The sequence below is a fragment of the Ochotona curzoniae genome, unplaced genomic scaffold (genome assembly GCF_017591425.1).
Source record: "Ochotona curzoniae isolate NIBS_2020 unplaced genomic scaffold, NIBS_Ocur_1.0 contig_1274, whole genome shotgun sequence".
Classification (NCBI taxonomy): Eukaryota; Metazoa; Chordata; class Mammalia; order Lagomorpha; family Ochotonidae; genus Ochotona; species Ochotona curzoniae.
This window is the reverse complement of record NW_024465023.1, coordinates 26752958-26897136: the sequence shown is the minus strand read 5'-3', so window position 1 is coordinate 26897136 and position 144179 is coordinate 26752958.

Genomic DNA, 144179 nt, shown 5'->3' with positions numbered 1-144179 from the left:
TCACACATGAGGGGAAAATAAGTTGACTTGCTGTTACTTAGCTAGAAGGCAGCAGAGATTTCAAGAGGACTCAACTGAGTATAGACTTGTGGAGTTTGACTAAGAGAAGATAGTGGAGGCCAAGGTGGAGGAAGCACATTCCCAGGGAAAGTTCAAGAGAATCCTGCAAGGGAAACACTGTGGAGACTGGGAAGTCATTATGGAGACACATGAACACTGCGCTTATGCAGTGATCAGCAGAAAGACCACTGGGGGCTCCTATGATTAATGCTAGAGGAGACTGTAGCTTGCTGCACCAGGTGGGGGCAGGCTGTCATGGCCAGGGCTGCTGGTGTTATTTTCTGGTACAGAATATAGCAGACAGCACTAACTTCTGGCTTTGGCTGCTGCTAGAGCACAGGATGGGGTGTCCCCAAATCTTTGGGGGCATGATCACATCTCTTTCCCTCATACCCCAAGACCAAGGAGGATTCAGCACCATTTTGAAGTCAGGAGAGGGCACAGCAGCTTTTCATGTGCCAACCATAAAACCCAGGGCTCCTGGCACAATTGCCCAGAGCAGAAGCTTATGGACCACAGTGACTTTGGGCCCAGGTTGGAACCAGAGGAAGCAGAGTCCACGCATCCTTAGTGGGAAGAGTACCATTCATCCCACTCACCAACCACAGAGAAGACATGACCAACCAAGTCATAACATCATCTGAAGGTCGGTGAAGGTAGGCAGGGGTTGTTGCACTAGCATCAGAAGATCCAAACCAATAAAACCAAAAATGTCAGACACACGGTCATCAGGAATTACTACAAGTATATGCCAAGAAATTTGAAAGTATAGATAAAATGGATAGATTTATGCATACATAATCTACCAAAATTGAATCAAGATGACACAGAAAACCAAAATACACCAGTAACTACGACTGAGATGGAACCAGCAATAAAGATCCTCCCCACACACAAAAAAACCTAGAACCAGATTGCTTCACTGCTGAATTCTCCCAAACTCTCAAGAACAACTAATTCCAATTCTTGTCAAATCATTCAAAACAACTGAAAGGAATAGACTCCTTCCAAACTCCTATGCAGCAAGCAACACCTTAATTCCAAAGCCCAAAAAACGCACAACAAAGAAAACTATACACCAATATCTATGGTGAACATAGATTCAAAAATCCAACAAAACTCTGGCTAACCAATAACACATATCAAAATGATTATTTACATGGAACAAGTTGGATTTCTCTCTCACAGATATGGTTCAACATATGCAAATCCATAAAAATCATAGATCACATTAACAAGTTGAATAAAATAATTATCTCAATGGATACAAAGAAAGCATTTGACAATACACAACATCCTTCCATACTAAAAATCTTAAGAAAATTGGGTACAGAATGGTAACTTCTCAACATAATCAATGGAATACATGAAAAACCCATAGGCAGAATCATATTGAATGCAGAAAGGTTAGAGGCATTTTCACTGAAATATGGAACCTGGCAATGAGGCCTACTTTTATCACTGCTATTCAATAGTGTTCTGGAAGCTCTAGTCAGAGCCTTTAGACAAGAAAATGAAATAAAAGAAATACAAGTTGGAAAGGAGAAACTCAACCTATCCCTATTTGCAGACTGTATGACCCCTACATAGAGGAAACAAATGACCCTATTAAGACACTATTGGAACACATAACAAAGTTTGGTAAAGTTGTAGGAGATAAAAATTAACACAAAAAAATCAATAGCGTTTGTATACACAAACAATTTACTGGCTGAGAAAGAACTTGTAAGATTAGGCCCATTCACAATAACTGTATAAAAAAAAAACCAGAAAATGCAAAAACATGGGAAAATCTTTTATGTGCATGGATTGGTAGAATTAATGTCATCAAACTATTCATACTACTGAAAACAATCTACAGAATTAGTGTAATCCCATGATTCCCTATCTATATAAATCTGTATCGTGGAAAATAATATTTATATTAAAAACATCTGTAACATTCTCCTCAGATCTAGAAAAAAAGGATGGCAAAATTAATACGAAAATATGACAGACTCTGAATAGCTGAAACAAACATAAACCACAAAAACACAGCTGAAGACAACACAATACCAAATTTTAAGATGTATTGCAGGGCAGCTATAATCAAAAAACCCTGGCAATGGTACAAAAACAAATATCAAGATACACACAACAGAACAGAAATTCCAAGAATGAACAAACACATCTATAGCCAACTAATTTTTGAAAAGCAAACATGTCCAAGGAGAAGAGACATTCTCTTCACCACTTGGGGCTGGGAAAACTGGATCTTCATGTGTAGAAGTATGAAACAAGGACCCAGCGCAGTAGCCTAGTGGCTAAAGTTCTAGCCTTGCATGAGACGGAATCCCATATGGGCGCCAGTTCTAATTCCAGTGGCCCCATTTCCCATGCAGCTCCTTGCATGTAGCCTGGGAAAAGAGTAGAAGACAGCCCAAAGCTTTGTGACCCTGCAATCACATGATGAGACCAGGAAGCTCCCGGTCCCTGGCTTTGGAAGGGTGTAGCACTGGCTGTTGTGGCTACTTGGGGAGTGAATCATCAGATGGAAGATCTTCCTCTCTGTCCTCTCTGTATATCTGATTTTCCAATAAATATAAATCCTTTTATTTAAAAAAAAAGTATGAAACAAGATCCCAAACTTGCTTTTGATAAGAAATCAACTCTAAATGGATCAACAATTTAGATCTTTGGTCTCATTCCACCAAATTACTAGAAGGAAATATCGGTGGCACTCTGCAAGGTTTTTGCATAGGCAAATACTTATGAAAAAGACTCAAGAAGGACAGACCTTTAAAACAAAAATACACAAATGGGATTACATCAAGATAAGCAGCTTCTATACTGCAAAGGAAGCCACTGGTAAAGTGAAGAGGCAAAAAAAAAAAAAAGAGAGAAAACATACTCTACTAGCCAACTGATAGAGGATTTATAAACAGCTCAAGAAACTAAACAAAACAGTCCAATTAGGAAATGTGCAAAGGATATTAACAAGCCTCTCTCAAGCAATAAAATTAAAATGACAAGCTGCCACATGAACAAATGCTCAAGCTCATTTATAAAAAAAAGAAATCTAAATTAAAAACACAATGAGGTTTCACCTCACCCCAGTTAGAATAGCTATCTGAAATTTAAAAAAAAAAATAAAAACTAGTAAGTGCTGGAGAGGACGGGGTGGGGGAAGGTACTCTATTCCACTGTTCACTGGGAATGAAAACTAGTATAACCATTATGGAAGACAGTATAAAGATTCCTCAGACACAGAAAATAGATCTACTATATGACCCAGCCAATCCACTGCTGGGAATTTGTCCAAATGAGATAAAATCAGCGTCTGAGAGATTTATGTGTGCTCTCATGTTTATAGCAGCTCAATTCACAATAGCTAAGATGTGCATGACTCAATGTACACACACACAATGGGATACTACCCAGCCATAAAATTTAAATCTTGTTTTTTGCAATTAAATGGATGCAGTTTGAAACCTATATACTTAGTGAAATAAGCCAGTCTCAAAGATACAAATACCATAGGTTTCCTCTAATCTGTGGTAACTTATAAATAGCACATAAACTGTAACCTATAGGTGGGAAAGTGACATTGTGAGATTTGATTACTGCATACAACTTTTGCTTACACAGCAGAAGAACAGGGGTTTTGTTGTGTTTTGCTTTTGCTTTGCTTTGATTTTTTTTGTTTTTTGTTATTTCTACTTGCTAGCTTTTGGTATCTCTACCTAATGAAGTGTTAAATTGGTAATTGTTAAATGAAATTAAAGTATACTATTTTAAATATTAAAAAGAAGGAAGGAAGGAAGAGGGTGGGAGGGGAATGTGGGCAGGGGGCAGTGGGTAGGATTGGAGCATCAGTAAGTTCCTAAATTTGTATCGCAATATGTATGAAATTTGACCACTTGATATAAACAGAATTAAAAAATAAGGTAACAGAGCCCTAAATTCAAGAAATCTTATGCAAAACCACCTATACATCTTGTTGCCGCTCTCAAATAGCACTGTTAAAATGCAGTGTTGTTCTCCATAATTCCCTTTCTATCCTTCTCTCCCCCTTCACCCTCCTCCATGTATTTTGTACAATATCTGCATAACTTGCTTTCTTCGCAGGATGGAGACACCCTTTTGTGACTAGTTTTTAGTTACATACAAACAGAAATCATTCCAGGGCCCGTTCATTGGGTGAGTGACCATTTAAAATCCTAACCAGCACTTTTTTAGAAAGTGTTTATTTTTAGCTTGAAAGGCAGATTTACAGAGAATAAAAGACAGTGGTAGGGGGCGGAAGGGAGGGAGGAATCAGGTACCTTGTGGTTCACTCCCTAAACAGCCATGAGAGGCCAGGAGCTTCTTCTGCATCTTCCACAGGTTCAAAGTCCCAAAGACTTAAGTCATTCTTTGCTGCTTTCCCAGGCCAAAAGCAGAGAGCTAGATCAGAAGTGGAGTAGCCCGAAACAAGGACCGGCACTCACATGGGATGCTGGAGCTGCAAGGTGGAGGATTACCCTGTTGAGCTGTACTGTGTTGGCCCTAACCAGCCGACTTTGTCTACTCTTCCCTTGTTTTGCTCTTGCTGCCCCTTCACCTGAGGTGATGAAATGCGCAAGACGTAAGAGCAGATATTTCAGGGCCCAAATAGGAACAACACACCAAGTTTATGTTTCACCTGCACTATAAAATTAGCCTCTAATAAAAATGGCTTCATTTGACACCTGAAAATGCAGGGTACTTCTGTCTTCCATCATGCTTTGATTGTATTATTTTTACAACTCCAAAAGCATCTTCCCATGTGCATGTCTGTGGAAGTTGAGAGTGCTGTTTGCAGTTTTTCTTTCATACCTTAAGAGAATTTTATTTTACAAATAAATGTGTGTGTATATACTTGTGCATATATATATGTACTTGGCATATATTTTACACTCTATTATATATTAATGTCAATTGTCAAATAGAAAAAATAACAAAAGTACATAAACAGGAAATATCTGCTTGCTTGCATTTTAACTGCTCTATTTTGAAATTTTTTTAGTGCTTAAGAGAATACATTTTAGAATAAGTAGAAACTAAGTTGAAATTCTGTTTCCTAACTCTTGTTCTCAATTCTGTGACAAGCTGGTATAAGTTGTAAGTGTAATCTAATAAGATTTAGCTTGAAATGAAGATTTTACAATCAAAAAGGAGAACTAGAGGGACAGTCTCCCATCCATTTGGGGGGTCACAGTTGACTTTTTAATATTAATAGGAAGACTGTTGACTACCAATTTTAAAAATATAAAGTTACATTCTAAGCTCCTGGTATAGTCACAATGAACTACAGTTAGACTGAATATTTAAAATAATTAAAGAGTAAATGTACCAGAAGATAACTCAAGAGAATATTTTCATTAACTTATCTGTAAAGGGGAACATTTGTATGAATTAAATAAAATATCAAAAGTTAAGGGGAAAAACTGAACTGGCTTAATGTCATAAAAGTTAAAGAAGTGTTTTTAATTCTAGAACCACCTAAATTATATTAAAAGATTCGTAGTTTAGAAGGACGGATTTAAGGATTTTAACTGGTAGAAATTTTATAAAACATTTAGAGCAGGCACTTACATGCTTTTTGATATCCTCAGCCTTCATAAACTTGAAAGAGCTTATGGAAAACTACAGTTAAAACAATCAATTTCGGTGCAGCATTTGTGTCCATACCTTTCATAACATGCATTATCCATGAAAAATTTATAAGTTTCCCAAATAGCGCTTTTCAATGCTTGCAAAAACTCCTGTGCACATGGGTCTATTACTTCATGATCAACTCCAGACATAAGCTATTTGCTTACATGTCATGGTTTGCGCCACAGACCAAGATACCACACCACCTCACAGGTCTTCATTTTCGAGCCTATCAATTTCAACTCGACTTAATGTTTGGGCAGACAAGTTTTCATTAAGTTGTACTTAGCTGTTAATGCTTGGAATGACTTTGTTACTGAGAATATGCAGTGACGTTCCTGATTCAGAGAAAATGGTATTAGAAAAGTTTTGAAAAGAGATCATGGATTCTGGAGAAATTCTGCTTAAAAGACTGTGAAGAGCTTTACAGAAGACATTTCATGAAATTGAGTTAAGTAACACTAGGAAGATCCTGAAAGAACATTTATTTGATCCACAATTATTCCAGAGGCAATAGCATTTCTTGATAAAAGCACAACTGCATTATTTTAAGGAATAGTTTAAATGACTAACATTCAATTTAAAAAATCTTGTTGAAAAAAATAGATGTTTTACTTGATTAAAACTTGATACATTATAACTGGTGGTGGTGGTGACTCTTAATTTTATAAAATGTCTGCAGAATATCAATTCTGAATGTTGTGTCTTAAATTGCTGTACATTTGAGTCCAGTACCAAACTAATCCCTTTCAGGCATTTGGTAATATATAATACTTTCAATATTTGTTTCAAGGATTTATCCCAATCATGATTAATGTCTTAGAATTATCTGTAACTAATTATGCTACTTAGTAGTTTGAATGTTGCATCAGGATGAAACTATTGGAACTGTAATAACATGACAGCCATCACAATGCCCTGATGTATTATCTGACACTGAGAAGTTTAGATTCACAGCATCTGAGATGATTAACCATTATTTACTGTCCCAGGAGGCAGTTGGGAAGAATGTCCTTTGTTTGAAAATAGATTGCACTGGAGATCCGCAGGGCTGTCTTATGGCTATGAGAGTGTTTCCCACACAGCTTGACAGAACTTTATTTATAAAGGTGTAAGCAAACATTCTTTCTTCTGCCTCAGGGAAGAATCTTTTTTCGTCTCTGGGCAATTTACATGCTTGCTTTCTGACTTGACAGAGCAGTGATTTATCATTCCTCCCTTGCTTCTTTCTCCACTGGCTAACTCCAGGGCAGATATAAGGCAGCTGGGAAGGAGTTTCACTATCCAGGTTTAGGAAAATTGCGATGTGGTATGGGTTTGGATTTCAAAGTGTTAACAGGATCTGATACCATTGGGTTGCCTTAATCATAAAATATCTGCCCGTTTAATTGTTTAAGATCTTTCCCATATTATAAATGTCATATGTGTGGGGCCCAGCGCGCTGGCGCAAGTGGTTAAGGTCCTCTCCTTGCATGCCTGGGATCCCATATGGGTGCCGGTTCTATCCCAGCAGCCCCGCTTCCCTTCCAGCTCCCTGCCTGTGGCCTGGGAAAGCAGTGGAGGACGGCCCAAAGCTTTGGGACCCTGCACCCGCGTGGGAGACCCAGAAGAGGCTCCTGGCTTTGGATCGGCATAGCATAAGCCGTTGCGCTCACTTGGGGAGTGAATGATCGGACGGAAGATCTTCCTCTCTGTCTCTCCTCTCTGTATATCCGCCTTTCCAATAAAAAAATAATAAAAATAAATCTTTAAAAAGTCATATGTGTAACATTTGTCTTTAAAGCATGTTTTCTGATTGTAAAACACCCTATTTCCATTCAAAATACAATCTCCAGCATCTTTTGTAAAATAATTGACTCTAAATTTGTCCAAAAAATAGAATTTGATTTGTTTCATGACTCTGTGAACACTTGGTTTAGGATTTCTGCACTAATATTAATTCATAGCTTGTGTCAAATTAGTGCTTACAATGAGAAGTCAAATGTTGTATATTCAGCAAATTACCTAAATTGTTTGGTACTTCCTATTTCAAATAAAATGCAGTCAATTTTCTTCTGAAATACTTCAAATTTTATTTCATGCTGCTTATAGTATCCTACATTAAAGCAAACAACACTGTTTTTAAAGCTGTTTGGCTTGTTTGCCTTACAAGATGCTCCTGAAGAACTTTGAGTCTCATTGTATTTAGTTTCTTATGCTAATAGTGACCCAAGTCTTACAGTATGAGTAACGTTATAGCATTGTCTTTGATTTTCTCCTTTGAAATATCTTCAGCTTTTTAAAAATTTGATAACATCAACAGATTTTGCTTTTCCATCCAAGTTCCAATGCCCCTTATTTTAAATTAGATTGCCTTTCCCTTATTCCTGTATTTCTTTTGTTAACTAAAGCATTTTGTCAGTGATAAATGACGGAAACACCACTGGCACAGCAGCAATTAATGCTGTATGTCACTGGAGGACCAATCTACACGTGAAAAAGAAATTTTTAAACAACACTGACAATTCTTTTCTTGAACATTTTATTTGAACTTTGATAGCACAGGTTGTAGAACCTTTGTCTAAGGACACTTAGCTAGGGATTTATAGGCAGAAAGCGAAAATGTTAATCCAACATGTTTTGAGCAATTTCATTGATCACCCTCTTCCTCTAACAAACTCACTCTCATTACTGTATCAGTGTCTGTCAGAACATGCCTGTGAAACATCGCAAATAGCAGATGAAGGCTGAAAGCTAAACTGAGGAATGTGGACAATCCAAAAGGCACTATTACTCTACTTTTACTGCGAAAAAAAAAAATTGCCTCAAACCAACATGGCCTGTTTGTGTGAAGTTGGCATTGGTTACTGGCCATATTATTCGTTGAACCTCTGATTTTTTAACATAGAGGACCTGTCTCAGGTCCCCCCAGGTGAGGTTTCCTGGGGGATTCTACAACTACACCACTGGACTTAGACCCCATACACAGGGAAAATCACAGGATGTGTCATCCAACCTTGGATCGCCCAATATTGGGACTAGGCCTCATCAGTTGCTAATACCTGTGCCACAGACAGCATGTCCAGATGCACATGGGGGACATGGCAGCCAGTTCTAGGCTATTAAGGGACATCAACTACCTCATAAGAGGATGGAAAGAACAGGTTGGACCACTCACCTGGCTAATCTTTGAAAACATTCCTGCATCTGTGGATGCATTGAGGTTGACTTGGTCAGTCAATACACCGAAGCTGAAGATGTCTCAAAACTATCAAAATCACTCACTCAAGTAACGGAACAATCTTCCCACATCAGGATCTCTAAGGTGCCCTCAAGTGACTGTCCCCGTCCCAGGTATTGATGCAATTTGACAGCACCGAGCATTGCCACCTGTCTTTCCCCCTCCCACCAGCAGACCAGGAGAATAAAAAGAATTAAAAACAAAAACATAGAAAGGACCTGTGTGAAAGCCCTTATGAGTTCAAATTCTTCAATTAGCCTTTGTGAGTGCCAGCATCTGTGAAATTAAAGATAATGGCCCTATCTTCAACTGACAGCCAGAATAAAACCTATAGCAACAGCATGAGAAATCATCATTGGACCAGGTGGCAAGTTAAATCACTAGAATGTTTGCATGAATTCGCCTATGCAATGTTATCTGCAGAGTTTGCTATGGGATGAAAACTGTAGTTAGTGAGAAGATCCTAGAGATTGATATTCCATCTAGAGGTATTATGAGCAGATTAGAACATTTTAATAACAAGCATTTAGATGAAATTTACAAACAAAAAAAATTTTTTGAACTGCAGATACATATTGAGACACTGCAGTGATCCTTTTTCCATATAGTTCAGTCTAATAAGTGCCATTCAGTGATCAATCCTATCGGATAATAACTTAGTTTAAGGACCTTAAGAGTTAAAACTCTTTGAATATAAGCCCAAATAGAATCCAATATATTTCTTACACTATTATTCATTAATTAAACTGTTTGATTTGGCTTCAAATTCACAATCAAAGTATTAGTTACTAAAATATTGCTCAACTTTACAAATGAGTATTAAGAAGGAAAAGGGCAGAAATTCAGAAATGTGACCCTGCTACAAGTCGCTGCGCTCATTTTCCAACTGTTACTTTACGAAGAGATGATAGCTCCATGAGCAAAAACAAGTAAAAATAAATCCTTTATCACATATATATTAGGGAAATACATATATTAGATATGAAATAGGACTAGTATATCCAATTTTCCATTCCTATTTCAAAACATTTTCAAGATTACTTTTATTTTATTAAGCTCAAGAGCCACATTGCACAAGTAGGTTGTCAGACCAGAATGGAGAAACACCTTTATAAAAATCATACTAGAAAGCATTATGATCCAGTGAATTCATATTATAGATCCTAAGAATGAAAGGACTTCATATATTCAATAATTAATTTTCTAAAATGGATTATTTTTCTTAGATGGATGAATAATTGCATACTCAAATTATTGCAAAATGAAGTTGACATTTTAGGAAAGTATTTTCCTGGTTTGTAGATGATCTCATTGATGAAAAAATGCAACCCAGAGGAAAGAAATTTTCAGGATAGGTGACAGGAATGTTTCAACCTAGATATTTGTCAGTTGAATAATACTGCTTTGAATAATCACATCTCTTTTTGCTTAACTTTTACTTATACAAAATAGCAGGTAGTATAAATGCCTGCTACTTTTTAAAATAATGCTACCCATTGCAGTGGCTGTAGGGGGTCACATAATGCAATAATTGTCTTTGGCTCCAAAACATTTGCTGAATGTGCAGCAGCAAGTCATTGAAAATCTGTCTATACAGAGAAGAGATGTACTGCTGCACATACCGAGATATCCTGGTACAGGAAGCTTCAGGAACATTTTATCCAGTGTCTCTGGATCCATTTTCCTGTGATTCTTATCATTTTTCTTTTTCTTTGGTTGCATTACAGGTTTGTACATGAAGCCATCCAAAAGGAAGAGATACTTCAGAGCCTTTCCCAGACAAATAATGAATGCTTAACCTTTGCACACCACCTTCCCCTTGCTGTCCAAGTCAAAGACATCTTACTGCAAATCTCATTAGCTTTTAATGAGTCATGAGCCCAGTTTTAAGCTAATCAGTTGTAAGAAGGAAGATTAGACTACCCTTGTTCAATCCAGACCTGTTTCAGAAACTGAGTGATACAGTCAGCTTCCTCTAAGGCACACAGATTATATGGGAAAGGGACTCAGCTGAAGTGTTGCTTGGAAAGTGAGGTAGGGAATAGAAGCCAAGAAGGAAATAAATATGACATGTTAGAAGACTCAATAATATCTACTCTTGCTACCCTCTCACTGCAACATCCATTATATACCTACTCCTCTGTGTGACCCACATTCTAGATCAAACCCATTAATCTCCCAAATTTTAGAAGTATCTGTGTTGGCTCATCTTGACAGGATATCACTTTCTGTTTGGAGCTTAGAGAACTATATGACTTGAAAAGAATATAATATTTGCAATAAATATTTGCATTTTATGAATATGATAGTTGAAATTTACCCATAGCTAAAAGACATGTGTTGGTCATGAGACAGAAGATCCCGCATGATAAGATGAAGTACCAGGGGCTCTCAAATCTACAGCACACAGGCACATGATTCGATATCATCAAAGTTGGAGATCATGAACATCGTAAGATTACTCAAAGCACTATCAAAATACAATAACTAGAGAAATGGGGTGGAAACAGTAAACTTTAAATTGATTGATGCTGTAGAGGTTCATTATGTGGATGATACACATGTATATCTAAACCAATAGTGGAGTTTGTGTCTTCTTTGTGGTTAAAAAATGAAGAGAAGAAAACTCCATCACATTTTGAATTCTTTGTATTGAGGCTAATTCCAAAGCTTCTAGATAATTCTCAAAGTTCTAAACATGAGTTTTTATAATACATTCATTGTATTAGATTAGTTGCTCATCTTTTTGCAAACCCAGCAGTAAACTGTAAAATTTATGAGGCTGTTTCTAAAATAACAATGTTGGTAAGGGAAGTAACTTGATTTTAGAGGATAAAAGCCTCTAAAAACACTAGCTGAAAATATTAAGAATAATGATCATTCCTCTCCTGAAATGAAGTTTTATCTCATTGTATGTTCACTCCCACATTGTAACTGAAGACATTCATTCTTTAGATATGGAGATAGAAATTTGGAGTCACTTGATCTTGTTTATTCTGGATCACACAGCTTCTATATGATAGATGCCCTTTTTCTTCTTTATATTTAACCATAGCCAGCATCCGATGTGGGCCAGAACACTGAACAGGATCCCACTCATGACTAATTAGAATAAATGATCCTGAAACAAGAGGATTTGAAAGCCCCCAAAGTATTTTCCCTTTGTTTTTAGCAGTTCTAGAAATCCTCCCATCAGTCCATTCATTATTCTTAAAAGTCTTCTAGCACGCCTAATGTGAAATCAAATTTGGGAGTCCAGTGGTCACTACTTTTCTAACAGTTTAGCATGAACGTGCTTTCTTCCTTAAGAGGAGGAATCACCTTGAGAGCAACAGATAAAAAAAAAAAAAACTCCAAATTTCCAAAAAGCAAGTGATGTCAAAGGGAAATATTGTCTATTCTGCATTGATCAGTGCACATCATATATATGTATGAAAATATCATTTTAGTCTACAATACCTTCATAACAACTTAACGTGGGCCAATCAAGCAGATATTCTTCTGTGCTGCTATGTACTCATTCTGCTAGAGGCAAGCATTCTTTTGAGATGTGGAGAAACAGGTAGTTCCAGGACTGTGGCTGAAAGGGAAAACTGACCTACACTTGAGGACACAAGGCAGTATGGCTTAGCGTGATTTGATGACATTTGAGGAAAGGGATCAGAGACAAATTTAAAGACTTGAGACTTGACTTTCAGAATATGGTTGCCAGTTTCAAAAACAGATAATTTAGAAAGGAGAGTTCATTCTCAGGCACAAAGTCCTAAATTGCTTGAGCTAGTGACAATGTGGAAATGTTTTTCAAAATCACTGTAGTATCATACAGGAAACACACAAGGAAAAAGACAAGCTATTTCTTGTTTCCTCTTCAGGGAGGCCTCTTGTCAGAAAGAAATCCATGACCTCATTATAAATCATCCCAAATCAATAAAACCAAGTTCTAAGAAGAGTATTGTTTAACAATCCACTGGGTAGAATAAAAGAAAATTCCTTATTTTTTTTTCATCTAAAAAATGATAATATTAAAGAGCTTGTATTTTTATTGCTGCCAGTGTTATGGCATAGCATTTTAATCATGTGCCTGCAGTGCCAGGATTCCATATGAGCACCAGCTCATGTCCCAGTGGCTGTGCCTCCTCCCATCCAGCTCCCTGCCTGTGGCCTGGGAAAGCAGTCAAGGACGGCCCAAACCTTTGGGACCCTGCATCCACCTGGGAGACCTGGAAGAGGCTCCTGGCTTCAGATCTGTTCAGCTCTGGTTGTTGCTGCCATTTGAGGAGTGAACCAGTAAATGCAGGATCTGTCTCTCCCTCTCTCAATAATTCAAACTTTCAACTAAAATAAACTTTAAAAAAGTGAAATCATTTTTTTTTGGGGGGGGGGCGGAGGGTAGCACTGTAGCACAGCTAGTTGAACCAATACTTGCCACACCAGCACCAAATCTGAGTGCTGGTTCAAGTCCTAGCTGCTCTACTTCCAAACAACCTCCCTACTGATGTTCCTAGGAAAGCAGCCGCAGACGAACAAAGTGCTTGGGCCACTGCCATCTACATAGGAAACCTAGATGCAGTTCCTGGCTCCAAGCTTTGGCCTGGCCTAGCCCGTGCTGTTGCAGCCATTTGGGGAATTAACTGATAGACAGATGATCTCTGGTCTGTTCTGTGTAACTCTCCTTCAAAACAACTATTTTGTTTTTAGTGTCCTTAAGTTAATTTCCATGCTACAACTTTGTAAGTATAGGGATTTATTTCTCCTCCTCCCCTTCCTCCCTCTCTCTCTTCCTCCCCTTCCTCCCTCTCTATTTTCCACTATTGCCATTTTCCCTCACTATCACAATAGTGTACTGTCTTAGTACAAGTTACAGGTTTAACTTTCTGATACTTAAATGTGTTGTGACATGCTAACTACAGACAAAAGTAGAAAAACTGATAATTATCTTAAACAGTTTGCAATGCAATAATTCTTAACCTTCATAATATTACAAATAAGCTATTTCATATTTTTAACCTCATTTTATATAACCATTTAGATTATTTTGCTTTTAATCACACTGATATTTTAGCTGAATTTTGGTATTTTAAAGATAAAGTGACAGAACAGAGGGAGAGACAGAGACAGTATTCTTCCAGCTGCTGGTTCACTCCCAATAGCCACTGTAAGGGCTCGGCCAGGCCAAAATCAGAAGCCAGAACCTCCACTCAGTTCTCTTATATAGGTAACAGTGGCCCAAGCCCTTGGCCCCATTTACATTAACTTCCCAGGTGTATTAGCAGGGAGCCATATCAGAAACAAAACAGCTAAGATTCTAATCATTTCCCAGTTTGGGATACAAACATTGAAAGCAAGGGCTTAATTTGCTGCACCACAACACTAGCACCTTAGCTTCTTTTTAAGGTTTTATTTGGAAGATGATTTTGCCCAGAAAACCAACTTACAATTGCACTATGTACTCATTTGTGCATGGAACAATTCAAATGGCTTCCAAATTGTTTGAACTTAAAACTCTCCAACAAGGAGATAAAGCTTGCATCATAATTACCACTAGGTAGATGGGTTCAAATTATACCTATAAGTGATGATTTACTTTGCCTGACAGGATTGTAATTAAAAACTGAGGTCACCATGGTCTTCCAAATCCCATGGTTTGGATTTGTTTTAAACAAAACAATCAACTTTTTGCAATTGAAATACTTGGTTATCTACTGGGCTTTTAAATGTTATATATTTTTATTTTCATAATAATTCCATTGTTGAATTCCCTGTATGCTTTTTCTATTAAATTGTATTTACTTGCCCCAAAGAAAACAAGATTATACCCTTTATGAAAGTTTGAGTTATGTTCTACCATAGCAGCTAGCCTCAAGAAAGATTTATGAAATCACGTAATAATTTACTGCTGTCATTAAGGATAAAGCAGTGAGGTAAACTGGTCTCAATTACAAAATGTGTTACCCTATTGCAAAGGCACACTGCATTTAACATGATTGAAATTATTGACTTATTCTTTTCTGTTCCAAAATAATGTAACACAGCAAGAATGACAAACTTATTGTCAAGAAAACCTATATGTCCTGGAAAAACATCTTACCCCTCAAAAGTAGCTTGTGATTTTTTTCTTTTTTCCATTATGATACTCTTCTCTGTTTGACTCAGTCACACACTTGAGACTATCTAAAGGCCACGGAAATGTTTACAGGCTTTTAAAGCGGTCCATTTCCATTACACCCCTGGACAATTTTTATTTCAAACTTTTCCCACATTAACTGACAGGATCTGACCTGGGGTAAAGGAAAAAAGTTAATTTAGGCCTCCCAAATATTGACACCTATGTACAGATTTGTTCATAGCCAACACTTAGAGAAATAAAATGTTCCCACTTTAGACCAGGGACCAAAAGTTGCCATCTATTTGCAAGGACAAAGACCAGATTCTGTATGATTTTCAGGGAATTCTCATACTCCAGTAGAGCACTAAACATACACTGACTATCCAGTCAATACACATTCAATGGGTTTCCATAAAAAATAGGATGTGAGGAATTTCAGAGTAGTTGCAGACTTCATGCTATGAGTGGAGCTATTTGGATCTAAAAACACGCTTATAAAAAAAGGCTCCAATTACCTACCTTTCATTCAAGTCACAGCATTTTCAATTGGATTTTGAAGCTCTTCTGATCTAGTGGTATTGTCTCTCTCACTATCTAGCAAACAAAATGTGGCTATGTATACACAAGCCAGTTTTCAGCCTGAGCCTTGCTCCCCTTGAACCAATCACCATTAGCTGAAGTCTAGGCTAGTTTAACAAAGTGATCAAGTGTGAAGTTGTCTTCACTAAGGGCATCCCAGATCAGCCAATACTTGCTTATCGAAGAAGTAGTCACAAATATATGAGCAAACTCAGCTGAGAGCAGCCCTAATTGTTCATCTACAAATCATAAGCAATAAACCAATATTGTATATGCTTATAAATTTGGGGGTTTTTATTACACAGGAAAACATGAATTAATGTATAGAAGACAGACTAGCATGGACTCCTGAGCAATGGCTCAAGGGACTGATCCTTCAACTGCAAGACCTGGCACCCCTTGTGAATGTGGATTCGTATCCCGGCAGCTCCACTTTCCATAAATCTCCCTGCTTGTGGCCTGGGAAAGCAGTCGAGGACGGCCCAAAGCCTTGGGATCCTGCACCCATGTGGCAGACCTGGAAAACACTCCTGGTTCTGGGGTCCTGGCTCCTGGCTCTGAAATCAGCTGTTATGGCTGTTGCAGCCATTTGCAGAGTGAACACATGGTTGGAAAATCTGTCTCTACTTCTCTCTATAAATCTGCTTTTCCAACAACAACAAAAAAATAATCCTTACAAAAAAAATCTCATATACCTATCAAGAAAATAAAAAACATTTATTTGATCAAGAGCTTCATGCTTTCACGAACTCCATACAGAGCTAATTGTCCATTCCTTTCTTTAGACATTACTCATTCTTCCCAAACAGAAATGGCTAGTTGTGATCTACGAAAGACCAACATTTATTGTGCCTCATTTCCTAACATTGGGATTAAAAAATTTAAGAAAGCTTTTCTTCTAACCAAATGGCTTGCAAGCAGAACAAACCTTCCTCCTTCTCTGCTTCCTAATTTTTTATGGCAGACCCTTCCATGTTTGTGGATATGTAAAGTTCACTGCTGTCACTCACTGTCCTATGAGAAATGGCATATGAAGCCATTTTGTGGTCTTTTTCAAAGTACAATACAAATGCCCTACAGTTATCTCCAAACAAGTCCAGGTTCAGGGTGGGGTAAGAAAAACCATTTAAAACCTGGCACACAAATACATGTTCCAATACAGATCAATAGTTGACACATAGTATATTCATTTTCACCAAAAGAACTCCAAGAGGAAGTAGGGGCTAGAATGTCTCCTTAAACAACTTCAGTAACCAGAAAAATATGAACCTGAAAATTTTAAATGTATGAAGAAAGAGAATCTATTCCTTAGATTTCCTAGATTATAATTCCACTAACTTTCATCCCAGGTTTTAGGGGGTTATTATGACTAGAACATAATCCTATGCTTTATATCAATTTTTCCTAAAAAATGTATAGGTAGGAAGCTCATATACTCATTCAGTTTCTGTTCTGGTCCAGCTATCTGTATACATGAGAGGATTCTTCCAACAAACAGCACCAGGATATTTATTTCCTAATGTCAGGCTTCCTGTTATTGATAGAATTGCAATTTTTTTTTCCAAAAGGAAAAAACTGGATATATAATTAGTAACACAAAGCAACTAAATTTAACCTAGTAAACATATTTAATGGGGCTGGCATCATGGTGCAGCAGGCTAAGCTGTGGCCTTCACATACTACTTTACTTCCCATCCAGCTCCTGCTTGTACAATTGGGAAAGCAGTGGAACGTGGGTCAAATACTTGGGCTCCTGCCACCCACATGAAGTTCTAGGCTTCTAGCTTCAGGTTGGTCCAGTCCTGGACACTGCAGCCATTTTGGTAGTGAACCAGCAGATGGAAGATCTCTCCACCCCTTTACCGCCTCTGCAACTCTATCATTAAAAGAAATAAATGCACCGTTTTAAAAATGTTTGTTTTGCATGCATATACACGAATGAAGTTCTTTTGGACAATGTACTCAAACAAGGAGATGTCACCACTACAGACAAATATAGGGGAAATTATGTTAAGTGAAACAATCCAGGTACAAAATGACAAACATTGTATGATCTTATATGTAAATTCTTAAAAAAAAAAAGCTCACACAAATTGGTGGTAAAATGGCAGTTATCAAAAGATATGGGATGGGGGACTTGGGAGGATATTAGTCACAGGTCATGGAATTCTGACTTCAAGGGAGAAATCAATTCAAAAAATATACTGTAGATTCCAGCAGTGGGAAAAAATACTTAAAATCTGAAGTATTGTTTCTACTGAATGTGCATCACATTCACATCACCACTGCGTAAATTGGCAAGCACTGCTATGCTCCAAAATCTATATTGTGAAATTTGTGAAATGTATTCACTTTATATAAATAAAAATGAATTAAAACAATATAAAAAAGGATGAAATACTTTCATGGGTAACTGTTAAGAAGCAGTCAATTGTGAGATATTTTCTTAAAATTTAGAGATGTCAAGATGTAAAACAATTTTCTTCTTGATTAAGTCTTACATAGAGGAAAAAACTCATGTCAAATCAGTTTAAGCCATAAACCACTTTTACTTGAAAGTTGCTAAGAAGTAGAATTTAAGTGTTGTCACCACAAAAAACAGTAAGTATGTGAGGTAATGCATTTCTTAATTTTTTATCTTAGCCATCCAACAATGCATACATAATCCAAAGCATCAGGTTATATACCCCTGTATATAACTTTACTAAATTAGAAAAATTAAGTTCATATAATCATCTATTACTTCCTTCATTCTAGTTTCTTGAAGTTTATTGTATTTTAAATTTCTATTGCTTTAGATAGATGCCCAGCATGAGTATTTAGTATAGCACTTGATGTCCCCTCCCATATCACAGTGTTTGTGTTTCCCAGCTCTGCCTCCTAACTTACTCCAATTCTGACAATGCAGACCTTGCAAAGCTGCAGTGACTAAAGACCCATTAATTGGGTTTATGCCATCCATCAGAGAGCCATACATTGCTATCCTGGCTCCTGATTTGCCTCCTCCATTCACTGCAGGCATCTGGGCAATGAACAAATAGTTTGTTCATCTTGTTCTTGTACTCTGTTGGCCTTTTAAATTATTACGTGTAAATGATTAAATCATTACCTCTCAGTTTTTCTTCTAATATAGGCTTTTAACCTTATTTTTTTCAAAGCATAGTACACATTCAACTGCATACGACATGCTTGGGTATATTCAACCTTTATTATAGCTCAGTTCTAAGTACTTAACTTTATTTGTTGTTCCTTTTTTGGCTGAATACTCAAAATGGTTTTTAGAAGTACAAGGAATTTTTAAATTATCTTTTTAAAAACTTATTGGCATTTTTCTCAGGCCTGCTTTATATCAGCAGGTAACAATGTTTCATTTAACCTGTGTTTTGCCCAACTATACTCTAATTGCTAAGGGCAGGGTTTTACATAACTAATAATGTTAATTATGATGTCAATCTTCCTTATGATTATCAGTTTTGTCTGATTAATATATCAATTGATAATAGAGCTATATCTAACAAAGTATCAAATTTGATTATATGATCAATCACTTTCACTATATTCCATATGAAGATAACAGATTTTTCAATTATTTTTATTTTTGATGATTTTTACATAGTGGATTAGGGCGATTAAGGGACAAGGGCGACAGGAAGGTGGGTGAGGTAACCATTTCCACATTCTCTTTTTTTCCTTGCTGTACCTGGGGGAAAGGGAAAACAATAAGCAATAAGGAAGCCACTGAGGTTGCATAGGAATAAATACACTGTGATGTGTTAGAAGAGCAAAAGAAGGGAGCCTAGATCATGTAAGGATTCTTAGGTTACAGGTAGATTTGAGAATTTATTCCAACAGGGAAAGCTATCAGAGGGCTCTGAGCAAAAACAAAGACATGACTAACAACATAACAGTAGCAACGTCACTCCCATGTCTACAATGGTTCATCAGATTGAAATTGGGCACAGATCAAAGATCAAAAGTAAAAGCAAAAAGAAATTTTTGAAATGAATCAAATATGAGATATGTAGAGCTTAAACAGATAGCAAAAGCTAAGGAAGTAACAGTCTACTTTAGAAATATATTTTTAATGCTAAAACTTGCTAGAATCTGCTGATAAACTAATTAAAATTTTTAAAAGAAATCAAGAATGATTCCTGTGTGCTTGATACGAAACATATAACAAATATTTCTTGAAGCTGACTTCAAGAGAAATTGTTTTTCATAGGGCAAATTCAGACTATTTTGCAACCTAAGTCTAAGGTGCTTATTAGTCATCCAAGAGGAGATCCATGATTAGCTTTGAAGTTAGTATACCAATGCAAGCTGAAGTCATCGCATGTAAAGATTTTTAAAACTGCAATGTGATGAGAGCACCTTGGGAGTGAGTGGAGATGGAGGAAAGAAGAGATCTAAGAATGGAGCCCTCAGGCAGTCCAATATTTTAAACTAGGAGGATGAAAAGAAAACAAAGGGAAGTGAGACAGAAGACCAAAAGGAGAAAGTGATTTAATAAAGAGAAACCCCATTGCATCTGAAGGAAGACAACAGGTCAAGTAAGAACTGAGAATCTTTCATTGAAGGGTTATCATTGTGAGTCTCTTACAAAATCTGGAAAGTCATTTCAGAACGATGATTAGGGATGATTGCCACATTAGAATAGGATCAACTGAGAAAAGAGAAATAAGAATCACTAAGTAGAGAAAATTCAGAGATGACTTGTTTTTTCTTTTTATAAAAGGTAAGAGAAAAATGTAAGTCAGGGGCTGACTTACGGTATAGCAAGTTGTTACCTGGGATGCCTGCATCCTATATTGGGGTGAGGAGTCCTTGACCCTGCCTGTTGAGATCCAACTTTTCAGTAAAGCAGCCTGGGAAGCAGCAGGTAATGGTTCTACTGATTGGACCCCTGCTACTTAGGAACCTGGGAAGAAATCCCAAGCTCATGGCTCCTGGCTCCTGGCTTTGGATAGGCTCAGATCCAGCCACTGCAGCAGTGTGGACACTGAACCAGCAGATGAAGAAACCGATATTCCCATTCTCTCATTCATTCATTCTCTCTCTAAAAAATCTTTCTCCCAACAGATGAAAACAAATATTTAAAAGGAACAGTCCTTCAAAAACAGTACATGGAAATATTTATTTAAAAATACATGGGCTTACAAAATGTTTTTTAATTTATTTTTTTGACAATCTTGACGTAATTAGGGTAAAAAGGTTCAAGCTCTACAGGAATATGGGCAAGACAGTTAGTTCCGTATTGTTACAAAATGTTTTCAAAAAGACAAAAACATGGGATGTTTCAAGATAAGTGTTTTTTTAGAGTTTTTTAAATGTTGGAAGATACTAATGGCATGTCACGATGCCACATATAACAATAGATAAAATACAGTTATTAGGAAACTTGGCAACTATAGGAATAAAGTATTTCTAATCAAGAGGTCAAACTTTTCCTATAAAGAGCCAATAATACGTATTTTAGGTTTTATGAGCCATGTGAATCAACTCTGTCCCTGCAGCCTGCCATAGACAATATTTAAGCAAATGAGCATAAATGTGATCCATTTTTTTTCAAAAATAGCAAGCTGGCAGATTTGGCCGAAATCCACCAACCCTTGTTGAATTCAATAAATATTTTCAGGATTGAAATCAAATTAGTTGAACAAAATGATATATTGTATAGTGTATAACAACATGGTCAGATGAAACAGTTTTTTATTTTACAGGGTCCAGATTAAGCTATTGCCACCACCCTGTAGGGAGGTTTAAAGAACTAGACTACAATGACTCTCTACTTAGTCCTATTCTGTTGTACGCTCATTGGTTCCTCAGTATTAAGTTAAGAAAAACATGCTTAAGATTACATAATGCTGAGAAAACATTTTTGATAATAGTAATCAAAAGAAATTGGTTAAGCAGGTGATACAGCTTAAAAGGATGTTTTAGAAGACACTTCCTAATAAACTATACAATTTCTTTAGATTTAACAGAAATCCACAACACACTACCCAAAGATCTCAGTTGATTATACTTTAAACTCCCTATTATTCAAAAGAATGATTTCATTTCCCCAAGGATCTGATGCCCCAAATTCACCTGTATTGATAAAGGCACCAAATCCTTAGCACAAAAAAGTATCACTCCCATATGGAGATTTGAACAGCATTCTGAGCACTATAGTTTAAGGGGTGGAGGAAGAACCTGATCAATTAGAGCCCTTTCAGAAGTTGAGTAGGCTAGGACGAGAGGTCAGAAAAATCACTTTATATGAAGGATACTAGAAACATTCAATAAAATTTAACACAGAAAATAATATAGGTGTGAGAATTCTTCACTTTAAAGACTAGCATAAGCAAAATAAGAAGCCATTGGTTATAGACCTCACCGTGGAACAACATTAGCAAGATTTTCCTAACATTTAATTAGATCTGATAACTTCCTGAAAGTAGTCAGAACACAGATGTTTCAAAAGAGAACTGTACTATTAATATTTATGCCTTGGCCTTCTTGTCAGTTATATAAGAACAACAGTTGTGGTTAACCTATTCGAGAATTTACTAACAAATTGACAGGGGCACCTTTCACCTTTTTTAAGAAACTAAGAAGATTAAGATAGATTTAGGCAGTGCCTAGGGAGTAACTGAACCATGGAAAATAAAACACCACTCAATATTTTCTGTCATGAAAGAAGCCCTTCCATCATGACTCTGTTCTGCCCATTTTCTACATGTTTCTCAAACACTCCGGAGGCTCTGCCTGAGCTGTCAGCCCAAGGGCTTAGCATTACAACCATCAACTCATCATTTTTCCAACTCATTAGACCGTATTATTAGAGTTGTTGCCACTACAGCCCTTATAGCTCAGAGCATGAATATGTCTAACCCTAACATTGGGAATTCAGAGTGTATCCTTTATTTTCTTCCATTTTATTTCATTGTTCTTAATTTAACTTAACATAGTTAAAAGGAACACTCCCTTATGGTTAAGATAGTTTTTTGCCTTGATATTTCAACTTCCAAGGATATTTCTAGAAGCAACATTTTCTTCGTGCTTCTCCATTACAGAGAAGGGCAGGTCAAGTGCCACTGGTAGCCTGAGGTGACTCTGCCATGATCTGTCAAGCACACAGAAAGCCAAGCATTGACTGTTTCATCACAGCAAAGTCAAGCTCAAGCAGACCCTGCTTGGCATTTTCCTGTTATACATGCTTTTCCAACCATTTTACTGGTGAGTTTTACAGCAAGATACAACTGTAAGTGCTCATGGTTTCTTGAGAGACCCTACCATTTCTCACCATTATTTGCTTTGCCCCTGGAATCACACAGGTTAAAAATCTAATTACATTTGTTGACATTCCACTCAGTTTTTTTTTCCAGGTGGCACAATTATAAAACTCGGCTGACAACACAATTCTAGCTAACAATTGCATAATGTTTTGTCATTGATAAAGTGCTTTCATACACATCACCTCATGAAGAATTCCTAGAGTAGGTGTTTCCACACTCAATGTTATCAGAAGAGTAGGAGATACAAGCTCCCACAAGTGAATGTCTTTAGGGTACTTTAGCAGCAAGCAAACGACAGACTCTGGAGTGCCCATCACAGTAATTCACATACACAAAAATAAAAAGGCACATGCAACCAGGCAGACTGAGCAAATGCAGCTTTTTATTTTCCATGTGTCCAATGTGTGCCCCAGATAATCTAGATTCCCATGATTACTGTAACAAAGAAAAAAGGTGGCACAAACAAGTTCAAAATTTATTATCTCAAAGTTCTAAAGACTCTAAATGTGAAAAGGGGGTTTTATGAAAGTTGGTTCTTTTGGGCTACACTGAGGGAGAGATTATTTGGAGCATCTCAGCTTCTGGGGGTTACAAACCACCCCTGGTGTTCCTAGGAACATAATCATTCCAATTTCTCTCTGTCTTCTGTGACATTCTCCCCGTCAGGGTGAATATGTTTGTTTTCTTCTTCTAAGAACACACATCGTATTATATTCAGTGCCACCGTAATAGAGCATGCTCCAATTTTCACTTAACTCTTCAATGGCCATCTCTTAATTCAGTTACATTCACAGGTATCATGGGTTCAGATTTCCACATATGTTTTGCAGAAACACAATACAACCCACACCACCACTTGCCTTCCCAACTAGTGACAATAACACTTTATCTCTTTTTATACTCCAAATGCTGTTATTCCTGTCCAATCCAAGCATATTTCTTGGTAATTTACCTTTCGTTTTCCCAGAACCTTTTTGTACTTTGGAACACAGAGTGCTCCAGAGATAGTCCTGCCTTTACTTTTGCACTGACCTTGTTATTCTGTTGTCACATGGCTAACCTGGGAATTAATGATGTTGCTCTTTGAGAGAACATCACTCTATCTCAAAAAGGTCCATGTGCTGGAACTTTTTGGTCCAGTAACACTAATAATGACAATAGAACTAACACAACCACTTGAGGCCTGTGGCCCCAAAATCAGCCTGGGTAAATCCTTGAGGGAATATTGCTATTATTATTACCTGCTTTCACTGACAAAGGAAGGCCAAAGGCTGACCAATATGGGTCTAACTGTAGCAAAGGGAACTGGCTTTTTCCAGTCTTCGTTATATTTTAGTGTCAGCCAATTCATGCTCTCCCTATACTAGCACAATGGCCCATTTTCTTTCCTGTCCTAGGACAAACCTCTTTCCAAGGAAAGAAAAAAAAAAGAAAGAAAGAAAAGAAACACCGCAAACCCATGGTTCTCAGAAAAGTAGCCATCATCTTTGATTTGGACATGATTTTTTCTATAATCTCAACAATCAGAAAGCTGCTGTTAGGTGGTTGAAAATGCTAGTTAGTTATTTTCCTAGTCTATTTTCTGTTACTTTAGCAAAATACAGCAGCAGGAACTTTTACAAATAAGTGAACTTTCTTTAGTCTACACTTCTGGAGGGTGAAAGGTTTGGCTCTGGTCAGGACCTTGTGGCACATGGCATGACAATGGTGGCAATTACTTGGGAGAGGCAGAGATGAGATGACAGGTTAGGAAGCCAAAGAAACCACAGAGTAGTCAGGCTTGTTCTTTTGTAACAATCTTCCCATGAGAACTAACTCGATGGTCCAGTCAAGATCACCTGGATCTCTCAAGGGAACACCTCAAAATAACCAAAGCATCTTCCACCAGATCACCTCCATGAGAACCAAGTTTCTAACACATAGGCCTTTGGGGACAAACCACATCCAAACCATTCCAGCCATAGAAACCATTCAAAATGCATTCTCCCCCTTTTTATTTTCTAAATTTTGGAAGAATCATTCTATAAATGAGTATTAAGGACTCCTTAAGACATGCTTTGCAAGGCTCCAGTGAAATTCCTTTACTTTATAAGGACTCTATATAAAGGTTTGCTGAACATATTTCAAAAATCTATGAATAAGCTATGTTTGCATATCAATCTATTTGAAACTAGAATTACATTCACTTTTCAAAGAGCTTTTATTTCTAACTAGGTCAATGGCAGAACTCTTAATTTGAATGGAAATGGGATAAAACAAAAACTTTCAAACTCCTCTTAGCTATTTATGGGTAAGAAGTCATAGGAGGAATATTCATTTTCTTCATTTATGCAAAAGAAAAAAATACCATCATACTGACCACTTAATTAGTTCATTTACGTTTTTCTTGTGTCGGTATGAGACAAGTTCCAAGAAGGAGTATGTTGCATTTCTACCTTTTTCTGCCTCTATGAAATGAATGTTTATAGTTACATCCACAATGGAGTAATTACAAAGACAATAATGCTCAAAGGAAGTTATATACAATGGCACATTTTAGTTTTCAAACTTTCCTGTATGTACTGTGTATTTGAGTCAAGATTGCCATAGATTTTAATGATCGATTGGTCAAACCAAAACTCACTTACATGGATTTCTAAAATTAAAACACCCTTAGCTCTTCAAAGTATATTTGTATGAGCTGAAGCTAAATGAGCAAGCACTTACTTTAAAGAAGCACCAAGACAATTGTTAAAACTAAATATAAGATAATCAATCCTCTGAAAATTCTTCCTAAATAACTTACAATTCAATCTGTCAGCACTCAACCACTTACCCCAAATTATTTTGTAATCCATTTTCATCTATTCCATGCAGAGTAATGTGAACCCAGACCCACATTTTGCACATGTTAATTATGGTTACACCACTGGTCATCTTCATTTTAGAACCAAATATTCTTATAGATATATGTTAACGACGGAACATGTATGTGCATGTATGTGTGTATTTCTGTGTTCAGTATTCAAGTTTGGACATTAAGAGCTCATAGTTTTTTTAAAAAAGATATAAGTTGTGAAACAAATAAGAAGTAATATAACAGTATCCTTAGTTCCAAAAAGCCTACTCAGAACTTCTAATACCTATATATATATTTGCTGAGGGCTTTTTCTGGTTTCCAAAACCTACTGCTGTCATTCAGACAGCAGGTTGCAGCTGTCAAGTAATCAGTACTTCACTAGGAGATCACGTAATCAAATAACTGCTCTCTCTCTCTCTCTCTCTCTCTCTCTCACACACACACACACACACACACGCATTCCTCAATTGTTTCTTTTTAAACCAGAATGACTTGGTGACAAATTCTTGCCAGTGAAATACAAGCTTAAAGGCAAAAAAGGGGTCTTCAAAAAGTTTGCAGAAAATATTGTGGACAATATTTAAAATTATTGCACCAAAGATCTTTTAATATCACTTTCTAAAAGTCATTATATGGCTTCCACTTCTCTTTGAAGAAATCTTTGGCCATCAACCTTCTTTGTGTAGTAAGAATACGTATTTTAGAGACAGTTTCAACCATGCAGATGAGGACCACGTCTTAGAAAATGTAAGATCAATGATGTGGGATGTCCCTGAATGACAAGGTACAACAGAAATATCCTCACACTATTTCTTTGAAGGCAAAAGAAAGAATTACCTACAATGTAGCATGTCAGGACATGATATTCCTACAGGCTGAACCTTAAAGCCAGTTCTTCATCTATATAATCATGATGCCATCAGTTCTGCAGCCCAAATGTCTTTATGCCATCACGTCTTCTCCCTCCAAAGGATTCTTTAATGTAATCTCTAATTCATAGGAGTTTCAATATGATAAAGGAAGCAGGAAACCCTCGGCAGCGTTTTCAGTTACTGACTACAGATCTCAAGTTTGCTTAAAAGCCATCTGCCCCAACACGCAACCCCCCTACACCAATCCTGCCACAAGTAGCTAAGAATGGTAAGAGGACAATATGGAAATGTACTTCAATGTGATCAAGCATTACTCTCATGTGCTCATAATGTCAATTCATCCAAAGTAGCCACATACTACAGTGACATCATCTGAAATGACGTAGTTCTCTCCACTGAAAGCTGTTCTGTGAGTATAAAGCTATACTCAATCATAAACAGCACAATCAGCATCTAGACCAAATGATTTTTGGTTGTCTAAAAGAGCTGCTAAAATAGTAGTTAAAAACATGAACTGCACATAGCAGGTACAATGCCCTTCTATAGAAGAAGGGGATAGATTAGAATTGTTTTATTTAGTAGTAATTGCTTTAAAATTGACAAACTATATAATGATCCTTCTTCCAACAGACATAATGACCAACCAGCTGGATAAAATATATTTATTGATTTTCCACTAATAAGCTTGTAAAATTTTGCTTTGTTTCAAGATTAGCAACAGTCTTTTGATCAGACTTATATCTTTTCACTATTGTTTTCTATATGCTTTCCTTTTCTAATCATAGATAAGTATTGCTTACAATAAATAAAAAGTATTCCAAAATTGTTGACATCCCAGTTACACCATATTCTGGCTCACTGAATGTTAATGATCAAGATTCAACTTTATGCACATTATTCATTTGAGTAATTTGCATGTCCTAGGACTATTTTATGGCAACAGATCTCAATCTTCTTAGTTACATGTAAAATCACCTAAGCAGGGTTTTAGATCACCCAATGTCCACTAAGCATATAAAAAATGTCTATAGGTATCCAGGCATTAGTGTTTTTTGAAAGTCTTCTTGGATATTTCCAATGTACAAAGTTTGAGGACCCCTGTAATAGATTATAGTTCATGTTTATTTAAGTAATTCCTGGGATTCTTACAGCAATTCTAAATGAGAATTTTAGATCTCAGAGTATGGAGATCAGTAGTCAATAAGTATTTATAAGGTTCAAACTAACCATAAGGCTCCATGTTCAGTACAAATGCAAAAATGAGAAAGACATATGGGAAATAAAAAGAAAAGCTTCTCAATCTTTATATACATGTGAATCACCTGGGGATCTTGTTAAAATGCGGGTTCTGATTCAATAGGTTTAGGGTGAGGCCAGAGAATATACTTCTAACAACCTCCCAAATGAGATGCCAGTGCTGCTGGTCTATCTGCCCCATCCTGAGTATCAAGGAAAACTACAATCTGAAGTAATGAACACCACAAGGGCAGAGTGCTCTGGTATGCTTTTGCATGAACAAAATCTACAATTCTAGGAAATGGCGGCCACCATAAGTCATTTAGTTTCTCATCATCTTGTTTACAGAGTTTTCAATTCCTTTAATCTGTACCCTATCCCAGGGCATGTTTATAGAAGGTTCTAAAAATTGTTATGCTTTGTTCAACAACAAACCCATGTAAAGGTCTGCAAGGAACACTTCATGAAATAGTGTCAGAAAATAAGATTTGCCAAACTCAACATCAATGCAATCCAAACGGTAAAGGGTATGAAGGCAAGAATTTGAGTTAGGAAATGAGTTTGAGAAATACAATGCTGGAGCACACCTGGGACCTCAAACCACCTTGGTAAATCCTTAATTCACAGTAACTCACACTTTCCACTTTGTCTGAGGCAATCCAAGGTCATGTGCACTTGAAGTAAGAACTTTCAGAAAATGTGCCTTCAAAATCCCCAACACTTAAATTTTTGCCATAAACTTAAAACGATGAAGTCCCTCTCAAGAGCAAACTAACCACTGCAATTACAGTAAAAATTATAAATAAGTATCTGTATTTATATTGATTCTTCAACTAGAAAAAATTTAAAATGTATTCTTTCTTCTTTGTAAGTTTCCTCCCTTCTTGAAAGTAAATTTCACATTAAATTTTTCAAGTGTCTCAACAGTCCCTTGACTCAACTAGATGCTGTCATAGATAGATATCAAAGTCATGATTAAATTCTTCCAGTAAGGATAGAGGGTGACATGCTGTTGTGAGAGACTGGGATCCCCTGTAAAGTAATCAAATGATTCGCAGCACAAATGCTCAATGTATGTGGAAGACAGTAGAGTGTGGAGGCAAGTGGAAGAGGGGGAAAATGGTGTCCAAGAACATAGAGGCATCATTACAATAAAGCATTACTCCAAGGTGAGAAACCCAGGGTGTTTGTGGTTGGAGAATTATGTTTGATAAATGTTTCTCCTTGCAACAAGTCAGAGTAGTTTCTACTGACTTGTCACCACTGAAAGGAGAATTCCCCTCCCCCCCATCATGTCCTCATTACTGATTCAATTGATTTCTAGTGTCATAGGCAAGCTGTCATGGGAGAAAATAGTGGTATCCAATTCTGATTCCAGGTATGCAATATCTTAAATCTTTGCGCTTCAGTTTTCTTCTCTATAAACTGAGAAAAATACATTATTTGGTGGCAGTAAGAAAAAGTCTATAAGAAAGTGTCAGAGACACTTTCGTACAAATGGATATTACTAAGTTCTAATAAAGATCATAAGCTTTTTAAAAGCAAATATTGTATTTTGCCCTTGTAATTCCCTTTGCATCAGAGGAGCTTAAGGAATTAATGATGCTTATGACCTAAGCATTTGTCTAAATATGATCTAATCCTCTGGTTTCTCTCTCAAATATGCAGACACTGGCACAAGCAAAAGATCTGTGGGCTCCGTGCAGCAAGTAAGTTTTGTCTCATTTTCACGTTGCTCATTAAAAATATTAAATTAGTCGAGGGCGTCCAAAAATAAGATTACAAACATCATTTCAGGAAGTCAGAAAACCTGACCTTACCCTAGCAATTATGGCATCACCCGGAGCTGAAACAACAAGCCCCTTTAGATATGCTTCTATCGCTTTGAATTGCCACTTTCTGTACCTCATTTATTTCACTTTTTTAAGTTAGGTAACTGGACCATATGATTATGAAATTCACACTGTTACCCCATAGGGGTGTGAACTTTCAGAGATTATTACACAACTAAAACTTTTTGAAACTATTGTGAAGTTTCAACTTGAATTTGTACACAAGTTAGGAGAACTCAAGCTATGTTTTGGGAGGAATTAGGGTTATTGAAGTTTCACTTTCCATGTTGGCTTCCTTATATAAGAGAATATATGGTATTTGTTCTTTTGTGATTGACTCATTTCACTGAGCATAATGGTCTCTAGGTGGGACCACCTAGTTGTAAATAGAATAATTTCATTCTTCTTAATAGCTGAATAATATTCCATGGAGTAGATATACCACAGTTTCTTTAACCACTCTTCTTTGGAAGCACACCTGGATTGTTTCCATGTCTTTCCTATTGTAGATTGTACTGCTGCAAACATAGGATTACAGATCCTCTTCTCACATGCAGATGTCACTTCCTTTCGGTATATTCCTAGGAGCGGGATAGCTGGGTCATATGGCTGGTTTATTTGCAATTCCCCAAGCACTCTCCATACTGATTTCCACAATGGTTGTACTAGCCTACACTCCTACCAGCAGTGAAGGAGGGTGCCTTTCTGCCCACATCCATGCCAGCAGGTGTTGTTAGTTGAGTTCTGAATGAAGGCCAGTCTCACTGGAGTTAGGTGGTACCTCAGTGTGTTTTTCATTTGTCTCTCCCTGATGGCTAGGGAGCCTGAGCATCTTTTCATATGTCTGTTATCCATTAGAATCTGTTCTTTTGAAAAATGTCTGTTCATTTCCGTTGCTTGTTTTTTTACACGGTTGTATTGTTTTTTCTGTCCCTGGGTTTCTGAAGCTCTTTGTAAATCCTGGATATTAGTCCCCTATCACTTGTGTAGTGTTAAAAAATTTTCCACCATACGGTTGGTTGTTTTCTACTTTGTTGATTGTTTATTTTGCTGCACAGAAGCTGTTTAGTTTGATGTAGTCCCATTGGTTCACTTTGGCTTTGATTACCTTTGCTTATTGGCGTCTTTTCTAAGAAGCCTTTCCCTATTCCTATATCTTGGAGAGTGCTTCCATCATGCAAAGTGTAACTTCAATAATCCAATCCACATTTGTTTTTGGTGGCATCCCATGTGTTTTGATGTTTTTTATTTCACATTTATTCCAAATACTTTTTCTCTTGTCAAATTCTTCACTGGCTCATGGATTACATGGTGGCATCATTTTTCCCCAAGAGACTTTCATGTTTCCTTTGTGTCACCCATGTGTTGGTTACTCAGTGGCATGGTATTTTTTTTTTCTTCTCTCTCTCTTTTTTTTATGGTGCTGTAATTTGTGGTGTTGGTGGTGGTTGTGGCTATTCTAATTCATACCAGTTGTTGACCTTGTTTTATAGCTTCTCATTTATGGAAATGTACAGAGATGGAGCACTGGGGTATACCATATCCAGATGTGGGGATACAATGCTTTGTGCATCCCTGCTTCCAATCAAGGATGGACTACCAACAAAACTGCTGGAAATGTGTAGACAAAAGGATGCCAAACTGACACTGTCTGTACCAGCAATGTCAGTGCACAATTAAATAAGAGCCTCATGCAATCATGACTCCGTATGAAGGACTACATTACAGTAGCAATGTGGGGAAAACCTGTTGGGGGTGGGATTTTAGGAAAGAATTCCAGATAAAATAATGAAATAAAATAGGAATTAAGGGGTTGAAAAACTCAGGAGTGCCATTTTCTTTTTTTAAAAAAGATGTATTTCATTTTTATTGGAAAGTCAGTAAGATAGAGAGGTGGAGAGACAGAGAGGAAGATCTTCCTTCCATTGATTCACTCCCCGAAACGGCCAGAGCTGAGCCAATCCAAAGCCAGGAGTCCAGAGCCTCTTCCGTGTCTCCCACATGGCTGCATGGTCCCAAGGCTTTGGTCTGTCCTAGACTGCTTTCCCAGGCCACAAGCAGGGAGCTGGATGGGAAACAGGGGCACTGGGATTAGAACCAGCACCCAAATGGGATCGTGACACATGCAATTAGAGGACTTTAGTCACTAGTTTACTGCACTGGGCCCAGGAATGCTATCTTCAATTCATATTTTCCTCTCTGCCTCTGCACTCTCACACTCACACCTCATGTCTGAGTCAAGTTTTATATTCACGAAAGAGATTCTGAAAGAGCAGTAAGGCAGGCTTGAAGTGGTCTCCACAGCAACAGGGACAAAAAATGCCCTTAGTGAAGATAGTGGCTCATTATAAAGCTTCTGATCAACAATGAGAAGCACACACAAGAGTTCAAAGAATTTAAGCAATATGTTACTCAAGAAATAGCAGCAATAAAGCAAATTAAGGCTGATATTTCAGAAGTTAAGAACACAGTAGAGCAAATTAAAAGTACAGTGGAGAGTCTCCAAAATAGAATGAAGCAAGCACAAGAAAGAATCTCTGAATTGGAAGATATTTCCTGTCACATGGGGGAAGCAAACAAAAAGCTGGAAGCAGAGCTGGAGCAGGCCAAAAAAAAAAAAATGTTTTCAAGAATTGAAAGACACTATTAAGAGGCTAAATATAAGAGTTATGGGAGTCACAGAAGCACAGAAAGAGAAACTTGATTTAAAGGTGTATTCAATGAAATGATAAGAGATAATTAACCCTAATCTCGAGAAAGAATTGGGAAACAGGATCCAGGAGGGGCACAGAACTCCCTACAGGCTTGATCAAAAGCGATCTTCATGACATATGATAATCAAACTCTCTTCAATTAAACATAAGGAAAAGATGCTAAATGTGCACATGAAAAAAATCAATTGACATACAGAGGAATGCCAAATTCACAGGAGATCTCTCACAGAAAACTCTACAGGTAAGAAGAGAATAGAGCAACATATTCCAGATTCTCAAAGCAAAACATTGTTGGCTCAGCATAACGTATGCAGCAAAGCTTTCTTTTGTCTTTGAAAATGAAATAAAATGATTCCACAGTAAAGAAAAGTTACAAGAATATGCTTCTTCCAAACCTGCCCTACAAAGCATACTTAAAGATGTTCTTTTGACAGAGAAGAGGAATAGTTCCCACCAAAACCAAAGGCAAATGTGAGGAACATCCCAGTAAAACAACAGAAGACTAAATCAATTAACAACTCGTTGCTAAAATGACTCCAAATTATCACCCATCCTTATTAACCCAGAATGTAAATGGTTTAAAACTCAATCAATGCAATAGGCAAGCCTACAGCATCCGAAATTCCCAAGTGGTCTCGCATCCAAGTACTAACTAGACCCTACCCTGCTTAGCTTCCAAGATCAGACGTGATTGGGCGCACTCAAATCAGCATTAGACAACAGTTAAACTACAAAGACATATAGGGGGAATCAAGAGCTACCCTGACAACCTCTTAACAGGAGGTCATATGCACAGAGCAGGGGGGGGGGCCCATTTTGGAGCAGGGGGACAGAAGGAGACTTGTATCCCAACCCTGGAGACTCCCAGATCCTCACCAAGGACTATCAGTACAGGCACCAAGGACTACATCCCAACTACCAAGGAGACCACTGGGAATTGGAGTGCCTTCGGAGGCTGAGAACTCTGAGGTCATCCACTCCCGCTTGGATCTACCACATGGGATGGAAGAAGTCCAAATCCTTTCTCGCAGGATCCAAGGTCATCAGAACATCAGCCAAGAGCCCTGAGCACTCGGCAGAAACAGAAGAACAGTAAAATTCCTTCGGAAATAGGGAGGGGAGCTCTCTCTCATCCTCACTTACTTCCAACTTTGGGTCCCCACCCTCTCTGGCAATGACCATCAGGATGGCTCCGGAAACCCCACAAAACAAACAACAAATAGATTTAAAAAAATCTAGAATAGATAGAGAACAACAAGGAAAGCTTAGAATCAGGAAACGGTCAGCATGGATTCACTTATACCTTACTAGGTAGAACACAATGATTAGTTACTCCTCACTAGAGTATTAAAGATTGCTCCGCACAGCCCTCCTAAAACTGTTCTGCAACTAAACTGTTGACACATGTCTTGTTAGAGTTATAAGCCAGTCTAGACTAAAATAGCCAGGTTCAGCAAAATTATGCTTCAACACTATAAAATGCTAATACTATGATGAAAATAGACACGAAACAGTTGAATAGTAATCCATAGCCATTTTAAGGTGTATAGAACCCGGTTGTATATAAACTAAAATTGAAATATCAATGAAGAAGTCACAGGATGTGGTTAAGAACTTGCATTATTTTTTAACGTATTGGTTACTCAATACCATGTCAATTAATTCCATAATATTATAAATTGTTGCTGATGGTATGTTGGGGATTTTAATTGATCGGATGATACTCTGCCAGCTCTACCTTCAGACCAGAGATGGTCTCCCCAAGCAGCCACTGAACTTATCTGGACAATAAAATGCTGGACTCAATGCTTGGTATATGCTTGCAATGAAAGAATCTCAACTGAATTTGAACTGTGGTACTGCAACAAGGTGGAGGAATCCACCATGGGGAGAGGGTTTGGGGAGGGATGGGGGAAATCCCAGTGCCTATAAAACTGTCACATAATGCAATGTAATTAATAAAAAAAAGTTTAAAAGAAATAAAATTTTAAAAACTCAATCATGGATTAGTAGACTGGATTCCAAAAACAAAACCCATTTGTTAGCTACAGAAGACATAACACCAACAAAGATCAGCAGAAAATATATCTCATGGGTTGATTTTTTGTTAGTTTCATCTCTTCAAAAACACTTTCTTCCTGATTAAATTTTTCACTGACTCATAATCACACAGTAGCATCCTTTTTCTTCAAGAAAGTTCTTGATTTTCATTTCTTCAGTGACACATTAGTCATTCAGTGTCATGTAATTTAACTTCATGGTGTTGTAAATTTCTATTTTCCTCCTGTTGATTTTGTTTTGTGGCTTTTCATTTAAGGGGATGTATAGTAGCTGTGTAATGGAGACTATCACATCCTGACATGAGGATACTATGCAGTGTGAAGCTCTACTTCCAGATCCATGATGGACTCCCAATGAAACTGTTAACTTTATCTTGACAATAGGATGCTGGACTTTTTGTCAGTGACCATGCCCGCAATGATGGACATATGACTATTGAAGAACTATACTATAGTAATAATATAGGGGAACTCAGTGGCTGGGGGAAGGAACATGGGGAGGGGTAAGGCTAATAACAGGGCCTATGAAACTATCATAAAATGATAATTTACAAAGTTATAATAATTTTTTTTAGTTTTAAAAAGAAATAGATACTGTGGGAATTATTTCAACTGCATCATATTAATTCATATACCATGACTATGAAACATTTGCTATTTTATCCATTGAGAAATTGAGTCAGTGAGAATTCACTCCATGAAGCATTTAAGAATGCCACATTCCTTTATTCTTCTAAATAAAATTAAATCTAATTCTGAATCTTTACCCAAAACGTAAATTTTTTATTCCACTGAGGCTATAGTGAAGTCAGTGGAGGAGAAAATGGCCCAGAAATCTCATATAAACAAACTTTCTCAGTGTATCTCATGGAATGCTTAAAATCATCCATTTAATCAATTTGAAAGTTAACTGGGCATGCTACCTTTTACTGGACAAACCTGCCTGTCAGCAGTCCTCACATTCATAGCACTCAATTTCCAGCCACTAAATAAACCGGCATTTTCCATCCAGCATCTACTCTGTTCAAATGCCCACTTAATTACTGGGGCTGGTGGCAGGGCAATGGGCTGCTATAAACAAGCTTGCTGTCCCCCACGCTCTGTTCCCCTCTGACACAGACACAGAAATATCAAAGCCCTGAGAAACAGCATCACCACAACCTGAAAACATGAGTAGCAATGGATGAAAAGCCCCATTGTCGAAACCAGGTGTTAACTCTGAGCTTGTAGTAGCCACATGATGTTCAGGTTGCCTTCCCCAAACCAGAGGCTGATTTATCCCCCAAACACACTGAGGTTGCCATCAGTAATGATCATCTCATTTCCCCAGAACCTCTCACCTGGAACCCCCACCCTGCCAATTGCCTAAGAATACAAATGACCTTTTAAAGCAAGCACAATTCCAAACATTTTTACTATAGGAATAGTCAACTTCCAGATATGTTAGTGTAGTATATGGCCCACAACACTCCTCTTCCACCCCTGTATTGCTTCAGCATTTGCTATAGAGACCACACCTCCCATTTAAATTGAGTAGACATAAGGTGATACTAAGAGATCCAGGAGAGGTTCTAATCAAAGGGAGCCCTAGAATATTTTTCCTTCAAATTGTGATGTGTTGACATTACAGGATGAGTCTATCCATATACAAACATACTAAGATGAACCCACAACCAAATCTCAACAGGCTCACAGTAAGAATTATATATTATCTTGAATTAATGTTATTATATATTACTATATACTATTCATGTAACTTTAGATATGAGTAGCATAGTCACTCTTAAAAACAAAGATATTGTACCAGCAAATTTGTTAATCCCATTTGTAATTTGTAATCTAATTTTTAACTCACTGATCTGACAATATGTCATAATCATTTATAATAGGAATCCAAATCTGAACTATTATTTTCTATTAATATACCAAAATAAAATCTGACAGAAAAAACTGACATTAAACATTTAAAACTTTGGAATTAACCACGATTTTTGTTACTGTTTTCAAAACTAATTAAAACCAGCTTTCCTAGTTTCTTTTTTCAAAGTATGTTTCCACCTAATGATGGCATAAGCAAACAAATTTACTTCTGCCAGAACTTTCCAAAATAAGTGTCTGGAGATGAAGTGTTTTTTTTTAAAAAAAAATGGGGTAAGGAATATATAGGGACTTATATGACTATTAATTAATTTTTGATATTTGAAAGTTTAAATATTTTTAAAATAAAAATAATAAAGCACAGGAACTCCTACTTAAAAAGACATTCATGTGAGATCAAGTATGAAGTAAGTCAACCAGCCCTAGTAGTTAAGTGGGCACAGGAACAGAACTGATGCTGACGACAGCTCAGCCAGGTCTGTGTCATGCAATGCTTTCTGCCTGGCAGAAAGCAGCTGTTTTGGTGCCTGTATGGAGCAGACTGCAAGTACTGGATGTCAATGCTCCAGTAGTTACCCTTACTTAATGAGCCCAGCTTCCCTACCCTCCTAACAACCCTGAAGCATGGTCCAGATTTTCTCAGTAGCTTCTCAGATTTCAGCCCAGGAATCCCATAACTGTTTCTTGTTCATGAATGTATTTTTCATTGGTTTTCCCCCTCCTGTATCTCAGGTTTTCCTTTCCTCACAGTTTGTCCTGGGACAAATGAGGGGAGAGAACACAAAGAGTGGTATGTTTCCTGTTACACCAACCCAGCTGGCCCCTACGTGTGCCCTACCATTTGAAAACAAGAGCTGCTCTAAAACACTTCCTTCATTTTTCAAGTGGGTCAGGATTCTACAAATAATTCTTGCCAGGTTCCCAGCAAAAGCAGAGGTTAGTATACAACACTATCATACCCTCCTCAAATGCCACTACTCTGCTAGAGTTGAAGAGTACCTACAATACTTCAGCTAGCGCACTGATAGAACAAGCCTGGGAATTAGATGGCATCTTTCTGACCCTAAGAACACATGGAATCCATTCCTAACTTTCCCATTACTCACCTAAGGTTTTCTTATTTTTTAAAGCTGATTTATATAAAGTGAACAAATTTCACATAGTTCACAACAGACTTAGAAGTACAGTGATAATTCCCACCCTAACCTCTTTCCTGCCCAAGTTCCCCACTCACCTCCCTTGTTCCTCATTATTTTTTTATTAATTTTCACAATGGCATATTCTCATTTCACTTCTCACAGACTTAGCAGTTAATTGAGTAAAGATTTCAATAAATGACAAGTAGGAAAAAAACCTTACTATTTCTTAAGAATACAGACACAAGCTGTAAATACATGTTAATCACATTTCTGTACTGTGTGTTAGTTACCACAGAGAAGGAAAACATGGTATTTCTCTTTTGGAGGCTGGCTTATTTCACTAAGTATAATGGTTTACAGTTCCATGCATCTTGTTGCAAAAGACAGGATTCCATTTTTTTAATACCGATATAGTAGTCCATATGTTTTCTTACTTTCTATGGGGAAAATATGTATCAGTTGAAACACTACAATATCTCAAAAGATATTTGACAAGAAGTGCATGCACATTCACAAAGAGATGCCTAGGCTGCATAATGTTCTGATCCTTGTGTTACCATTGTCAATTTAAAAAGCCATGAAAGCAGAGCTGGTTTGTAATAATACCAACATTCCTCTTAGACCAGGCTACATCAACGACATGTGTTATTTCCTGACACTCTGATTCAAATATACACGACATTCTACAAAATTTCTGAACCCAACATTGGCTCTACATTAAGAAAAGCATCTCTGAGATAATTATAAAGATTTTTTTTTATTTTTATTGCTAAGTCAGATATACAGAGAGGAGGAGAAACAGAGAGGAAGAGCTTCCATCCGATATTTCACTCCCCAAGTGGCCACAACAGCTGGAGTTGAGTTGATCTGAAGCCATGAACCAGGAGCTTCTTCTGGGTCTCCCACGCGGGTGCAGGGTACCAAGGCTTTGGGCCATCCTTGATTGATTTCCCAGGCCGGCCACAAGCAGGGAACTGGATGGGAAGCAGGGATGCCAGGATTAGAACTGGCACCCATACGCGATCCCAGCATGTGCAAGGTGAGGACTTTAACCACTAGGCTACCATGCCAAGCACATTTAAGAGATTCTTAATCCCTATACCTGGGTCTAGTCCATACCAACTGATCCCAAATCTCTAAGAGGGATCCCAGATATTCCTATAAAGCACTATAAAATTCCAACATGCAGTCAGGGTGAGCATCACCATACTGGATATATGTTAAAGGCATAAATAATGTTATTGCATATCTTTTTCTTAATATTATATTGAATGTGGGGGATGAGAGAAATTTTGCAATAGGAAATGCTGGTTGAAAAAAATGTTAGCTTAAGAGATGTTACTGATGTGAAGTCAGATATTAAAAAGCAGCAAGTGTTCCACCAGGGAAGTAATAACCAGGAGACATTCTATTCGTTATGCTTCTAACTGTTATGGGTACTTTAATTGTGCATGCATAACTGTAGCAAGGGATTTCATGTATGATTTTTATAAATTACTGATAGATCTATTATTTTGCTCTAAACTCCTGGAGTTTAACATTATGTCATTTATTCTCTACACTTTTATTTATGTTATCCTTTAAAGAAATAAATCTTGTCTGTGTAAGTACAACAGAAAATTACTATACTTGAAATCTTCCAAATAACTCATTTTTTCTCCCATTTCTAGGCCCTTTTCCCTTGTCTCATTGTCTTCTTAGGATACCCTTTTCCCACCCATTTATTAAATTCCTCAACGTTTGAGAGCTGACTAAATACTTTCTGTGTGTAAAGTATCCCCAATCTCCAACAGCACCATTCCCATAGTAGGTTCCTGTCACCTTATTCCCTTATAATTGCTTTTTCACTTTGAATTCCAAATGATCTGATACTTGTAGTCAGCTGACCCACAGTAGGTATCAGAAATATTTGTTGAACCAATGACTAAATCTAGGCCTATTCATCTCTAGCAGCACCAAAACCCAATCCAATCAACACCTCAAATATTATCCCTTGGGTTGTAGCAAACACCCTCTCCCTGCCCCAGATCAAAGAAACAAAACTAATCCTGGGAATGAAGTATGGCCATTATAATTCATTGCTGTTTGTTTCATGTTTTGAATGTCAGCACAGAGCAATGGTGTTAGCCAATGCCAAACAGCATACAGCTCAGCATGTGTAGAAAAGGAGTATTTGGTATATAAAGGGAAATTAGCTAAACGTTGTCAGTAAGGATGTATGCATGTGCAGTTTTATATCAGTTCATTTAGCCATTATGAAGCATTAAGACATCCAATAAAAAGGTTTGTGCAACCATACGTGGGACAAAGAAGCTAAAATATACATATAAGGAAATGCCTCATTTTTGTTCAAGGTGCAATCTTTTGGGATACAAGTCTGACTGAGCCTTATGCTGACATCATCATTATGATGGACTGTTTCCTGTTAAAGGCTTTGGTGTCTTGTCTTTCACTTCATGGATCTCATAACTGAGTCACATGTCTGGGCTGCTATTCAACTGCACATTGCACATTTCTGTTCGTAAATACTGATTTGGGTAGTGTTATCTATGCTGAATATATCTCAGCAGGCAATGACTTGAAATCCCGCTTGTATACATCACTAAAGTATTTTTTCTGTTTCCTAATTTATGGGAGAACCTTCCACAGGTATCTCCAGGGCCCTACTTCTATCTCTGGCTCACTTGGCCTAGTCATGAGTAACATGACTAATCCTGCATCAGCACTTGAAAGACATTATTCCAGGATGTCAACCCTGCTGATCTCCCAATTCGTAGTCTAATTTATCTAGCATTTTGATCCTCTGTCACTTCCTGGCATGGTCATGTGGAATGCGGTTCACAAATTTAATTCAAGCTTGATATCATCAAACTGTACCTAGCTTTCTTGACATGAAGGGATTTCACCCCAAAATTCTTGCTTTCTCTGGCAATGATGGTATTATTGCAATAAAAGGTAACATCAGACTATATTATCCTAAAGCTACAATATCCTAAGCTATATCCCACATTAAATTCTTAATAGTATAATGGTGAGGAAGAAAAAAAATGAGCAGAAAGGCAAAAGGAAGATATGCATGAGCAAGCAGCATAAGAACATTTTCCCAAGTACAGAATGAGTTGCAATGTTTAACTTCCCAATTCAAATATGGTGTTTAGTTTAATTCAATTTCTTGCTGATAAATTCCACCTCTTCAACCTAAGGATAAAAGCAGAAACCTTTTTCAGATAGTAATTGCCTATATAAAGCAACATTGTGATGAGTAGTAAAGTGTGTATTAATTAGAAACACATAGGAACTGATTTTCCTAAGATTAAATGCAGTTCTCAAATTTGGGAGCTAAGGAGAAGTATTTGGCCAAACATTCAAGTCATGCTACAAGATACATTTATTCAGTTTAAAATATGGCTGTATTTTTTGCTTCTGGCGAGTAGGCCAATTCAGCAATAAAGTCATCAGTAAGAATATATTTTTCATTTATTTACACTATTTTTTGTTTGATTCATAGTTCTTTTCCAAACAATCTGGGAAGAATGGAAGGGAAACATTTAGGGTAAAAGCATTTTGTTCTATCTGAAAATGTTTCGGTTCTTTAAAGAAGACAATGTTTGAGAGATAGATAGAAAAATAATATCCATCAAATTTGGATAGTGGGTGGGTATGCCTATTTTCTATGTATTTGGTGGAAAATACAACTTGCTAATAAAATATGCAAGCAGTATGCCATGTTATATAATAAGAGAACTTGGTTTGATTTATTTGAAATCCTCATTAGCAGTGTAAGAGAGAGTACTCAAAGAGTACGAGAGAGAGAGAGAGACCTCTTCCATCTGCTTGTTCACCCCCGAGATGGCCATAACATCCAAGGATTTTCCAAGCCAAAACTAGGAGGTCCATCTGAATATCCCATATAGGTGAAAGGGGGGTGCAAACACTTGGGCCATCTTCTGCTGCTTTCCCAGATACATTTACAGGAAGCTGGATCAGAAGTAGAGTAACCAAGGCACAAACCAGCACTCTAATCAGGAATGCTGGCATTGAAGATGGCAGTTCAGCCTACTGTATTACATTTACCAGGCCCTCTAGTAGAAAATGTGTAAACTTCAACCAGTCACTGCTTTTTTCAGGGAGTTTAAGAAGAAAGCAGGCCATATGCACATGAAGTCAAACCAAACAAATCAGGAAGTTGATATTCAGGTAAACAATCAGGCCACCTAACATAGACATCCCCACTTTTCCATCACACTCACATAAGAGATTCACTAACCAGAACTAAAGCTTATCCTGGGTAGGAGTTGTTTCCATACTAAGTACCCCAAATCCCCATCCTTCAAAATGTTACGTGTGAACTAGGAAAACAATTTCAGTCTCAGGAGGAATGGGATATCTTTAATTTTTTTTACCACTTTGAAACATCTAGCCTTTTCAGAAAAGAAAAAGGAAATTTTAAATGTAAAGCCTGATTATATTTAGCCAAACTCTTCTCTCTCAAGTTAAAGCAGCTATCCTAAGCAGTCTGTAATATCAAAGTGAGACAACACTGCTTCCCCAAGGGAGTAATTTTATATGAAATTCTGAACTATATTTAGACAGGCTTTTAAATATACTAGAACCTACCAGTTTTATTGTATCAATCATTAGAGGTCACTTATTTACAGATAAATACCCCATGATATGTCTAGTCTATTGCCCCTGATCATTCAACATGGGTTCAATAGCCTTATTTGTAATGTCTCTGTGAACTTTGGAGTTAAAATGATGAAACTGAAGAGGGACTGCTGGATAAGTCAGGTCCACAATAGGAAAACTTCTGTTTTGGCCATGTTCCTCGACACTGCTCCTGTGACAAATTGCTTAAGCCTCCTTGTTTTTCAGTGTTTGCATCTCAACATTAGAACAAGCATATATTATGTCAAATTAACCCTACAAGATATGGATTAAAAACAAAATAGGTATTAACATTGACTGTAGCTGCATTGCATATTTGCTTTCAGATTTCTTATCAGGTATGACATAAACAAACCACAGGATCTGATGGAGTAAAGAAGAGAATCTGAACCAGTATACTTGACTGCAGTGGTTTATACTGGTGTTTGAAGAATCATGTTAACCCATTGCTCCATACCTCTGATTATTTAGACATGTGTTTAATTACTGGTAATGCTGTTGAGCTTCTGTCATCCACCTAGGGTAACTATTACCTATATACAGTTCAAGGCCAAAATATTGTACACCTAGTTCTAGTAATTCATTCACACAAATGAGTGTAAATAATGAACATAAACTAAATGGACATAAAGTCATACTTAGTCTTCTATAGACTATTCATCTACTCTCCCTCCTGTTGTTATCACATCCGGGAAAAGCTAGATCAGCATGTTGAAGTTTTGTCATGGATAACTATGCATTCTGACCATTCCTAAAGTAAAGCTACACAAATACACAGAATGCCACCTAAAAAGAAACATGATGGAAAGTTCCTTTTACTTCTGCAAATGCTCTTTTATTTTTATATTCATTAGTATATTGGTCCAGAGAAAAATGGATTGCAGCAGGCACATGTAAATGAGTTGTTTTTATTAATCTTTAGTGAAGACTAAAATGATTGACCAAATATAGTGACCACAAAATTCAATCAGCACAATCTTCTTTTCGCCAGAAGCTGCAGTCATATAGGACCACTGATTAGAGAATTGTGATACAACATTTTTCATTGCATGTGGTTTTAACCATTTAGAACTGTGAAACCCATTCTTTCCTTGCATTCAATACAAAACAGGAAAGCAATGAGCCACAGCTTGACCCATGATCCACAGCCTGCCAATCCCTGATCTAAACCAGTATCTCCATATGTGTCTGCCACAAAATCACCTAGGCAATATTTTAAATTTTCAGTGCTGAAGGAACACCCTAAAGCAGTTAAATCACAATTTTGGACAGGTGCTAGTTTCTGTAAATTTGGGAAGTTCCTCAGATAGTTCAGAGGTCTAAGCTATACCCTGGAATTAAGAGTATATTTACAGATATTAATCATATCATTTGACTTTGGCTTCCTTTGTCATTTGTATATCCCTATCAAAAGAATGTGCATTGGTTGACGGGCAGATTTCACTATCAAAAAGAAAAACTTAGTAACAAGTAAATTGAGTCATGTTTGACAAATCAGTATGGGACAGGCAGCTCATTCGGGGACAAGATTCCAGGCAGTAAGATATAGGAACATATAAGAGCAAATCAGAACTGACAAAGAACCAATACAACGATCCATTATAAAGTTGATCACTATAATGAGCAACAGAGGTATTTTCCCACTTGGATCCACTGAGTAGCTATACAGAAGACACTTTGATTATCTGCCTAGGAAATGAGTAATTACCCATTGGTACCCATCTTCACTTATTAAGGGTTGTCCCCGGAATTAACCATCTCTTATTTCCTTGTTGTACATATTTGAGCAAATACAGCCAAGCGCCAAGAAGCAAGCTCCAGTCTGCCAAGACCACATGTTGTTGGGCAACATGTATGTAGAAAAGTGGTTGCTACAGCAATAGCTAAAGACAAGATGGGCTAACAAAAGGCTTGCAAGATGCCATTTGAAAATCATTAGGAGCCTTAGAAGCCAGTGCTGTAGAAACTCATGAGTAACTTAATAAAAGACTCAACATAAGCTTAGTACAATGCTACCATTGATAACAGTATAGACTGCATTGTGGCAACCCCTCAAAAGAAAAATCTCTTATTAAAAAGACTTAATTTCCAATGTTATAACATTCAGAGGTGGAGTCTTTGAGAGGTAATGTGGTTTAGACGAGGTCATAAGGGTAAGACTTTCAAGATAGGGTTAGTATTCTTATGCTACAGTTAAATAGTTGCCCTTCCCCTATACTTAGTTTAAACCTCAAACTCCTGTATTGATATTACAAAGGAAACTTACTCCAATTATGACATTTACATGTGGCATTTGGGGGGAGCAACTATTGGATTAGGTCACTAGGCCATTGAATACTGGTAGTTTTTATGTTTTTTTTTTAATCACACAAATATAGACAAACATTTCTGATAAGGGACATAAGATATAATCTTGCCATGTAGTGATCTGCGATACCTCGGGACTTTGAGAACAAAAGCGCCATTAGTACAGGCCAAAGAAAAGGCTCTGCTTGATCTTTGTGAACTTCAATAACCAAAATGAACTTATTTATACAGCTGGGGTGCCTCAGGTGTTTAACTGTTGTGATCCAAAGCTATTTCAATTTATAAGCACTTGATCTTTGGATAATGACAAGGCATCTGAAAACCAAGAAGAGCAGCCTTTACAAGATTACAGCTCTGTTGGCACTCTGATATCATATTGCCAGCCTTCAGAACCATGAGAAAACACATTATTTTGTTTTCTTGAGAAAACACTTTGATTGTTTAAGCCACTCCGTCTACAGTATTTGTTCTGACAGCCCAAGCAGATCAATAGATTCAGCTTCTCCTTTAAAACACAATGTTAATAATGATATATTCCTAATTTTAACAGTAATTTTAAAAGTCACAGATTATCAAAGTTGAAATTAAACTCTTAAATGTTCTGTGTTTTTGTAGCTATTTTATTTAATAATTGCATCAAGCTAAAACTCAGATCAGAGTGAAACAAATATAAAATACAGCCTCAAAATCCCTCCACTTGTAAAATAACTGTTAATGCTCTGGGCTATTGTCTCCCTGCCTTCAGACATTTATGCAGGATTAATGCAAGTTTTACATACAATTTTGTTAAAATTTCATTTGAGAGGTACCAAGACAGAATCAGACAGCTGTTGTTCACTAGTTGACTCCCCAAATGTACACTACTGCTGGTGCTGGGCCAGGCTGAAAGCCTGGAGTGCAGCACAGCTCTCCCACATGGATGGCAGAAATCCAACTACTTGAACCATCACTGCTGCCTCACAGGATGCATCCAAAGAAGCAGCTGGAATAGGCCACAGAGCCTAGGGGACTCAAACCCAGCCACTGTGAAACAAGGTGTTGGAGTTCCAAGCAACATGTTAACTGCTATGCCAAATAGAAGTTCATTCCATTTGAATTTTAAAACCTAAGATTCTTAACCTTTTGGTCATAGTATATTGCATCCTTTGCCATTCTCGAAAATGCTCTATTTTTCCTATATTTTCATGTACAGAGGTACTTTTAAATTTCATGAAAAACTAAGAGATACTTCTTTTGATGACAAAAAATTTTTGAAAACCATGCATCATTTTAAAAATACATACTTTCCATTAACTTTTTGAAGACTGCCCATTTACGAGTATCTTAGATATGGCTTCCATACACCAACCCACAGCATTTAAGACTCCTACTTGTCTTTCAGCCTTTCAATAAACGAAACTTCCTAATTAGTTGCCCTTACTACTCACTAATTCTCTTAAGGTCTACTTTCCTTTGGATATTATCTCAAACTCTTACCATTTAATTCCAAATATAGGACATCAACGAGTAAAGTATTCTTGTCTGTGGACTATAGTATTCTCTCCCCATTCCTAATTTTCTGTCTTAAAAAATGGTCATTTCTGCAAGGGCAGGGCTTGTCTTTTTCTCACTATGTCTAGTACATCATCTTGCTCATAGAAAGACCTCTTTAATTCCCAAAGAAAAGGTTTAAATATGCCTTGAAAATACGGTACTATATTTTCTATTTTCATCTATACCTACAATTCCATGATATACTTAAATAGCAGAATATTAAACTTGTAACTGTTACTTTAGGACTACACTACTATAATAATATAGGGAAAATTGGGGTAAGAGAAAATGGTGCAGGGAAAGGAGGGCAAAGTCAGAATCCCTATGCCTATAAAAATGTATCACGGAAAATAATAATTTCTTAAAAAGACCTCATTAAATCCTTGCAGAATGAAAGAATTGATGTTAAAAATATCTCCGCCATAAGCCATGCAGCATAAATCTTAGTTTGTTAACTATACTAAGGAAAATATTAAAATCCTAAAAGATAGTGTGTGTCATTATAGATATGAAAAGCCATAGGGTTTCAGAATGCATTTCACTTAAGAATGTCAACTATGGTACTAACATGGTAGGCCATGAATGCCATTAGAAATATTTTCAGAGCAATATGCCTATCTTAGCAAAAGAACTGGTTCACTGAATAGATGGACTAGAGATAGTAAGCGCATTGTTCAGATGTCAACTAGGTACAGAGTGAGACCAAGCTGATTTCTTCTCCTGACCTCTAATCACCCATGGGCCTCTCTTTGGTAGAAGCCAAGCAAGAAAGGAAGTTAGGTGGTACAGTTCCAAAAAGACAGCCTCCCTGAGACACAGAGCAGGGAATACAGGAACAGAGATTGTTGTTGGATAAAGATGATGCAAAGACAATGCCAGAACTTTGGCTGATAGGCTTTTTGGATTTCAGAGTTGTACAACAGCTGGCTTTTCAACTGAGTAACAAGTTTGGACCCTTCAGCCAATCTGATTGTTAGACCCTATTGTTGGACCCTACAGCCAATCTGATCGGACCTGTGTGACTTGCCTGCCACTCATGTCCCTCTCAAGTCAGTATGTAACCATACTGATGTTTTATACTATATCATCCTATTGATATGAAACATATGCTCCACCCTGCATTTATTCATTTTGCATTATTAGAACTGTGATCCTGAAACCAGAAAAAATAGACACATTTCCACTGTTGATCTTTCACATAGTAAAAAATACATGAGTATTTCTGTGTGCCAATGGCAAGATATTACTTTGAACTTACTTGATGTATTCTAAGTTCAGAATTCTATTTAATTATTTGTGGTTTTCTCATACTAAATCCCAATAGGATTTTCTCCTAATAACTCATGTCTGAGCCTTCTAAGTACCAACAATTCTAACAAACCCATTGTGATCACTAAAGTATCTGAAGATCAGTGTGTTAGGATTTAACCTCATAACTGGCTTCCTCATAGAACTAATTTCTACTATTTATTTCTGCCCAACAAGCTGATTTTGTTTTCCAATTTTGGTGGAACATCAGATTATTGGGTAAGTAGCCTTCTATCAGCCTACACTAGGAGAGCATCTGGCTACCCCTTCAATATACCATGTCTGCTCTTGCTCTTCTAGAGCCAATAACATCTTGATATAATTATGTATATATAATTATATATGTATAAGATATAGAGGGCTCCAACATGGTTCCCATGTACACAATCTAGAAGGCAAAAATTTCTATGGGGACTACTTCATCTAGTTTCTTTATGTCTCATCTTTTTCTTGGCCATCAAAGCTATTTGGGCCTGGTCAATCATTTATGAGGACTAGTCCTACAGTGCCTAAATCAGAACAAAAATATTCAACAGAAAGGTTATGACATATCTTTAGCACTCCTTCCCATAGATCCTCAGGGCCAGAAACAAGTACTCCAGCAGCTTCTACAAATCTAACCTCTGGGAAGCATCCAGTGCAGAACTCCAGGGATAACTTGTTTGGTCTCCCTATGTGGTAGCCATTTACAACTGCTAAGTCATGGCTTATGTGCTTCTGCTTTACTTCAACATAGCAATATGTACCACTATGCATTTCAATTGACCTCTGTTAAACATTAGTCAGTGGCAGCAGTCAAAAGTATATGCTCTCCAGAATCAGAATCATGCTTTTTTAAAATCACTTTCATTTTAAAGGGTGTTTTTCTATGAGTCATAGGTCATGCAATACCATCATTTCTCCAGGAGGTATTTTTCATTTCTTGAACACACTGGTTATTTAGTAGCATGTTATTTAACTTCAGGGTGTTGTAAATTGTTTAACTTTATTCCTGTTGATTTTGTTTTATAGCTTTTATTTAAGGGGATGTATAATAATTGTAATAGAGACTGTAACATGCAGATGTGAAGATACAATACAGTGTGCATCTCTACTTACAAACCAAAGATGGACTACCAAAGAAACTCGTAAATATATCTTGACAATAGAATGCTGGACTGTGCTATTGTCCATATCCACAATGTCAGGATAGATTTAATTGACTTATGACTATTTATAAAGGACTATATTATAATATGGGGAAATCAGTGAGAGAGGACGGCTTGGGGAAGAGGTAAGAGAATTCCCACAATCTATGGAATTTTATCACAAAATTGATAAAAATTTTTAAATCTATTGGAGATTACATGTATGAAAATGTGTACTTTTTATTTGAAAGGTAGATTTAGAGAAGGTAAGAGAGAGAAAGAGATCTTACAGATGTTGGTTTACTCCCCAATAGTCTCAATGGCTGGAACTGAGCCAATAAGAAGCCAGGAGCTTCCTACAGGTCTCCCATGTAGGTTCAGGAACCAAAAACAGAAGCTAGATCAGAAGCGCAGCAGCCAAGACTAAAACCTGTACCCATGGGATGCCAGTGCTGCTGGTGGAGGCTTAGTGTGCTATGCCATGGCACAATCCCCAAGAATTTCATGTTTTAAGGTAGAGAATGTTAAAATCATCAATTCTTAAATTGGCAAAATGTCATGGTTTTTTTTTCCTATCCATAAAGAATTTAACAGAATGTATAAATGGGTGGGCTTTTTCTATATTTCATTTTTCATTTTCTGTACTGTATGCAGTATGCCACTATCACCGGGGTATGGCACCATTATTTCCATCTCTCCATTAATTAGGACTCATTGATGTGGTCACTAAGTCTCAAAGAGAGCTCTACCATTAATTAGAAGTCTAGTTTTCTGAACCCTGTGCCAATACCATGAAAGTACATCACAAACTTTCCTAATTAAAGGCGAAGTGAGGCTGTCTATCCTCTGTGATTGGGTAAGGAAAATGACATTTGCCAAAGCAATTACTTCCTGCTGTGTTTCTGTGCTTGAATGACCTGCTTTTCAACCGGACTGAATCGATAGACTTCACCATGCTCTCAACCTGTTCAACTCACTGATAAAATTCAGTTTATCCTTCTTAGACTTAGGCTAGGAAAACTTCAAGCCCGTTAACTCCTAGAAAGGAAAAAAACAATGTACTTTTTAAATTATCCAAGATGCTTGGAGTCTTTATTCACTTTGTGAAATTGATGGTTTTGTAAATTTTTAGAATCTTAAATCTGTCCTTGTGGTCATAGGCTGACAACTCCAGTCAGCTTGCCCAAAAGTGTTACTCAATGGATTAGATCCTGACAAAACATGTAGGTTAAGAATGTACTGCAACTCTCATGGTTCCACACGCATTTACACTCATCAGTAACTGAATTTGTGCATTTTTTTTAAACTTTGCATGATTTTAGGTGCATCATCACTTTGTAGTTATCCATAGTTCCTCCTGCTCCATATGGCTTTACACTTAGCCACTTAACATACTTGGCACCTGCATGACCCATGGAAGCATTTGAAAGTAAAATTCCTGCTATTCATAATGACATTTAAATTATGCAGGAATGACTCACTTGATTAAAGTGCTGGTGCCATTTACGTGGCTGAGAAAAGATGAAGAGGAGCTTTTTTTACACAGCAGATTCCTCCTCTGCATTAAAAATGCATGTCACTTGTACATTAAAAATGTATTCAACTGTAAAATAATTTACTTTACACTGCGCCACTTAGAAACAAATACTACACAATTGATCAAGGGAAAAATAAATTTGAAAGTGAGAATGTTATCAAAAATTCAACCACAAAAGCATTTTTAAAACAAAGGATTGTGGGTTTTTATGATACCAGGAAGACACTTCAGATGGAATGATCTTTTTTAAAAAAAATATATGTATGCATAATGGGAGAAATCGTAAAATTGCTATTAGTTCATGGGAAAAAATAGTAATTTTATCATGTGATTATCAAGTCTACAAAGCTGTGGTTTTCTTTCTTTGTGGTTTTTTAATAAATATATAGAGGAAAATGCATTAGAATTTAGTTCCCTAGTATTAACACACTTATACATTGCTATAACATCGGATAAAGCATTCTTTTTAAATTTCTGCACAGGTATCTGAATGCTAGTAAGGAATAATTACTTGCCTATATTGATTGGTATTTTGTCAGCTGCAAAGCTGTTTCCACCTTTTCTTTATTTGTTTTTTACTAATTACATTGCATTATGTGACAGTTTCATAGGCTCTGGGATTCCCCCTACCCAGTCCCCATCCCTCCCCATGGTGGATTCCTCCACCTTGTTGCAGTACCACAGTTCAAATTTAGTTGAGATTCTTTCTTTGCAAACATATACCAAGCATAGGGTCCAGCATCTTATTGTCCAGATAAATTCAACAGTTTCTTGGTGAAACCATCTCTGGTCTGAAGGTAGAGCCGGCAGAGTATCATCCCGATCAATTAAATGCCCCAACACAACATCAGCAATGATTTATAATGTAATGGAATTAATTGACATGGTACTGAGTAACCAATATGTTTAAAAAAATGCAAGTTCTTAACCACATCCTGTGACTACCACATTGACACGTCAGCTTTAGTTTATTTACAGAATCGGCTGCTATACACCTTAAAATGGCTACAGGATACTATTCAGCTGTCTCGGCTCTATTTTCATGTTAGTATTTAACAGTTTATAGAAGAAAAATTTTGCTGAACTTGGCAGATTTTAGGATAGTCTAAACTGGGTTATAATTTTAACAAGGCATATGTCAACAGTTGAGGTGCAGAACAGTTTTAGGAGGGATGTGCAGAGAAATCTTCAATACCCTAATGAGGAGTAACTGATTTTTGTGTTCTACCTAGTAAGATATATGTGAGTCCCCAGTGGCCATTTCCTGCCTGGTTCTAACCTTTCCTTGTTCTCTACCGATTCTAATTTTTTTTTTGTTTGTTAGGTTTTTTTTTAGGGGGGGCGCGGGGATGGGGCTCTGGAGAGACCCTGAATGTCATTGCAAGAGAGGGTGGGGATCCAAAGTTGGAACTAAGTAAGGACCAGAGAAAGTGCCTCTCCCTAGTCCCAAAGGAAGTTTACTGTTGTTCTGTTCCTGCAGACCACTCAGGGTTCCTGGCTGTTACTCCGATGACCTTGGATCCTGCGAAGAAGGATTTCGGCTTTTTGCATCCCATGCGGTAGATCCAAACAGGAGTGGACGACCTCAGAGTTCTTAGCCTCTGAAGCCACTCCAATTCCCCATATTCTCCTTGAGAGTTGGGAAAGTCCTTGGTGCCCGTACTGATACTCCTTGGGAAGAATCCGGGAGTCTCCATGGCTAAGACATAAGCCTCCTCCTGCTCCACTCGGGGGTCTCCTCCTAAAGCTGTGTTTTTTTTACAACAGTATTGATAAAATTGTTAACACCTATTTGATCAATGAGGCCTAAATCCCCAAACCAATGACACTGGGTACAATGAGATCATCTAAAGGCTAGCAGAGTGTTTCTTGCCTGGTAAAGATATATCCCAACATACACTCCAAGCTGTTAACACAATCCATTGTAAACTAACAAGCAGCCTTTCTATCTCCCGATCATCTTGCCGGGGTCCACGTGGGTATCTGTACCTGCCCAAACAAGCCATTTTAAGACTTTTGGGAGAATCAAGATTGCAGAATAGGGTAAGGACATGTTTAAATGGACAGAAAACCATTTAATCAGGATGAAGCAGAGAGGACATATTTCAGGAAATAGAAGATGAGAGAACAACAGCAGAGGGGTACGTGGAGACTGAGACACAGGAAACAGGTGGACACAACGGTGTGGTGTTGCAGTAACTGATACTCCAGCACAATCCATCCTGCTGGTCCGTTTGATTTGACCAGAAGCATAAACAGCAGCAGAAGCAGATCCCAGATGGGCAGTGCGAGAACAGGGTGGATTTCACAGCCCAGTCAGCCTGCTAGAACCAAATTGTGCACCATTTTGCTTAAGGAGGCAACGGCAAGGGAAAAGACTGCGCATACACTGAGCTGGGAGTGAACACATTTCTGACTCAGTGAACTGCAACAACGTGACATTCTACAGGTTCCACCCAAGACAGGTCTGGGTAGCCCTCAGACCTAATGGCCAGCAGATCAAGAAATGTAGTGGTGGTACATCAGGCACCATTTTGTACACTGTGAAAATAGCTTTAGGACTGCAGGGGACAACAGTGAACTGCACATGTGCTGAGCTCAGTGAGAACTCACTGAGTTCCGAGGACTGCACTAGTCCCGCAGGAAAATACCGACTATGGCATCGAATGGATCAAAATAAGTCCATGTGGCACCCAGGCCTAACGTCAAATAGGTTCCGACAAGATCAGCACCACCAAAAACCTAACTATTGGACATCTGGTGTCTTCTAATCCTGGGACCTGCTCCAACTGGAAGTGGGAGAAAGGTTGCAGTGACAATGGTGCAGCCTCAGCAGAGTATCACAGGAGGTGGGAGAGTGGTGAGCCAGGAGCTGTGGCTGTGGAGAGCACAGTGGAAATCTAACATAAGAGGTTGTGGCACAAGTGGCTGCAAACAAAAAGTTGTGTACCAACTGCAATAAGTAAAATCAAACTATAGCCCTGTGGGTGACACAGCTTAGAAACCTGCTCCAAGGAGAAGACTCTGCTAACCAAAAGTACAATGACCAAGAGCAAAAGAAGAGACAAAGGCACAATGAATATTACCGAAAACTCCCCTGCAAAGGAGCAAAACCCTATGCCAACCTCAGAGTTAACTGAGGAAGGCATCCAGAAAACAGGGAACACAGGATTCAGAAAACTCATTATAAAGCTTCTGATCAACAATGAGAAGCACACACAAGAGTTCAAAGAATTTAAGGAAGCAATAAAGCAAATCAAAGCTGATACATCAGAAATTAAGAACACAGTAGAGCAAATTAAAAGTACAGTGGAGAGTCTCCAAAATAGAATGAAGCAAGCAGAAGAAAGAATCTCAGAATTGGAAGATATTTTCTGTCACATGGGGGAAGCATACAAAAAGCTGGAAGCAGAGCTGGAGCAGGCAAAAAAAATGTATTCAAGAATTGAAAGACACTATTAAGAGGCTAAATATAAGAGTTATGGGAGTCACAGAAGCACAGAAAGAGAAACTTGATTTAAAGGTGTATTCAATGAAATGATAAGAGATAATTAACCCTAATCTCGAGAAAGAATTGGGAAACAGGATCCAGGAGGGGCACAGAACTCCCTACAGGCCTGATCAAAAGAGATCTTCACTATGACACATGATCATCAAGCTCTCTTCAACTGAACATAAAAAAAAGGTCCTTAAATGTGCATGTGAAAAAAATCAATTGACATATAAAGGAATGCCAATTAAACTCACAGGAGATCTCTCACAGGAAACTATAGGCGAGAAGAGAATGGAGTGACATATTCCAGATTAAAAAAAAAAAATTGTCGGCTCAGGATAATATACCCAGCAAAACTTTCTTTCATCTTTGAAAATGAAATAAAATGATTCCATAGTAAAGAAAAGTTAAAGGAATTTGCCTCTTCCAAACCTGCCCTACAAATGATACTTCAAGATGTTCTCTTGACAGAGAAGAGGAATAGCACCTACCAAAACCAAAGGCAAATGGGAAGAACATCCCACTAAAATGACAACAGAGGACTAAACCAATGAACAACCCATTCCTAAAATGACAAGAGCAAAGTACCATCCATACAGGTTAAACTCTGAATGTAAATGGCTTAAGCTCAATCAAACATCACAGATTAGTAGACTGGATTAAAAAACAAAACCCACCTGTTTAATGTCTAGAAGAGACACACTTCACCAACAAAGATCAGTGGAAATATATCGCATGGGTTTTGTTGTTTCTCTGTTAGTTTCATCTCTTCAAAACACTTTCTTCTGAATAAATCATTCAATGACTCATAGATCATACAGTGGCATCATTTTCTTCAAGAAGGTTCTTGATTTTCATTTCTTCAACTACATGTTAGTCATGTTAACACGCTACTTAACTTCTTGGTGTTGTTAATTTCTTTTTTCTCCCTGATGTTGAGTTTGTTTTGTGGCTCTTCATTTAAGGGGATGTATAGTAGCTGTGTACTGGAGACTGTCATATCTAGTAACATGTCATTTAATTTCATGGCATTGTAAATTTCTGTTTTTCTTTCTATTGTTGATTTTGTATCATGACTTTTCTTTTAAGGGGATGTATAGTAGCTGTGAAATGGATACTAACATCCAGATGTGAGGATACAATGTAGTATGCATTTCTGCTTCCAAAGATGGGCTTACAATGAAACTGTTAACTATATCCTGACAACAGGATTCTGGACTTTCTGCCATTGTCCATGCCCGTATGATGGACATATGACTGTGTACGAAGATTTATATTTTAGTAATGAGATAGAGGAACTAGGTGGGTGGAAGAGAATTGAGGAGTGGATAAGGGAAATGCCAGGAGCCTATGGAACTGTATCATAAAATAATAAAATGTAAAAAAATTTAAAAAGACTTTGCCTGCTGCCCAAATGAAATGAAGTCTGGCTTCAAATCCCTTGCCATTCTCTACTGTCCTCATTTGTAACCCAGAACATTTTATCTACTTTAACTGGCCTCCTCACCATCTTTAAACTTTAAACTCCTACCATCTAATGAATGTCAGAACTTAAGCTGTTTCAGCTGGATGATTCTAGGCATACAAGAAACATGGAAGATATCATTTTGGGATGAAAACTACAGAACTATATAGATATATTATTTTAGACTTATTGCACATTACAAGGTATTCTTTCCCCAACTTCACCATTTTGCTTGTACTTTGAAACCGGTATTTACAGTTGCTCATGCTAAACCTTCTCCTTCTCTTTGTCCTTGGCACCACATCTGGACAACACTCCTCAGCTTCCATTATTGACCCTGTGACTGAGTTCAGGGAGAGAAATCAGATGTGGCACTCTAGACCAGGCCCACCCAAACCCCACCCCATCTTCAACTTATGGTTGTGATGCCAAAGAGGGAAGAAAGCAACCCTGAATAACTACTGATCCCAGATATGTCAACTTGCATGTGAGTAGCATGCTTCCTATGAGCAAGGAATATATTTAAAAGCCATAACCATATTGGAGTCATGTTTCATAGCTATTGGCTTATGACAGTGTTGAAGTGACTGAACATCTCTAAACTTGCTGTCTCCATCAGTAAACTAAAAATAATGTATCTAATTTGGGGAGCTGATATGAAATTTACTAAGGAAATATACAATACATGCTTGCAGTACAAGTTGCAGCTTCTCAAATTTATTCTGATCATGTCAGAACAATCTGGAAGGAAAGTAAACCAAATCATTTCTGCTGCTTGGACATACCTTTCTTATACTTGCTCACATTCAGAAAGCAGTGCTAACACCTTACATACTGATTAAGTACTTCTTTGAAGATCTTGAGTCCCACAGGGCTGGGATTAATGTTGAACTGGGTAAGTCACAATTCTCACAGCTACTTGAACCAGCAGAGTGTAACCAGTTGCTCTCTAAATTGCAAACTGAAAAACCACTGTCATGTCTCCAAGCAAAAAATTCCCTTAAACATCACACCACCATGAAGTCAATAGAATAGCCATCTGTCTAGAGACTGTGCATCAACTTAAAAACATGCTGCCTCTGCAGTCAGCCATTGTGTATTAAGGTCTCGCAAGGTACAATACTTAAGAAGTGGCTTAGCTTACTAGATGCTAACTAATTACACTGAGGAACTCCCCACCCACCTAAGCCACACAATACCACATAACAGATGGAAAAGACTGATTTCTTATGTAGATTTTACGATGTCTGTCTTTTAAGTAGGATCCAGAGGAAAACGAAGTTTATGCATTTCTTGAAAGCTACTCCTTAAGTTAAGCACTTAATGCACCTTGACAATGTAATATAATTTCAGTCACTAGATTCTAAAATTAATTTTTATAAGGAATGGAAATCAGGTCCAAATTAGTAACATGGGAAGGTAGGAGATCAGGCCTCAATCTGACCTGGATCTCTATTTTCAACTGACTTCTCAGCTATCATGCAAAACTAACAGGCAAAGCACAAAGTAACATAAGGACACTTCAAAAAGTTCATAGGAAAATGGAATTAAAGCTTATTTTTGTACAAAAATATTGTTCTGTGTATACAGTTCTTCATAACATGATTAACTTTTTGAAGGCGCTATAAACATTTTACTTCAGCCTGGAGCTTTGGTCACAGTGTAAAATAAAAAAGTGTTTTAAATTTCAAGCTTGGGGGTGGGGGTAGTAGCCAGGTCACATTGATACTTTTAAGAAGAATCCTCTTTGCAAAAAAATAAAAAAATGTAAAAATTGTCCACCATCTCCAGGTAGTTACAGACTGGCAACTGTGCAACAGGTTTTTCATGTTTGGCAATCCATGACAATTCTCTGGAGGACTTCTTAAGTGAGGTCCCTGAAGTAGCTTCTACTGGTATCAGTGGGTAGCGCCTGAGAATCTGCATCTCTAAGAGGTTCCCAGTGACTCTGATCTTGTTGCATCTGACAACCATGCCCTGAGAAGTGCCACTCTAGAACTTTATGAACCATATTGAAAACATCTGCTCTAAGGGACCGCAGTTGGGAACTTTTCAAATGCTATAGAAGGGTTCACCTCTAAGTCACAGGGCTGAGGATAAAAGGTATTAATTCCCAGCAGGAGCACATTATCTGTGGTTTTCAGCAAACACTCAAGAGCTGTTGAAATCCTCATCTTTTCCTTTGATTCCTTTGCTTCTCTTTGCCCTCCCTTGTCTTCAGATTTTATGCATTTATTTTGGAGCCGGCAAAGCTCAACTGGCTAATCCTCTGCCTTCAAGTGTCAGCATCTGGTATGGATGCTGGTTCATTTCCCATTTCCCAGTTGCCCCACTTCCCATTCAGCTCCTGCTTGTGGCTTGGGACAGCAGTAGACAACAGCCCAAAGCCTTGAGACTCTGCACCCACATGGGAGACCTGGAAGAAACTATTGGCTTCAGATTGGCTCAGCTCCAGCCACCACTGCCATTTGGGGAACAGTGGATGGAAGATCTTTGTTTCTCCTGCTGTTTATAAAATCTGCCTTTCTAATAAAAATAAATATTTAAAAGATTTATGTCATAGTGCCTCCATGTTTATACAGTCTTCTCCTTCCCTATTTGTGTATGTGCATATTCGTGACTAGCTTGTCCACTGGATTTAACTCAGTCTCATTTTCCCCACTACTTTCTATAACAGAGAACTATTAATTTTACAATTTGTTGTCGTTACTCAAGTTTCATGACTCATTATTTTGATGCAGGTAAATGGAATATTTTATAATTTCACTAAAGAATATAAAATATTAAAAAGCTTGACATATTTCATAGAATAACTCACACTAATGGAAAATGTTCATGCTTCTATATATAGATACTATCAAAAATAACCTTGTGTGACAATGTTTTTATTTTGTGCTGTTCAACTGTAGACCTTCTGTCCACATGTGACTATTGAGTACTTAAAACTCAGCTTTGTGACAAAAGTCAATTTTTTATCTTAACTAAATTCTGTTATTCATTTGTGCCTTCTGCCATATCACTCAGAAGTACACTTCTATGTCTTCTATCTTGAACATAATACATGAAGTATATAGCTAGACTTCAAATACCTTTCAGAAACCTTAAGCTATGCTCCATCTTAACTTGAAATGAGAAATAAATCAACTTCCTTAACTTGCCCATAAATGACAACTGTACAAGGTTTATAACACAAGAATACAAAAGTATTTTTAAAACTTTATAAAAGTGGTATTAAAAGATGAGTTTGACACAAAACGTGTATGAATTGCCCTGTGAACTTTTTAAAGATCCTTAATAGGAGCCTGTGCCCAGAAAACTAGGAGGTATAGTCCAGGCATTGGCTCAACTGGATAATCCTACATCTCCAAGAGCTGGGGTCCCCTATGGGTGCTGGTCTGTGTCCTAGCTATTCCAATTCCCATCCAGCTCCCTGCTTGTTGCCTGCAAAAGCAGTGTAAGATAGCCCAAAGCCTTGGAACGCTGTATCCACATGGAAGACCCAGATGAAGCTTTTGGCTCTTGGCATCAGATACACTCAGCTCCAGCCACTGTGGCCATTTGGGAAGTGGATTAGTCGATGATATTTCTGTCTCTCCTTCTCTCTGTAAATCTATCTTTTTCATAAAACAAATGAATCTTTAAATTTGTTAAATTAAAAATAAAGATCCTTCATATATATAGATTAATTTTAACAAAATATATAAGCTTATTTTTACTGCATTTTCCATGAACTTTGCTTTCAAGTTTTAACTGTTTATCTGAAATGCAGAGTAACAGTCTTATGGGGAGGGGAAGGAGCAAGGGAAGATGAATACCTTCCATCTTCTGGCTCACTCCTCAAATGGCTACAATGGCTTGCGCTGGGCTCATCTGAAGCCAGGAGCCATCAATTCCATCTAGTTCTCCCACATGGATGGGAAAGATCCAGATACTTGGGTCATTACCTGATGCTTCTCAGCTGCATTAGCAGGGAGCAGGGGTAGAGACAGCATCACTGGCATGAGATACCAGCTCTACAGCTTAAATGACTACACCACAATGCTGGCCCTTCACATCAAAGTACACTTGCAACATAATTGTAAACGAAGACATGTCAAACGATGAGACGATTTTTCTACTAGTTATCAAAGAGCTGCAAATCTTTTCTCCTGGGATTCCCAGAAGCATTTGTGTGCAGCAGCTGAACCAGCTCTGTTTACTGTGCTTGAGCAAGGACTGGGAAGCAAAAGCACGAATACCCCAGTCATTCATTAGCAGACACCACCGACAACCCCAAATCTCACTGGTCCTTAACTCAGCATCAAGTCTTCCTGCACTCTCTAGACAAATTAGCTCAGCTCCTATTTTGGGGGTGGCTTGGGCTCACAACAGATCTCAAAAGTTCAAGAACCTTTCAAATCAGAACCACTTTAACATCACTTTAATCTCTAAATACATATCTGGCATGCAGCCCCTTTTCAAAGCCCCTATGAGAAATTAAGCAAAATGGTAGGGTGTTAAAATTCAAAGGGATCATGGAATCTCTGCCCAACCCCTCATTTTCAAACCCCTCAGATGATATAATCTCAGATGCTTAGTCAAACATCATTTAAACTTATCCTTATGGTTTTGAACTGGCTTGGAAAATGTGAAAACTATGTCTTATTAGAGGTTACACATATGAAAATCTGGAAATCTATGCCATTGAAATAGAAAACAACTTAGATGTCAGTTTCTAGCTTCACTGTTTTTCAATAATTTCGCCCCAACCAAGCATTAACGTAATTGACCAAATTACCTTGAAGTCACCAGAATGTTCCCAATACTAATGTTTAATAAGTAGAATTAGGGCTTGACTTCCACAAATGAGGAACATAAAGCTCAGAGGGTCTATTGTGGAAAGAATCCATTAAAACAGTCAGGAAAGAAGGCTAATTTGCAGAGAAGTAGGGTTGGGTCAGAGGGCAAGAGAATAAATACCCAACACCCTACTGTCTTAAATACCATATATAATACATCGAGAAGTGGAATGGCCACTTTACATCAAATTAACTACATAGAATCCAGCCCAAGCTGTCCCAAGGCAGATTAAAGGAAGCTGAATTTAAGAACATGCCTCTGGATCTTTTTGAAATACATGTTATTATATGTGACTCTTTTACAAATATATTTTTACCCAAAATCAAGGAGTAGCACAATGTATTAGTTTCTTAATCACATAATGACAGGGCTGTTTTTTCCTGGAACTAGACAGAACTCTGAAACCTCATTAAATATTTACCATAAATTGTTTAATAAATCTCATGTTGCTAAGTTGTTATCCAATTAGTATAAGCTAAGTCTAAGTAGCTAACTGAACTCGAAATTTACTTATTCTTACATTGACCTGTTTAGAACTCTAAGCCATATTTTCAAGGACAGATTAAGAAACAGATTCCAAGCTAGATATAGAAGCATTTTCTCCCTTTAAATTAAATCTATATGAGGAGCATAGAACTTTTACAGCCTGTATGTGAGGTTCCAACATGAAATGATATTCCATTGAACACTTCTCTGGGTAGCTATGGCAACAATTATCACCACATACTACCAACCAAAATACCACCTGCATGCATGTCTATTCTAAACCCTTAATTAAAAAGAAAAGCCCAGTTCGAATTTTCAGTTGGTAAATTTGAGAGAAAGCATCTTTAAAAATTGTCAGGCAATCTATTTAAGTTTTGCTTCTGTTTGGTTCATGGAGTTTTGTTGTTGATGTCTTTTCTTTCAGGAAAATTTAAGTTTGACTCTTCTGTATCACATCTGCACCACCCTCACTTAAATTTTTAGAGAAACAGAAATTTCAGAATTTAAGAGTTAATGAATTATATGAGAGCTCCAGGAATCCCTCAAAATTGTATTCCCTTTCAAACAATTATGGATATGCATACAAAATTTAGGTTTCTTTTTAGTATTTCTATAAGAAAGCAGAGAGGGGGTAGGAGAAGCAAAAATGAGAAAAGGTAAAGATCGAAGAGAATGGAATCCAGAAAAGGAAAATGTAGCCAGGATGAGAAAGAGCTAGCTATTGAGGCTGGTGTGGGTACAGGTACTGCATGCGATACTGGCATCCCATATTGGCTTTGGTTTAAGTCCTGGCTGTTCTACATCCTATCCAGCTGCCTGCCAATAGCCTGGGAAAGCAGTGAAAAATGACCCAAGTGCTTGGGTCACTGACACCCATGTGTGAGACCTGGAGGAAGCTCCTCATTAGGCCCTGGCTGTTGCGGCCATCTTAGGAATGAGTCAGAGAAGCAGAGACTTCTCTCTGCTGCTGTCTCTGCCTCTATGTGTGTAAATGTAACTCTGACTTTCAAATAAAAATAAATCCTTCAAAAAAAAAGAATGGAAAGCTATTTAAATATGTGAGGAAAAAGGCAAGCAACAAAATGTGCACAATCCACACAAAGCAGAAACAGGTTTCATACAGGTCCAGAATGGAAGAGGCTCCAATTCATCTGATTTCTATAACCTTTATCCTTTAATTTTACAGTGCCCATTCACCACAATTCCTTCAGAATCAGGCATGTTACTTTCTTATACCCAATGGAATATTAGCAAACATGATGCTAGCTCAAGTTGAAAAGTGCTTGTCAAAATGGATTTGCTTGCTCTTTACTGCTGCTATGAGAACATCTCTGAACTAGCCTGCTAGAAAATCAAAGACACATGGAGCTGAGCTGAGGTATTCCTATCTTTTTAGGCAAGGCCACATTAGATCAGAAGGCCTCTAACACACTCAGAGAGTCAAGGACAACCATTATCAACAAACTTCCTGGTCAACAAGCAGCTGGCTGCAGACAAAGGAACATGCCCTGCCTGCATCAATCAACAAATGTCTAACCTGGTAATTGAAGTTGGAATTCCTATAACCCATATCAGAGTTCCTGGGTTTGATTCCTGGTTCCTCTCCCGATTCCAGCTTGCTAAAAAATGCAAACCCTGGGAGGTAGTAGATAAAGGCTCAAGCATTTGAGTCCATGCCAGCCAGATTGAACCCCTAGCTCCCAGCCTTAGCCTGGCCCAGCACCAATTACCTGTTGTAGTTATTTGAGGAGTAAACCATTAAATTAAATGTGAACATTCTCATTTTCTCTTGCTCTCTCCCTCCCTTACCTCTCTGCTTCTGAAGTACTTTTAATTTTGTGGAAAATAGAATTAAAAAGCAAACTTTTGGGGCCTGGCATTGTGATGCAATGTGTTTAAGCTACCCACTACAAAACCAGCATCATCTTTAGGTACCTGTTCAAGTCCAAATCCACTTTGAATCCACCTTACTGCTAAGGCAGCTGAGAAAACAGGGGAACATGGCTCCAGTGCTTGGAGCCCTGAATCCACGTGTAGTTTCAGGCTCTTAGCATTAGCCTGGCCAAAACCCTGCTGCTTCATCCCTTTGGAAAGTTAAACCACCAGATCTAAGTGTATGTTCTCTGTGTCTCTAACTCTTCCTTTCTAGTAAATAAAGCATGTATTTAATAAAAGAAAAGATACTCATTCCAGGGCAAAGAGTTTTCAAAATTAATGCATACAGGGAATCCACATAAATTTCACTAGCATGCACAATATAGAAAAATTATGTAAAGATTTGAACATGCTATTCACTAATCATTTAATTCCATTTTTGCATGAACTTTCTGAAGTATCCTCATACTGTTGTAAGCCACCTCGACTATTTCTTCTGAAGCAATACTGTGGCAAGAGATTACTAATACAAGCAATTTCCCTGTTAATCAAGGACCTTCATACCATCCCCATTGTATTAATGCTTTGTACTATAGTCTTGCAAATTGAAAAGTCCACAGAAAACATAAAAAGTAGAATAATCCTAACATAAGTACAGTAAATGCAAATTTCTGAACATGATCTTTATTAACCACCAAAATAAAATCCAGGATATCTACAAGTTAAAACCATTGGGATTATAGTACAGAATCTTGAAAAGATGCCAATCAATTTTGTGTTAGGAGAAATCGAATTTAACTAATTAAAAGGACCTAAGAACTTTTATAGACAGTCACCAAGGTTGCACTGACTAAGTGACTAAAGAGTTGGCAAATTATCAGGTGCCCTCTCATTTGCTACTGAATAGCCGTAAGGGTAAAATGAGTTTTTTCCAACTGTTGGTTTGAGGGTAAACAATGTAGGTGATATCTGATCAATCTATGCTGCCAACTGCAAGATCTGAAGATAACAGCTGCCATCAACACCACACTTGCTGGCTTATCATAAAAATAACAAATGAATTGTTATTTAAACCAAAAGAAAATACCTTGGAAAGGTACATGGAGGAGTACTGTATTCACTTTCTGTAAGCTGTACTGCATAAAGAAAGAGGGCAATTGGAGCAGTGGGATTGAAATGTTTCTTTTCCTAAGAAGCTGAGTTACATTTTCTTTCAAATGAGAAGTGCTGGGGAAAGTGCTTGGAGGGTCATTTGGAAAGGGGATCTGTGTACTAACACTGGATGCTCTGTGAATTCCAAATCATGTATTTAAGACTCTCTTAGGTATGCAACTGAGTAACTGAGTTGTTCTGTGTTGAAATAACATAAAACGGATTCTTGATTGACTGCAGTAATCAGAGAAGAGTGGCATGAACAGCCCCTGAATCATTTTATTATGACCTCAGGAGGAATCTTCTGATTGACAATAAATTGAAAAGTGGAAGAAAAAACACCTAGGGAGAATTTGAAGCATTTCTATTTGGGGAGATGGGGGGTGGTTAGATGCATTCTGATTCTTTTTCCAGCTCAACCTGTGGTCCCCAGAGTTTGGTAAAAGTCATCAGTTATCTGTCCTCAGTAGCAAAGACCCCATATGACCTCACATCTCCCTTGGGTATATTTTTGGGGGTCCAGAAAATGACACAGCAAAGCCCGATGCTCTGACATCCTGCTGAGAGACCTTAGAATCAAGATACCTCTGACCTGCCCTGGTTTCTCCTTCTCCAATGCAGAGAGCTTTCTGCTAAGCTCCATTGTTGGCCAAAGGGTGAGAGTATACAAAAGAAACCATTTCTTATAGTCCCTTACATGAACTTTCATGTACTAAATTCATGTCACAAGGAAACAGAAGCCAATTAACATGCCTGGAAAGACTTACCACACTGTCCTCTATTTAAGTCCCATGTGCCACACTTCACCACAGATCATTCTATGTCCTCCAAAACCACCAGGTTCCCCTTAAATCACTTCATTATACCTTTCAAAGTGATCCAGAGCCTTCCTCCTCTCCTTGCCTAATCAAAATGACATATTAACTTCCAAATAATTTTATGCTGGTGGGTAATCAAACAGCCATAATTATTTTCCCCTTTGTATATTAAAAAATGTCAATATCCATTTGATCTTTTTAGTGCATTCCAGTAAACCTTCACATGGCAGAGGGAAATTTTCCTTCTCCAACAGATGGTATGGAAAAGATAAGCATTGGGTCTGTAAGGTTTTTGCTAATGTGTGAAGAGTGGGAATACAGATACCAGCTCCTTGAATCTCTTAATTCTTCCCCAACTTAAAACAATTTCCAGATGTCTGAAAGAGGAGAAATTACAGGAATTAAAAGAAAACAATGAAGCTTCAGACTCCTTGAAATAAGTTCATCTATCCATCCACTCAACTAACTTATTTCAAATAGTAGATGTTTACAATACGCATGCCCTGTACTCCGCTATGGAAACACTAATTTAAAGCTTATCTATGGTTTCTCCTAGAAGAGACTTTAGTCTCATGTGAGAGAACCATGACCTGAAAAAAATACCGCTTTGACGTGCCCCATGGAGGGATTGGAAGTATTATGGCAGTATTGGAGAAGGAGGAACCTGCGTGGCTTTGTGGCAATCATTTTAGGAAAGCTGTAACAAAATCAGCAAGACAATGGAAAGCTCATTTCCTAAAGAGATACACATTACGTGACACTTCACAAGAATGACTGCCACCAATCACACTCACCTGAATTATTTGTAAAACAGCTGTTAGATTCCTAAAACTGTAGTAGGCATGGCCCTTTGCTTGTTTAAAAGAGTAAGAACTGGGTTATCTTTCCTTCAATTCACATGAAATCAGATTTATTGCGATTTATTTTGTTATGCTATTAGCCAACTAGTTCAGACTCGAGTTTGGAAGCCACACTTTCCCACCTATGTAATCCTTTCTGCCCACCTGTGAGTCAAATGACACTCACCCATTATGACCTGGAACCAGAGGGGGAAGCATTAATGTGTTGTTTCATAACCACTCCCCTCTCAAGCCTTATGTTAGGACAGGGCTCTCTTGGCCACAGGCTTCCCAGACAGACTCTGAGGACATGTAGCCCCTGAACATGGCCCTTGTATCTCTGTATTCCTCATTTCCTCACCTTCTGTTCATTGTTTGGGTGACTTAGCAAAGATGCAAATGCTAAGATGCTTTGTATGTCAAATTTGTGTACTTTCAAGAGTTACAAGAAAGATGAAGCCTAGCATGAATGGCATGTGGACAAAGAAGCCAGCAAAAAGTAAATGCTTGCAGCTTTGTAAGTATGTCTGGGTCGTTCACTGAGTATCTCTTAGGATTACATGCTGCTGGGGAAGCCTGAACTTAGGTCTGCAGTTTAAGGGATGAATTTCACGGTAAGGACTATTTCTTCCTCTCAGGATTTTGCTTCAGACTGGATTGCCACTGTGACTTCATTTGCTACTTTCTGTTATCAGATGAACGGTTGCTTAGTACCTACAGCTAGTAATTAGGAAGGTGGGACTCCACACAGGCTGGTGGCACTGCCATCACCAAGCTTGGCTAATAAAGACTCTTTAGTACGTCCTACACTTGCCCGGCAAGATCTCACACTCCAAAATAGACATGACAAACTTCACATATTCCACAATGATATGTATTTTGGATTTGGGATTTTCTCTCTAAAAATAAGATACCACTTTAATTTGATAAAAGAGGATGTTAATGAAGAAAACAAAATGAGATGTTTATTCCCATTAAAGTTGTCACTGTAAGAGAAAAAATACTGCATGTTACCCTCTCATTGCATACAAGGATCAGGATAGGGAAGGATACAATACTGAATTAAAAAAAAAAGGAAAGACAAAACATGAACTGGATTTTGTTCAAGTTCTATTGGGAGAAATTAATTGTAGGTACATATGGCTTTTAAGACAAGTCAACAGTTAAATCTTGTGGGTCCCCTCCTTCTCTTGGAAAGAATGGGCCAGAAATGCAATACTTTTAGGGTTTTAAAGCACTTTACAGTGTATTTACATATACATTAATGCATTTAATATTCATAACTTTATGAAGCAGAACTTATTAACGTCCAAATTTGATAGATGTGTATACTATGTTTATAGAAGGTAAGCAATTTGCATAAGCACATAAACTGTGATAGACACAGCACTTAATACCAACTTTTCCGATCTCAAATCTTTCCTGCCAAAAACACACTGATTCTCTTTCCTACTTTAGTCAAAGGGAAATCATTTCTAGAAACAAAAAATTTTTTAAAAAGTATGCTGTAATTTAATGTCAGATTATTCCCAAAATATTAGGCATCAAATTGTATTAAGGCTTATTTCTAAAATAACTTCTATCAAACTGCATGCATAAAATCAGTTATAGTATTGGGGATATAATTAAGTGGGAAAACATTTCATTCCGTCTAGGCCTATTACACTTTTACCAAAACTTGTTTTCTGCTTCTAAATTGTTTGGTATTAGAATTAATGAGGTATAGATGTGGAGAACCAAGATCACAGAATAAGGTAAGGACACATTTAAACAAATGGAGAATCATTAGCCAGGGTGAAGCAGAGAGGGCACACTGCAGGAAATAGAGGAGAGAACAATAGCAGAGGGATACCTGGAGACTGATGGACATGGGAAAGCAGCAGAGACAACAGAATGGTGATAAAGCGACCCTAGTCAACTCAAGCAAAGAACTCCCCATCCTGCTCATTTGTTTGGTTCAACCAGAGACAGAGCAAAATGTGTACAGGCTGTGCAGGAACAGGATATATTGCACAGCTCAGAGCTCCAAAGCCAAACTTGGCACCATTTTATGTAGAGAGACAAAGATTTAGGATGAGACTATGCATGCACTAAGCTGGGAGTGAACTATGTGGTTCAGTGCATTGCACTGAAGTGGCATCCAAAATAGGTCTAGGAACTCCCTATACCTAATGGCCAACAGAATTACACCAGTAGTACATCAGGCATCACTTTGTACAGTGTGACAAAGGCTGAGATTGGAAAAACAACAGTGAGCTGCGCATGTGCTGAGCTGAAAGCAAACTCACTTCGAGCTCAGTGCATTGCACTGGTCCCACAGGGAAAATAATATCGACTTTGGCATCCTGTGGGTCAAAATAGGTCCGGGTGGCCCTCAAACGTAATATTCAGCAGGTTCCGGCAAGATCAGCACCAACAACAACCTAGTTATTGAGAATACCTGATGTCACCCTAACCCTGGGAACTGCTCCAACCGGAAGTGGGAGAAAGGTTATACAGCAACAGTGCATGCAGCCTCAGCAAGGAATCACAGGAGTTGAAGAGTATTGAGCCAGGAACTGTGGCTATGGAAACCATGGTGAAGTCTAACAAATGCCTAGATCTGAAACTCACTGGAAGGAGTGGCACAAGTGACTGTGAAAGGACTGGATACCAATCACAATGAGTAAAATCAAACTGTAGACCTGTAGACACAGCTTAGAAACCTGCCCAAAAGAGAAGAATCTGATAACCAGAAGTATAATGACCAAGAGCAAAAGAAGAGACAGAGGCACAATAAATATTACTGAAAACTCCCCTGCAAAGGAGCAAAACCCTCTGCCAACTTCAGAATTAACTGAAGAAGACATTGAGGAAATGGAGGATAAGAATTCAGAACAGTTGTCATAAAGCTTCTGATCAGCAATGAGAAGCACATGCAGGAGTTCAAGGAATTTAAGGAATATGTCACACAAGAAATACCAACACTGAAACAAAATCAAGCTGCATTATTGGAAATAAAGGATGCAACGGAGCAAATTGAAAATTCAGTGGAGAACCTCCAAAACAGAAAAAAGGAGACAGAATAAAGGATCTCAGAATTGGAAGATATTTCTTGTCACAATGGGAAAACAATCCAAAAGCTTGGAAGCAAAGCTGAATCAAGCTAAAGAAAATATTCAGGTAGTAAGAGACACTATTAAAAGGCAAAATATGAGTTTGGGAGTCACAGAAGGTGCAGAAAAAGCTAGGTTAAAAATGTATTCAATGAAATAAGGGAAAATTTCCCTAATTTGGAGAAAGAATTGGGAAAAAAATATCCAGGAGGGGGTACAGAACTCCCAACAGGGTTGACCAAAAGAAATCTTCATCATGACACATGATAATCAAGCTCTTTTCAACTGAACACAAGGAAGTGTGCACACGAAAAGTCAATTGACCTATAGAGGAATGGCAATGCGACTCACAGCAGACCTATCAAAGGTAATTCCACATGACAGAAGAGAATGGAAATTCGAAAAGCAAGAAATTGTCGGCCCAGAATAGCACGTCCAGCAAAGCTCTCCTTTGTCTTTGAAAATGAAATAAAATTCTTCCAAAGCAAAGTAAAGCTCAAAGAATATACTTCTTCAAGACCTCCCATACAAGTGACACTTAAACATATTCTTTGGCAGAAAAAATGAATAGCATTCACTAAAACCACAGGTAAATGTGAAGAGCAACCCACTAAAAACATAAGATTAAATCAAAGAACCCATGACAAGACCAAGTTACCACCTATTCATATCAACCCTGAATGTAAAAGGCTTAAAACTCAAATGGCATTGATTTGCTGATTGGATTAAAAGACAGAACGAATCTATTTGTTGCCTACAAGAGACATATCAAAGATCAGCAGAAACTGTATCTCATAGGCTTTGATGTTTTTATTATCATTTCTTCAAAACAGTTTCTCATTAAATTCCTCACTGACTCATAATCATACAATGGCATCATTTTCTTCATGAAGGTTCTTGATTTACTTTTTCATTTCTTCAGCGACACATTAGTCATTCAGTGGCATGCTATTTAACTTCATGGCATTATAAATTTCTATTTTTCTTCCTGTTCATTTTGGTTTGTGGCTTTTCATTTAAGGTGATGTACAGTAACTGTGTAATGGAGATCATATGTAGATGTGAGGATACAATGCAGTGTGCATCTGTACTTCCAGATCAAAGATGGATTCCCAATAAAATTGTTTGCTATATCTTGATAATAGGATGCTGGACTCTCTACCATGATCCATGCCCACAAAGATGAACTTATGATGATTTACTAAGAATTATACTACACAATATAAGGAAAACTTGGGGGGTTAGGCAAGGGTAAGGGAAAATTCCAAAGCTTATAGAACTGTATCATAAAATATTAATAAAATGGGAAAAATGAAATACAGGAAATAAAGTGTCCAGTGAGATGTCTTCATATTGAAGGCCTGCAGATGAATTTGCTGATTATATTAAGCCTCAATCTATCCATTTAGTAAAATTTCTTTAGGGTAGAACTATATAATACCAGCATCAAATGACAATACAACTATGGTATACCAACTCTTGCAGTAATAATTCCACACCCCTCCCTATTCTCAATTTCAGTGGCTCAGAAAACAAGATAGAAGCATCAAGTTTTTGTCCATGGGTTTGTGAGTAGACTGCATTTCACCTGATTTTAACAAGGCTTAGCCAAACTTCAACTTCATGTATGAGACATGTCTTTAAAATTCTAGGGCCTAAAGCTACATGTAGAATGTTCTTCGAATGGTGAATAGCAATATTTCAACAGATCAAACCAGGTTATCTAAGCACTTTTAAATACTGTGCTGCTTCATCAACCAATATTTTGTTTTCCAAAGCATGACACATGACCAAACTTTATATTAATGTAGAGGAGAAATATCCTCTCTAGTGAAATGGTACCACAAATTACAGGTAGAAATAGAATGCAAATTTACAAAATAAATGCAGATTTACAACAAAGCAGTTCTACCTTCAATATAGCAAATAGTCTAAAGCCTTCTAAAATATGTAACAAAATATTATTTCAAAGTGTGATTTTGGAGTATTGATATGGAATGGGAAAAAACCACAACTTATGTCATAAATAGTGTTGAGGATCACAGACTTTGAGAAGCACACAATGACTCAAGAATTAAAAGGAGGATACCCAAATCCCTTCTTTGTATTCACAGTTACCAAATCTACTTGCTGTTCACACCTCACTGCAATATTGCCCCAGGGATATATGCCAAATAAAATTTCACCTTCTTTCCCCATGTCTAGTAAGGATTAATCTACTTGGCAGATCACAGTTAAACAAATCTTTCTGACCTATTTTTAAATGGTAGAGTAAAATTGAAGTTTCAAATGACACCGGCTTCATTTGTATTGAGATTCTATGATAGAAAAGAGGGTTCTATGGGCTTATCTTCTGCCCCAACTTCATCTTCTTTCCCTTTACCAATCCACTGTTTTTATATAAATAGCCTATGTGTATGATTATGAAAATCTCCAAAAACCAACTACCAGGCATTCCATTGTTCTCATCTGCATTCATTGTAAATGACATATATAATATCAATAATAAAGACAGGACACTATAGGCTATTCTGTGTGCTCCCATAATATTCTGACAGATATGATCTCTTTGCTTCCCTAAAACTGATCATATTAGCCGGCTGAGCCACTAGGCCAACAAAACTGAACATATTAGAAGAGCTTGTATCTTCTACAGTCATGTTTCTTCAATGTTTCTTTAGTACTTAGTCATACATTCACTAATTTCATTCAACATATTATTGAATTGCTTACATTCTTCACAGTGCTATATACATTATGAACCAAATTACATTATGAACCAAAATGGACATCGTTGTAACAATTTCCAAAATGATTGCAACAAAAAGATGAATTTGAAACAAGAACACCATTGGTCCCGCAAATACTAGCAAAGCTAGCCAGAGATCATTTTATTTCTCTGTTGTCATAGCTTGTAAAACTTAGATAATGGTATTTACCTAGCTACCAGCAAGAACCATATCAACGGTTGTCATTGAAATGACATCACAGTACAAATCCCTTTCATCTGTATCATTTTGAGCTTTGATTACAACAAAATATCATACGGAAATCACTTTAATGTAAGGATCATAGTATGTATCATTATCTTTTAATAAGAAGTCAAAAATCTTACAGCACAGTGGCACAGCACACTAATCTTCCACCTTGTGAAACCAGAATCATATACAGGCATCACTTTAAATCCAGCTGCTCCACTTCCCATCCAGCTCCCTGCTTATGGCCTGGGAAAGCAGTTGAAGACAGCCCAAGTCCTTGGGATCCTGCATCCACATGGGAGACCCACATGAAGCTCCTGGCTCCTGGCTTCAGATCATCTCAGCTCAGGCCATTGCAGTCACTTGGGGTGTGAACCAGTGGATGAAAGATCTTTCCATCTCTCCTTCTCGCTGCCTTTCCAATAAAAAGGAATCAATCTTTTAAAAATAATCTCAGCATACACAGTCCACAATGGGGAGAAAACTAGTAAAGTTTCATCAACATGAAGTCAACGAGCATAAAACAAGAATACCAACGTGTCGCTAGAAGGGTGAAAAAGAGTATCAAGAATCTTCACGGAGAAATAGAGGCCAGCATGTGACTCATAAAACAATTTAAAAAATAAACATGTTCAAATGTTTGAAGCAAGTGAAGAAAAATCTCAGTGAAACACAAGAATAACCATTTATTATTCTTGCTGGTCTACAAATTAGCTTATGGTAGTTTTTCAAACTGCAGATCTGCAGTTCAACTGGGATAGCTCTGCTCCATGTTTCTTTTGTTCTCCTGGGACTAGTCAGCTACCAGGTGGGCATGCTGCTTGCACAGCAATGGCAGAGATAAAAAATGTATTTTAAAAAATAGAGGCTTCTCTTTAAAGATTTATTTTTCATTTGAAAGACAGATTTTATAGAGAAGGACAGATAGATCTTTCACATACTGTTTCACTCCCCAAATGGCTGCATCAGTCAGAGCTGCTACACTGACATTTTTACAAACATTTCATTGTCCCCCCCAAAAAATTATACAACCATGTCCAACTGAGTAATGTGGGAAAATAAATGCAAGTGCTGATAGGCTAAAGGAAATGGAGACTTACAGAATAACTAAAATCACTCAATTCTTTTCTTCAATTAAGTTTTGTCTAATACGAATTTTAGATGAGACTATTAACTATAAACTTTCCATATTCTGGCTCTAGAGCTATAGCACATTGAGTTCATAGCATGTTTATTAATCCGCTTAACAATCATTGTTAACAATCCTCTCCATTACACCTCAATTGGATAGCCTGTAAAAAAAACAATGCTTTGTTTTCCACTCTCCGAAGCCCTACTGGATAAGAAGATGGCACAGTTTTATTCAATGAAATAAAATCTGGCAGAGGAATTTGAAGAAACTAATGCCCTCTGGGCCCAGCGGCGTGGCCTAGTGGCTAAAGTCCTCCCCTTGAACACGCCCGGGATCCCATATGGGCGCCGGTTCTAATCCCAGCAGTTCCACTTCCCATCCAGCTCCCTGCCTGTGGCCTGGGAAAGCAGTCGAGGACGGCCCAAAGCTTTGGGACCCTGCACCCGCGTGGGAGACCTGGAGGAAGTTCCTGGATCCTGGCTTTGGATCGGCATAGTATCGGCCATTGCACTCACTTGGGGAGTGAATCATCACATAGAAGATCTTCCTCTCTGTCTCTCCTCTCTGTATATCTGACTTTCCAATAAATAAAAATAAAATCTTAAAAAAAAAAACTAGTGCCCCCTCTAGAAAGGGGACAGGTAAGAAAGCTGCATGAGATCACTAATTTTTCTTCTTCTTCCTAATATGAACGTGTAAGTTTCTGGAGCTGTAGTACATATTTTATGACTTTGAAGTGACAACCTTGAGTACAGAAAGCCATCATTACAGGCGTGGTTCCCAGATGCATGATTAGACAGTGGATCACATTGGATAAAATCTTTACTAAAGTAACATTTGCATTGTTTGCAGATAAATAGATTCTATATAAGCTTTCAATTTTCTATTGGAAAAAATCTAAACTCTTCAGCCCAATTTCCCAAGTTAATTCAGTGCCAACCTCTCTACCAATCCTTTGCAAACATGCAGCTTCAAACTGAAGAGCCCCTCACGTGACTTTGCCCCGAAATAGCCTCTTTCCATTTGCTAACTCAATTAGAACCCATCATTTCCAACTCAACTCAGGTTCAAATTCCTCCATGCAATTCCATCTACAGTGACATTTCCTTTCTTCTGAAAACCAGTTGATGGCTGACATAGCAGGTGCTCAGCTTTTGTATTTTTAACATTGCTTTAGTAAGTTACTATCTATTAATACTTACAAAAAATACTATGTATGGTCCCCATGGTTATGAGAACCAGAAGTTCTAGAATATAACACAAAAAAATGTTGATCATTTAAACAGAACATGACTCTCTAAAATCTGTAGTTCCAGAATATACCAGTATTTTAGTCAGATGTCAGTAAATTGCAATCCATTTTCAATTTTACAGAGCCAACCAAAACACCTTCCTAGAAATACAAATAGGGAAGCATCTCTTCATGATTCCTTGCCTTAGGCTATATTAATCCATTTGTCTAAAAATATTTACCTAGTGCCTAGAAGATGTCACAAAGTATTTATTTTTGTGAGCTATTTTTAACATATCTTCATCCCTGCTCCTTTCAAGATACCAATGTTTTCTGCTACCCTAAGCTCCAGCTCAGACTTTCCGGATGCTCCAGATGGCCAAAATGACCTATACCCTCCTCATCACAGGGCTGGTTTTTTCCCAACAGTGAATATACATTAGGAGAAAAGCAATCTGATGGTGCTAATTCACATCAACTATGAATCACTGACAGGCACTTATGGTTCAAATGTACTCTACATTTGTTTATTATGCAACTCCACAGACTTTCATTCTGAACATCAGGGAGCTCACATCCTGGAATTATCAGGTAATGGCTAAGCTATCTCTTATCTGAACTAAAAAGCAATACAAGCAAATTTTCTTTTCCCACTTCAGAATTGAAAGAATCAGTTTAAAATACTGTTGTTCATGTGATTGGCATACAATAACCTCACATACCTGGGGTAGAATTTGATACTCCTGTCATGCACACATCCTCACAGCAGCATTAACATGCAAGAGAAGGAACATGTCCAAGACATGTAAGTTTCCTCATGTTCCTCAGTTACCAATGATCCAACTGTAGGCTAGTTTACATTTTTATTACTAAATATAAATAGAATCATGATACATTAAAAATTGGAAGTGTAGATGGATGGAAGGATGCAGTTTTGTTCATTTCTTTCAATCAGCATAGTCACTTTGATACTTAACCATATTTTTTATGTATCAGTTAATTCCATTTCTGGATAGTCCAGAATTTTTGCTGATTTGGAACGATCACAAACAAGGTTTCTACATAATAGAAGAAATTCAGGACAACAAAATAGGAAGATAGCCTACACACTGCACGAATCAGAAGAATATTGCTAAAATATCTATGCTATGCATGGGATCTACAAACAAAATAGTCTAATAAAATACTAGTATCATGTTCTACAGAAATATGAATAATCCTAACATTTACCTTAAGCCCCCCAAAAATACCAATTACTCAAGTTTCCCTTAAACAAAACAAACAAAGGTAGAACCATCACATTATTACATTTCAAAGTGTATTATACAAGTATAGTAGTAAAGCAATATGATACTCTAATAAAAATAGATATACTGATTAATGGAAAAATATTGAGTACCCCAAATAATTCCATATATTTGTGATCAATTGATTTCTTCCAATGATGCAAAAGAACAAAATTGGAAAAGGATACACAACTTAGCTGTATTAAGAGGTTATCCACTTTCAAAACAAAATGGACCTTTATCCTTATGCAAGAATCATTCTGAAATGAGTAAAACACTCAAATAATAAGACCTGAAATCAAAACCAGAAGGACACACACAGGGATAACTCTAAAACATTGGACTAAGCAATGATATCTCAGGGCCAGAAAAGCACAAGCAACATGAGAAATAGAAAAATAAGATTTCATCAAGCTAAAAGGGTTTTGCACAGCAACGGAAGCAATTAACAGAACAAAGAAACAACTCACATATTGGGAGAACACAGATTGACATATGTTTTCCAAATATTTTCTTCCAATTAAGTGCTAATATCCAAAATGTATCAAGGAACTGCAGTGGGTGTTTGGTACAGCAATTAAGATGCTACTTGGGATGCCTGTTTCCATATGGGAGTGCCTGACATTGAATCTGGGTTCAACATCTGACTCAAGCTTCCTGCCACTGTGCAATCTCTGAGGAGCGGATGCTTATTTAAGACCCTGATGGAGTTCCTGGTTCTTTTATTCAGCCTGGCCCAATCCTGGCTGGGGAACACACTTTGAGAAGTGGAACAGCATAGAAGATCTTTGTGTCTCTGCCTCTCAGTTACAATGAAAATCAACTTTAATTTTAAAATATACAAAGAACTCTAAGTATTCAGGAACAAATTTCTAACTAAAAGAGCCTGAACAAATATTTCTATGAATACATAAAAGTGGCAAGCAAAAATATGAAGATATGTATCTCTAAATCAGAGAAATATGAATTCAAACCATATTTAGACATTACCACACAACTTACAATAACAGCTATTACCAAAGAGAAGACTAGTGTTGTCAAGGATACAAGGAAAGGGGGACGCTAATATACTCAGTGGCATTATAAATATAGCCCATTTTGGTATTACAAATATAGCAATCCCACATTTGAGTATATACCCCAAAGAATTGAGCTACTAGCATAATGGCTCAATTAGCTAATCACCTGCCTTGAAGTTCTGGCAATCCATATGAGCACTGGTTCATGCCCTGGCTGCTCCACTTCCCATCCAGCTCCCTCCTTGTGACCTGGGAAAGCAGTAGAGGACAGCCCAAAGCCTTGGACCCTGCATCCATGTGGGAGACCCGGAAGAGGCTCCTGGCTCCTGGTTTTGGATCGGCTTAGTTCCAGCCCTTGCAGCCATTTGGGGAATATACCACTGCAAGGAAAATTTGTCTCTCCTCCCTGTAACTCTTCCTTTGCAATAAATCTTTAAAAAAAACTTACACAAAACCAAGGAATTAAAATTATGTTCAAAGACGTCCGTAACACCTAGGTTCATTACAGGATAATCCACAACAATGAAAATATAAAAATATTAGCATTGCCCATGAACAGGCAAATATTGTTAATGTGACATAAGATGGACACTTCACCTATGGACACTTCACCTAGAGATTAAGACATACATTAGACTGTCTGCGACCCAAATTAGAGTACATGATTAAATCCCTGGCTCCAAGTATTCATTTGAGCTTCCCTGTAATGTACACCCTTGGAGGCCACAACAATGGCTCAAATATTTGGATTCCTACTACTTATATGGGAATACTAGATTGATTTTTAAAGTTCCTATCTTCAGAAACCCTTGTCCAGGCCACTGCAGGCATATGGGGAGTGAACCAGCAGATATGAGCATGTTCTCAATTCCCAGCCTCCTCAAATAAATAAAACCTTTTTTTAAGATTTATTTTTATTATTTTTTTATTGGAAAGGCGGATATACAGAGAGGAGAGACAGAAAGGAAGATCTTCCATCCGATGATTCACTCCCCAAGTGAGCGCAACGGGCCGATACTATGCCAATCAGAAGCCAGGAGCCTCTTCTGGGTCTCCCACGCGGGTGCAGGGTCCCAAAGCCCTGGGCCGTCCTCGACTGCTTTCCTAGGCCACAGGCAGAGAGCTGGAAGGGAAGCGGGACTGCCGGGATAGAACCGGCACCCATATGGGATCCCGGGCGTGCAAGGGGAGGACCTTAACCACTGCCACCGCGCCGGGCCCTAAAGAAACCCTTAAAACAAAAAAGTGGGCAGGCACAAGGCCCTAGTGGCTAAATCTTCACCTTGCATCCACCAGGATCCCATATGGGCATTGGTTCATGTCCTTACTGCTCCACTTCCCATCCAGCTCCCTGCTTCTGGCTTGGGAAATCAGTAGAGGATAGCCCAAAGACTTGGGACCCTTGTATCCATGTGGGAGACCTTGAGGAGGTTCCTGGATCCTGGCCCCTAGCTTCAGATTGGCTCAGCTCTGGCTGTTGCAGCCACATGGGGAGTGAATCTGTGGATGGAAGATCTGTCTCTCTTTCTCTGTGTATTTGCCTTTTCAATAAAAAATAAAATGAATCTACGAAAAAAAATGGCATGCAATATATGGTAGAATACTGTTCAAGCCTCAAAAAGCAGGACATGCTTTCAATTAAAACGAAGAACTGAGCTCAGAGTCACAATCTCTACATCTTATCACTCAGATATTCACATCAGTGGTGCCTAGAAAAGTAAATCTCACAAAAGTGAAGAGTAGCATATGGTGAAGTAGGAGAGTAGAATGGGAAACAAAAGATGTTATTTAATGGAGTAAGTTTTTAGGGAGACAGAAGTAAGTTCTGGTCATCTAATACAGAGCTAGTAGACTATAGTTATTTATGTATCCCACATCTCAAAATAGCTTAAAAAGGGGTTTTAAATGTTCTCATCACAAGGAAATAAGTATATGAGGAGATGGATCTATTAGCACAGTCAAATTTGGCCATTCCATGAAGTATATACATGTAATGAAATATCACTATAACCATAAATATTTACATTATTCAATTGAAGACAAAAAATAGAAATTTTAGTTGCTATGAACATTTACATACACGGCTTTGTATGGAAAAACCAGTTTCTCTTGAGTAAATATCTAGCAATAGACGAGTTAGGTCACAATGAAATCTAAAATATCTTTGTTTGAAAGGTTTCTTTGAAAGAGCAGCAGAGGGAGATCTTCTACCTGCTGCCTCACTCCCGAAATGGCCACAATGACCAAGACTGGACCAGGCGGACACCAGAAGCCACAAACTCTATCCAAGTCTCCCACAGGAGTGGTAGGGCTGAGCAACCTGCTGTTGCTTTCCAGGCACATTAGCAAGAAGATGCATCAAGACAGTAGCAGCCTGGATTATAAACAGTGCTCACAAGGGAGGTGAGCTGCACCTGCTGCACCTCAACCGCAGCCCCTGGAGTATCTTTCAGAACTAACGATTTTCTCAGTCATTGCCAAAGCATGAGCACCAGAAGCTGTGTTTGAAGCTGAACATGTGACAGTTAAGTGTCTTGTTTCAAACTAGAGAATGATCCATGATTGCAGAACAGCTCTTCATGAGAATCTCACATTCTCATCTAACTTTTGAGCAAAAGCAGTTTTGTTTCCAGGATCTCTCTAACCATGTTTACATAAATAACACAGAGTAAGAACTATAGTGAAGTAAGTAGGGGATCCAGGACTCTGTGTTTAAGGAGGCACTCATTCCCGGTGCTGTGCTAGAGGCCCAGGGTTAGCACCTGAGTGTGATCACCTTCTTACATGCTAAGCCATAGGCACCTCACTTACTTCCCCCTAGTCCCAGCATTGCACAGCAAATACCATTGGAGTTCACAGTTCCTCACTCCAGAATAGGCAGTGCATGTATGTGTGCTGTAGATAATGAAGGTAGTATCTTCCTCCAGAACAAAACTGGGCAGGTTTCCTAATAGCTACCTTTACAAGATCCAGTTTCAGGGCTCCCTAGTAGGATGCAATGCAATTGTCAGTGTGGCATCTACCCAGTTGCTCATTTATGTCACTTCTTTGGAACTTGAGGGGAGACTAATTCAAATCTCATGATGAAAGCCGTGCCATGAATACAGTTTCAGATTCTGGAGGGTTGTACCATCTTCCAGCATCTTTAAAACTGTGATGAACGCCCTTGTTAAATTCCAAGAAAAAAAATCTCGGATTCACATGTGTCGCTCACCAAGAACAGGTACCTGTTCCCACAGAGATCCCAATCCATTATTTTGGTATCCAACTAAGAGAAACCTACCGGTAGGCTCTGAATTATAACATTATGGGTAAATCCACTTCCTGTTATATTAATATCACATGGGCATCAGTCTGTTCTAGATGCTCTGCTATTGATCAAACTCTAACATACCTGAAAAAGCAGCAGTTGGTCCAAATGACTGGGCCCTGCCACTTAGGAGGGAGACTTGTATGAAGTCCCTGGCCATCCCTGGCCCAGTGCTAGCACTGCAGCCATCTGAACAATGAAACAGGGGATGGACAATACCCCTCTGACTCTCTCTGCCTGTCCTGCTCTAATTCTGACTTCCAAATAAACAAATGAATCTTAAAAGAGACACACAAAAAACTCTCTGGGAGTGTAGGTATTGGTGCCCTTCACTTCACAAAAAAGCCCTACAGAGTTTATTCCAACCCCTCTGTATGCTGTTTCTACATGGGCTTATCTACATGCTTAGCAAGTACTTAATCATATCTGACTACATGCCAAACACTGTCTTAGGCAATGACAAAAAATGGATCATTTCTGCCCTCCTGTATTCACAGCCTTGTGGAAGAGAAAGACATGCAATTAAAAGAAAACACAGTTCAAGATGACTTTTGTAACAAAGGAAAGTTGCAGACTGCTTCACAAAGCAGGCAGTTTGAGTGCATTCTCCAAAGAACTGTAGGCATTCACTAAAATGAATGCTGTGTGTTGGGTGAAAAGAGGCATGTGCAGAGTTCCATGTGTATGAAAGAGGGTAATGCAGGGAATGATATCACCACGATTGAACTATGCCATGCATGTTAACGAATAGGGAAAAGGACAGGAGGTCAACAGGAAGGAAGGTGATGTGATATAAATTTGCCACTTGCTGAGATTAGACAACATTAGAAACCAGGGCTTAAAGGAAAAAAAAAAAAACTGATGCTCTCATTTTACTTAAGTGACAAAACCTTTAGATCTGTTCATTGTTCTATGATCATTTTTATCTGAGAAATTTCTCTACTGGGTGTAACCTCCTGAAATTGTAGGCCCCTATCTTAACTCCCTCTGCCCACTGTTTCCTCCCTAGGAACAGGGTTGCTACTCAGCACATATCAACTCCCCTTTCAGATACTATATACCTCAATGTGCCCCATTTGCCAATAATCAAATCAATAAAAATTTTAATGTTCTTGATACTGTTAAAAACAATCATTCCATATTATATCTCATAATTTCACTTTTCACAATTTTATTCACGAGGTGGCTTCTTTTAATCACTTCCTGTGGGATACTAATAGAGTGTTTACTCTAAAATATATATCCATTTTACTAAAAATATTTTTTGAACTTATAAGGTGCATTTTATTCAGTGATATGTCTGGGCTCATGCCAGAGATTATGTATCATTTTTCCATGTGTCTAAAGTAGTCATTTAAATGGAGATAAAAATCACATTTAAACTGAACTTAGAACTCAATTTTCTCTCATGTCAAACTTACTTTCTGGCAGCCTCCCCCTGTCAAATGTTCTGGTTGAAAAAATTCTGTTCATTAGGATCCTTATAATAAGTTCATAAAGCACATTTATTTTCTCTTAAAATATATTCTTATGCCTGTCTTGACATAATAAAATTGGAAAGTTTAGAGAAAACACATTCTCTTATTCATAAAGGGAGAATAAAAAATATATGGTCCATCCAAATTATACCTGACTCTCAATTCACTTAATTCTGTCCAGGAGTCTGTTAAAACCAATCTGCAATTTAGAGAGCTTTTTACTAGTCAGAATTATTATTTTATTATATTACAACATTTCTTCGAATTCCTTCACTTATTTAATTTTGCCTGAAATTTCAAACACCTTCATAAAACACATAATCTGTGTAGAGGAACTCCTGCAATTGTTGCAGAAACACCTTTTTAAGTGTGATTAGGCTCAAATGTGAGGAACATAAAACTATTATTCATGACATCCAATTAGCTCTACCTTCTCATAAGCTATTTTTAATGATTAATTTTTCATTGCAAAGGCAGACTTACAGACAATCAGGAAGATCTTCCTTCTGCTGGTTCACTCCAACTGGCCACAACGGCAGGAGCTAAGCTGATCTGAAGTCAGGAGCCAGGAACTTTATTTGGATCTCAACACAGGTGCAGGTTCAAGACTTTGGGCCTTCATCTACTGCTTTCCCATATCACCAGCAGGGAGCTGGATAGGAAGTCCAGAGCACAAACCTGTTCCTATATGGGATCCAGGTACTACAAAGTTGAAAATTAGCCATTCAGCCACTGTACTGGCCCCTTTGTGAATTTCTTTTGTCATCTAGAAATAGAAGAGCACCTTATTTTTTTCAGTTTGATTTTATTGGAAATGTAGATTTACAGAGGAAAAGAGATACAGAGAAAAATCTTCCTTCCACTGGTTAAGTCCAAGTGGCCACAATGGCCAGAGCTGAGCTGATCTGAAATCAAGGGCTTCTTCTGGGTTGCCCATGCAGGTGCAGGGTCCCAAGGCTTTGGGCTGGCCTCTGCTTTCCCAGGCCACAAGCAGGGAACTTGATGGGAAGTAAAGCAGCCAGGACATGAATTGGCCCCCATATGGGATTCCAGCACATGAAAGTCAAGAACTTTAGCCACTGGGCTATCACGAGTGGCCCTAGGAAGTTACTTTAAAACCTCCGTGGAAAACACACATCATTAAAAAAAGAAAACAAAACAAAACAAAACAAAAAAAACTACACTAAAACTTGCAGAGAGCAAGAGAAACCACAGCAAACACAAGTGTAGGATGTTAGGAGTCTATTAGCCAAGCTTGGCAACTGCAGCAGCTCCTGCTACACTCTAGGAACCACAGCACCACAGGGCCAAAGCCAAGGGTTTTATACTCTCAGTAGCACACAGGAGCCAGGAATTTTCAATCAACTCAGGTGATGCATATTACAAAATCAACTTCCATCTTGGGCCAATCAGGTACTCAAGCAGATAGCTGTGGTTAGCCATGCTTGAAAGTTAGTACTGTCCTAGGGTACTATTAGCCAGCTGTACCCTACTACATTCCACACTGGTGTTCTTATACTTGAGTCAAATCCTTGACTCAATCTCATATCCAGGAGCACACCGATTGGTACACTGACTTCCACATAAGGAGGTTTAGGACTCAGGCCTGCCAGCAATATTGCATAAAGGGTTTATAATACAACAAGCCCAACGGGGTAGAGGACTACAGAGGATTTAACTGGATTTTGTTGAATCACAAACCTCACCCCAGGTCCTCTCCCATGTATACACGATCTTATTCCCATGTTTCCCCAGATCCCACACTGACCTCAGTCAATGCAAGCAGTCACACCATAAATCATCCTGAATGCTGGCTGGGGTCCTGGTGGTTCAGTTCCCAATATCCACATCCTGGGGCTCCCACTGATACAGGGCAAGGCATTACGACAGAGGAGGAGAGAGTCATCTTTAAGGTACCTCAGGGGGGTGAACAGTCCGTCTTTCTTCTGATTCACATGTGGCCTTCTTTGGCTGGGAATAGTGAATCCAGGAGTCGATTCCTGCCACCCTCATGGTCATGGGGTGCTCCGGATCATGGGGTAAGGTCCTTTCCAGGGAGACTCTCAGGCCCACAGGTCTCTTAACTTATATGACGTCTCCAGGTTGGTATACAAGTATGGTGCTCCATTTTTCCTTGCAGACTTGGGGAGCCAGAGTTGGGGACAGACTTTGATAGTTCTGCTGCAACTCCTGGAGAGACCTGTTGGGTCCTGAGTACTCTTTTGTAGTTTTCTCCACTTTTGGCCCTCTTCACTAGGCCAGGGAAGGCTGCAACAAATACTTTGAGAGGCTCCAACTGATATTAGGGCCACCTCCTTGGCTGCTGTATCAGCATAGTGGTTGCTTTTAGTCTGGGCTGCTTTAAGCAGACATATGCAGGATACCCAGAGGCAACTGGTTGTAAGGGGACTGAATTCGTGTCTCCCAAATGAGCAGAAGTGAGTCAGTTATGTGCCTTTTACTTCAGAAGTGGTAGTGTGCAGTGATCTGTGTTCACTGTGATGGACTCTCCAAACATGAACTAGTTCATTTCCTGATTGTTTCACACACAGCTGTCCTCAGATACATCAGCCAGACTTAGGTGACAATGTTCAGATAACAAGGTTGGAAGTTAATATTCCTAGCCGTAATCTTTAACTTGCAAATAAAAGAGACCAATGAGCTTCCTACTATTTCAAGCAAGACACAAAGCTCTTTGGCTAACTATGGGACAGGTTTAGGGATGGTTTCCATGCCTCCCACAGGTTGGTTAATTCTGGCTAGCCATTACCAACAGCAAGATAAATCAAATTAATATGCTTAGTTGCCAAGGACGCACCAGTTCATTTGAACAGGAGTATAACTTTAGGAAGGATGTATTTCCCTGAATAACATTACAGCTAATCAGACATTATACTGATATTCAATGCTTACATCTACTGTAGTCATATACACAGGTCTCTTGCACTTAACTTGCATAGATGAAGAATGAACATGCTATTTGCAGAATACAGGCTTTATATAAAAACAGAAGGACTACAGTTTGCCACATGACTATTTGTGTTTAGTATACAGAATCACTACCAGTCTAATTGACTGTTACCTCCCTGTTCCTACACTTTAGGGCTCATTTGAGGCATGTTTTCTTCACTCAGAACAATGACAGATTCAGTACTAAGAAGTGACATATCTAATCCTTTGAAATTGTAGGGCTTACTGAGAACTGACATCTTACTGGAACCCTAGGAACCCTTAAAGCTAGGCATTCTGTATGTTTCTAACTCCATCCTGTTAAAACTATCTCAAAGTGCTGACAACAATAGAAATAGGCAGCTTAAACTCATCATTTGGCAAGGTGAAAACACCTGAAGGATTTTACAAAACTTTTGTCCATTTGAACAATCATGACTGACAGTAACATCCAAGGACCATTAAACCTGTCCAACTTTAGAAAAAAATAATATAGCATAATTTAGCAGCTTCACAATACTTTGCATACAATTCAAATGGCCAAATTATTACCTATACCAGAAGAAAGATATGGCTTTTACTTTCTTCTCACTTCTCACTGCCAGGGGCCTATCTGGAAATCTCAAAGTCAGAGCAACCAAACGTGCCAAATATGGCAAGCAGCCTTATGCAAAAGCATCTTTTCACTCTTCAAACTCGGTTCTTCCCATTTAGAACTTGACAGTTTCATCTCACTACCTTTTCAAAGTAAGACAAACTAATTCGGAATTTACTCTCAATTCTTACATAAATATTTTATAAACAATCCAAAAATAGTCCATCTGCCAATTTCATTGATACTGGAGATGGGTAGGAAATCAAGTTTAATCTGAAATAAACATATTTAACAAACCCAAATCATATTTTCATAGAAATTACGAGGCTAAGAGTACTTGCTTTTAAAATTCGAAATATTTGCTTTATTTTACTTTGCCCAATTTAGATGTATAATGTTTCCTGACCAGAATAACAGGTAGCATTTTTAAATTTTTCTAAGGCAATTGTAGCTGGGAAAGAATGACATAAAACTAAAATCTATTACAAGGCCATTCCTCATTCAATTTCAAGGAGCACTGAGGTCAAACAATGTTACTGTAAAATAGCACTTTTTAACTGTACCAAGATGACCTGTCGAACCAAACAGTTTTAACAAAAAGGCCTCAAGAGAGACAAGTGGCTACCACATTCTCACAATTCAGAAACCTGATGGGAACCCAAAAAACCTGACAACATGTACTTTGTCTAGGCCCCATGTTCAGAACTCAGAATGAGACAAAACAACAAACTGCACAGACAACAGTGCCTGCCACTCTCAATAGTGGTAGCCACAACCCAAACCTGACAGGTCACAACATCTCAAGAAGTTAAGCTTTGTCCAGCCTTGTCAAAGTCCCAAATGAGCACTCAAAACAGACACAGGTCAGAGAGACATAAACTCACCTATCACCAGTCTCCAGCCGACAACTCCTCCAAAAGGTCAGCGCAAACCCCACGAACCAGGAAGCCAGGAACGGCTGCTGGGACCCTGTTAGTCTCTTCACAGTGGCGTCCTCAGACTATTGAGCCGGGTTCCAGAGCACAGCATGGCCACTGACCTCTGACCCAGGACCTCAGTCTTGCCAGGGCCTCCAAAATGCTGCAGAGAACAAAAGAGACCACACCAGACACAAGTGTAGGATGTTAGGAGTCTATTAGCCAAGCTTGGCAACTGCAGCAGCTCCTGCTACACTCTAGGAACCACAGCACCACAGGGCCAAAGCCAAGGGTTTTATACTCTCAGTAGCACACAGGAGCCAGGAATTTTCAATCAACTCAGGTGATGCATATTACAAAATCAACTTCCATCTTGGGCCAATCAGGTACTCAAGCAGATAGCTGTGGTTAGCCATGCTCAAAGCTCAGTACTAATTTGGGGTGCCATTAGCGAGCTGTACTCTATCACAAAACTTCCCTTTTACTTTCGTTATTCCATGGCATTTTTTAAGTCCTCATGTAAACATTTCAGCTTTCTTTTTTTTTCCTTTTTTCCCTAAGTTATTGCAATTGCTTCTTAAAAATAATACCACTTGGGCCCGGCGCGGTGGCGCAAGTGGTTAAAGGTCCTCGCCTTGCACGCCCGGGATCCCATATGGGCGCCGGTTCTAATCCCGGCAGTCCCGCTTCCCTTCCAGCTCCCTGCCTGTGGCCTGGGAAAGCAGTCGAGGACGGCCCAAAGCTTTGGGACCCTGCACCCTCGTGGGAGACCCGGAAGAGGCTCCTGGCTTCGGATTGGCATAGTATCGACCCGTAGCGCTCACTTGGGGAGTGAATCATCGGACGGAAGATCTTCCTCTCTGTCTCTCCTCTCTGTATATCCACCTTTCCAATGAAAAAAATAATAAAAATAAATCTTTAAAAAAATAATAACAATACCACTTAGGGGCCGCACCAAGATCCCACATGGATGCCGATTCGTGTCCTGGATGCCCCACTTCCCATCCAGCTCCCTGCCTGTGGCCTGGGAAAGCCCTTGAGGATGGCCCAAAGACTTGGGACCCTGCACCCGCGTGGGAGACCCAGAAGAGGCTCCTGGCTTCAGATTGGAGGAGCTCCGGCCGTTGCAGCCGCTTGGGGAGTGAATCAACAGACAGAATATCTTCCTCTCTCTGTCTCTCTTTATATAGCTCACTTTCCAATAAAACTAAAAAAAAAAATAAAATAAATCTTTAAAAGAATACTACCACTTATACCTGTACCAATATTTTTACCACCACACTTCAGTTTAACATTTTGGAATCTGATAAAACAATGTGTAAACGCATACCAGGCACAGTTCTTTCAGCAAACACTGTCATTAACTATTTTGTTTGGACTGCATGAGGAAAATCTTGTTGAAGGTTAAGTCACTATGTTGTCTTGTCAAATCACTTCCCATTCGTAAGCACTGCCCATGAAAATCCAGTGAGGCTCATCTCCACTGCTGGTGATAATAACATCAGGAACGTGAACCCTAAGGTACAAATCAGGGAGCCGGGAATTTTTCTGTAAACCACTGCCTCCTAGCCATGTTACAGAATATCCAAGCTTTTATTTTCTCTTCCAGATCATGAGAATAATTAATGCCTATCTCTTAAAGCAGTATAGAGCTCAAATAACACAACAAAAAATAAGGCAGTTCATAAATTCAATCTCATTTTAATTCAGTTTCTTTTGCCTTATGTATATGTATTTTCATGCAAGTCAAAATTATATGCAAACTTCTCTACTAAACACACACACACATGCATACACACACTTAAAAGAAATCCCCTCTGCATCCCCACCTCCAGTTGCATCCATCTGCATATCTGCAGAACAATCATTTCCATAAGCTCCTCGTAAAGAATTTCTTTGTGCTACCATGATGTAAATCATGTAAATCATGATAGCACAAAGATGCTGCTTTACCCTTTAACTGCAGTTTGCTATTTCATTTTGAGAATAGGCCACATTCGCTGCTCTCTTGCCAAACATTTAAGCTTTTTATAGTATTTTATTAGACCTGAGAGGAGCATCCTTTTTCTCTGCTTGGGCACCAATGTAAGCATGCAAGGTACATAGCTCAAAGTAGAAGTTCTAGATCATTAGGATTCAGGTATTAAACGTAAGTAATTAATGATATCAAAAGTCCTTTCAAACTAGTTCTATCGATGCATATGCTCTCCAACAGTGTACACTGAAGGATCCACTTCGTCTACTCTCAGTATGTTGAAACTTAAAATGCCAGGTCATTCTGATGAATGAGGGAATTGCATTTGAGCTATTAATAAGAGCAAGCTTCTTTTCACACAATGAATTATACCAATTTCTTCTTTGAACTTCCTATGAAAAATCTTCACCCATCTTTCTACTACATGTTCAATCTTTTCTTTTGAAAGTGTAGCAGTTCTTCATGCATAATAGATACTGAATTTTTTGTCACACATTCCCTAGCTGGTATTTTCCTTTTGTGTATAATAGCATTCTTGACTTGCAAACATGTCTACATTCATATAATGAAACATTGTTTTCCTTTTATGCATTGTGGTTTTGTGACTTGTATTTTGAAGTCTCCCATTCTACATAAGAAAAATATTATGTTACACAATCTCTTCTATTTGAAAGGTTGCTTTTTAAAAAAGCTCAAGAATTTAATTCATTTGGTATTATTTTTGATGAAGAGTGAGTGGATACAATTTAAGGCTTTTTTTTTCTTTAATGTGAAAGTCATTTTCCTGGCTTGATTTCTTGAATGGCCTATTATTCCCTCAATGATTATTAATATCATATCCTTCATGGAATAATCTTCCATTCTTCTCTGTTCTCCAATGCTAATACCCATCTATCTGCTTCCTCTGGCAGAAATACAACTCCATGCAAGGTACTACAGCTGTATATAGCTTAATGTGTGCTATGCTCCATTTATAAGCATGCCTTCTCTACCCAGACCCTATTCCAGAAAGATTTTTAAATATTTGGCCAGTTACCTGACAATTCTCAATGAGATTTTTGGTATTACATTGAACTTATAATTTGGACACAGTTGATAGCTCTAACAACAGAGTATTGCAATTGAATATTGTAACTTGTATCCACATTGCTTAGATCATTTTAAATCATTCTAGTTGTATACATTTTTCTTACCAATTAATTATGTGTCCATTAGCTTATATTTCTAGCTTTAGCAATGTTTCTGTTGCTGCTATGTTGAAGAGAATCTTCTTGCTTACCTATTTAATTGGTTTCTGCTGCTATATGGGCACACTTAATTTTTTACACTGATCATCTCAAGAAACCTGTCTGAACTCTTATTTTATAGCAGCGGGTTATCCTCCCAGATTTTTGTAAGTGTTTCACAAATAATGAAATTTTGTCCTTTTTCCCTTTGAAGCCCTTACACTTCTTTCTTTTCCCTGTTGTATTACATTGTGAGGACTTCCAATCTGATACTAAATTGTAAGACAAGTAGAGGCGTCTTCCTCATGTCTTAGATACATGCTCAGTGGGAATACTTTTTGTTGGCATGAATTATGCTTGCTAAATATTTCTGTTTGCCTTGAGATTTTGTCACTAATTGGTTTTAAAAGTTTATCTTTTCTTTTGCTATCTACTCAAATAAATGTATATACCTGTTTTATTTTAATCTGCTGACATGGTGAATTCAGCTGATACTTTTTATAGTAGTTGAACTTCATGTCTTCCCAAAATGAATTCCAACCTCATTTCATACCTTTGGGTTTTCATATCAATGTCACAAGTAAGACTGGTTGTAAATTTAAGTTGGCCTTATTTGGCTTTGGTATACTCACATGAATTTTATGAATTCTCCTCTAAATATACTGCATATTAAGCTTTTTAGAAAGGGATGTATGTTCCCTTTAATACTGCTAAAAGTATATCTGTAAAAATTGTCATCTTCAAGTTATTTTGAAGCACGAGAAATGTATTTCAAAGGTTTTCATTGACTTTAATTTTTGCCTATTAAATACATATACACCTATTAAATACACCTATTAAATACAGATATTCTTCTAAATATATCTACTATATTTTTCATCTCTTTATGCCACACTTTGTCCATTTTAACTATGTTTTCCAATTTTTATAAGATGCATGCTTCTCACAATGGCCTTCTCTGGTTGGCTGAATATGAAGCTCATATGCAAAACTAGCTGCACAAATTCGAAAAAAAAAATCATGTTTAAATTAGCCCTTCTAGTTCTTCCCTATTGAAATGAGATACAAGTGAAACAACCAACACAAACTAGGAAGCAGTATGAAAATTAGGAGTAAAAAATGCTCCCTGGAAATATCTTTCTTTTAAAATAGAATTCCATTTTAAATGATCTATATCTTTCATCAATAATTAGGTAAGATCTCCACCTTTGCCTCTGTCAGTCATAGAAGAAAATTTATCCATTTCTGAAAAATACAAATTAGCCATTACATTAATACAACTCATCTCCATGAAAACTGTATTTTGCAAATCCTCATTCTTTGCTTTGTCCAAAACACACTTAAAAATTGCCATTAGATATAGCCTTATATTCCAGGTAATTTCCTTGAACATGAGAGGAGCTACCAGGTGTCAGGAAATTAGATCTTTGAAAACAACTCTCTCAGGAAGCAAACAGTACTGTGTTTATCTCCTGCAAAGAGAGGAACAAAATTCAACAAAGCACAGTCTTTTGAAAGTATAGTGGGGGAAAACCTTTCAAAATCAATGGATAGCTTTTCTGAGCAAAACAAAAAGAATCTTGGAGGGATTAAGTTTCTTCAAATAAGAGAGCTCATTGTTCAAACACTTCATTTTTATTCAAATGTGGTTCTCTTTATGTGTCAGAAGATCCTAACTGCAGTAACACTGACCATTTTAACTCACTTGATTAACTTTTACAGTTGGCAGTGTATTTTCACAAGCAGTCATGTATCTCTTGGCAATGAGGACACATTCTAAATAACGCATTCTTACGTGATTTGTTCACTGTGAAAATACTGCAGAATGTACCTGCATATACTAAAGGTGGTTTACAATGTCACTAGACACTATAATCTTACTAGAACAATCATGGTATATGTCATCTGTCACTGTTCAATGTTTTGTGGTAGGTGACAGTAAACAAAGTTATTTGCTCTTCATAAAAATCTTGTCAGTGTTGCTTTACTAAGGAAAATACAGAGGCTAAACAAGGTCAAGTGAACTGTGCAACCACACAGACTGTTAGTGGCTGAACTTACATTCACTCATATGCTGTCTATGCTCAAGTGCTGGCTACTCTCCAAGTCCAGCTCTTTCTAAATCACTCTAGTGAAAATTATTGTAGTCAAAAAGACTTTTATGATTCACTTAATGCCTCTTTTGTTTAAAATTGGCTACAAGTTACTGCTACTACTAAGCAACTGGATGCATATTTACTTGTAACCAGATCTAACCTTTAAACAGCTAAGTTTTAGGTCCATGATTTGCTTAAGAATATTCCATCCCAATAGAGTAACTGTTGAGATATTAGCAATAAAGTTCACCACTTACAATCCAGTTATATAAAACTTTTATCCTTCATTTCCATTTGATTCTACTTATACCCACTTCTCCAGCTAAAGTCCATCACTAATCTACTTTGGCTCTAGAGACTTGCGATTGTTGTACATATCAAATAAACAGAATCATAAAAAACTACTTCAAAACAAAACCTTTGGAAGCATACTAAAAATAACTTCAGCACCAAAAAATGAGGCCCATGCACATATTTTCATGAAATTTTTGACACTTCATATCCACCAATTTCAAAATTCCTTGCACCAAAAAAAAGCTATTTTTAAATTCCATTCTCACAATTTTTTTGAAGCCCCTTCCTACTATGTGTCTCTTATGTCTGGCTTATTATACCTACAATAATGTTTTTGAGGTGTGTCTACAATATATGTCAGTAGTCTGCTATTTTATTGTTGCAATGGTACACCACTATATGAATTCACCAAATTTGTTTATTCATTCATCAATTGGCAAACATTAAAGTTGCTTTTATTTTCTTCCAAGCTACTATTCCTGCAGTTTGGTAATTGTTTATGTTCTGTGACCTCCTCTCCAGTGCTCAATTTCCCAAATGGCCATGTGTCCCCGTAAAAGATCAGACCTAACACCTCAGTTCCCCTGCACTTTGGCCTTCAGCAGCCCTCTTTCTGATGGTTTACAGCAACACTGGCATCAAGGACTTTATCTATCTCAGTTTTCCAAAGCCACACACAAGCAAGGTCATTTATGTAAGACATTTTCCCCTGACCTTTGAAGCATATTTATAATTACTCAACTCCAATTATGCAAAATGTTGAATTCTACACTTAAAACATCAAATTCTATACTTAAAGTAGGTAAGTTTTATGATATATAAATTAAGTTTCAATGATATTGTTAAAAGAAGGTTGGAGAAGACAGATCATAGTAGTGTGAAACCAAATTAGTAAAAAGTCAAACCGTCAACCTCAGCAATAATCTCCAAGAACTCAAGATCCACTAGGAATTCATGAGATTCCAGGTAATTCTGCTTGTGTAAATCCATACTCACTTGCCAAGTCTTCATCTCTGTAAACCCACCAAATCTATACAATTTGAACAGCACTCAAGATAACTTCTTTTACATCATCAGAACTAGATTCAAACCCTGTTTATGCTACTTTCTTCTGGAAAGAATTTGCTAATTTATTTAAAAGAACAATACAGAGAGGGTGAAAGAGATCTTCCATGCATTGTTACACTACTCCTGGAGTGGCGACAACCAGCCAGGTCAAGGCCAGGCTGAAAGCAGAAACTAAGATCTCTGACTGGGCTTTCCACATGGGTGGCAATGACACAAGTGCCTGGGTCACCTCCTGTTGCTTTCCCAAGCTCATTATCAAGAAGTTGGATCTGAAGTAGAGCAGCCTGGACTTCAAACAGACACTCTGATATGGCATGGTGCTATCTATCACAAGTCGTGGCTTAACCTGATCCACCACAACATCAGCCCCATCTCACCTTCTTAACAAAGTTACCCAAAGTTTAGAGTAAAAAATATAAAACACTCAATTATATTTTAATTTCAGATAAACAATGAGTAATTTGCTAATACAGACACCCTTCAGTAAATGTATAGGATTGGTTGCAAAACTCCCCATCTTGAATAATGTAGTTTAGGAAGTTAAAGTCCCTTGTGTAAATATAAAATAGTATAATGTTTGCATATAACTTGTGCACATATGCCTGTCTACTTTACACCTTCTCTAGATTACTCTTCATACCTATTAGTGATATACTACAGTGTTTTAGGAATAAAAAGTTTGCATATTCCCTGAATAGGAACAATTTTTCCTCAAATATTTTCTGTTGGCAAATGGTAAACCACAGATGTGAAATCCACATATGGAAGGCTAGCTGTATAAGCATGTCCCATGCAATATTTTGGCACATGTATATTTAAATGTATTTTGTTGTTTATCTGAAATGGGAATAAAAACAGGTGTCCCATATTTTATCTAGCAACCCTACAAAATTCATAACTTCAGTAATGTGGGAGATGTTGATAAAACAAAATTATAGGATTGTGAGACTAAACCAGTTATTTAAATACATAAGAAAATGATCTCTGAAGAAGTAGCTTGTCATATAATCATGCTGCTGCCTTAATGATCTCTTTAAATGTCCAATCATCCTCTGCATGTTGAGCCCCATATTGAGCCACAGCTGGCTTTAATAGGATGCTAACAAATCATTCACATCTTCCTAACTTCATCTCCCAGGATAAAGTTTTAAAATCTTACAACTGCTCATTGTTCACCATGGGTGAAGTCCTGAGAATTCATAAGAAGTACTTAGCAAGCACAGTTCTGGAACCACAAACTTTTCATGGACTATTTTTGATACCACCTCCCACTTGAACTCTTATGGTTCCATGATGAGGCCTCTACACAGACAGTGGAGTTCTCCAAGACCCTACTCTAGTCCCTGCTGCCCACACTTATTGTTCCTTGAGGGGAACAGTGTCAAGCAAGCAGACAGAATATTTACATTTTTTCATATTCTTTTCTCATTTTAAGACCCAAAAAATATAGTAGGGAAAAAAGAAAACAAGCAGGAAAAATGCCATCATGTAACAATCATAACAGTGACTATGCAAGGATAAAAGACTAACTCCCATGCTTATTTTTAATTTTACCATTCTTTTCTCGAAACATTTGATTAAGATTGTTGCCCCATGATATCATAAAGTAACGATTCTAGTGGATTGTTTCCTATTTCTCACCATTATAAATAGTAACAAAGTAACAGTACAATGCATGTGTATTTGCTTGCATTAATAATTTTCCTTAGGAAATAGTCCTAAGATGGAATTACTATACGAGACAATTGTCAAATTTCTTTTCTGGATGTATTATACTGATACTACTGCTACTAGTATGTATGACTACACTTCAAAAAGTTCATGGAAAATATTTAAAAGTTAATTTTGTTACAAAAAAAATTTAAGATCCACATATATTTCTTCCATGAATATTTTAAAGTTTTGTCCTATACGGGGGGCTTACGTTATGAGCTCCTCATCTATGTGTCAGACACTCCCATTTTTTTTAAAGACTTATTTTATTTTTATTGGAAAGGTGGATATACAGAGAGGAGAGACAGAGAGGAAGATCTTCCATCCAATTATTCACTCCCCAAGTGAGCGCAACGGCCGAAGCCAGGAGCCAGGAACTTCTTCCAGGTCTCCCACATGGGTGCAGGGTCCCAAGGCTTTGGGCTGTCCTCAAGTGCTTTCCCAGGCCACAGGCAGGGAGCTGGAAGGGAAGCGGGGCTGCTGGGATTAGAACTGGCGCCCATATGGGATCCCAGGCGTGCAAGGCGAGGACCTTAACCACTGCACCATTGCGATGGGCCCAGACACTCCCATTTTAAAAAAGATTTATTTATTTGAAAGGAAGAATTACACAGAGACAGGGAGGTAAAAAGAGAATGTGGTCTTCCATCCATTAGTTCACTCCCCAAAAGGCCATAATGGCTGGAGGGCTGGGTGCAGGGTTGGAGAGGATAGGCAGAAACCAGTGGCTGGGAGATTCTACTGGGTCTCCCATGCAGGTGAGCAGTCCAAGTTTTTGGATCATCTTCTGCTTCTTTGCAAGTTACATTTGCAGGGAGCTGGATTGGAAGTGGAGCAGACAGAGCTAAAATCAGCCCCAATGTGGAATGCTGGCAATATAGGCATCAGCTTAACCCACTATGCCACAGCTCCAGCTCCAGATATTTCCCACTTTAATGGGGAAAAATGACAATTTTGATAACATAAGGTAACTGATTTTTTTTGGCCTTTTTCTTCAGGAGGGTCTTAGTTTTCACATATCAGCCGAGGGAAGGGACAATTAAAAATTCAAAGGTGTGAGGCAAATACCTACTCTCCATTCTCTGTTGGCATCAGTTCTTTGATATCAATTATAACTTTTACATATAATTTATTACTGGACTATCTGTGGTTAGAAGTATTTACACACAATAACCTAAGAATGGCAAGATAGCAAGTAATATAATACATGGTAGTGTTAAGTGGTTGTGCTTGTATACTGGAGTTCCAAGATAAGTCACCATATGACCCATTTCTATTAGAGATATAGGTAAAATGAACATCATAGATTCCAGAGATATAAATGCCTAAATGTCAAAACTGGCATTAGTGAATGATATAATCAAAACACATAACTTTGTTATAGAAGAAACTCTAGTTATTTGGATAGCAATGCAACGGGCATATCTTAATCTCTAATCCTATGTGTACCAGCAAACCACAAACACATGAATTTGGACTTGGTTGAAGGGTGGGGTATGAAACTCTTCAGAATGGGAAGGGACTGGTGGGTTTCAGCTAGATAACTATTTTAAAAGTTCTTATGATACAAATGATTATTCTTTCAGTAATAGGGCCTTGACACAAGACAGGAAAATAATACACCACTTTGTATCAAGTATTCCTGTTAAATGATATCTGAGTTTTGGAATAAGGGGAATATAACATCAGTTCCAAGAACAGAGTAATAACTGAGAACTAATGAAGATAGCAAGTATGGCAAAAGAAAAAAAAATCCTTCTGGTTGATTCAGGATGCCTCCAAGAAGAATACAGCTGCCACATGTGGCTACATAGTAATTCTAACATGGTAGACTCAACACCACTGAAAGTCTTTCAGTATTAGCGAAATATTCCAATATATCATCTAACTGCTGTGTCACACAGCATTAAAACAGAATCACAACATATATATCCAAGTGATCCCAGTTAGGCAGTAGTTTTGCCCAAGAACTTCAAGTATTTCTGAAATTATAGTCCCCAGCTTCATCCAGCCTGAAATGAGCATTTCATTTCTTAGAAGCTTTTTTAAACTCTGTAGATTCAGTGCATCAAACAAGAAAATAGAGTTGCTAAAATAGGTATTAGGTGATCATTGTTTAAGCAGAATTTATGAATTGTTTAGTGCTGATATCGGCTATGGGTGTTACAGCATTCAAGGATTAACAAAAAAGTATTCAACACTGAGATACTTTGTGAAGAATTTGACTTTCACATGATACCACTGTATAATCTAGAGATCTCTATATTATTTCAGCCTTCTGTACCTTGTCATTTATCTTCTTCCCTCTTGAGACAATAGAGCCCCAGAGCAACACAGACTGGGGGCGGAGAATGCATTATTTGATTTTTCATATTTCTTCCATTCATTTTTACTCTGGCTTCTGCCTCATCTTTATCCTTTTCTCTTGCCCTGAGTGTTTTGGAAGAATGATTCATCACTGTCTGTGGAGAAAAATAGCAGTGTCTAAAATTTAGACTTAGAGCAGCTCATTAGGTTTACTCATTGGTGGTGTTCAACCAGTGGTATTCACTTTCCATTTTCCAATGCTCAAATCCAAAGTGTCCTAGACTTATATTAATGCTATTTACCATTAATATCCATGGATTAAATTTCTTTCATATTAAGTAATTGTTGAAGGAAAAAGAACAGGAAAAGCAGAATTTTACATAGAATAAAAACATCTAGATCCGATTCTTTACCAAGATTGAAACAGAATCCTGAATTTCATTTTAGTGAATATTAAAATCTGATAGTGAATCAGTATCTGTTAATTAAGACACAAGTAAACTCAACCTATGCAGTTAGATTAAAATCCTCTACAATAAGATATCCATATGAAGATGATTATCAATAGCCAAAAATCCAATTTTTAGTTCAATGTTAAATTTACTATTAAACTGTGTCATAAAACGAAATTAAAAATATTGGTTCACAAGATGGGAAAAAGAATTTACTATTGTCCAAGTCTACACTGGAATATTGGGCCAAATATAACCTAAAGAGGAAGACTTCCAGAAACCTTGCAAAAGAATGTTACTTTCTGCTGTCAAGAAAGGAGGGAGGAAAATAACCGCTGAGATCTGGCGTCTCTTACATTCAAAAGTTTAGATGCTGTAGGTCAAAAGCTACGTTCGTACATGGCAGCAGTCTTCTGTGTTCTCTTTAAATGGGGGCACATGCTCTCCCATTCACCATTGTCCTCACTCTTCCCTAACGGCACTCGTGGCCCCCTGCTTCTATTTATTTACATGACCTTCTTGGGCACTGTGTTGGGATTAGCCAGCCGCTGTCCTAGAGTAGAGGAGCCTCAGCATTTCTGATTTCTGATTGATTTCTGATTGATTTCCCCTTAAGAATAAGGCTTTGTAACAGTTGAGCTGAGATTTACAACACAGCTGGTAAACAGATCTCCCTGAACCCCACCTTCTACTGGTCTAGTTAAGACAAGAAGGTTAATTATTACACTCACGATTATACTCCAATGCTCAGAAAAAAAAAAAAACACATACAGATGAAACTATCCCAGATCACACAATTACAAAAAGCTATAATGGGTCTAGATTGGCCTAGTCCATTTTGTAGTGCTGTAACTAAATACCTTAAGGTATGTAAGTATGTATGTATTTTTAAGAAAGCTTATTCAGCTCACAGTTCTGGGGGTCAAAGAATATGGCACTGCATCTTCTATGCTCTGGCCAGGATCTTGTGGCAGATGGCATCACATTGATGGAAGGATACACAAAAGAGGTCACATGTGAAAGACAGGAAGTATCAGGCTGATTATTATAATCCACTGTTTGGGGACTTCTCTCAAGAACTTGCTACTGCTACAAAAGCATGTTCTTTCCTGAAGACCTAATCACCCTCCACTAGACTCCACCTAGTAAAGGTTCTATTATGGTGCTACAAGTCAAGTAGCTACCCCCCACACCAGCATTCCATATCATAGTGAGGGTTTGAATCTCTGCTGTTCTCTGCTTCCAGTCCATCCCTGTTGGTGTGCCTGGAAAAGCAGCAGCGCATGCTCCAACTGCTTGGGGCCCTGCCATGCATGTGGGAAACCTAGAATTCCAGGCTCCGAGGTTCAGCCTGCTCTAGACCTGGATGTTCTATGGCCATCTGTGGAGTTAACCATCACACAAAAGATCTGTTTGTCAGTGTCTTTCAATTAAGTATGTGAATCTTTTTTTTTTAAATGACGTTTATACCACCTCTCTCAATAGATAGATATTCGTATGTATGTATATATGAAAGTCAGATATACAGAGAGGAGGAGAGAGAAGGAGGAAGATCTTTCTCAAGTGGCTGCAATGGCTAAAACTGAGCCAATCTGAAGCCAGGAGCCAGGAGCCTCCCCTGGGGCTCCCCAGCGGGCATAGGGTCCAAAGGCTTTGGGCCATCCTCTACTTCTTTTCCAGGTCACAAGCAGGGAGCTGGATATGAAGCGGTGCTGCTGAGACATGAACCAGTGTCAATATGGGATCCTGGCACGTGCAAGGCAAGAACTTTAGCCACTAGGCTACCACGCTGGGTCCTATATCATCTCTTGACATTTCCACACTGGAGACTAAACCATAACACAAACCTTCTGTGAACAAATCACATTTCAATGTTTTCAGGAATTTACTCATCAGAAGATCAGCAAGTAACGAGAAACTTCCTAGAATTGCTAGCCATCTGTAAGGCAGCTGCTCTAAGAACCCATGACATACAATCATGAAGAACATTTGCCCCATCATGCATTCCTCAGAAGCTTTCAGTCCTACCCAAATAGTAAGCTTTCACAGGGTAGAACAGGCAGCACAGTCAGATGAAGAAACCAGCTAAGAGGGTTTGCACTACTGAAAGCCTGCTTTCTGCTTGTTCTTACTTTCTACTTTTGATTCTAACCAAAAAAAAAAAAAATTCAAGACAGGAGTGACAGATCAAGCATGCATAGGTGCTCGGGAGGTTGTCTACCTATTCATCCAGGCTCCAGGATACTAAAAGGACACAGAAGTTTTGCCATGAAGAAGCCCTTTTATTTTGCAAGATAAAAATTGCCTAGCCAGCCATGAAACCTTCAAAGAAATAAATTCACCCCAGGCTGACAAGAGGGTCACCTTGGCCATTTCTTCCCTTGCCTAAGAAGAGGCAAGTAGGTGACAAAGGACCAAGGTGAAAAGCAGTAATTTTGACTGGTGAATAGAGGATTCTCTCTTTTTTTCTTTTCCTTTTTTTCAAGTGGAACTCTGAATATTTTATTTGCATATGTAGTAAATGTATTTTATTTCTATGTGTAATAAATGTATTTTATTTCCATATGTAGTAAATGTATTTTCCAAGATCAGTTTTTACTGTTTTCTTGTTTCATCATCACTGGGTTCCATAATATAATTTTATACCACATATTATTAACATTTATGACTCTGAGTAGTCTAAAACAAGTTGCAAGATTAAGTATCTGACAATTGAATAAACAGAGGGATCCTCTCTCTCATATATATTTTTATTATTTATTTATAATTAAATACATATAATTCGATATATTTTTAATATATAACTTGAAAGGCAGAGAATGTTTTCACTTTTATATTTATAGTTATTATTTTCTGTAATACAGTTTTCTAGTTGCAGGGACTCCCACTTCCACCTTCTCTTCCTCCTGCTCTATTCTTCCCTCAACCATTATCCCCCATATTATTACAATAATATACTTCCTCAGCAACATTCACAAGCCAAACATTCTGCTATTTAAGTGTATCCTGACATTGCAAGTACTGGTAATGACAGAAAATCTAATAGCATACTGTGAGGTATATTTAACATTTCATTGAGAGTCCTCCTTTTATTTGGGAGTAGAGATACATATTGCAGCATATCTTCACTTGCATTATGCTAGTCTCCATTATAGAGTTCATCAATCAGATTATGTGCATATACATGTTTACCTGTATATCTACTTGTTTTGTATTTTGCATAAATATTATACTCTATCAGAGCTAGCTTATGATATTGATCTTTTTGGGATTGGTTTATTTCATTGAGTATAATGGTCTCTAGTTGGGACCATTTTATTGCAAATGACAGAATTTAATTCTATTTAATACAGTAGATGTATCACAGTTTCTTTATCTATTCCTCTTTCATCAGGTGTCTGGGTTGTTTCCATGTCATTGCTATTGTGGATTGTGCTGCTATAAATATAGGGGTGCAGGTAATCTCATATGCAAATTTCTCTCCATGTGGATTTATTCTAAGGAGTGGGATAGCTGAGTCATATGGTAGATCCATTTTCAGTTGTCTTAGCACTCTTCATACTGACTTCATAGCAGCCGAACTAGCCCACAGTCCTAGCAACAGTGGAGCAGGGTACATTTTTCCCTATGTCCATGTCAGCTGGTATGTTAGTATAGTTTCGAATGTAGGCCAATCTTACTGGAGTTAGGTAGAACCTCAATGTGGTTTTTATCTTTATTTCTCTAGGAGCCTGAGCATTTTTTCACATCTATTATCCATTTGAATCTACTCTTTTGAAAAATACCTACTCATTTCCTTTGCCGATTTCTTAACAGGATTTGTTTTGCTGTTATTGAGTTTCTAAAGTTCTTTATAAATCCTGGATATCAATTCCCAACAACCCTAATGACATTTCTCTGTCAAAATATAAAATCTTGCTTCTCCCCCATTTTTTCCTTCCAAGGACACATTTCTTCCAGCTCCTTCTTTTACTATAGGAATAGCCACTGGGCAGTAGAGCCCCTATATTCTAGTTTTCATCAGAATGGGAGGAGGAGCCACCTGTCACACCCTTCTGATGACTTTTTGTTTTGAGGAAGGAACTAGTGAGGTTACTGCTCCTTGTTGGGGAGTCCCCTTATCTACGCCTCTCTGAGGTCATGCTTAAAAGAAAACTCCCAGGAGCATTCATTCTAGTCTTGCCTCCCTTGGAGCCCCCTCCTGTCACTACTGCAGGAGGCTTCTCTGTCACTCTAAATTAATCTCACTTTATCCACTGAAATTGTCTACATGAAAATTCTTCTTTCCTGTGAGACAAGAATCAAGGTCACCTTCATCTTCCACATCAGACTCTATACAACACTTCTATAATTGATTGTTTTTTTTAAAAAAAAAACTATTTTGCTGTACTTTGATATTTGAATCTTCAAATGTAGGAATTCTATTCAAAAACAGACTTATCATTTCCTTTCAGACAGGTTGTTAAAGTCTGAGATTCACGTCCCAGAAATACAGCGACTTTAGGTGCAGGAGAGACTCAGCTCAGACTTCTTGAGTTTGTCTGCCCCATCATGCTCTCATTCATCTTACTGATTGCCTGAACATAAGTTACAGACTCTGCTGGTACTCTTTCATACTGTAGTTACCAAAGCTAAAAATCATAAAAATTTACTGATTACTCTAATCCAGCATGATAAGCATATGTTTGAATTTCCACTAAAGTTTCTACGATAATTGGAATAAAACCTGAAAAAAAGTTATTGCCAATTATTTGACAGCACAACCAACTTAGTTTCACTTTTTATATATTAGGAGACTCAGACACAGAGTAACACACAAATGCTGGTAAGATGTGTTCGAGAAATCACCTACCATGGGCCAGCATTATGCCAAACTACTGGAATAGTCTGTGTGCTGCTTGTACAGCCTGGACCCTCAGGCTGCCTCTCACCCAAGCCCTCTTCAGGTCACTGCAGAAAGCCCAATAGTCCCTTAGTAATAGTCATAGTTGCCAGAGCCTTGCCAAAAAGATTTCCTAAAAGCCAACAAGCCAGAAACATATGCAGTTTCTGGATTCCTGAAGTACCATGGGCTGTTCATCATAGATCATATTATCAACATAAAACCCCTCCAACCCTGGCTCATACTAATGACAACAGGGAATAGGAACTCAGACAAAGAAGTAGCATACTAAGATAGTGTGTCATTTTTAGTCTTAGGTGCTAGCAGTTCACCCTGTGGCAGATAGGCCAGAGATTGGCTCTCTCCAAATGCATAAAATGAGCTGTGACTCTTGTTAAAATAAATGTGGATTCAAAGTCAATAAGCCTGAGATGCAATGGGAGGCTTTGCATTTCTAATAAGCTTTCGTAACACGCTAATTCTGCTAATCCTCAAACTACACTTTGAGTAGTAAACCCAGAATCATTGCCACAGTCTTGAATTTATTACATTGACATATGAACTATGTACCTAGACGGCAACCAGAACCTTAAAACCAACTTGCCTGGCCCTGCCAGGAAAGTAAACCCACTTACTCAGAAGGAAGTAAGAAGCCAGCCCTGAAGCTCCCAGTGAGCATGCTGAGGCTTCAGCTAAGGCTTCTCGGGCAGATGCAGAAATCAAGAAAGTGAGAGAATGAGCAACAGCCACAGGCTTTAAAACAACAGAAAGAGATCTGTGCAGGCAGGCAATGAACACCAGCTGGGCACAGGGACACGAAAACGAAGCTGACAAATAGATGTCAAATGAAAGAATGAGAAGTGAACTTCTTTGATCATCTTTAGCTACCAGAAAGAACTGTGAGGGGGGAAAATGAGTCTCCCAGTACTACAGAAGGATAATACATGCAGCAAGGAGCCCAGGTAAAACTAGAGTGCCAGAGCTGGAACCCTGTGCAAAGGCCTGCCACGATGGCTCCCATTCATCCTGTAGAAAATGTGGGCATTTCCAAATCAGCTGACGCCTCATACTCACTGCCAGCACAAATGGGCCCCCAAGCCTGGGTGCGGCACAAGCAACATGTGATGAAGTGATTTTAGCAGCGAAAGCTGGCCTAGCACTAAGCAGCCTAGTGAAGCAGTCCAGTTCCAAAGTGTGGCTATAGCAGTAACCTGGGAACCCATTAGGAAACAAATTCTTGCCACTCTCTAAATCAAGAGCAACAGAAACTCTGAGAGGTGAAGCCCAGCAAGGTGCACCTGCACAAACCCTTTGGGGGATTCTGATGCCCCAGGCTCAGATTTGGGAAATATCCCAGGAGAGCTCAGGAAAAGTATACAAGAAAATAAGGCCAGGTGTGGCAAAGAAAAATCACTATAAAAGGAAGCCTTGATAATGATGCTTTCAAAGAGCTGGTGAAGCCTGAAATCATTTACCAGGGGAAAAAAATCCACCAGAAGGAATGTGTAATCTGTTGAATTCATTATTTAGTGGAGGGTTAAACCTCCACTAAAGTAAACCTAAAGTATATCATTACAAAAATTAAGAGGAAAGTAAGAAAGGTGGGAGAAGCAGAGCGTCAAAAAGTGTGATTGTGCTCTTAGAACTGTAAATATGAAACATATGAAATCTCTGTAAAGATTTATTTTTGTTTGAAAGGCAGAATTAGAGAAGGCAGAGTTTATTTCATCTGCTGGTTCACTCCCCAAATGACCACAATGACTGGAACTTGACCAATCTGGAGCCAGGAGCCTAGAGGTTCTTCTGGGTCTCCCACATGGGTCCAGAAACCCAAGGACTTAGTCCATTTTCCACTGCTTTCCCAGGCACATTATCTGGGAGCTGGATTAGAATTAGAGCAGCAGAACTTGAACCAGTACCCATATGAAATGTTGACACTATGGGCAGAGGCTTAACCTACAATGCCATGCACTGCCCCCTACATATACATTTGTAAAAGATAAAGCATGCTCAGGGGTTAACAAATGAGAGCAACCATATTCAAAGGAGGAGCTTTATGCGTATTGAATAACCATCCAACTATGTGTTATGTTATCTATATTTTGATTCTGATATTAGAAGAAAACTTTGAATGACAGGAGGGCTAAAGTCATATCACATGTTTGAAAGTATTTCATGCCATATTTTGTAAGAAAGCAACCTAAAAGAAGTGTTATTTGGTTATCTTGTGAAGATAGCATCTCAGAAAAGAACAGGCAATTTTGGTGAACATAATATGGTGGCCTAATGTGATCCATTTGACAAATATATTGAAAAAAATTCTGTTTTAAATATGAACACAGATGGGGCTAGCACATTGGTACAGTAAGCTAAACCACTGTCTGGCTAACCCTTTGCACCAGCATCCCATATGGGCACAAATTCATGTCCCAGCTGCTCCACTTCCCAGCCAACTCCCTGCTTGTAGCCTGCGAAAGCAGTAAAATTGGCCCAAGCCCTTAGGCTCAGGCACCTACATGACAGACCCAGAAAAAGCTCATGGCACCTGGCTTCAGATCAGCTTAGCTCTGGCCATTGTGGCCATCTGGGAAGTGAACCAACAGATGGAAGATTTTTCTGTGTCTCTGTCTCTCTATGAAATCTGCCTTTCAAATAAATAAAGAAATCTTTGAAAAGAATAATTACAGATGTAGGACAAAATACATGTGTAGGTTTTTAATTACACTTATTGACTTAGCAAATGCAGATACCTATTCAGACAGTAATGATGTACGATCGAATAAAGTGTGGAGTGACCTTTGATATATCTGCAATGCAGTGGTGGGCATGACATGTACAATTAGACAATACAGTAACAGCCAGCACAGCTCTACTACACATTTTCCCGAAGAGTTAGAGGAGTCACATGAGTTTAGGAGTTATCCAGGATGCATCAGCCCTTTTCAAAAGAGAAGAATGCTTAACTTGACTCTGAAGAACAACAGGCAGAAGAAATGATGTGCAGTAAGTCCTGCAAGCAGGAAGTGCATGCCAAAAAAAAAAAAAAAAAGACAGAGCTGTGGAGTGATTGCAGGGAAAAGCTATGAGGTTAGAAAATTAGTAGGCAGAGAGCAGCCCATGGTAGCACTGGGCTCCATCCTGGTAACAACAATCATACACGGAGGACAGGGCACAGGTGTGCTATCTAAGGAAGGAGGCAGGCAAGAGCAGGAAAAAATGGCCACAACTGAGATGATAGAATAGGACATTAGAACTCAGGAACACAGAAATTACACAATTCTAAGGGAGAGCAAGGCCTCTGAGGTGACAAAATTGAGACGCACTGACACACCCAGATCGATTGTAGGATGGGCACTAGCAATTTGTTATTAGCAACAAAGTTGACAATTTCATTATTTTTCTGAACCAGAATTCTTTAAGGCCATGCCTATAATAATGTCAGTCATATTTCAGTTTGCTTTCTGGTGTAGAAGAGCTTGCTGAGCCCACAGGAGTTACTGTACATGTTTGAGCAAGGCATTTGTGCTGACAGTAGTGACAGGAGGGAAGGCACCTCCACCCTCCCAGAGCTCTCCAGAACGGGGAGGGTTGGGCATGGCAGATTATAACCTCACTACCCATGGACAGAGATCTACATTAGCTACAGGCCAGTCTACCTGCACTTCAGTACACCACCAAGGGCAGGAAAGGACAGGCAAGTCATGATCCTCTGCTACTCCCTCTAAACGCAAAAAGACTTGTGGCAGGCACTGAGCAAAGTCATCTGGAGGGCCTCCTAGGTCACGCTCTGGCGCTAGGCTTCCAGGAGAGGAACAGACTAGGTAAGATTGCTTGTTCTGCTGCTGGACCCCTTTCCCTCAATTGGATGAGTATGGAGTTTTGGGAATTGTGGGTGTCCTCTGCTTGTGAGGGATGTTATCCCTACTTTCACTCTGGCAAGACGAGCAAAGGATGTGAGCTTGGCCTGGCCATGGTCTGTGTCTCTGGGAGGACTAATAGTGGGAGGGTGAAGTAAAGGGAATTCTTAAAGTTTCTGTAAAGTCTAGCATAGTTCACCAGCTAGCAAAGAGGATGAGCTTTGGTCCAACAAAGAGGCCTGGGCCACAAAAGCAGCATCAGCATATGGCTTGTTCCTTTGGCCATAGTTCATTTCCTGAAACATAAGGAACAGACACTCTGATTCAGTTCCCAGAACTATGACTAACACCAAATATGGTAGAGGATAATTGAATATCCAGTTTAAGTGTTATAAAGGGCCTAGAGGGATTTACAATAAAATATTAACTAGCAGTTTTTCCTGAGTGCTAGAATTCCAGGTAAATTTTAAATTTTTCTTCTCTTTCATCATCAAAATCTGCTGAATCTGATGAATATTATTTCCACAATTAATAACAGAAATTAAATTAAATATTTTAAAAAATATATCATGCCAAATATATACGATATATATATATATATAGGATATACATATAAAATATAGGGTATATATATACATATATAGGATATACATCCTATATTAGGAGTCATAAAAAATATTCATCAAAGGTATGTATTAAGAAAAAAACTATAGGGGCCTGGCATAACAGCTCAGTTGGTTAATCTTCCACCCTGTAAGCATTAGTATCCCATATGGGCACCAGTTCACATCTTGGCTACTCGACTTTCCTTCAGCTCCCTGTTGTAGTCTGGGAAAGCAATAGAAGATGGCCCAAAGCCTTAGGACCCTGCACCAATGTGGAAGTTCTTGGCTTTAGATTGGCTCAGCTCTAGCTATTGCAGCCATTTGAGGGAGCAAACCAGCAGCTAGGAGATCTTTGTCTCTCTTCATTGTAAATATGCCTTTCAAATAAAAATTTTTAAAAATGCTTGCCAACAAAAAGTTTATGCAAGAATTTAAAAAAAAATTTGCTTCAAAATAAACAATTTCATTTTCCATGAACTTTCTGAAATACCTTCATGTGCACACACACACACACACAGTACATTAGAGAAATACAGACATAAAGTGGTAAACCCATACGTGAAGTAAACATTTTTATAAACAAAATAGAAAATACTGTCCATGCTTTCAAAGTAAATAAAACCTAATCAAGCGCTATAAAAGAGACTACTATCCATAGCTAAGAAATTATTACATAAGTTCTCATACACAAGCCTGGCATGCTATAATCTCATTTGAACGCTCTGAATTATATATTGGCTTACTTAAGTGTAACAACTGAAATAGATAATCAGCACCTCAAAGATTAACAAAGATGTCTTCAGATGGGAGAGACCAAAAAAAATTCATTAAAACAGTAAGTCAAGCCAAAAGAAAAAAGACTGTAGTATTCAGCAAACAGTCAATGTCTCAAACTGAAAAACCATTGTGCATTGAATTCTTTTTTTTTTTTTTACAGGAAAGTGGGTAAGACTTTTATTTCCACATGCATTGATTTTAATTGACTTTCATCTTCCAGGAGTTTTGAGTATTTGCTGATATTTCAATAATTTTAAAAGAATCAAACTCATATTATGGAGAGATAATGTTTTCAATCACATATGTAATAAAAGTCCTGTATCTAGAATATATGAAGACTTCCCAAAACTCAATACAAGGATTCTAATTGCTCACCAACTTTAAAAGCTATAGTCATCCTAGTAGGTATTACCTCACTGTGGTACTAATTTGTCCCTAATATCAAAGGATATTAAGCATCTGATACGTTTACTGGTCATTTCCATATTTTATTTAAGTCTTTACCCTTTTTTAAATTGAGATTTTAACTTTGTGTTGTTAACTTGTAGGAGTTCTTTACATGACAAAGCTTCAAAACTTCATAGACAATTTGCATTATCATTTTCATTGTTATTTATTTGAAAGTTAGGAAGAGACTGAAAGAGAGAGGGAGATCCCATCTGATTTCACTCTCCCAAATGCCTGCAACAGCCAAGACTTGGGTCAGCCAAAGACAGAAGCCTGGATCTCAATCTGGATCTTTCATGCATATGGCATGGAGCCAACTACTTAAGCCATGAACATTGCCTCCCAGGGTGCACAGCAGCAGGAATCTGCAATCAAAAGTGGGGACAGGACTCATACTCAGGCAATCTGATATCAAATGGGAACGTACCAAGTGGCAACATAACCACTGTGCCAACATCCCGCTTTCCAAACCATATCTTCTTTTTTTAGATTTACATTTTTGACATAAGCCTAAATACTTTTCCAAACAGCCATCTATTAAAATATTTGTGTATTTATGTGGAAGAGAGGAAGAGAATAAGAAACAGAGGGATCTTCCATCTGCTGCTTCACTCCTCAAATGACCCCAAAGCTTAGGCAGGGCCAAGTTGAAGGTAGGTTCCTAGAACTCCATCAAGTTTTCCCCCATGCATACAGGGATCCAAGCATTGGGGACATCATCCACTGTTTTCTCAGGTGCATTAGCAGAGAGCTGTATCAGAAGTAAAGCAGCCAGGACCCAAACCAGCTTGACTGCTCCCTAGATGGCAGCGTAACCACCTGTGCCAAGCACCATATCTAGCATTATCTTTTTTGATTTTTTCCACAAACTTCCTGAAGCTCTATCAAATACTCAAGATATTAAGCTTTTATCAAATATATGATTCACCAATGTTTTTGCTTATTCTGTAGGGTAACTTCGTACATTCTTAAGTACACTTTGATGTAGAAGTTTTTCACTTTAGTTAAGTCCAATGTGTCTATCTTTCATTTGTTTCTTGATTTTTAATGTCATTTTTAAGAAACCATTGCCTTAAAAAAAAAATCAAACATATGGGCCCAGAGCGGTAGTCTAGTGGCTAAAGTCCTCACCTTGCACTCGTCAGGATCCCATATGGGCACCAGTTCATATCCTGGTGGCCCTGCTTTCCATCCCACTCCCTGCTTGTGACCCGGAAAAGCAGTAGAGGACAGCCCAAAGCCCTAGGACCCTGCACCCACGTGCGAGACCTGGAGGAGGTTCCTTGCTCCTGGCTTCGGATCAGCGCAGCTCCAGCCATTGAGGCCCCTTGGAGAGTAAATCAAAGGATGCAAGATCTTTCTGTATGTTATCCTATCTGTATATCTGCCTTTCCATTAAAAATAAAAATAAATAAATCCTTTAAAAAAATCAAACATAGAATTACCATTTGACCCAGCAATTCCACTCATGGGTATGCATGCAAAAGACCTGAAACCAGGGATTTAAGCAAGTATACTTATACAAATGTTAATTCTGGCATTATTTAAGTGAGCCAAAAACTAAAATGTTCAAGAGTCCCACAATAAATGAGTAAATATATAACATATTATCCAGCCATGAAAACAAATGAAGTTCTGATATATGTTACAATATAGATGAATGCTGATAACCAAATACAAAAGAACAAACATTGTATGGTTTCACTAGAGGTTACTGTGTTAAGTGTTACATCAGGCAAAGAAAAGCAAATATTACGTGCTCTCACTTGTAGAAGCCAAAAATGTTTTGATTGTCTACAAATAGAGGAATAGATAGAGGGTGGATAATGGCTACCAATGAAAAGTTGTGATGAAAGGAGTATTTATATTTTTAGAGCCCAAATGGGAATCTGTAGTGAACAATAATTATAAATTTCAAAACAATTAGCAGAGATGTATTTAAATACCTCAAACAGAATTATTAGTATTTGAGAAGACAGAAATCTCAATTATCCTGATTTGAGCACTACATACCATATAGACACATAAGATATATTATGCATACTATGATTAAGTTACTGTAATATTATATTATACATATTACACATAATATCCCCAAAGTAGGTGCAAATATTACATAAATTTTAAAATAAAAATAAAAGAAATATGTGAAATTGGCTGGTTGATAGACCCAGAAATCAGATTAAAGGTAATATAGTAAATGTTATTAATGCCACAGGTTTGTAGACTTCAAATGCTAAAAATGGCAGCAGGTATTGTGGCTCAGCAGGTTAACAACTGTGAAACCAGGATCCCACATTGAAGTCCTAACGGCTCTACTTTATATTCCACTCCCAGCGAATGTGCTTGTGAGAACAGTGGAGGATGGTCTAAGAAACTGCATCCCTCATATCCACGTGTGACTCTACAATGGGGTTAAGGCACCTAGCTTCAGCCTGGCCCAGACTCAGCCACTGTGGCCATTTGGGGAGTAAATTCATAGATGCAAAATCAATCTCTTCTCCCTCTTCCTCTCCCTTCTTCTCCCTCTTCTTTTCCTTCTCCTTACCTCTCCCTCTCCCCTTTCCCTCTTTCTCCCTACTTGTTTTTCACTCTCTGTCACTTTTATACAAATTTCTTAAAATCTTTTTTAAAGTGGAAAATTCATATTGTATATATTTTACCACAATCTGTAAAATTCAACAAATTAAAAAATCCAATTAGAAAAGAGGAAAAAGAAATGAGCAGACATTTCACTGACAAGAATAGCAAGTAGGGATATAAAAATACGTTCGACTTCATTTACCATTGCAGAAATGTAAATTTTACTCACAATCAAGTATCACTAAATCCCTGTTAGAATGGTGAGAATAAAAAAATGGTGGAAGAAAAAATTAGGGAGGAGAAGCAACTATATCTCTAATACATTGTTGATGGGAATGTTAAAATGTTAGATTCACCCTGGAAAACATTTTGGCAGCTTCTTGTCAAATTAAATTGCAATTAACATAATGTGGCAATCATAAAAGCTGACACATGATTTTTCAGAGCACCTTTATTCAGAGGTGCAAAAACTGGAAAGAAGCCAAATGTTCTTCAGTGAGTGAATGGTTAAACCAACTCTGCTACATTCACACAATAGACTACTAGTGAACAAGAAAAGGGTAAAAATTGTCAATTCATGCAATAACCTAGGCAAACCTAAAGAGCATTATGCTTAATGGAAAAAAAAAAGTCACTATCAGGGTCCAGCGCCATGGCCTAGTGGATAAAGTCCTCGCCTTCAACGCTCTGGGTTCTTATAAGAGTCCCAGTGTTAGTCCCTGCAGCCCCACTTCCCATCCAGCTCCCTGCTTGTGGCCCGGGAAAGCAGTCGAGCTTTGGGACCTTGCACCCACCTGGGAGAACTGGAAGAGGCTCCTGGCTTCAGATCTGTTCAGCTCTGGTTGTTGCTGCCATTTAAGGGGAGGTGCAATAACTGTGAAATGGAGACTAACCTATTCAGATATAAGGATACAATGTAGTACGCATTTCTGCTTTCAGACAAAGATGGAATTATAATGAAACTGTTAGCTATATTTTTACCATAGGATTCTGGAGTCTCTGCCATTGTTCATGCCTATATGATGGACATATGACTGTGTATGAAGAACAATACTTTAGTAATGACATAGAAGAACTAGGTGGGAGGACAGAAAAAGAACTTGTAAAGTAAGCAGTCAACATGGTAGCCTAGTGGCTAACGTCCTCATCTTGCATGTGCTGGGATCCCAATTCATATCCTGGTTGCTCCACTTGCCTTACATCACCCTGTTTGTGGCTTGGGAAAGCAGTGAAGGACAGCCCAATGCCTGGGACCCTGCACCCATGTGGGAGCCCTGGAGAAAGATCCTGGCTTCTTGCTTCTGATTGGCTCAGCACTGGCCATTATGGCCACTTGGAGAGTGAATCAGCAGATGGAAGATCCTTCTGTCTCTCTTCTGCAAATCTGACTCTCCAATAAAAAAAAATCTTTTCTTAAAAGAAGAAATTGTAAAGTGAGCAAGGAATCAAAGTAAATGGCAGAGTAGGAATAGAAGGCTTAGCAATGACACTGGGGAAAATACTAAAAGATAGGGAAAGTCAGATTTGGGGTTCAATCCTGCTTTTATAACGGAAAAACAAACATAGGGGGCAAGTTCATTAGAATACCTTCTGAGTTCTGAGTTCTGAGCCCTGCCTCTTCAACCCACTTATAATGATAAAGTACACACTGCAGTGCCCAGTGTGGGGCTTGTGTCTCTACAGTGGAAGCTTGATGCATCACAAAGACATACACACCAGGTAGGTACACATCATGTCCTCAGTGGCACCGGAGAGAAAACCAGGACCACTAAGCTCTGTGAATCACAGTCAAGACGTAAATGCAGAGTTAAAAGAAAAGAAAAACTTGAGAGAGTATGGAGCTCCCCCAGCTGTAAACAACTGTCTGGTCTGCCAAGTTGGGATTCATAGCCACCAGAACATGAAAGAATCAGATTTGGGGGCAGATTCTATGGGGTACTTGTGCTCTTGCTTCTGTGGAACTGCAGTACATTCTTGTCTGCGCGAAAGCTGGAGGTGGTGATGGATTGAGCCAGGTTGAACCACAAAACTCATCTGACCGTCACTGGAGCCAGGGCTAGGAGGAGGCGAGGATGTTGCAGCACCCATCAGCACATGCAAAGACTTAGACTGAGGGCAGCCCATGCCAACCAGGGCTGTAGCACCCACCAGTATATGTGGGATCTAGGACTGGGAGCAGACCTGGTAGAGTAACGTAAGGAAATCCTCTACTAGGCCACAGCTTCTACTGAGGGGCACAAGAGCCAGGGCTGGGCATGGGCCAGGCCAGGCAAGGCTGCAGCACTCACCAGCATTTGTGTGGGCAAGGCCTGGGGGCAGGCCAAGCTGGGCAAATCTGTAGCACCCACCGGCATGCACAAAAGCCTGGACAGGATGTGGGCCTGTTGGTTAGGCTAGGCTGCCACACCCACCAGCAAGAACAGATTATGGGCAGTCTAGACTGAAGAACCTGCCAACATGCTTAAGGTATGGGGTGTGAACAGGTCTGATAGAGGAACTCTGGGGAATCATCTGCTAGGCAGATGATCTTGTACTCCTACTGGTGAGTACAAGACCCAGGGCTGTGCGACAGACCAGGCTGAGCAAAACTACAGCACCTCTTGGCATGTATGTGGGCTGGGTCTGAGGGTAGGCCAGACTGGGCTAGACTGTAGCACCCGTAAGTGAGAGTCAAAATGAGTGGGGGCAAGTTGAGCTAGGCCATAGTATATTCATCAGTGACTACTAGGAATGGTGCTGGCCATGTCAGACTGGGCCACATCACTCACCAGCACACACAAGATCCCAGGATAAGAACGGGCCGGGTAGAAGAACTTAGGAAACTCTCCTGCTAGTTTGCAGCTCCCACTGGTAAATGGGAAGCACTGCTTGCTTCATTCTGTTTTGGGGACTCTCCACTGTACTTTTAATTTGCTCTACTGTGTTCTTAATTCCTGATGTATCAGCTTTGATTTGCTTTATTGCTTCCTTAAATTCTTTGAACTCTTGTGTGTGCTTCTCATTGTTGATCAGAAGCTTTATAATGAGTTTTCTGGATTCTGTGTGCCCCATTTTCTGGATGCCTCCCTCAGTTAACTCTGAGGTTGGCATAGGGTTTTGCTCCTTTGCAGGGGAGTTTTCGGTAATATTCATTGTGCCTTTGTCTCTTCTTTTGCTCTGGATCATTGTACTTCTGTTTAGCAGATTCTTCTTCTTGGGGCAGGTTTCTAAGCTGTGTTACCCACAAGGCTACAGTTTGATTTTACTTATTGCAGTTGGTACACAACTTTTTGCTTATAGCCACTTGTGCCACAACCTCCAGCAAGTTCCAGGTCTGGGTTCTTATGTTAGATTTCCACCATGGTCTCTGTAGCCCAGGCTCCTGGCTCACCACTCTCCCACCTCTTGTGACACCAGGCTGAGTCTGAGTCTGCAATCTTTCTCCCACTTCCGGTTGGAGCAGGTCCCAGGATTAGGGAGACACCAGGTATCCTATATAGCTAGGTTGTTTGTGATGATAATCTTGCCGGAACCTGTTGGCCTTTAGGTCTGGGTGCCACATGGACCTATTTTGACCTGTACGATGCCACAGTCGGTATTATTTTCCTGTGGGACCAGTGCAACCCACAGAACTCAGTGAGTTCTCACTGAGCTCAGCACATGTGCAGTTCATTGTTGTTCCCCTGCAGTCCTAAAGCTATTTTCACAGTGTACAAAATGGCGCCTAATGTACCACTACTTCAGTTCTTGATCTGGTGGCCGTCAGGTCTGAGGGCTACCCAGACCTGTCTTGGGTGGAACCTGTAGAATGCCATGCTATTGCAGTTCACTGAATCAGAAATGAGTTCACTCCCAGCTCAGTGTATGCGCAGTCCTTTCCCTTGCCTTTGCCTCCTTAAGCAAAATGGTGCCCAATTCAGCTCTAGGAGGCTGACTGGGCTGTGTAATCCACCCTGTTCAATGCTGCCCATCTGGGATCTGCTTCTGCTGTCTCTGCTCCTGGTCAAATCAAACAGACCAGCAAGACAGACAGTTCTTTGTCTGGGTTCACCTTCCAAGCTCCCAGTAAAAATCTTTTCCCACCTGGTTGCTGGTGGAGTTCCAACTGCTGGTGGAGTTCAGATGGCTGTTAGCTGAATATTGCTGGAGTATCAGTCACTGCAACCTCACACCATTGTATCCGCCTGCTTCCTGTGTCTATCAGTCTCCAGGTACCCCTCTGCTGTTGTTCTATCCTTTCCTATTTCCTGAAATATGTACCCTCTGCTTCATCCTGATTAAATGTTTTTCTGTCCGCTGAAACGTTCCTATTCCGCCATCTTGATTCTCTCCTTGGCTTAGTACTTCAAAGTACAGTTCTATATTATCATTGGTTGGCAAGAGGGCAGTCTGTTCCTAAGATTAATTTATTCAGTTGAAAGGCAGAATGACACTGAGACAGGGAGACACGCAGAGAGAGACCTTCTATCTGCTGTCTCACTCCTCAAATGGCTGCAATGGGCAGGACTGGTTGAAGCCAAAGCCAAGAGCCAAGAGCCAAGGGTTTTCCTATATCTCCTATGCAAATAGTAGATGCCCAAGAACTTGGATTATTTTCTGTTGCATTGCATTTTTTAGCCCATCAGGAGGACAACAGATGGGAAGTCGAGCAGCCAAGGTAAGAACTGGTATCCATTTGGCGTGGCAATATTCAAGGCAGTGGGTTTACACACTAGGCCACAACACCAGCCTCAGTAAATAAATTTTAATAATTATATTGAGTATAAAATTTAATATATAAGAGTTCTATTTTTGAAATAGCCTATTCATAACTTAGCAGTCACATTTAGCAATTAGAATTTTTACCAACAATTTCAGAAAAGATACAACCAAATAACACAAAATCACTGAACCCAGAAGTTAGAAAATTGCAAATCATTTCATGTGGGTTCCTTCTGGCATTTTATAATTTGGTTATGTAAGTTATAGACAACTATACAGGGGCTGGTGTCTGCAGATTTCATTCCAAAAAACTAAATGATTGAATGATATCGTTTTAGTACCAAGTGCAAATGCTAAAAAAACACAATCAACAAATCACATGTGCCAAAAAAGAAGGTCTAATTGCATCTCACAAGCAGTCCCCTGTTCTGACACTCTACAGCATCTTCATGCAGTTGTGATCTTAGCTCCTCTGCAGTATTACAGAAGGGAAGAGAGCTGGGTGTGAGCCATGGGAGGAAGTTTTAATTCCAAAGAGATTGCTAGCCTCTTCTTTGGAATTATGGGACAAGACCCTGGAATTTGCTCTATAAACCAGTCCTCCAGCTAAAGTGATCCTGGGTCTTTGGTTCAGCATTTCCTAAGTACAGATCTCAACTCTCCTTGGTTGACAAGAGTGCAACTTTTCTCCTAAACAGCAATCCCAGTTACCAAGCATTGTATACTACTGATTGATAGTAACCTTGACGCTACTAGTCCAATTTGACTTAAGTCCGTTATGATAATGCACCAATTCTTTTCAAAAATTTATCATGCAGAAATGTTTGGTCTTTAGCTTCAACATAATGCAGAAAGAAAACTACGTACACAAGGAGGAATGAGGCATTTAAAAGATACAATGGGGAAGAAACAATAATAGCAGGAACATTTATTTAGCAAGTATTAGTTATCAGGTTCTAAGTGCTTTCATGTATTAATTAAGTAATAATTACAATATATGGTGGTATAGATGTTATTCCTATAATCACCCCACAACACAAATGAGGAGACTGAGGCATGGAAAAGTTAAACCCCTTTCCTGAAATTACACAGTACCAATAGAAAGTGTGAACTTGGACCCTGTCTCATTTTAAAGAACATGGATAAATGAACAAAATAGGGAACAGAGATTCTGCCACAAAGCAATTTTGTTTCCAATGAACATCCATGTTCTTTATTTTGGTGATAATTTTTCCTATATAATCTCACAATGTGAATTCATCAGGGTATTCTCTACTCAAAAACAACCTCAAGCATAATGAAGGCAATAAAACAAAGACACAAATCAGGGACAGGTAACCAACATGGAAAGAAATAATGAATTACATTTTCCCACTTAAATTAATTTGGCTTCACAGAGACAAAACCTCTTAAAACCAGATATCCTCCTTGAGGTCCGAGTGCACAGGGCCTGGTGTGATAGCTCAATGGCTACATCCTCATGTTGTAAGCACTGGGATCCCATATGGGCGCCAGTTCATGTCCCAGCTGCTCGACTTCTCTTCTAGCACCCAGGTTACATCTTGGGTATGTAATAGAGGATTGTCAAAAGCCCTGGAACCATGCACCTGCATAGGAGATCAGGAAAAACCTCCTGGCTCCTGGCTTCAAATTGGCTTAGCTCCAGTCATTGTGGCCATTTGGGGGACAAACCAGCAGATGGAAAATCTTTTTCTCTCCTTCTCTCTATAAATCTGATCTACATTTCCAATGAAAATAATTTTTAGAAAAATGTCTAGTGCATATCTCCCAAAGAAAGTGGTAAACAATTTTACTGCCACACATGCCCCATTTTGTCCAGTGGAATGCTGCAGTGTTGGTCCTGGGAAGTGGTTCTCAAACTAAGGCATGACACAGAGTCAGAGATGCCTAGATGCTAATAAACACAACGCACAATCTTGTTATATTAAGGAAAGGATCAGGTATTTGTATCTTATAATAGCAAGTCCACAGGTGATTTCTATGGTCTACAAATTTCTGGGTGTATGTGCTTCAAGGTTTTAGACTTCTTGCAGAGAGGAAACCGGTAGCTTATATGAAAAAGTCTTGGACAGCAGGAATGCTCTGATATTAGATACACTTCATACCACATCCCACCTCTTCTATGTGTCTGTCCACACAGCTGACATCAGCCTCACAAAGTGCCAATGTACTTGTTTGCCTCTGTCAGTGGATGCTGTCTTGCCTGGGACTAACTCCAGAATGAACCCCAATTATGTTCATAGAATTATTATAAAATAAATATGTGTTGGTAATTGAATTATAGAAGTCTACTAGCATTAAAAGGGGGAGAAAAGGGATGTTGAGGGTACCATTAATTTTGCAGTGCAAACAACGAGAAGTGACTTCCTTTCAATACCAAGGAGCTAGGTGGATGACCTAGTACCAATGCTGAGTTCTGAGCTTGTATTATCCCTTTCAGTGAGGGACATGGGTATATATTAATATTCTCTAGTTTCCTTAACATTTCCCTAAAACATAAATTATTTTTATCATTTCCCTACCATATAAGAGGTATTTGAACTGAACAATTAATGACCTGGCCACCTTAAAATATATCAAGTGCTTTTCAATGTTTGTTATCTAGCCCCAGGTTTAATAACACTGCTACAGGAAGTGTTTTCATTGAATTAGATGTTACTTAAATGTAAAAGAATGACCTTTTAATCATGGGACAAATGAATTACTATCAAGTGAACACAAGTAATATTTTCACAACTTAAAATAATCCAGTTTAAATTACCAAACACAAACAGTGTACACAAAGTTGTACCATGCTTACCTTGAATATGATTTCTAACAAACAATATAGTATTGCAAAGCTTGTACACCACACTGGCACTGTTGTTCATCAGTGCTGAGACTACATAGTGGATTGACAAGGGAATGAGATTAGAAAGAATGAGATTTGAGCTTACTTTCATCTTGTAATGTCACTGAACTAAATAAAATTTCAGGTTTTTTTTTCATCCCTAATATGGGAAGTAATTGCATCTTCCTTCCTGGGTTATCAGAAAAGATCAGGCATGAGAAAAGCATCGAGCTAAACTCCTTAACAAGATAAGTGCTTGTTGTTCATTGCACTGGTATTACCATCCTTTTCCATGCCAGTTGGCTTCTATGACTTGTATGGAATAACCAGTCTACTGCTGCCTATTAGTTCCTTCCATTATATCACAACCCAGTTTAGGTCAATTCTATCTTACTGGCCTAAATTAATAGGGAAGACATTCTGTAAGTAACAGTTAACTAGATCTTAAAACATGGGCAAGGCAACTACTGGGCCTCAGCTTGCACATTCATCCAGAGTCCAGTCAGCTGTTGCTAGGATGGTTTACTTTGAGTACCAAAATCTGCTCAGAGGAGAGACTTTTAACTCTCTCGTTTTTAATATCCATTTGCCCAAAAGGCTCTGCTGAGGTTCCCTGGCCCTCTTATCAATGCTAATGCACAGTTATCTTCCATACTTTCTTTAGTTATCCCTTAATGTTCTGCACAGACTGAAAAATGTATGGGTCTGCAACAGAAAAAAATCCATTTTCAGTACAGCCCTACCATCTGCTAGAAGGCTAGTTTCTAGAGCATCACCTTTTCTCCTTTGCCATTCTTTGCCACACAGGGACATTTTCAAGTTTCTCACATAGCACCATATACAATATTGCTATTTATGGAGGGCCTCTTATGAACTAGACACTAGATATATAACCCCTTGAGGTACACATGGCTATCCATTTTACAGATGAAGAATTTGAGGGTTTTATGAGGTACATAATTTGCACAAGGTCACCAAGCCAGTACAACTGATCTGGGGTTTGAACTGAGATCTGTCTGATGCTCTATTACAAGTTGGATTCTAACAGTTTGGCTTCAGAGCCTGTGCTCTTAATGACTTCACTGCATTCCCCTATGTATTGAACTGTATTCAATATCTTTGTAGTAAGTAGTAAGCCACAATCACTTGAATATTGGCATCTCTCTCTGCTGAAAATTAAACATGAGCTGGCTGAAATCGGTAATACAAGTTTTCTATCAACTCATCAAGTACTTGGAGAAATAAGAAAGTCAGACACAAGAAGAATGACAGCCCAAGGAAGTTCCTGTAAGTATCATTCATTTGTTCACAAACACTGAGTGAGCAGGTGCTGTGCTGGTGCAGTTGGTATGACAGGGAACACAGTCAAGAGCAAGGTCCAAGCCCATAGAGACCTCCCCATCCAGCAGGCAGACAATGGCCAATAGCAGAGGAGTGAAGGCAGGTACATTTGTGATCACAGGCAACCAAAGTGCAGTAAAAGCAGGAGTTTATTGGCAAAGAAGAGAAGAAAAAGCCTCCCTGAAGACATGATAATGGTGTGAAATCTGAAGGATGAGTTGAGAGTAAACAAGAAGGCAGGTGCTGATGCAGAAAGCTACAGATGACTGCATGAATAACAGTCTTATAAATCAGAAAGAACGAAGTACTGTAATATACATACACAAAAGCATAATGAAACCTCAGGATCTTTTTCCATTTTCATTATATATCACCTGTAATTATCATACTTCAAAAACCTTTGTATTGTAATCCTAGTCAGTCTTAAAGCCTGGAATACAGTGAGACAAAAATACTTTAGGACAGGAATTAGAAACAGGAGTTACAAATGAGCATCTGCTAAAGAATTCATGATATCAAGTGTAAAGGGCTACAATGGTGTTTTCTAGAGAAAACTAACAAAGACCAAACACAGGTAAAGACCCTAAATGCTAAACTGATCAGTCACAGACCATTCCTCCAACATTGTAGGCCAAAACTTCCCCATTCCCTACCACCCACCAATGCCAACATCATCACTAGCAGAAAAGTGAGGTGACATTGTTAGACTCAAAGACTTTAGTAGTATATGAATGAAGAATGTGGTAAGTTCAAATTCTGGAGCCACCTGATACACTTAAAATAATCCAAATACAAAGAATAAATGGTATTTGCAGATCAAAGGCACACTACTTCCTGGCTAGCCACTATACAAGATCAATCAATGTGATCTTCTGAAAACTTATGCCTGTCATGGGCCACACCTTCTGCCAAGAACATACGATAAGTACTCACTGCTGACAAGGTAAAACATAACATCTTAAAGCAGTCTGCAGATGTTGCCTGCAGATGTTGCCTGGCCTACCTTTCGCCAATCTCTCCAATCCTGTCCTGCCATCACTTCCCCTCTGATATTTCCCCCAAAACAGCCTTCTTACAGTCTCTCACAGTCACCATGCTCCATTTTATTTCACGGCCTTTGCACATATTGCCCCTGCTTCTTGAAATGCTTTTCTCATTTCACCCTTCACCTTGTTGGTTCTAGATAAGCCATCCCTGACGTCCTTATCTGTATCAATTTTCTCTATTATCAGTTCAGGTTAGCCCTCTTCCATGAAACCAGCTGCTTATGCCATTATATGTATATAAGTATATATATATATATATATATATATATATATATATATGTATATACATACATACATATTTGAGGGGGTGGGGAGTGGGTGAATATAGTCTTGATTGTTTGCTTAATGTTTTTTGCTTCCTTAATTACACAGACTGGAGTCTTGGCTGGACTTGCTGATTTTGTATCCACACTCACAGGCACATTTACTGAATCATGGTAAGGGTTTCGTGAAATAGGTTTCATGGCATCTAAACGGGAATCAGGAAGCAGCTCATTCCTATGACTCCTTGGATACCACCTTCTCTGCAAGTCACTCTCATAAGTATCATGCATAAGGAAGGACGTATTTTTAAGAACAGCATATCATAGCTCTGCAAGAGGCAAACAAAAATTGAGGATGATTTGCTACTTTAGTCAAGTAGTACATTTCTAATTATCTTAGTTACCCAGGAGGAAAGTACAGCCCAAAGCCTTACATTAGGAATCAAAAGGAAGTAAATATTTAGCTGTTTAAACCTAATGTTTACCAGACAATATTCTATCTACTACTGGATGTGATAATTCTTCCTTTCAATTCCAATAGATTTCAGGAATGTTTTATCCTACCATAAGAAAACACTAAATTTCAGCCATGAAGAGACAATGAAAGCCAAAAAAGGTAACAGTGGAATTCTGGAAGGTATTTTGCTGCTAATAATTTATATTTTAGACTGGTGTTTATTTTCTGTTTTATAAAATTAAACATAATTATCTGTTCTCTTTACCTGTGCTATGGAGAGTTTGGAAGATTTAATGAAATGGTGTTTCTGGAATGCTGAGGTCCAGGAAAACACTATTATTAGAACAGTTAAGTAAAATGTAGCTTCTGGAACCCCATGGGGTGGCTGGGGTGATGCAGATGAGCAAGGCTGACACCAGAAGAAACAGTATGGTTAAACATAAAGGACAAAATCGCCATTTGGTCATTTTTCACAGTAACAAAAATCATCCTTTCTTTTCGAGCTTACTGTTTAAAGATTTATTTATAAATTTATTTGTAAAGCATAGTTGCAGAGAGAGGAGGAGAGTCAGAGTCTTCCATCTGCTGATACACACCCCAAATGGCCCACAACACCTGGGCCTGGGTCAGGCTGAAGCCAGACGTCTAGAACTTCAGCTAAGACTCAAAAGGGTACTCACAGTGCATGCTTGCATTGCAGGTTCAGGCTTAACTTATGGCTCCACCATGCCAGCTCCTTTTTTCTGAACTGCTATTTGAACTCTCCAATCTAGTGGCCACTAGGCACACAGACCTAATTAATGTAAAGTGACAAATTAAATTTTACCTGAAATTCAATTTTAACTTATGAAAATCTAATTTTAAATAGCCCCATGTGACCAATGGATTCCACAAAAGGCACAATTTCCATCACTGCACACAATCCTACTGGGCAATGTCACTATGAATCTAGGAGAGCCTTTTTCTTTTGACTCTTATACAGGTAAGTCCTGTTATTTGGCAAGTTTAAACTTCAACAAAAGTAGGGATTTGTAACCTTATCAGCCAGAAGAGAAACTACTCTAAGAACTGAAGAGAAATTATTCTTAAATGATTAGTGGTTTCCTTTCAAATTTGTTTTGCCTTTTACATATTGTCTCTGTTTGGTTGCCACTAACAATATGTGCAGTGTGGAATGTGTTAAATGTTTTTCCCTTTTTTTCCTGTCTCACACTTCTTCGAGTCCTATCTAAGCAAGGTGCTGATTTCTGGACCAATAGGAAACCATCGAGTGACCATGCAGACAAAGAGTCATAACTAAAATCTGCTGTAGCTGGTTGTCCACAAGATAAAAAACAGGTCATTGATGTATTTTCACAGGGAACAAATCCCTTCTTACATGAAATGCTATTTCATCTCATTTATCTCTTTATAGTATTTTCATCTTGTTGGATTAGGGGGCGAGGAAGGGAACAGAAATGAGCCCAGTACTTTCTAACTTTGTGTGGGTGTCTCCCTGGCTTGGTTACCAAAGAAACCATTATGTCTCCTACTATTCAAACCAATTCTCTAGTAGCACTCTAAATACTTTCTTATTTTCTAACCTGACTTTACTGCAGATTTACAGCCACAATCTGTTGGCCAGCAAAAGTAGGGGGTTCCTGGACAGGTCATGGCCCTTCCCATACTGTCTTAAGCCTCAATTTCAAGATTCCAACCTAAGAAGTTTGCTTCTGAAGCCAGTATTTCCCAATCAGGCCTAGGACACTGTCTCCAGGCATGGTTGCATTACCAAACTGCTTAAGTGAAAGGAATTTACAGGCTTTAGGCAAGGCTGCCAAGCCTCATGCCACCAGTGCCATGAGGCTCCTCTCAGTATAGTGCTCTTGCTGCTCTTGATGGGGTACCTGGTCGAGGACTGTTTGCCCGTCGCCCCAGGCAGTGCAGTAAGTCATGTCTCCCTCCCTCAGATGCTGATCCCCAGGGCAACAAATTTAGCAGCTGGGACCACCTGTTACCACAGCTGCCGGATTGGGCTGTGTCCTCCACAGCCTCCCACTACAAAGCAGAATCCATGAGGCCAGGCTGCTGGTGCTCCTACAAGAGATTTTCTGGAAAAGGACATATTATCCATGCCTTCCCCCCCCAACCCATTCTTAGGTGCATGGAGGCACAATGCACTTGGCAAATTCCCTGTGAATTAGTGGCAGCCTGGGACTAAGCAATGAGGCTGGCTTGGCAGTCCTCAAGCCTCTGTACGAAAGGCCCTGCGCTACCATCCGAAGCAGTGTGGTTGTTCTTTTGGAAGTTTCACAGGAAAATCTGAAGAGCTCCCAAACATCTTTCACGTGAGCATCTAAGTATAAATCTGAAGAAATTTTGCAATCCATAAGAGTGTTACTGATTGCAACCTAACAATAAGCTACTATTACTATTATTCTTAAGATTAGTACTTGCTTCCATTAAGGCTAGCACTGCCATGGTGGCCTAGTGGCTAAAGTCCTCATCTTGAACCCTCCGGGATCCCATATGGGCACTGGTTCTAATCCTGGTAGCCCCGCTTTCTATCCAGCTCCCTGCTTGTGGCCTGGGGAAGCAGTCATGGCCCCAGCCTCAGGAACCTGCACCCACATGGGAGATTGGGAAGAAGTTCCTGGATCCTGGCTTTGGATCAGTGCAGCTCCAGCTGTTGCAGTCACTTGGGAAGTAAATCAACAGACAAAAGTGGCCACAATGCCTGGAGCTTAGCCAATCTGAAGCCAGAAGCCAGGTACCTCTTCCTGGTCTCCCATGCAGGTGCAGAGTCACAAGGCTTTAGGCCATCCTCCGTTGCTTTCCCAGGCTACAGGGCAGGAAAGTGGAAAGAAAATGGAGCAGCTGGAATATGAACTGGTGCCCCTGTGGGATGCCAGCAGGTGAAAGGCAAGGACTTTACTGTGCCGGACCTGGATGCTAGTTTCTTTAATGCCTGTTGCAACACCTAGGATATGATAGGCGTTGTGGCTACTTGGGGAGTGAATCATCAGATGGAAGATCTTCCTCTCTGTCTCTCCTCCACTCTGTATATCTGACTTTGCACTAAAAATAAATAGATCTTTAAAGAAAAAAAGATTAGCACAAACATACCTTTTCTATAAGTCCTTTAAGTCAGATGCTTCTAAGATTTTACATCAACCTATTTTTGCACATCTCCAACTAATGGGTACCTTTGTTTATAAAGTATATACATACAGCCATAATATATTCTGACATCAAAAACCTATACACAAAACTTCAAATCCTAAAAGCATGGAAAATCACAATGCAATATTTTCAAAATTATGTTTAACTGGGGGGTGGGAGGCTGGCATGGCAGCATAGTAAGCTAAGCTTCCATCTTTGGCACCAGCATCCCAATATAGCACAGTGCCAGTTTGAATCCCAGAGGCTCCACTTCAAATTGAGCTCCCTGCTTATGGTCTGTGAAAGTAAGAAATGATGGTCATAGTTCTTAGAGCCCTGTGCCCATGTGGGAGACTCAGAGGAAGCTCCTGGCTCCTGGCTTCAGGTTGGTCCACTACAGCCAACATAGCCATTTGGGGAATGAACTAGCAAATGGAAGATCTCTCTCTGTCTTCTCTCTATAATTCCGCCTTTCAAATAAGAATAAAATAAATCTTTAAATAAGTTATGTTTAACTCGACTTCATTTATTAAAGTGTAAAAAAGTCACTTTTACTCTTACTAAGAGAATATGATGGTTTTAGTCAGAGAAATATTATCAAACTTGCTCCTTTATTTTCTATTTAAGTTAGTTTAAAGGTTTTACATGATAGCATATTTTGATACTTGGTTTTTAAAGCTGTGATGATCAATGAAAGAATAGAGGGAGAAAAAAAGAGGGAGGTTCCACAAAGTGATATAGATCCAGATGAAAGAAGTCCAATTATTTTAAAAGTTAATAATATGTACTGCACAAAATCTAATATCTGTAGTAATATGTATAAAAACTAAATCTATACCACATAAACTATGTAGAGATATGTCATCTCTTAGTATCATATCTTACATAGATATGTACTTACAAAAACATTATTTTAGCCCAAGTACACTTCATTGGGTCACATTTACATTTTAAAAACTGTTTATCTTTGGGGCTGGCATTATGATAAAATAAAGCCGCCACCTGCGATGACAGCATCCCATGAGGATACCACTTCTAAACCAGCTCCTTGTTAACACATCTGGGAAAGCAGCAGAGGATGGCTGCAGTTCATGGGCCTTTGCCACCCATGTGAGAGAACTGGATAATGCTCCTGGCTCCTGCCTTGGGCCTGCCTCAGCACTGACCACTGTAACCATCTGGAGAGTGAATCAGTATATGGAAGATTCTCTCTCGCATATGCTCTATCTATCTATCTATCTATCTATCTATCTATCTATCTATCTATCTATCTATCTATCTTTATTTCTCCTTTCCTATCTCCATCTCTGCCCCTCTGTCTGTAACTCTTTCAAATAAATACATAAATCTTTATCAAATTATTTACCTGAAATTAAAATTTAACTGGCAGTCCTCAATGTTGTCTGTCAACTTTCATCAATGGTATAGTTCAACTTTCTTATATTTCTTATTCTTTAAGACAAAAGTAAATATAAATGGGACTTCCAAGATTTTCCTGCTGTATGCTCCACACAGAAAACCATTGTTCTAAGACTCTGCTACCAGAATCCCTGAACAAAGCTTCCTCTTCAAAGAGCCTGCACAGTCAGATGCTAATATGGCTTATATCACACACACACACACACACACACACACACCCTTTCCCTCACTTCACTTAAGCCATTAAGCTGCTCCATCTTCAACTTCCTTACTACATTGGATCAAAATTTCAGATCAATCCTATGACCAACTGATACAAATGCATTTCTTTTTTTCCTGATAAACAACTCAATTCAGGGAGAAATGGGAAATTACAAGTACAGCAAAAAGAGCTTGAGCCACACATGTGGGCACATAAGTCAAGTTACCTATCCACCTTACACCTGTAATTAAATAGGTAATAGTAGGTACACTTCCCTCTTTTTTCCTCCACTACCAGCACCCAGAATGAAAGATCACATTCTGGAAACACGCTGATGCATGGCATCCTAAATACGTCAAAACATGATATGGTTGGAATGTGTGTCTGTGTGCATTTACACTATGCAATTCTAAATGGTAAAAAACTTAAAAAGAAAAAAAAGTGACTTACCATTCACATTTTCCTGCCTACTTTGGATAATCTTGCCTCACATCAACAAAGCTTGGTAAACATCCTCTGAAAGATGCAATGCTATGAGTACTGAAGTAGTCAATACTAGATAAAAGGTAAGTAGGGAACTGTAGAGCAAGAGTATCTTTTGGATTTCAATACACACAGTTTCCAAAGAGCCATGGCATTATGAGTATTATTACCACTGCTACTTTCTTCTTATGAAGATTTAGGACAATCAGATATTACCCAGTCTGTATCCAGGGCCTTGCCTCACAACCATTTTTTATTCTCTGCAAACTGAGGACATTTCAATAATGACCAAATTGCCCAGTGCTGTATAACCTCACAATCACACTGTGCTCAGATCCAGATGACATGTTTTCTTTTTCCTGAACTTGGAGATGGAGAATCCCATCTAGAGTCTTTTTGGGGTCTCTATGATGAACCTTGAATTATCAAGCAAATTTTTATACATAATGCTTAATTCATGCTACACAGAGGCAAGGGAATGACAGATAGTATGAACACACTGAAAATATATCCATGCCAGCTAAGGTAGAGCCGAGGACAGGTGCATGCACAGCAATCTCCTCACAAGTTTCTCCAGTCATTTCAATCGCTTGCTGCCAGCTCCTTTCACATACAGGAAGCCAGATCAGGTTGAACACCCCTTGATCATTTGACCTCTACCAAGACAATCCAGGAACACCATCACTAATGCCCGATACCAGAAGACAGAGGACATGGTTTCCAACTAGTACGCATCACAAAACGTCCCAGTTTGACAAGAAATAAGAATAAAGCTTTGTCCCCTCCTTTTTTTTTTTTGCCAATTAGTACTTGACATTTATTTCAAGGTGTATTTTAATCAAAACACAAGACAAACAAAATAGAAGTCAATTTATAATAATTTACAGTTGTATGATAGATATATTATACTGAAAAGGAATTGAAATATTACTGTCAGGATCAGTCTTGATCAATGTCCTAGCTCATTTCTCTGAAAATTAAAAATTCATTGAATTAAGAAAAATCAGATAGTCATATAACTAATCTTCGCATTATGGGGAGAGGTAAAAGACAAAGTAAATTATATGGTATGTTATATAATGAGTTACATAGAGAAACCTAAATTAGGATGGCAAGAAAAGGGGACACAAGTTGGATGATGTGTGGCAGATGGAAGTAATGGTGCAGTTTTAACTGGGTGTGTTCCATGAAGGACTAAGTGGTGATGGATCATGCATGCAACATTTACCCAACTAATTTGATAGAGAAAAGTGTTCATCACAGAGCAGCTCACAAAAGTTAAAAACTGCTGTTTTAAAGGTTCATAAGGTGAAGTATACAGACTGGGAATTGTATTTGGGTACAAGTAATGAAAATATAGGCACTTTAAATAAGATAGAGGTTTCTTTTTCAGTTGCATAAAAGAAATGTACACTATGCAGTCTAGTGAAGTGAAACACTTCCATGTTAACGTCAGATACTTGGGTTCATTGATCTTTTCTCAACCCCCTAAATTCATACTTCCATTATCAAGTCTGCTCTATGCCATATACTTTCTTTACCTCCAGCCATCATGTCTGTTCCAGTCAGGATTCTCTCAATTACAGAAACTTCTCATAGGCCCCAAATGTTTTGCCTGTATCTTACTGGGGGAAAAAAAAAGCATAGGGATGTATTCTGTCAAGAATGCAACTTAAACTAAAACTACCCTCCCTTTCTTCCATTCTTCCTCTTCCTTTCCTCTTTCCTTCTTTCTTTCCTTTTCCTTCTTTCTTTTCTCTCTCTTTTCTTCTTTCCTTTTCTCCTTCCTTCCTTCCTTTTCTTTCCTTTTGCTTCTTTCTTTTCTCTTTCTTTCTTTCCTTTTCTTTCCTTTTCTCCTTCCTTCCTTCCTTAGGAAGGAGAAACAACAACAAAAAAAGTAATCTGAAAGGGGAAGGGGCATCCCAGCCTAAAAAGCTCAGTTTTCTATTTTAATACTGTGAATGGTGCAGCCTCAGCAATAGCCCCATGCTTCCTATGGGAACCTGTGGTTAAATCTTTGTAATTCACAGTCTCCCAAAGTAAAATCACCACTTCTCAGCATGTGGGGCCCTGCATCATCTGCTGCTTTTTTGTCAATTTACCACACAAAGCCACAATGTGATATTGATCAAGTAAAGCTGGTCATGTCACTTGCCTACTTAAAATTTTGCGCTGACATCATCACACTTAGCATAAAATCTTTTTTTTTTCTTTAAAGATTTATTTATTTTTATTGGAAAGCCAGATATACAAAGAAGAGGAGAGACTGAGAGGAAGATCTTCCATTTGATGATTCACCTCTCAAGTGGCTGTATTGGTCGTCACTGCACCAATCCAAAGCCAGGAGTCCAGAGCCTGTTCCAGGTCTCCTATGCGGGTGCAGGGTCCCAAGGCTTGGGGCTGTCCTTGACTGCTTTCCCAGGCCTCAAGTAGGGAGCTGGATGGGAAGTGGGGCTGCCGGGATTAGAACCAGCACCCATATGGGATCTCAGGGCGTTCAAGGCGAGGACTTTAGCCACTAGACCACCGCACTGCACCCTAGCATAAAATCTTAAATACAACAAAATGTCTCCTCAATTGTTCTTCCCTACTCCTCCCCATACTCATACATTCCAGCTACACTGGATTTTCTGCTACTTGAAAACCCCAAGCTCATTCCTACCTCAGGCTTTTTATCTGATATGTTCTTCCGCAGATGGGTAGATACTTCCTGTCATTCAAATCTACACTAAAACACCCCATTCTCCTCAAAAAGATATCCCCCGATACTCTAACCAAATCTCAGTGCTACTAAATACTCCATAATACAACTATACTCTTCATGCACTAAATTTCATTTGCTCAGTAATTAATGCTCTTGTTCATTATCATTATTATTAAGGTTTGTGAAGATAGGACTGGCACAGTAGCCTAGTGGCTAAAGTCCTCAACTTGCATGCACTGGGATCCCATAGGAGCACCAACTCATATCCCAGCTGCTCCAGTTCCCATCCAGCTCTTTGCTAGTGGTCTGGAAAAGCAGGAGAGGTGGGCCCAAAGCATTGGGACACTGCACCCAAGTGAGAGACCAGGAAGAAATTCATGGCTCCTTGCTCCTGGCTCAGCTCTGGCTGTTGCGGCCACTTGGGGAGTGAACCAGCAGATGCAAGATCTTTCTGTCTCTCCTCTTCTCTATATATCTGGCTTTCCAATAAAAATAAATAAATCTTTATGCAAAAAAAAAGGTCTGTGAATGTATAAATGCTTCTTTTGTTCTTCCAATCTCCCCAGCATGACCATGAATGGCACAGGGTAGACCATCAACCCTACTGAATGAATGAGATAAAGAACTCTCACTCTCTTAGTCACTCTTCTACGCACACCCATAGTTTGGTGTTATATAATATCACCTGCTCTGGCTCAGTGCCTGATTTAGAAATTTTGTTTTTACATATGAATACATGAATCTATTTTGCCAATTTTCAGGGCCAAGTGGTCCTATGTCCGAATTTACTTTCCCATATGATGCTATGTGATAATGTTTGCTAATGAGTAAAGTCCAGTACAGCTCAGCAACCCTCATCTCCATATTACCAGTTTGAGATGCACAGGTATTTGCTGTGCATGGCTCAAAATCAAAACATTTACTACACAATCATTCTGCGGGTCTTAATGATAACTTTCTATCTTAACAAGAATTATAAAATAGTTTTCAGTTTGAACACATACTATTCTAATTTGGAGGAGATGACATAGGGACTATTATGCCTTCACAAAATATCACTTTCTTTTCCTCCTGGGCATAAGACTGGATTACAGTTAGGAGAAGCCATGTCATTGAGTTTGGCACATGAAATGTGGAGGGAAGTGATCTAAGCCACCTAACAGAAAGGAATTGAATCCTTCGGTGATTGAACAGTCACCTACACCACCCCCCACCTGAATTCAAATGCGACATTTATGACAAATAAACGCTTACTGCATTAAGCACTTAAATTTTCAAAATTGTTTGTTTTGACACTTATCTTACACTGACTTATACAGAGGAACAAAACAAAAATCTCATGATAATAATAGTGTTAAATTTTCAAAGGAAAGACAATTCAACTTCCTGCAATCTCAGCCATTTGGGGCTGTTAAAAAATTATGTAGTTTTAACATCAAGGGAAGACTAGCAAAAAGCTAGCAGCTTCTTAGTTGAGATAAACATACTGCATTTGCCTTTCAAGTACTAGAAATGTTTCTCCTGAAAACATGAAAGAAAACTTTCAACAGGTCGACTTGGGGAAAAAGCTCAACATGAGAAAACTTCCCAAAAGAGAAATAACTCAACACACTCACATACTCCTACCCAGGGTTTAATCAAGGGACACATATGTGAAATAAAATTGCTGGACGTACTCTGAAATTTTAGGGAAGTATTCTGGTAAGGATAGGGTAATATTTAGCCATCATTTAATTTAATATTTATTTTTTTTAATTAAGGAAGCTGTCCAGAGTCCATATCCTAGAAAGATCCTCTTTATCTTTCAAAAATACCTTCATGCAATTCACAGAATCTCTCTTCTACATGATCACTCTTTAAATATTTCTTCCTAGAACTGTATCTTTATCTCATTATGACTATGTCTTCCTAAAGAATCAAGAGATAATTCTATAGAGTTTTAGTTTCCATACGTTGACTTCTACTCCATATACTTATGACCAATAATAATAGCAAAATATCATTTCTAGTATACATACGATTTGGGAAAAAAGCTTTCATACTCATTATCAAAAGTTTTAATATGTTAAGTATTCACTTATGTCTGTATTCTCTTGTGACATTTATAAAATAATCCCCCATCTTACTATTTCCTATATTGCTATAGCCCTATACACTAATCATAAACAACAGTTAGCACTATTGCAATGTATTTGATCAGAAGAACAAAAGCATCAACATCTCTAACAAAATTTTAACTTGCAATATATTAAAAAAAAACTCAACATATTTGTGGATTTTTTTTTAATTCTTCATTTCATTTATCTCTTTGACTACATCCATTCACTTGTACATGCCATCAAGTTTCCAGGTTTTCAGTCATTTGTTTGGAATTCATGTCCTACAAATGTTTTTAAAAGAGAACCATACACAAATGATAAGTACACACACACAAGATTATCATTGAATTATATGATTGTTTCTCATTTATGTTCATTTGACTTTTCCAAGTTTTCTGCATTGGAAAAATAGTTCAGTTTAAAAGTAAAAACAAAGTAAAAAAAATAAAAATGCACACTTCTTTTTAGTCACCTAGATTTTGGTACATAATTACATCTAAGGATTAATTTTGATTCATTTGGTCTTGACAGTCCTTTGTTTTCAACTTCATTTTTTTAAAAAAACTGATACAGAAAAATACACTGTCAGGCAGAATTATTCCTCTTGCTTATAGAAGACTGGAAATGAACATTTCTGGAGGCACCTGTTTCCTTTCAACAGGGATGACAGATAAAATTTGATTGAGGCAAATGCCAATCGTGTCATGAGTCAGATGGATTAACTTTCTAATGTTTATTCCCTGACAGTAAATCTCAAGTTTTACTCTTATGCTTAGCAAAATATTTTTAGAAATATTGTTTGTTCAATAGAGATGATGCATTTTACTACTTCTTAGAGCAAACCATGATCCCTATCACCGTGGCATTAGATAGGCCTCACAAATCATCCAGGCATCTGCCCTCAGCCGGAAATAAATCACTGACAGAGCAGTAAAGAAAAGAGAAATGCCAGTCAGAATGAAGGAGTCAACAGGAAAAGGTTTTGAGCTATCTCTACATATGACATTTCCTTTCACTTACAGACATTGAGTATTCTAATTTATTTTGCAATTTTTCTGGAGATCTTTTCTTATTAAACACACTTAGCAAAGCAAAAAAATATCCTTACAGGTATTCTTGAGTTTTTAAAAATTCTATATATAATCATGGTAAATACCATTTATGAGTGAAGTTTAAAACAATAAGTCAATTATTAAAATGTATAAACTTTACATATGTGCAGAAATACACATATTCATCAATATTTCTTGATTTAAATTTCCTACTTTTAAAAAATTATCACTTTTCAGACCTAAAAACTCTCATCCACTTTGATCATATTCCTTTTTATTATCAGGAAAGCCTAGATGAAATTCTTTAAACACGAATGAACTCCCTTCGTCCTGCTTCAAGTTATCTCACATTTGCTAGATGCTTCCTTTTGAGACAGAGCAATTTTGTCTTCCTTTTCTTCCTCTTTCCCAAGATTTTCCTCCTCAAAGGCCATGGGAACAACACTCTTCTGGAGATTTCTTATAACAAAAAGACAGGATACAAGACAGAATCCAGAATCCAGGATTAGGTAACCATGTCAAGGTTGGGCCAAGTTTGACAGTTGCCTCTGTTTTTAATCATAGAAATGTTTGCCTATCTGTAGTTGTAGTTGCTATCATGTATGGAAAAAGAATTTAGCTTCAGCAAAAAATAATCAATGGAACCTGACTGCAATAATTTCAATTAAATGTAATCCTTTTCTGTTATTCAAGACCCACAAAACAAAAGGCTAGAGAGATCACAGGAAAGCAAAACAAGTGTTATTGACAAACCAGAAAGAATCAAAATCACAATCACTAAGTGTTGAAAATCATTATTGCACCAATATGTTAAGTAGAATTGGATGAACTGCTATAACAAATAGCCCGCCCACAAGATATTATGGCTGAGAGACAATAGAATTTTGTTTCTTGCTCACATAATAGTGCAAAGCATGCTTCCTGGTAAATGGACAGATTCTTGCCATGCTTTGGCTCTGGCATCCTGAGAGCCTTATAGTTGGATTCAGCTGACAATGAAAGAGTATTGTGAGACTGCCTATGGGAGGAAATGATGCACAATATTCATTTTCACACCTTTAGTGAACAGTAGTTACATGGGCACATTCAGCTGAAAGGGAAGTTGAGAAATGCAATCAAGCTGTATGTTCTAGAAAAAAGGAAGAAGAATTTGGTGAATAGTCAGCAACCCCTGTTCTAAGTGGCCTAGACCTACCTGCTTTACACATTAACAAATCTCTAATATCTTTCCTCAATACCTAACACAGGTTTACTTTGATAAAATGTTGGATGCATGGTGCAAGAAGCAAACTATTTAATCTCATTACATTATTTGTTTAACATGTTGTCATTGCTTCTGTGTAAAAAATTATTTAATATTCAATAAACATTAACTTATGAATAAAATAATCTAAAACATTGTCTTCCCTGCTTCAAAATCCCACCCTCATATTTGATTCAAAGTCTTCCTTCCAGCTAAACTGACTAATGTGCTTCCAGGAGCATAGAATGAGTATCAAACCAAGGAGAAAAGAATGGCTAATTCATACACTACCCTTTTCTCTGCCCAGACTCCTCTGGGTTCAAGTCAGGTAGAGAAAGAAAATAGAAATAATTTTTAAAGTGTTGCTTCTACTTTGTTGGTTATAATTGAGGCTCCCTTATATACTGGTGGTGAGGGTAGTGAGGTCATCAGCTCTTTCTATGGGTATCTCTATTGTCCTTTCTGTCTTTCACTGTTCTGGCTTTCTTCTGTAAGTGAGGAATCAAAATGCAGCCTCTGAGATGGGCATTTGGTATAGCAGAAAAAAAACAACTTCGATGCCCGCATTCTGTGTCACGGGGCCTGGATTTAAATCCCAGCTCCACATCTGATTCCAATTTCCTGCTAATGTATACTCTGGGAGATAAGGTGATGGCTCAAATAGTTGGTGCTACAGCCTTACCCAGCCCTTGCTGTTGCAGACATTTAGGAAGTGACTTGGTGAGTAAAAGATTTCTCTCTACTCTCTCCCCATCTTCTTTCTCTCTCTCTATCTCCCTCCCTCCCTCCCTCTCTCTCCTTCTCTGTCTTTCAAATAAAAACACAGATTTTTCTGTGTCACAGGACACTTGCTTAACCTTGCCATGCCAAAGAAGAATGTCTACTACCTCTCACATTTGGCTCCTCACATGCTCATACAGGAGACAATCTTACCCTCTGATTTGGCCATCAGGAGGTTGTGACAGTTCTGTCACCCTCAATCTTGTAGGAAGGATGGGATAAGCTGAATGCTCCAAAGAGAGGAAAGGAGAAACGAATGACTGTCATTTCACTGATGTCTAATTCTGTCCAATGATACCCTCATATCCCTTAAGCCTGTTTCATGTGATGGAGGGGGATGCAAGCAAGTAGACAAAGGGCTTTGGTGCTTGTTCTGCTGAAACTACACCTCTCAGCAGCCAAACCCTAGAGGCTGTTCCTCAAATAGAGGAGACTTGCCTTTTGTTCTTGGGTGTAAGTTCTAGTCATAATTCTTGGGGGGGGGGGGGCATTTCGCACTTCACACCATGACTCCGCAATGATTTCTTTGTCAACTGGAGCTTTGACATTTTGGAGCAGTGAACTTGATTACTACCTTCCAAATCTGTGAGTTATCTCTAAGGGAATGATACTAGTCCCTTATCAAAAAAAAAGTAACTATTCTGTTAAGATAATTCCTGCCATCTCACCCAGAAAAACTGCTGACCTTTGAACATACTACCCTGCAAAAAGCAGAACCAAGAGCATTTTTTACTCCTGATGGTTTATCTAAGATAAACACAGAAACAGCTGTGTGTATTCCTGGTAATGTAGGCTTGGAAAATAGCCTCAAATTGAACCAAATGATCTGCAAGAAAAACAGCTTTTAAGTTTTCTATATTATTTATTATGAATGTTACTCCCCAACCCCTTGGGAAGAAACTTGGTTAAAAATATGCATTAATTTTTTGTTCCAGAGGCAGATATGAGAAACCCCAAAAAAGGACTTAAATAAGGGATTTTCATCAGAATTGCTTTTGTAGAGTAACAAGGAATGGGATAGACAAATGTACAACCAACTTTCTCTTCCTCTTTCTTTAACAACAATTCTCTAGGTGGTAGGATTCTGCAGTTTTAAAATTTTGTTGAGCAATTCTATAATTTACAAATTTCTACCATGATTATACATTAATAAGATGAATCACATTTGTTAAATTACTACATCTGTCAAGTATAATAAACTTTTATACATTATACACTACTTAAACCTCAAAACAAGCCAATAAGGTAGGAACTAAGATTGTTCTCATTTTACAAAAAGAAAAACTACAACCTTGAAGTCATACATTGCACAGCTAGAAAGCACAGTTCACTGGTAGCAAACCCAACACAGAAGCCCATGTTTATCTAACTCTACACTTGCATTTTTTCCACATGGCATACTCTTAGTCTGATCACAAATCAGAAGGGGGTGGTCAGTCATGCTTAACATGTCCAGGAAGTTTATTCTCATGTGTTAGAATGTAAAGGAGTGTTCTTCATTTGAATGCAGAATAGCAAATGGGCAGTGGAGATGAAAAGTAAGTGCCAAAAATTGCCTTTGTTTCCCTTACAAAGTATATGAAACAGTGTGAAGCAAGTAGACAGGACTGATTTGGGTATAAACTGGGCAGTGTATACTAAAGTTGGTCTGTGACTGGAAAACTTGTCTCAGTCAGAGGTCCAACGTGTAGCTGTGTCGGCCAATGATAAACCAGAGTACCCCAAAATTACTTCAAATGACTTTTCAATAGCATAGATGCCACCAAAAATTATGAACTTAGTCATATGAGAAATGTATCAAGGCAACTGATCTCCAGATAATGAGCTTTATTTTTCAAAAGAAAATGTAGATTAGGAACACTACACTGACAGCTGAAGAAAGTCTATTCATGATGAGGACAAAATACCAACAGGACAGAAAAGTTGTTCAATGTTGGGTAAGTGATGGACATTGAGAGAAAAGGCCATCTGATTGCTCCATGTTTTAGTAGCCTCTAAGGACTTCTTCATGTGTCAGCACCACCACGGAGCAATATTCTGATATGAAAGGCTAGTGGAGGTCGTTGCAGGTCACCTAGAGCCTTTCTTATTTTACCGTTAAGTTGTGAAAGTATAAAGCTAGTGCAGATGATTATCATACTCTTGACTCATTAAGGAGTAACAATTATGTCAAAATACTAGATTTCAGGAGACTCAAAAAAAATAAATGTAATGACGTTTACACATACATTTGTATTTTCTAAAAAAAAAAAAAATCTTCTGTAAAATATCTTTCCCCTGATGAGTTCAAATATGAATCATTATGGTGAAACCTGGTAATTAATAATAATAGTAGAGGACATTTAGCTTTTTCAAAATCTACTATCTCTTTTAATCCTCATATTCTTCCCATGAATTTGCTAGGACACATTTGGTTCAATTATCCTCACATTATAGATTTGTTTCTTTAAAATCACTTAAGGATGCTGGGATCACTGTTTAAACCTGGTCCCCTAATGCACAATTCTGGGTGCTTTATTTTGTTTTACTGTCTGATTGCTTCTTGTATAGAAGCTGATGCCAGGAAATTAAACAGCTAGCCTTGCAATATCTCATATGTGTTTGTTCACTGAGCAAATGTCCATTAAATATCCAAGTCAACCCCAAAATACTGCCACAACTATCCCCAAACTACATATGGCTAAGCAAGAAAAATTATATTCTCACAGATGTGTGTGTTGGATGAGGGTCAGCTGATTTACCCTGGTTTCCGCTGAGCAATTCTGCTACTGTCATCTGGGAGAGAAAATGACCCATCCTGGGTCACCTGTCATGGTTTAGCTCTGCTAGACAGATCTCTCATCCTCATCCTTGAACTAAAAGGTGAGTCCAATCATGTACCTCTCATGGCACCAACAGAGGCACAAGACAAGCTTCACCTTCAAGTACTTTCCATTCTTTTGTTTTGCCTGTTAAGCCTTTAACCTCTAACATTCCATTAGCCAAAGTAAGGTACACAAATGCAAAAGCCACAGATAGTAACAGATGTGGCCACTTACATGACACAAACCACAGCATCAGAAGCCAAAAGATGTGCACATGGAAGGAGCAAAGAATTTGTCCTATGAAGGCAGATTATAACAACGCCTATCATATCCTAGGTGCTGCAACAGGCATTAAAGAAAACTGGCATCCAGGCCCGGCACAGTAAAGTCCTGTTAAAATCCTTGCCTTTCATCTGCTGGCATCCCACATGGGCACCAGTTTCATATTCCAGCTGCTCCATTTTCCTTCCACTTTCCTGCCCTGTAGCCTGGGAAAGCAACGGAGGATGGCCTAAAGCCTTGTGACTCTGCACCTGCATGGGAGACCAGGAAGAGGCGCCTGGTTCCTAGCTTTGGATCAGGTCAGCTCCAGACATTGCAGCCATTTGGGGAGTGAACCAGTGAGTGGAAGATCTTTCTCTCTGTCTCTCCTACTTTCCATATATCCGCCTTTCCAATACAATAAGAAACTGACATTCTGGAGCATAGAGTCCAAAACTGATGATTAAACATCCAGCCATCTAATTCCTCTGCATCCTATTGCAACTACATTCAACATCTAATAATGAAGGTAAATCTGCTACCCTCATTGTACTTTGCATTTCTGGGAGTTTTATGTGCTTTATCCATTATTTTGACCTCTTGGTTACACTGTTGCCCTTCTATTATCATGCATTATCAAGATAATTTCATGTGACAGTTACTCAAGTGAATAATCATTTTTATTTGGAGAACCGATAGGATAGCACTTCTCCATTCTTCTGACTACAAGTCAGTGTGACAATCAGTAAGTAGGATGGAAAACCCTCGCCCCAGCCCTAACATGCATCCTGATAGCAAATGCATTTGCATCACAACAGTTTTTAGTTTATTTAAGTTATCTCCTATTATCTATTGAGAGCCATCTACATACCAGGCTCAGTGATCAGGGCTTATGTGTTCAATAGTTCATCTAAACTTCAAATAATATTAAGAGTAAAGCTAGTATATGATGTATCTGGTATTTAACAAACAGCTACTAAAGCCCTTATACCAGGCCCTGAGCCTGCGAGGAGAGAAATCTATATATCTGGCCCTGCAGAAGCTCATATTCTATTAAGAGAGACAGACCTGTAAACAATACAATTAAAATATAATTAGGTAAATGCCTCTATGTACTTTAAAACATTATGCAAATATAAGCTATTATAATTAAACATAGCTGTAGGTCTCAGAGACCTCATCTTGTTTTCAGAAGTGCTTAATTTACCTACAAGGAAATCTGTGGTATGGAAGCAATTTGAAGCAGCTGTAAGAATATCCTGATTCCAAAAACCATATGGCACCACTGTTTCCATTTTCTGAGAAGATATGATTAAAAGGAAGGGGTGGAAACATGATGTTTACCGGACCAGAAGACAGGTGACTTTGGGAACTGAAGAGAAGACCTGAAAAAAAAAAAAGCCCAGGACAGGAAGCAAAAAAAAAAGAGAGAGAAAGAGAGGAGTAAAAATTTGAAGAAACCCAAGGACTGAAGGAACACAGGACAGGAACCAAAAAATGAAAGTGGAACATGGAATGAGTTTCCCTGGGCCCTGGCTCCAGTTTCCTTGACAGGAAATCAGTGCCTATGAATTCCAAACACAAACAAAAATTATTTACAAATAATTGTTTAAACAAAAACTGACGTAAACTTTATTCTTATCCTTTCCTCTACCTCCTTTCTTCCTAAAATGAAGCATACTACCTGCTAGAAGGTACTAGGATAACATCAGTCACTGTATCAGTTTATCTTACCAAAAATGTTCACTGATAAATAAAAAATGTTTTTAATAAAGCATGTATCTTCATACATAAAACAAGTTATTTATCAGAAATTTAAAACCCTTTTAAAGCCCAATCACTGGTGATTAGGGAAATTGCTTAGAACATCAGTCCCACAATCTTAGTGCCACTTTCATTATGGGATGTCTCAATTGTTACAATTGTGTTTGTCAAAGTTATGTGTTTGCCAAAGTTATGAAATCTTCATAGTTCCATGAAAATTGGATGTTTCTAACAATACCATCTATAATTAAGTGTATATTGCCATGCAATTGGAAAATTCCATTGTCACCTGAACCAGCCTCAAGATCAATTTGCATACATGGATCAATAGGAATCTTAAAGCTTGCTAGTTCATTCAGGAAGATTTTAAGACCTTATTAAATCCCTCACATTAATCATAATAAGGATGTTTTGACTTATAAGCAGTACCTTATAAGGGATGATGACGGAGATGCATTCATCTCTTGAGTTTGACTTTTCTGATGTGTTTGCTTTCATTCCCTGCTTCTCTCCAACCTCAATACCCTTAAGCCTAGTTCAAATTAATGATATTTTCAAGTCAAATCAAACTTATATTATTCCTTTCAATTTGTCACTCAAGGCTTTAACGGGTTCTCCAGAAGCACAAGAATGGAGAAAATATTAACTGACATGAAATAGCAATGAAAGTCTCTAATCTACATTTTGTGCAACGTTTTCTCCTACCTGAGGGCCCAGAGAGGGAGAGGCCAGGCTGGAGAGGAATGGGAAGCAGAAACCAAGGCCAAAGTCGTAGATACTCTCATGTTGGTGATAGGGGCCTCTAGGACATTTCTTCACCTGTTGTCTTGCAGTTCCCAGCCTATTGTGCTACACTTTACACTGCGATCCAGGAGGTGGAACTCTGCACACCAGGTTCCTTGTATCCCCTTGCTAGTTGGCTCCCTGTGTGGTTCTACCAGCAGGAGTGATGGTGGAGGATTTCCTGGAGTTTAGAAGAACACGGCTATAGAGGTAAAGGACTCCTAGCTTCTTCTTTCCCAATATCTGTGAAGCTCTCTCTAATGGCAGCTTAACCTCACAGTCTCAGGGTTACCAGCAGCACCTGCAAGATGAGCCACCTGAGCTCCCTAACTCTTGGGGTCATGTCATCCAAGCTGTCAAAGCACACACCCTTTGGGCACTGGGCACCAGTAGCAAAGATCAAGGCAGCACTCCCTCCCCTGCCAACTTTAGGGTCCTTTCCCATGCTCTTGAGCCATAAAACATCATTTGTTCTCTTGGCTCAGGAGTGATTAAGTACATTCTGAAATGATTCATCTCTGGCTTTCTTTTTGCACTTTAGCTACCAATACCTATGTAGCTAATTCCTGTATTATGTCCCTTCCACTAAAATTCCTGATGTAATTTCCCTCTTCACAGCTGGATACTAAGATGTTCATCAAAACAGTGACTGTCAAGAAAGGAAAAGGGTTGATTTTTCCACTGCTTGTGACAGATGGAAGAAAAATCCAGTACATTATTTATTCTTAAGTGTTACAGAAGTGACTCTGAAAATTTTGCAGTTCCCCAACTCTGTTCTCCTGTCCCACCTATAATGTGGCCTTTCAGCCATCTTACAAAGGCATGCATGTGAGTCTAAAGGTGGCACCAGTGAAACTCACTTGCAGCCATCTGTCAGGGATCTCCTTGGTCATTAACTACCCCTCCCCCACAGTAATGCATTCCTTGCAAATGTTTCAACAATAATAATTTGTAATGACTGTAGGATAACCATGTCCATACATTCCTCACCATTTCTTTCAAAAACTTGCCCCAGATACCAGTCAAGCAAGCTGGCACACAAGGTACCAACCTTCACAGGAATTAAAGGCTACACATTTAATCACACTGATATTCTGGAATGAGAACAAAGTCAGCCCCACAAAGAGCAAAGTAAGTAGAAGTTGGACATATGGTTTTCCTAGCCCTTGCTATTTAACAACTCCATGGATAACTGCACTTTATAAAACAGGATTGTACACCTTTCACCCCAGATCATAGCCCAGAAATGAATCCAAGCTAAAGAAAAAAAACCTTTTAAAAACTGGAAACTTTCATATTGATTTTCACATATGAAGACCATAATTATGTTGTTATATATGCAGAGTACCTTAATTTTCTCTAGCGTGTTGACTGTGTTATATTTTAATTAAATACTAACCAATTAATATTTCAAGAAATGAAGGAATATGATTCCTTGTGTAAATAACTTGATTTTTTAAAACATCACTTCTAAAAATTAATACAAGGAATTAAGGTGGACACTGGAAAACTGAGTTCAGGCAGGTGTTGATAACAGCATGTTACTCCTCTTTCTGAGTGCCGCTGAACCCCTTATGCCAGAGTTAACATGACCTCAAAAACATGAAGTCAGTTTTGGGCTCCAGTGATTTGGAGACAGTGGGGGGGAATTTGGACTAAATGCTATAGTGGTTTTAGTCAAACAGAAAGTAAAACACACTCAAAGTAAATTTTTTTTTCTTTTACTTCCATTTCCAGTTGACATTTGTGTGGTGGGATGAGGCATTAGTCTGGTAAATATTTTCTGAGGTAACAGCTCCTGCTTTGGTTTACTTTTTAGTGAAGAAAAACACATGAATACATATCAAGGTAATGGAGCATAAGACAAATGTTTCACAGTGGCTGTATAATATTTACCATTTCCTCAGGCTAACTGCTGGCTCATCTTAAATTCTAGTCTTGGGCCCGGCGTGGTGGCGCAAGTGGTTAAGGTCCTCGCCTTGCACGCCCGGGATCCCACATGGGCACCGGTTCTAATCCCAGCAGCCCCGCTTCCCTTCCAGCTCCCTGCCTGTGGCCCGGGAAAGCAGTCGAGGATGGCCCAAGGCTTTGGGACCCTGCACCCGCGTGGGAGACCCAGAAGAGGCTCCTGGCTTCGGATCGGCATAGCATCGGCCATTGTGCTCACTTGGGGAGTGAATCATCGGATGGAAGATCTTCCTCTCTGTCTCTCCTCTCTGTATATCCGCCTTTCCAATAAAAAAATAATAAAAATAAATCTTTAAAAAAAAATCTAGTCTTTCCCAGCCCTATCTTAGCTTTCAATAGCTCACGTCTTTTTCACATATCTACAACACTGCACGCCAGGATTTTCTCCATTACTTATTGCTATACTTCTTAACTCTCTGCATTACATATATCTCAAGTAGGACTGCTATGTTAGGATCCAGTGTATAAGGAAACTGGTATTCGATAGAATAGCTCTTAAATTGTATAAAATGGGCAGGCAAATTGGGAAGGTAAATTTATTCTTTTAAATGTGTTCATATTTCCCTGTTAATTCTAGGAAAGTTGTATGTAAAGTATACAAATGTACATTTTCCTGAATTTGTTCTGTGATGTCTTTGACATTGGTTAAATCTGCTCCAAATATCTACAGATTTATGTGAACTGGTTTGCACATAGAGTTCACTTTTTAATTTTGCTAATTTTTATGTATTTGTTGAAGATATCTATGTGTTCTGAACATTTACTATAGGTTATATACTCTGCTGATATGCCCAGATCATTTTCAACTCCTAGCACTGAGACACACACACAAATCTCAGTAGAAGAGATGCTGCAGGTGCAGCCTGTTTCAGTTCATTATTCCTGTGACACCTATGGCTTCTAAGCAAAACCTCTGTAGCTCTCTGTGTGTGGAGGCTGCCCCTATCCATAGGAGAATACTCTATGTACATACTGGGCAGGCTGGAAGGCCCAGGACATAATGATCCTCCCAGTGGCTGCCAACCAATGAAGGACACGAGTGGAGAGTTGCATATCCCCAGCTTCTTTGCCTGTGGCATAATATTGTGGCACAGTGCTGAAGCATGTTGTACACTGTCTCTCAAGGGATCATAACAGAAGTCAGGGTCAGTTCCTCAAAGAGCAACCCTACCATTAATATGCCTGTAATGGCTTAGCTTCTTTATCTCACTTCCCACTCCCTAGCCCAAAATTTCCTGCAATCATCTTCCAAATAAATCACTTGCATCCACATCTTCTATCAAGGCTGGCTTATGAGGAACCCCATCCAAAAACCACTCAGCAAAGGTTTTTAATGATGAACATGAGTTTTTTCTGCCCTGCACATTTGAAATATTGAAAGTTCTTCTACTTGAGAATATTGTAACTAAAATGACCTTGGAGCTTTGTCTTCAAAATACATCCTGACTTCCTCCACTGGAAGCACATGCAGACATTGAAGTCTATTAATAAACCACTGCGAATAAATCAGACTTTTGACCCACAGGCCAATGAAGAATTTTGAAAGTAAAATACCTTGACTAAATTAGGGTCTTGGCCAGTGGAGTTGGGTCACTCCTTCTTCCCCCAACAGACATCGGTAACTATATCTTGGTAAATAGTCCAAACCCCTCAACCCATAGGTCAACTTACAGCCAGGAATTTACACAGAAGCAGAGGGGTCTCTTGGAAATAACAGTGCAAGGCCAGATAAAAAGAAAGCACAATGAGGTCACAAGGTGACAGAGAAAAATCACTTGAATGGATTCAGCACGAGCACTCAGCATGGAAGAAGGCAGTGACAACATATCTTCTGGCAGCTAAGGTTAGAAACTGCCTTGTCCCCGCATGTCACTCTTAACTGAGTCTAGTGCAAAGGGAAGACGTTCTCTGCTGCACTCACTCAACAAGCATTATTATCCTGGGCTTCAGTGACAAACAAAACAGACCTGTGCCTGCCTTTCTGGGGCTTACAATATAGTGTAGAACACAAATACTAAACAAGCAAGCAAACTGATAAATATTCACAGATTGGAATAAAAGGAGAATCTAAACAATATCAGAGTCAGGAGTTTTCAGAAAAGAAAATATGAAAGGGACAGGAAAGAAGAAATAGCATGTATAAAGTTAGAGCATGAGAAATTTTCAGATAACTGGGGAAAGCCAATGTGGATAAGCTTAGGAAAGAGAGAAATAACTTAGAACACTGACACATGGCAAATTTGCAATAAACACTGTCTATTGAAGGATGCTTTAGACAAGCTCTCAGTTCCTCATAAGAAAATTTCAGCATATATCCAGCCTTTACAACACTCAGCATTTTATTTAAAATGCCACTGCCTATTTTACTATCATTAACTGTTTACTTGGAGTGGGCATTTGGCCAAATGCTTAAAACTCCCACAAGGATCCTCACATCCTTCATCTGAGTACATGGGTTCAAGTCCCAGCTCTAGCTTCACATTCCAGCTCCTGGTAATGAACATCCTGGGAAGCAGTGGTGATGGCTCAAGCAGTTGGGTTCCTGCTGCCCACATTGGAGACATGGGTTGAGTTCCCAGGACTGTTTTAGGACTAATCCAGCTACTATGCTACTATGGGCATTTGGTGAGTGCATCAGAAAATGAGGAATCAATCAATCTCTCTCTCTCTCTCTCTCTCTCTCTCTCTCTCTCTGCCTTTATCGAAATCAATTAAATCTGAAACCTTAAAAGGTGAAGACGGAACCTGAGTACATCTTTTGAAAATTCTTTTGTTGCTCTAATATGTGGTCAGTTTTGAGAACCAGAATAATATCCTAACATGATTTAGTTTATTAATGGACAGTTAATCAGCTTGTCACCAAGCAAAGGCCAAAATGGAAGACAGAAGAGGTGAACTGAAATTGGGATCAGGATGAATTATCTAATATTTATCCTGAGCTAGGCATTTCTCAAATCTACAAGTCTTTTCATCCCGTTTCACAGATGAAAAACAACTGCTGTTCAGAAAATTAAGTTGCCTACATCACAGAAGTAAACAGCGGAAACAGGGATCCTTGTATATTCCAAACACTATTGATTGTGTAGCCCCATACTGCTTCTAAGAAAGCAGTGTATGACTGTTTCCCTTGAGAAACTTAAAAAAAAAAGGAATTAGAGATTGAGAAGGTGGTGGGATTAAGAAGAGCTACACATAGCCAGGCAGCCAACTCATCTAGGCCATCAGAGGAAATCAATTGCCATGTCAGAGGATGGAAAGCATAACAGGTTGAATCCCTCTCCTGGCCAAGGTTTTTCAACATGTTCCTGGGCCTCAAGATGCATCAAGGTGGGCCTGTCAGCCAAACGACCTTGGGAACATTTTCCCAACCCTGGTGCAACAAAGCCAACAATGTCTCAGAACTATCAAAAATACTAAAATAACAACATCTTCGGAACACTCTTCTCCACACTGGGGTTTCTGAGGCATCATTAAATAACTGTCCCCTATCCCCAGGTGCTGATGTAGTTTGACAGCAAGAAGTGGCCCCATCCCCTTCCCCACCCTTGGACACAGCAAAAAAATAAATAAATAAATAAAATAAAGAAAGAAAGAAATAAAGAAATTTTAAAAAGAAACATTTGTTCCACTCACCTTCCTCCATACTTCA